The sequence below is a fragment of the Opisthocomus hoazin genome, chromosome 5 (assembly GCF_030867145.1).
Source record: "Opisthocomus hoazin isolate bOpiHoa1 chromosome 5, bOpiHoa1.hap1, whole genome shotgun sequence".
In the NCBI taxonomy this organism is placed as follows: domain Eukaryota; kingdom Metazoa; phylum Chordata; class Aves; order Opisthocomiformes; family Opisthocomidae; genus Opisthocomus; species Opisthocomus hoazin.
This window is the reverse complement of record NC_134418.1, coordinates 75338726-75468133: the sequence shown is the minus strand read 5'-3', so window position 1 is coordinate 75468133 and position 129408 is coordinate 75338726. Positions and strand designations below refer to the sequence as shown.

Sequence of the window (129408 nt, the reverse complement as noted above, 5' to 3'; positions counted from 1 at the left end):
TTTACTTGTCAGCCAAATTCTCCTGCACCCCTTCCCACCCCTCACTCCTGCCCTATGAAAAAGTATTTTCATCTGAGGCTTACAGTAGGTTTTAAGATGACTTTTGCTAAGAGATTTTATCACATACTGCTGAAGTCATTTCACAAAATCAACTCCAAACCAAATAGATACATTGCTTATGCTTGCTACAAATTACAGCAATTTTTAAAGTACTGTGGTCTGTCTAAAGCCTTCTTGCATGTATAGGCACCTTCCTTTTCCTACCTTCCACCTCTGAAATCAGAAGACTACTGGTGAGTTTTTTCCTGTTCTGCTATTAACAGTACTTGCTACTTTCTTCAGATGTGTAGTTTATTGTTTTATAAATCAGAGTGGTTTGGGTTGGGAGAGACCTTATAGATTGTCTAGTTCCACCCCCCCGCCACAGGCAGGGACACCTTCCACCAGACCAGGTTGCTCAAAGACCTGTCCAACCTGGTCTTGAACACTGCCAGGGAGGGGGCAGCCCTAGCTTCTCTGCGCAACCTGTGCCAGTGCCTCACCACCCTCATGGTGAAGAATTTCTTTCTTATCTCTAAATCTATCCTCTTTTAGTTTAAAGCCATTACCCCTTGCCCTATCACTACATGCCCTTGTAAAAAGTCCCTCTCCAGCTTTCTTGCAGGCCCCTTCAGGTACTGCAAGGCTGCTGTAAGGTCTCCCTGCAGCCTTCTCTTCTCCAGCCTGAGCAGCCCCAACTCTCCCAGTCTTTGCTCATGTTTTCTCCATTTTAATTTTCTTTCTTGTTGCTGTCAGCAGACCTCGGTCATAATAACAGCTTTCTTGACAAATTCTGACTCTACCCATCCAGGTTCAGCTTTTGGTTTATTTTCTTTCTGAAGTTTATTTGTGCATGATGTAGACTGTCTTGTAGCTTTATTTTGGCAAGTAGTATTTGGCAGGGAGGATGGCAAGTTCTGGATTTGAAGACTGCTGAAAGGTGGCATAATTCTTCAAGCAGTCATTATTCTTGATGTTTGAGAATCCTACTGTCAACTTTTTTGTGGGGGGGGTACTTAAGTGGTTTTTTGTGTTTGTAAATACAAAAAATATTACTGTATTGCCCTGAATGGACTAACAGCGAGTTAGTGATTTAAACGCTGGCTACATAAGTTGCATTTCTGACAGCTGAGGGAGGAGGTACTGCTTCTTGGTTTGAGTATCACAGCAGATTCCAGTACCGCAGCCCTACAGATATAGGATAATACTTAGCTAGGTCATGAATGCTTATTGTTCTTAAGTAGGTGCTGGATGGTATATGTGGTTATTTATTAGATACAATGTGACAGACTATTTGAAAATAAAAATGGTTGTGCTGCTAGCTTAATGCTACTCCTGAATAGTCATTGTTACAAGAAAAACTCCAAGGCAAATGATCATAGATCATCTGTGAGGATGAAGGTTGGGTTGTCAGGCTAACTCATAGAAAAGTACAAAGAAACTGAAACTTCCCATAAATTATTATTTTTATCTGCAGCTCTTTTCCTGAGCATTGAGGAGCAACACAGAACTGGCAGTTTCCTACTTTTGTTGCATAATAAATTCTTTATCGATGTGAGAATTTTTTTTTCTGATGGATTTGTAGTAATAGATGAAGTAAAGCATTAGAGATCAAAAAGGGTGAAAGTAAAAAGTATATAAACGGATCTAATCCATATGCAGTCAGGTGTGTTTTGCTATTTTGATTGTTACCAAAGACTAATTTGTATGTTATAAAGTAGAAAATGAATTACATTGGGGTAGCTGTAGTGTGAACGAACTGTAACTATTCAAATTCAATCTGTATCCATTCTTAAGAATCTGTCAACGTGAAAAGTCCCATGATGTCACTTCTCGGCAAGAGTTATGACCATTTTCGCTCCTGCTCAGTGACAGTGCTAGCCCCACAAAATAGGTCTTTAGAGGGTAACATCACTTTGCCACATGGGCTTAAGGGTGTTAGCAGCCTCTGACCGGTTTCTGCAGTGCTGCTTGTCCCCGCACGCTGTCCCTCTTTGCTGGAGGTGGCTGTTCTGCACCAGGGCCGGCAGGCTGGGGTGTCTGCCGTCGCCCTGGCAGCCCCATCCCAGATCCCGCAGTTCAACCTCTCTGACCTCCGTCAGCACTTGACGTGGAGAGCAGCAGGTGCCTGCACCCCATCCCGCTCGCTCTGCTGTGGGCTTCGTGACTTCTCATCAGAGCAGTAACAGCCGCCGGGCAGGGCAGCTGCAGCCGCGTGCTGGGGCAGTTGCATCCCAGCGCCCGGGCGTGTGCCGTACCATCCTCATTCCTGCCGGATGAGCTCCTAGGCTCGTGGTTACAGCAGCGGTTATAATGCAACTATACTGAACAGAGGACCATTAGCTGACAGTGATGTACTGCAGACAAGCTTTGTCTGTCTCTGGAGTATGACTTCAGCTGGATAAAGATTTTACTGCCCGGACAGGGGTGGTTTGGGTTGGGAGGGACCTTATAGATCATCTAGTTTTAACCTCCCCTGCCATGGGCAGGGACACCTGCCACTAGACCAGGTTGCTCAAAGACCTGTCCAACCTGGTCTTGAGCACTGCCAAGGAGGGGGCAGCCACAGCTTCTCTGGGCAACCTGTGCCAGGGCCTCACCACCCTCATGGTGACAAATTTCTTTCTTATCTCTAATCTAAATCTATCCTACTGCACTACCTGCATCGTCTGGTACACGTTCTCTTTTCAGTTACGCAGTTGGGTTTGGGGATTGTGCAGCTCCACGAAAAGGATCAGCTTGTTGGTCTGGCTGAAGACTAATCTTTTTTTCTTACTTCAGAGCGTAAGCAACCTGTTCTGTTTTACATTACAGCCACCCAGATGCCCATACCAAGAGAAGGTAGACTGTAGGAATACGCGGTAGGGCACCAAGGAGCACAGGAAGTTACCCAGGTGGTGACAGCACATACTTAGATTGGCAAAAGCAGAGTCCTCAACACTTTCCTGCAAACCGAAGTAAGGTGCCTGTCCGTGCGGGTTCCATGATTCAGCCCTCAAGCTAGATGCCCGTCTTACTCTTTCTCTCCAATAAAGTTCAGTAAGAGACATGAGAAATCAGGCTGTGAATCCAGGACTCTCTTCAGGGAGCATTCTCATCAACAGGCTGTTGTCACGTTCACCATATTTGTCTCTTCTGTATTCTCTGTTCTGTCATGTAAATATTAAATTATTTACCATAGGTTTCCCATCTTCAGGATGGAAATCAAGTCTCTTTCAGGATGGGAAAGCACAGTCTCCACACAACCTTTTTCTGATGGCCTCCTCTTTGTTAAAATGTGAGCTTGAATTTCTTCTGCCTGAGGAGGCTTTACAACTTAAATCTCATACTTTGAAGGAACTGCTGTTACTGCAATGCTTTATGAAAGTGCGAGCACCATGAATTCAGTCTCCTTGACTGGCTATTTAATTGAAAGTCGCTGTGAGATGTGCTTTCTGTTAATACCACTGTGTTTTGGACAGACTACTCTATTGGGCTCTTGGGGGTTTCTGTCACAGGGATGTCTGGTTACTGAATCACAAAGAGGTTTAGGCAAGAGACAAGTGCCAATACGCTCAGCAGAGCTGAGATAACATCTACAATCACATTCAGGAATAGAGCTATATCCCTGTAACTTAATTTGAAAAATCAAGTCTCTTTCAGAGTTGAGAATAGAAGTTTGATCTTGCATAAAGTTATACTTGTATTACAATAATGTAGTGCCTTACTATGACAAATGTAAGTGCTAATGCCAGATAAATATTCCAACTGTCGTTTATAATTGTCATTTATGTAACTTTGGTCAGTCTTAGCTTTTCATAATATGCCAATCAGTGTCCTACTTTAACCATTGTGTTCTACTTTGTAGCTGTGATTTTTCCAGACTTAGCATTTGGGAAGAACGTCAAATGCATACTAGAAGTTCAGGCAATCTGGTCATATAATAGGCCATCTCATATAAGTGCCTCTAAAGCATTTCTGACGGTGAATAACAAAATCACTGAACAATACAGAACTACTGAAGCCTTTAGTCTTGGTATGCAAAGATTAGAGTGCTCCATCCTTGGAAAGGGAAAAGGTGCCCTTTCTTGGGAAGATCCAAAAGGGACTTAAGAATCCAGTGTTTTAAGCTTTATGGGGACCTCAATACTTTGTTTCAGGTGCTCCTTTCTGACTTTGTAGGTGTCCTAAATATCCTGTGCATGTTTCTGTTAGTGGGCATGCGTGAAACCAGTAACTCCTAATACTAGGAAGCTTAATAGGCCCTCAGGCTCTGGTCATTCTCTTCCTCGTCTAACCCCAGGGCCTGATCAGACAAGGATGCTGACACACTGAATGCTGCTCTGCAGATGGCTACGGTGAGTTTGCGCGTCTGTGGCTTGTTGCTTTTGCTTGTTCTGGTGACCCTGCTATTAGATGTGAAACATGAAAGCCTGTGTTCAAAAAATAACCTGCCTACTTATCCTAGAACATGGAGGCTGAAGAATCTTTTCCTCCTTATTCTCCTATAAAAAGTAGCAATTCATTTATACATGGTGAAACAGTTTCAGTAGGAAACGTGAGATGGTGAGGACAATAGCACATGGAGATCTGCCTCTCTAGGAATATGGAAGTAAGATTGCGTGAGGATGCACACCCCAACGTATGTCTGTTCCTCTGCCAGTACTGGTTAGGTAGCACGCAGTACCAAGCATCTGGTGAGCGTTCCTTGAATACCAGCAGAGCTCAGAAAATGGGTGAAGTTCCTGAGCAGTTCACTGACAACAGGACGTTAAGGGCAACTTTCTGGTGAGTAGGGAATAAATACAGATTTCTGACATGAAGAATCTTCTGTCAGTGAGGTTCCGTAAGTTCTCCTCTATGAAATTTCCGTGGTAGTAAGTGTCTGTCCCAAGCAGGTTATAAAGGCACGTGACCTAGTAGTGAATGATGAAACCAGATACCTGTCTCATGCGGAAGCACCATGGCATTACAAGCTGGGTGTTCTTCTCGCGTGCCTGTGAAATGCAGCTGAATAGATTTTATTCTCAAACCAAATACATGTGATTGCCACACTAGGCACAGCCTTTCCCTTTATGAAATCATTTTCAGGCCTGCCATCCCCTCTGTGTGGAGGACAATAGAAACCTCTTCCTTTGACACTACTGACAAATTTCATTTTTTTTAATGAAGCTCTGGCAGTGTCAGCAGCCTATCCATGGGAGAACAATTTAACGGATATAATTGTAATCTCAGCAACTGTTTACTGAACAGTACGTCTTTCTTACATCCAAGAATGTTTACTTCAGCCTTACCTAAAGGGGTTACCAGGACCTGCGTTCAGGTGTGATCCTTCAGACTAAGCTACCTGGTAAAGCAGTGTTACAGCCTGAAGAGAAAAGTGGGTGCACTGCACGCTGGTTTAGGTGAGAGATTGTGACTGGCATGTATGTTAATCACACGGCCAAGCACACGAGATGTGTGTCTTTCATGATACAGCTGTAGGAGCTACATCCATTAATTCTTACTGCAGAGAGTAAGTGGGAATTGTTTTGTTTGCTTCTGCAATATCAATGAATATTTTCCTGAATCTTGACTGTCTTAAACTCCAGCCTTATTTGGGGAGTCTTCTAGAAGTTCTGGAAAAAGTATAGTTCTGCCTCTTACCAGTTCAAAAAGAAGCCAGCATACAAAAAAACCCACAAAAAATTGCTTGAATTGTTCATGTGTCAGAGAAGAGAGTTAGGGGCAGCCAGCAGGCCCATGAAGAACTTAGAGTGAATTGTCATTGTGGTAATATATTTATCATCCTGGCAAAAATTGTGAGCGGACGTAAAGGACATTCGCCAGTCATTCTTGTTGACCTTACTGTCTGCTTCCCATGCAAGAGCTTTTTACTGTTTGCAGCATCTAGGAAACAATATTTTCAGTGGATATGAACAGTGTTCTCTAACCTCACAGCTTTCAGTAAAGCAAGATAATTTTAGATAACCTGATTGTAAATACAGTGAGAGTTTTAGTTGGGTGTACCTTTCATTCTCAGAGTGGATGGAGCTGTGCTCCTTCAGTGCTGAACATCCAGCGTGAAGGGTGCTTGACCCGCTCGGCGTGAGCAGCCGTGCTGCCGCAGGAGGAGGAGAAGCGGAGAGCTGCAGATTGTGTTTGCTGCCCAGTGTCAGTCTTGTTCCTGGGAAACCATCCCAACCTCTGTCACAGATTTTTCATCAGTAATTTCTTCAATCAAGCAGCCTAAGCAATCTGTAAATATAGGCTGAATATAATCACCTAAGCTATTATTAAAAGATTCACCTCAATCAGCAGTGCCTGCTAGCTGATTGTCACCTGACACCTTGCAATTAACACAATGACTGGTATTTGTGACAAAATAGGCGAGTGTGGCTTGATTAATAGTGCTATCTCAGGAAGGGACTTTTCCAGTATTTATTACCATCAAAGCTGTCAGTCCTGCACAGTGTGTTGTTCTGAAGCGACTTTATGACAGCTACAGCCAAGTGGAGCTGTGTAAGATAGGCTTTATCAGGCCTCTGGAGACAGAAGTGGCAAAGTTCAAGCGCTCGAATTTTTTCATGTGCTTCATGTATTGATATAACAATAAATTAAAAATAAAGTTAATCCATCTTGTGTAATGAATCAGAGGCTGTAAACTGAATTTTAAATTAATGCTTATACAAATCTAGATTGCGCCGACCGCTGAGGGGGAAAAATAGTTGTTTGAATTGCAGTTGGTTATTGGTACCAGGGGCTGAGCTCAGTACTGCCGCACCTAATTTATTACATTCAAACTAGTATTGCGTAGTGAGCTGGGGTTTGCTAAATAAAGTTTCAGGTTATTCACCAAATTCCTTTTTGGTTTTGGTTGGTGTTTTTTTTTTTGCCTCCTTTTGTGTGTGCTGCAGTTTCAGGGTTTTATTTCCCCTGCCTGAATTCCACCATCTGGTTTGTCCCGTAACTACTTCCCTCCGTGTTAACCCACAGCTACCTAATTCCCATTCTGGTTTATCAAAGGAAGTTCTAACTAGCAAAATATAAATAGCTGAAACTTTTGTACCTGAATAGTTTTATGGCAAGAGTGTAGAATGTCTTCTGCACTTCTGGTTCGTTCTGTCTTGCTGTGCACAGACGAGCCAAGCCAGGCTGTGGAGTGACACTTCCAACAGTTCCACCTTGCTTGGAGCACCCCTTCATTGCCACTATGGGCCTCTGGGAATTCCAGAACTTTAGTAGCCAACATCATGTTTAATACATTTCCACTGAAAAAGGAAAACCTTTCTCCAGTGTGACTATGTACTTTTTTTCACCTTCTAATTCCTTTTCAACGGTTGCATATTTTTGACAACGATAGACAAGTTTCAAAGGGAACTTTCTGAAACCTTCTGTCCTTACCGGGAACTTTCTGCATTTTGTTGCTGCTACGCTTAGGTTAATCCAGTATCAGATACTACTTATAGTCATCCTGAGTAATCTATGGGAAAAAAAATCAGTCACTTTTTTTTTAATTAGAGAGTTCAATTTTATTAAACCACAACTTTGAGAAGTTTTGCTACTATAATAGTAAATATTTCTGTTCTGGTCCACTTGGAGTCAGTTCATGTTTTTAAGAAAAGCATTTGTTGAAAAGGCAGCTTTTATATAAAGGCAGTTCTTTGACATTTGTAAAGCTTTGTCCTGTTAGACTATTTTAGACTGATTAAAAATAATCACATTTTTCTAGTGAAGATGAAATGAGCTGTAACATGAGACAGTGCACATAATTCTAGGTGAAGATGTATACAGTGCTGGGTGTATTGGGTTTTTGCGTGGCAAGGTTTTGGTAGTAAGGGGGCTATAGGGGTGGCTTCTGTGAGAGGCTGCCAGAAGCTTCCCCCGTATCTGATAAAGCCAGTGCCAGCTGGCTCTAAGACGGACCTGCCGCTGGCCAAGGCCAAGCCCATCAGCGACAGTGGTAGCACCTCTGTGATGATAACATATCTAAGGGGGGGAAAAAACCTGTGGCAGAACAGCAGCCGGAGAGAGGAGTGAGAAGATGTGAGAGAACAGCTCTGCAGACACCAAGGTCAGTGAGGAAGGAGGGGGAGGAGGTGCTCAATGCGCCGGAGCAGAGATTCCCCTGCAGCCCGTGGAGCAGACCATGGTGAGGCAGGCTGTGCCCCTGCAGCCCGTGGAGGTCCATGGTGGAGCAGGTGGATGCCTAAAGGAGGCTGTGACCCCATGGGGACCTCACGCTGGAGCAGGCTCCTGCCAGGACCTGTGGAGCAAGAAACCCACGCTGGAGCAGGTTTGCTGGCAGGGCTTGTGACCCCATGGGGGACCCACGCTGGAGCAGCCTGTTCCTGAAGTACTGCAGCCACGTGGGAAGGACCCACGCTGGGGCAGATCGTGAAGAGCTGCAGCCCATGGGAAGGACTCACTTTGGAGAAGTTTGTGGAGAACTGTCTCCTGTGAGAGGGACCTCACGCTGGAGCAGGGGCAGAGTGTGAGTCCTCCCCCTGAAGGACAAGGAGCAGCAGAGACAACGTGTGATTGACCGTAACCCCCATTCTGCATCCCCTGCACTGCTTGGGGGGAGGAGGGAGAGAAACTGGAGTGGAGTTGAACCGGGGAAGAAGAGAGGGGCAGGGTGAAAGTGTTTTAAGATCTGGTTTTATTTCTCACTATCCTACTCTGATTTGATTGGTGATGAATTAAACTCCCTTTTCTCCCCGAGCTCAGTCTGTTTTGCCCATGACAGTAATTGGTGAGTGATCTCTCCCTGTCCTTGTCTTGACCCTCGAGCCTTTCATCATCTTTCCTCTCACCTGTCCAGCTGAGAAGGGCTTGGTGGGCACCTGGCACCCAGCCAGGGCCAACACACCACAGCAGGTAATGACCAAACTTTGGAAAGGAGCTGAGAAGTGACAAATACAGTGCAGATAACACGAGCTGTCAGACAAAGCAAAGGATAAGGCTGGATACAAGGAAGAAATTCATTACAATGAGGGTGGTGAAACACTGGAACGGGTTGCCCAGAGAGGTAGTGGAGGCCCCATCCCTGGAAACATTCAAGACCAGGTTGGACAGGGCTCTGAGCAACCTGATCTAGTTAGTGGTGTCCCTGCTTCTGCGGGGGGGTTGGACTAGATGACCTCTAGGGGTTCCTTCCGACCCAAAACTTTCTATGATTCTTATAAACTATATTCTATGTACATGATGAGGCAAAGAAAAACAATCGTGGTAAGTGCATTATTTTTCTAATTCATTTTTTGCACAATTGGATTTTGAGCTTGCTTGTGCATGCTGGTATTGAGTGCATTTTTTACTTTTATACTGTTCATCTACAAAGCCCAGTATGTGCTTAAATGTTTTTCTCAGTTGCCATCAAAGCAAATTACACTGTTACCTTCAAGGCCACTTCCTGTGGAAATACCGCCCTTAGGAAGTACAACCCACCAGCTTTGCCTTCAGAGTGGAACTTTCACCAAATGTTTTTTTCACTTCCACAGACACTGCAGTGCTGGTGGACTAGTGAGTTTAAATTTTATATTGTGAACTTGCTCTTCAAATGTAGTCTAGGTTTAAAATGGAAATTTAAGCTTCCATTTATATTTTGTAAGTGTAGTGTTTTTCTTGAGACATTTCAAAACTTGCACTTGTATGTTTAAGATCATTCTGGAATTCTAAAATAATTTATTAAGTGCTTGAATTTTAATCTAACTTGATTCTTTCTGATTAAAACTTTAGGATTTTGCTGGTATAGAATTATTTATACCCCAAGAAACGTAGTCTGAATTATTTTTATGAGAGATTATACATTGTTTTTCTCTAGTTGTTCTTAACGGACATTGCCTTAGATTTGAATTATTATTTCAAACATTTTTTCCTTTTCCATATGTCATAGTTTAACCCGGCAGCCAGCAACTAAGCACGAGACAGCCGCTCGCTCACCCCTCCTCACACTCTGCCCCTGCTCCAGCGCGGGGTCCTGTCCACGGGAGACAGTCCTGCACGAACTGCTCCAACGTGAGTCCTTCCCACGGGCCACAGCTCTTCACGAGCTGCCCCAGCGTGGGTCCTTCGCACGGGGTGCCGTCCTTCAGGAACAGGCTGCTCTAGTGTGGGTCCCCTACAGGGTCACAAGCCCTGCCAGCAAACCTGCTTCATCTGTAGCCAAACCAGCTGAAGGGGCCTTCTCCTGCCAAAAAAAAGGAACTCTTGCTTCACTTTTCCTTTCAGTGTTCCTACCGACACAGTTTCACTCCATCTTTGAGCTGGGCTTTGCTGCTCGTCAGTGCCATCTGAGCGGTCTCTTTCCTCTGCCAGCTCTCTGTTAAGGTCTCACCTGAAACCTTGGTATCAAAGGAAGCCTGGTGTTAGGATCTTCTCACGGGACGGTCATACCGCATGACTAATAGCTAGAAGACAGTCAAGGTGTTTGAAGTTGATTTTCTAATAAAAATCATGAACCTCACAAACTCTGCAGGGACCTGCACTTTGTATAGGAGAGGCAATTCAATAAGTTAAATAACTAAAGCACTGGCTATGTTTAAACAATACTGTGTACACTCTTTAATTCTACTCACCCGTCCGTCTGCTTGTTGCATTTCTAATAAGCTTTTATCTGGAGAACAGTTTTATCACTGGATTCTCTCCTCAGATGGCATTTTATTTTGTTGTTCCACTACCAGTACAGCACATTTCCACACTTTTCTAAATGGATTTTGAATGTATATTTTGAATATTCCGGTAAATATTGGACATAATAAACAATCTTTCAGGCTTTAGAGGAATAAAAAGACAGGCAAGGAGCATATTAAGCTACACTAGATGCTGAACTCTGGCTGTCATCAGCATGTGTCAATGCAAGCAGAGCTGACAGCAGGTTAAATTGCACAGCGCAGGAAGGTACAGGGGAGATGCTGAAAAGAGTTTTAAATCTTCTAGAGATTTTGTTCAGAGAGAAAGAGGGCCGACAGTTGCTGTGAAGTCCGTGAAAGACTTTGTAATACCTTTTGATTCTGCGTGAAAGATACTTAGCCGCTAATGATGAACATCCATACAGATACTAAGGGAAGGATGGCATCTTCCACGTCTTTCAAAGTCTCCTTCCACCATCAAGCTAAAACACTCTTATTTATGTTTTCCATTCCAGAAAAACAAGTAAGAACTAGCACCATTTTACACAGGAAGGCGGATGCAGGAAGTTATGCAATGTAAAGGTCTGTAGTCACCGCTGTGACATAGTCACGTCTCAAAATTTGAGTGCATATTTTCAGTGTGAATTTCTTTCTCCCTCAGTGAATTAGTAATATCAGACCGTTGCTTCAGCCCTCAATCTATTCGCTGAATTCGTATTGCCATCAAATGGTAGTTGCGCATGTACAGATCAAGAAAAACCCATGTCTGTCTGTAACAAATAGCTGGTGATAGAAGTACTTTAAATAAGGGTATAAAGGCATGAAACCAGGCATAAAATCTGTTGATTCTAACCAGAATGTCACAAATTGGAAAATAAACATTACTTTCAAAGTGAAGGATCTACTCTGCCTAAACTTACTTAAACTGCAATAGTAACTGGAGTGCTACCGTAAAGCAGAAACTGGGTATGGCATTAGCATCTGCTAGCTTTAACATTTTTACTTCACAACTTGTGCAACCTTGATTAGATCTTCTAAAGCCTGTTTCAGACAGCATCTCAGCTCAGCACAGCCAGCCTCGTGAGGTTCGCTTTGTGCTGTATAAAACCGGAAGAAGTGTTTTCTGGATCAGGTTAAAGGCAGGTTTCTGTTATGAGTCATGCTATCGCTTTGTGATGTTAATGCCTAAAAAAGCTCTCACAACTTGTGAGTACCTAGAAGTCAGCTTTACTGGCAGGCAGATGATGCCTTTTTATGACAGAACTGCCATCACCCCTTCGCTCAGCACGCCTCTGGCCAAGGGAGCTGGCGCCAACCTGTCAGCCCTAACAGCTTCCCGGAGGCTCTGGCAACACCTCCCGCTTCCCTTCGCTGCGTACGGCCACGGGCTAAAGCAACAACTCCATCAGAAGCCTAAGGCCTTTAGAAAGGGCTGTGTTTTTTTTAAAAAGCTATTTACGTTGGCTTTCATGAGGAATACAAATGACAGAAAACGCTTGGGGCAGACAGCGCCCGCTTTTGACTCAGGCTCCATTACTCTCTGTAGCCCCGGCAGCTGACGGTACGCAGCACGAGCCCTTCTCAGCTGTAAGCCAGATGCAGGTCTGAGGTAAGCGTGTTCCATCACTTCCACTGCCACAGATGAATCGATGTGAAAAAAGAAACACGTTTGTAAACTAGTAGGACAGAAGCTGAAAATGAGGACTTTTATCTTGAGCAAACACAAGAGATCCTTCCAAGAACTTTTTGCTGTTTGCACCCTTGGTCGCAGATCTTTTTCTAAAAGGTTGAGCAGGAGATCTAAGTTTTCTTGCCAGCTTTTTTTTATCAGAATCTTTCATAACCAGCTATCAGCCACGGCTTGTTAAAAAAGTTACACAATGCTGTCCTTTCCAAGAGGAAGAGGGGAAAAGAAAAAAAGTAGAAAAGATTTAAAAAGCGGTGTTTGCAACAGCAGTAAGTTACTCAGAGGCAGGTGGTGAATTAGAATTTGCTGTCCCTTGCTCAGTCTCTTACTCCCCTGGAGTGCAAACCTGTCAGCTCCCTCCACGCGCAGCTCGCTGTGAGGACCTCAGGGCACCCTTGCCCTTTGTTATTTCCACTTCTGCTTTTTCTCACCCTGTGATACTACACATACAGGATGTATCATAAGCAAATTCAGGCTGATGTATCACCCCTTCAAAACAGACGCCCAAGGGAACACACTCTACAAACTTTTGAAGTTTAAAGCTTAATGGGTGGTATTTATAGGGGAGACATGAGATTAGAATTAAATAGTTTATAATTTAATGTATGGCATAATAGCCTTGGCAATGTAAAGAAGCAGTTAAGGTGCCCTTGATCTCAGCATACCCTACTTTCATGATGTTTAAGGAAGAGGTACTAGTCCCAAAATTGTTTAATTTGAATGTTAGGTGGTAACCTAATTTCTAAATTTAAAGTTTTGTTTATGAAATAAAATTTTCTCCATAAACATTTATTCCATAAACCGAAGCTTCATGTTGCACTCCTTTAATAGACATACCTTGCCCTGGGGTTCTTGACTTATTTCCAGTTTAAACTTCTTAAATTTATTTCTATATATTTCAGAATTCCTCTCAAACATTTTACATTATTTGCTAGTGACATCTCTTGCCTGATTTTACTCGAGCTAAATATCCATTCCCCGAAACAACTGTTTGTCCAAAACAGTGATACAACCATTCTAGAACATCTTTAGAAAGACGTAGCTGCTTAGAGTTCTTAACCAGTTTTATTGCAACTTCATGCACAATCAGAGACTTCATAGACTCTCTAATCTGCAGTCTCACTGGTAAATAGCAAAGTGCAGCTGTTCAAGCTACTTCTCTGCAGCCAGCTTTGGTTACTTCAACTGGCTAGCCTATGCTGGCCTACTACAACTACATTATGTTTAAGATGATAAATATAGGTTATTGCATGCTAACATTTGTAATTAGGCTGAAAGTAGCATAAATGAGGTAACACAGAAAGCCACTTTTTAAAAATAAAACATCACTTTTATTCAAGATGAAACTTCTCCTATTGTAATAGTAAGATTTTTAATGTAGGTTATTTCTCATGCTTTTAAATTATTCAAAATTGTTTAATAGATGAACCAGTGATCAGGACAAAATGTTTTATTTTAAACACTTTTCCTTAGTTTAGTCCTTAGTTTAAGCAGGACATAGTAATAAAGAATTCAGATTTTGCAACTTCAGAGGCTAAATGCACTTTATACATCACTGCTCCACTGTCCAGGCTAACTTTTCATATTACTTATGCATTTAAAAAAAAAAGATACAACATATTCTAGAAACAGAAGAACAGAAAAAGGAAAGCAATTGCAGTAGCTAATAAAAGCAGTTAATCCTTTAAAACTTGTATGTTACATATAACAATATACAAACAGATACTCACTTCTTGTCTGGCTGTTAAGATAATCAAAAGACACAACAGCCCAACTGTTATTTTTGAAGCGTCAATGCTTGGAAAAGTCATTTAACTTCAGTGAGATCTTAACATCTGTTGAAGGCAAGTGATCAAAAATGGTCATATTTCTTTTTTATTTTTCATGTTTAGGTGAACTACTGGAGATTTGCCCCTATGCAAGACATCCAAAAGCATGTACAATTTAAAAATAACCAGACACTTCCTCACAGTAATCAACTGTACAAATACAAATGAGGAACTGGCTAGACAGCAATTTTAAAGATTTAGATGTATAAGCACAAGCTATCAGTGACATACCATTGTAAAAAGCATCATAAAAAAAGATGGCAATGGAAAGTCTGTCTTCACCCTGTGATGTAGCTTGTTTTGTTCTCAGGTGGAGTTCTGTACCACACTTTAACTAACAGGCTTCATGAAGATACATATTTTTTGGAAAGAGTCCACTGAGCAACATAAGGATTATAGTTTCTACAATCTGATTAGAAAAGATTTCCTTCACATAAAGAAAGTTTCAAAAGATTTGAAAGGTATCAAAGACTACTGAAAAGAGGAAGAAAAAAGCCTCTGAATTTGTGTTGGCTGGGACAAGAATTAATCGCTTTCACTTGCGCCATGCCATGGAAGGTTTAAATTGGACTGAAGTTCCAGAACTTTCTCAGGAAAATGAAGTAGTCCTTCCCCCTGAGCAACAGCAAAACAAAACAAAAAGCAGTTAGCTCTCAAAAAGGGCAGAATTAATTCTGAAGCATTTACATATACTGAACAACCATTTACAGCAGCTTTTAAACCTGTTCCATCTCACACATTTTTGGTGGGAAGCAACGCTACTTCCCATTACTGTCTTTAAAAACTGATTGTCATTCCACAACTTGTGAAGCTATGGCCATATCTTCATTTGTTTCATCTTCCTTGTTATCTATAGTACATGCTCCAATGATTTGAAGAATTCTGTTTCTGCTTTACATCACATTTGATAGCTTAGCATGTCTTACTGACTTTTCCCCTTGCTTCATCAAATAGTGGTAAGGCAAGCAAATGTAAACTGAGTTTTAACCACCTAAGAAGTATGATTTTATTATGCATCACACACGGATTAGAGAAAAAACGTTCAGTAGCAACTAGAATAAAATGTTAAGGCTTAGATTTAAAATATGTAATTAACTGCAGAGTCATGTAATTAATTTTAGGGCAGTTTTTGTCTTTATTTTCCCAATCTAAGCAAGGTCATACATTCAACTACGGTAACGTTCAAAGTATACCGTCCATTGCTCTTTCATTATAAGCTCTGAAGAAATAAAGCATGAAGTGGTATTAAAAAAGTATACTGACTTTTTATTTATTTTTATTAAATACATGATTACATTTATGAAAAAGTCTATCAATTTAAAATACTAATTTAGATTGTTATCCATTCTATAAATCACATATGCTTGAAAGTACACAGTGCTGTCAAACTTCAGTGACATTTACATGAGAAACAGAAAACAGTTCAATTTTTTTTTTAGAAATATAACAGTATGTCAGCATATTGCAAGCTAGATGTTTATTTCAAAATAGTGTGCAGCATACAAGCAGTGTTTAATTTTTATAGGACTATGCAAAATTACTCTTTCCAAATCTGCAGTTCTTTATGTTGTTGAAGCTATATACTAATTAACCAGTGAACAGGGAAAAAGACAAAACAAAAACAAAACAGAAATGACCAGGAAAGTTGTGGGCACTTGAGACATCCTGAGGAGCAGATAACGAGAACACCGACATCAAGGAATCCCCTGCATACCTGGCCCGTTTTCTGCCCACTGGAAAAAGCCACACTGTTTTCCCTGCCCAAGAGGGCACACAAAAAAGTTCTTTCCATTATTGGGACCAATCTTCAACACAGTCTTCATAACACATCGCTTGCCATGGTTACAAAATGGAAAACTCAAGTCAGCCCACTGCCAAAAGAAACAGGTTTTAGGCACAGTTTTAGCATATGTGATGGCTATGAATTCCTTATTTTAACATTGGCAATAGAAATAGATCTACAGGGAAGGCCCTAGAAGAAACTCTTCCTAACAGTTAAGATAGTTTGATCTCTTTTGTGATCACTGGTTTTAGATTTTTCTTTAATTGCAACTGCATGCATTTGAACTAGTGTAACTTTAATTGATGTTAACACATAGTTTTCTTCATATTAAGGCATTATAGTCTTGAGTTCACCTGTTAACTGGCTGGTGGTGGGCGACCGAGGAAAACTCTTCTCAGTCACATACACTCATAGCAAGGAGCAGCAGCAACCAGTTGCAGCTGGGGAGGTTGGGCTGGGTCTTAGGGCACCAGCAGGAGCAGTTGCCCAGGCAGATTACAGAATCTTAGTCCTTGGAGGTTTTCAAGGTTTTGGCTAGACAGAAACATGGCTGATGTCTAGATCTAGAGTTTGCCAGTCCTCCTTCAAGCAAGAGGCTGAACTAAACGACTTGTACAAGTCCCTTCAAACCAACATTTCTGCTACGCGTCTGTTTTACGTCACACGGAAGCAGATTAAGAGCATTTGCCCAAGCAGGTGCCTTCTCGGCAGTAAGAGAAATAACTAAAACTGTAACTTCATAACTACTATTATGCTCTTAAGTTTCAATTCAGTGTGCAAAAGCATTTAAAGTTACCTCAAACTTTAAATGGATCACATCTGTCCAGAATACTCATTGCTGGGGCAAGGAAGCTGCAGGAACAAGTGCTTATTAGAAAACATGACCTGAAGTCTTATACATACCTGAAAGTAGTCACACTGAGTTTCTCTGGGTAGAGGACAGGTAAAAAACTGCCTGCCCTTGTTTTCTCCATCCTTTCTCACAACTCTGAGGCTGCAGAGACGGTTGTGTTTACTGCAGCGAGGATGGCCTGCACTTAACTTACGAATATCATCTGCCATTTTTGCTTGAGGTTTGCTGTAATGACAGATTACAAAATTACTCCTGTGTAATCTTAAAGAGATTACCAACGCCACAGCCAAAGAATGCTCTCCCTACTATTACAATAGCTCACTCTGTACTTTTACACACAATGACAGCCAGAGAACTTACTGCTCTAATGCACCCTATTGTGCCTTTAAAGCTGAATGATTACCAGTAGTGAATAGACAAGACTTTTCTTACAGGTATTATAACAGTTTTCCCCAGTATTAGTTCATGTTTTAAATTATTTGAAAGTACTCTAATATTTTTTTTGTTTTGTAGATTAATTTCTACTATACTGCCCACCCCAAATACCAACATATTCCAAAAGAGTGTTCTGCTGTCAGTAGGAAAAAGACCAATACCAAGTAATTACACCAGGCTGAAGACAGAATAGACTCCCACCCTTTTCTCTAAAGTTACAGTAATGCTCCAAATCATATTTGGACAAGTGGCAATCCATCTGAGGGGATGGAACAGCATTCTCTGAATGGAATAAAGTTTCTTTCTTTCTTTCTTTTTTCCTCATGATTGAGATAGTCAGAGATTATCAAATACAATACACAAGGCTCTATTAAAAAATGGTAACTTGAAAAAGAATAATACTCTGAAATGCATATGTACAATGTATCTATAGAGCAGAAAAGCAGTGATGAAACATTAGTGAAAAAAGAAAAGATTAATTCATTCATGTTATCAGCTTAGGAATTTTATGTCCTCTTTTATGTCTGAGGGACTGCAGTCCTGCAGACATCAGTAGCTGTCTTCCAACACCTCATTAAAACAAAAAAACCCCAACAAATATTTTTTACAAATGTTACAAAGTATTTGGTTTGGGTTTGTGTTGGTTTTGTGTTGTTTTTTTTTTTAAACTTTTAAGTTGATGACTTTCTATAACTACCTGTTATTGTGTTCGATACTGTCTCATTTCTTCTTTGCACTCCTTTGTTATCCTCAGTTATCCTGCCTACATACTCAGTTCTCTGTAGTCCTCTACTGGGACAGCAAGCAGAAAGCATATTTATACAGCCTAACCCGACTAGCCAGTGAGATCCTGTTTCAAAACCGGTGCTTCAACAACACAGGAAATAATTTCTGTATTTCAGAACAGACACATGACCAAGAATTTTGGAGCATATCATTAATATGTCACATTCACTCTGCATAATTTACCACTGTAAATGACACCTACCTCACTCTCCCATTACTGCTGTGTGTGTCTACCCAACTTTTCCTTGACAACCCTAACAGGTTCTTACGTTTCTCTTAACTAGGCAATGGATGTGTCTGAACAGGGCTTTGTAAATAAAAATTCAGGATGGGCAGAGCATTGAAGTAGTTACATACAGGATGAGGAGGAAAGTTAAGACAAAATAGTGATGGGAGGTTTATCAAGGTACCAGTACAGGGCTTTACATCATGGAAGAATGTTGAAAACTGCTAGCTGACAAATAACTTTAATGAGAATATAATTCAGCTACTTTCCTTTTGTCATCTTTCACAATGACTTCAAGATCTCTCTAAGCAGACAGCAACTACAGTGCTAAAGTCAGACATCTCCTTAGGTAGAACTGTGCCCATTGACCTATTAGAGCTGTACTGTCCTGTTCCATGGGAACAGCTGAACTGTGAACAGCTGTTTAGCTAAAAGCAGTACCGGCCAGATGCCAAAATCAGGACTTTTCCAGTGACAGCCTAGGTCATTCAGTGCTTTTGAAATCTAAGTGTAATTTTAGTTACCCAAGAATAAGTTACCTCTGGCAGAAATCCAAAGACAACAGTGTCTGAACCCAACAACAGAGTATTCCATTCATCTTCAGGGATAAAGTTGGTTTATGAGACTAGAAAAAGACTTGTTTACATTTTCAAATACATACCCGATTGCTATATTATATTGGTGAATAGAGGGTAGATTATCAGTTTTCTGTTTCTTCTGTATGTGTTCGAAAGAGAGAGGTTGCTGACAGGTGGACAAAGCCATAGCAGGTACGTGTATAGAGCAATCCTTGTCTGTGCTTCCCCCTGACTGGCAGACATTCTTTAGGATTTGATTACAATTGCTTTTTGGAGTAACACACGGAGAACGTCCATCAGATATCTGGCTGTCATTTCTTAAAACAGCATTGTTACCAAGATCTGTTAAGACAAGAGTTGTAGTTCCAAATGCAGCTTTCCTATTGATCTTTATTTCTGTGCTTGGTTTTCTGAAATCATTACAAGGGTACTTTATTAAGTTTCTGTTAAAGGCTGCAGAATCTTCAATGTTCTCTGTCTTTGGAACTAAGGAAAAATAAGGTATTGGTTATAATCCATCTGTGTAGAGTGATACATCATATTTCTGATCTGTATTCATAAGGCAGTGAAAGAGTAAACACCATGCCATCTTGAAAGATCTCAAAACCTGTCACAGATTAGATATAGTACTAAATTTCTTACAATAAAAAAGCTCATGCACTTTTGGAGTCACATACAACGTGTTTGAAGATAACATTACTATTGCTTGAACATGACCAGATGTGAGCAGTACTCTGTAAATGAAAGCTATTCGAGAATTAACTATACAAAATTGAATTTGGCCCAAATACAGGGATTAAAATGTCAGATTTTTTCAAAATAACCTTTTATATCCCCAGAACCATGAGATCGCAGGGTATGGTACCTCCAGCAGCAACACATTATCCATTTTTAAAGTATTGTTTTACTATTGACACAAAAAGAAATACTCATTTATTGGGTTTTCTAGTGCTTTCAAGGTTCCCATCTTTTTGAAACATTGTTTGCATCCAAACCTATCGATCCCTTACTGTAAGAAGCTTCAGAAGCAAACAGTTCAGACATTTACTTTGCATTTATTTCCTGACATGAACAACAGTGTGTTTCTTCACAGAATCAGAGGCCCACCTAGTGGGCAACAGTCATTCCAAAAGAGTGTACATAATTTATTAATGCCAGCTTAATAAATAAGGATCCTGTAGGTAATCTTTCCTGAGAAAACGGTGAAAAGAAAAACTTTACAGGGTCCCTGTGTGCAGTCTTTGTTAAGTAGCTGTGAAGCGGTAGTATTGAAGCCCTTTCTTTTCTATCACCTCTAGAGTCTCCCTCCTACATCTTCCCCCCATACAAGGAAGAGGGAATTAAGCAGAAGAAAAATGGGTAGATAAGGCACATTCTCTCCAAAGGCATTCTCCTTCAGAAACAAAATAAGACTCCCTACAGTTCACTCCCAACAATGCTTGTTTCTGGGCAACTTCCATTTCACCACTGTGAAACACACCGGTTCCAGTGCATTCAGATTTGTTTAAGAAAGAATAAGAGCCTGGCCTTGTACTTCGCAAAGGAGCAAGGAAATTGAGATGTAATGGTAAATAGTTATCTCTGCCTACAGACTGAATTATTTCAGCTGTACGGCCAGCAACTAACTTTACGTACCAAATATTCTGTCCTCAAAAATTCAAATGTTTCTGCTGACAGTAGTTAGTTTTAGAAACAACACAAAAGACAAAAAATTAACATAGTTAGAAGGCAAGGAATCTTAAAGTCTGAAAAGACAGAGGTAAGCAAAATCATGGTTAAAAAAATCTCAAATACCACTCCTATGATGCAAAAATAAGTCTTAGTTTTTAAAAATAATTTTTGTAATAGTATTCCACCAAATCTAACACCTCGTCAAATTCCAGGCCTGCTTTCAGCAATGGCATATAGCTAAACAAGTGAAACTCAGAAGTACAGGAGAAGGAACAGGATTTTGTTACGAAGCTTAAAATAAAGCATTTGTGCACATGCCATTACATATTTTAAGGTCCAGCTGACTATTAATTCCAGGATAAGTGTTAGATGGTAAATTTGAGTTTGTGGACAGATTAAAATTCCATGTTTCTGGCACCAATTTTGTAGGAGAATTACACAAGTTTAGCCTCTCCTGGCCACAAGTGCCATGTAAGGCATTTTTATTGATTCCTGGCCCGAAGAAAAGGACTTTAGCTAGTGTAAGATAAGAGTTTCACACACATCACTCCATTCATAATAGGAATAACTAGAATGAAGCAGTACTTTAAAAAAAGCATTGGAACTTATTTTATAAGAACCAAGATTAGTACCATAAAGTCACTTCTTTACCAGCTAGGAATCTGGGGGCACTTTGGAAAGTTTGGCTTAAAGTACCATCAAAAGCTATGGGAATGTGATCTTTAATTCCAATTCCAGCACATATAATTTGAGTCATATAGCTAAATTCAGTGACCTTTTAACAATAGGTCTTGCAGCCTCCATAAAAACATTTATACTTCTTAGACACAAAAAGCCTGTATATTGTTTACAAATATCTTTTCTTTCCGTTTTGCAGCACTGGAACTGGAAAAATAAAGAATTAAGTTGTAGTATGTGGATTTCAGCCACTTCATTGAATAAATCACTACACAATGTGAAATGGAGAACTAGTTTTTGAGGTAGAAATGTTTCAAAATGGAATTGTTATAGAATTAGCTTTACCCCTAAAAAGCTACACATATGCACACCTCGAGACTTTGTTTCTTGATACATATGTAGCAATCCAAAACGTTTTGGAGCAACAGTCTTGATCCAAGTAACTTCCTGTAAAACCTTCCACAGAGTAATTTACTCACTTTTTCCACAGAAGGTGAAAAAGAATACAAAGCTCCTCTTAGTATAGAAAACAGGTCTCAGTGGAAAGTCTGTCCATTACTTCACTCATCCTTTCTTAATACCTAAATTTCTATAAAGAAACCTGGAGAGAAGCTAACATGTTATTCATTCCATCATCCTGTCCCTTTCTAGGTCTCATTCACAGCTGCTTCTGCCCGCCCGACCAGCAGCATTAAAAGCTCCAGTAAGGGACAAACAACAAATTTAGGTAAGAAGTCCAGAACCATCCTTACTCTGAACTTGGAGGAAAAAACCTAGCCCCTGAGAAACCCAACATCCTTTTGGAAAGGGTTCCAAAATATACTGCTTTTATTTTAATGAAAGAATGATAATTACTTTTCTGCCCCCTGGTGATTTATCTATCAGACATATGCTGCAAGCTTCTAATGATTTTAAGGAGAGCTGAAAGAATGGCATTTTGCCTCACTCCTTGCCCCAGTAAAAACAAAGGCATGTCTATAGAATCATAGAATCACACCTGCACAAAGCTGGAAGACACAACACTTTTAAGGTTTAAGACAAGACAGTTTCCATGATTGTCTGTGGTTTTGTCCCAAAAATCTGACTTTAAGTTAGCCAAAGTTACATAAATGCAATTCACAAAGACACACTTCTACAGTTCTATAGTTGTAAAAACCGCATCAAAACTACAATCCTCACTGCATAAAAATGACAATTCCCCCTCCCCCCCCCGCTTTCCCAGTACAGGTTCCAGACAACCTTTCAATACCTTCAGGCCTTGAAGTCAAACAGGCATCACAAATTTCAGCAGAAGGCTTGTTTATTAGGGTACAGCGCATACACGTCCACTCCTCTTCAGATTTGAGAGCTACATGTTCATTAGAACATGACCCCCTGCCACATGCCCAGCCAATTAGGCTGTTTCTAGTTGGCAGTTTGCTGTGAAACAAAAGAATGATGTTAGTCTTTTGTGACGTTTCTTCTACAAATTGCCTTAGACCACTATGTGCAGGGAGGCACAGGGCTAGAGAACAAGTACACAGTGTTATGCCTGCCTATCATAGCTTGGACAGCATGTCATGGTTAAAGTTTGATTTTTTTTTTTTTCTTTACCTCAAGGGCAAATCCTTCGCGATGCTGCAGAAGTAATACAAATCAAAAATTTAAACAAAAATGGACTGATGTACTCTCCAGCACAATGCCCCAGCCTCTCTCAAATTCCCTATCATTTTCAAGTATTGCAGCAAGAAACTTGGCAAGAAAAGCAGACTGTTTCAGTACTTTTCCCCCATTCCTTGTACAGAACACTTACTAACAAATGCATTACTGGGTGAAGAACAGTTCAGAAGCTGAACTACAGAAAGTCACACAATGTAGCAAACAAACATTTTTGCTCTCATTTAAATGATATCAATTAGACCACATTGTTATCATGACAGCCAACAGAACTGAAAACCTTAAAATTCAGAAAGCCTTTCTTGCATGTCACCATTTGCTGAAAAGCCTTTTAACATTTAGGAGCCTGATCAGAATTAAGGATTTTCTTTTTTTTTTCTTTTTTTTTTTTTTTTTGGTGCTTCTTTTCTCCTCATCAGACGGAGTTCAGAAATGTCCTAGCTGTGACTGGTAAGCCAAAGCTGTACTCCAGCCATCTCTATGGATTTAATTTTTTTCTTTTAAATTATAATACCTCCTAGGTTGATACACTCATTTAGAATGATAGTTACTATTTTACAGTCACTACATGTTACCAAGGACTAATTTTGTCATAGTATCCAAACATCATTAGCATGTTAAGTGTAACTTGAACTTACCTGTTCAGTAAGTATATAAAATTTTAAATAATATGATTGATAAGTCGCCAAGCACTTTTCTGCATAGTTTTTGTGGAATTATGCACTTTTTAGAGACTTTTTTTAATCCTAAGAATGTAAGCACTTCAATTCATAACGCAATTGCTGTACATGGGAACTACTGTGACACTTGTTAGACCTGCCACTTATTCTCTAATTATTACTCTCCTTAACAGGCTAGATTTCTAAGATAATGGTACAGATATCCACTACCTACCACATCTTCCACAACAGGAAAATTAAGGAGGATAATGAGAACTGCTGACATACCAGAAATCCTGTGCTGTCAAGAGGTAGAATAGACATTACAGTAGCCTTCACCAAAACATTGTGGGTAGATAACAAAACAGCTCAGCTAGAAGTGTTAAAAATGGGTATTTTCACATTATTAGATCAGTTGTTCTACTCAGGTATCAAAAGATGCATTGCTAGAATTAATATATTCAGCATGTCATGTCTTGGAGTTTAACTCCACATTGTCCACCTAGTCCGTCAATCCTGTCGGTCCCACCCCACCCCCCCATTTTGGACCACGAAGTATGGGGGAAGACTGTATTTTAAAGATTCAAGGTACATTTGAATTTGATGAGGTAGCTTATAATGGGTATTTTCTTCATTTTTTTCAGTTGAGAAAAATCATAAGCTACTCGACCCAAGAACCACTGGGTTAAATTTTACAGTTTATGTTCTGTAGTAAGTCAATCTGATCACAGGGGTTCCTTTCAGTCCTCAAATGTGAAAAGCTTGGAACGGCAGATAAACCACTTGAGCTAACTACACTTTTATTTGGTAGCAGTTACTGCATAATAGAAAACAAAGCAGTAGAAAACAAAGACCTGACCATTAGGATGAGGACAGCACAAGGAACAACCTTTTTATAGCTACCATTAATGTTTTTCACTGAAATATACCACTGTTCAAGTATTTTAAAAAATAAAAACAAGCAAACAAAAATCCGAAAAAACCCACAACAAAACCAAACAACTACTTGTTCTAGAACAGAGAGAAAGCAATTTTTTTTTTCCTTGTATCATTTTCTAGTTATCTAATTCAATGGAACACTGCTGCCTTCCTACCCTTCTGCAAAACATTTCTCATCATCAATTTCTGCAAATACAGCAGATTGGGGTTATCAGCATGTGAAATATTTATCTTCCATGCTGGAATTTTCTGTATTTGATCTGTACTCAAAGGCGATTTTTAAGCTTTAACCAAAATCCCTTCAGCCATCTGAATCCTGAAAGAAGGTTGGAGGTGGGAGAGGGATTTGTGTGTTCTGTAAATCTTATCTGAAAAAATATATATACACACACACACTAATGAAGGCAAAGTTTGCAAAGCAAAGCAGTATCTTTTATTAGATTGTCAGCTCAGTATAAAAAGGTAAGATTCTGAAACCTCAGATGAGAATTCTCAAGAATAACTTAGGTATGTAAGAGTCTGAATAAGGTGCTTTTGGAACTTTTGCCTTTTGACCCTTTGTGATATCAAATAGATTTTGTGCTTTTCTAAAATAAAAGACGGAAGGCTGCTGCTAACACAATTTATGTGGAACTGAAAGTGTCTCTGTGGCACACCTGGAGTAAAAGCTTTCCAAATCCAATAAGGAGGACAAAAAAAAAAAAGTCCTAAGCCCTACAATATTTGCTGCACTCTGAATTTACCAAAGTTTTAGTTTTCCTTAGTGTAACTCTACAGCCAGAACAAAACTGCATAGATGCACAGCTATTTAGATGTTCCAGGACTGCAGGGGCTATCCTATGAAAAGACTCCTGCCTTCCCTAAGGCATTCAACTCAGTTGTGTGTAAACATTCAAGCCTATTATGTTGATAACACCAAGAACAAGGGACAATTTCTCCAGATGCATTGAATAATTCCGAGTACCCCAAATTGTTTTATAATTCTTACATTTGATTAGAGTAATAGCTATTTCAGCACAGATGGGGCCTTTGAAAGAAATAGTATCAAACAATCAAAGCTTTTAACCAATTTTAAATACCAATGGGCAAAATATTTTTATTTGCAAAGTCAAGTGAATTTAAATATAAAACACACAAGAATCCATTCTACTTGAGAAGTGATGTCCAGCAATGTTTAAAAATGTTAGAAAGTTACTATCATACCTAACATTGACGAGCTGAGGATCCGCCTTTTGACATCGAGAGCAGAAGTAAGTCATCCTGTTATTCTCTCCTAAACGACACACAGTGATCTTCTCGTTGCACTGACCACAGGTTGGGCGCTTGTATACTTTGTAGTGTTTGTAGAGCGCAGACCCAGTTTTGCGGCACTAAAATAGAATATGTTTAACACCCAAGTTAGAGATCCAGTGTATTTTTTATGTCAGTTGTCCTACAGTTCAACTGAAGCTAAAATAAAAAAACCTTCATAAACTGACATCTCAATGACCACATAAAGATATTTAAGGCACACTCATAATGTTATCATCTGTATTTCACTCCTTTTATGAAAAGAATTGACCTTAAATCAGGTATAACAGTGGCTGGAATTCTCCACATAATGAAATAAAAGACGTAAGACAAAAGTCCATACTATCATGGTGCAAGCAAATATATGCTAGGGACCCCCCGAGTGCATCTGGACCAGCTAGCTCTGATGCAGCACCAGTCATCTTTGACCTGGCACCTACAGGAGTGTTCTTAAACAGCAGAAGAGCTCCAATCAATGCAGCATAGAAAACAAAAGTTAAATAAACATAGAACACAATACCAACACTACCTTCCCTTATCCCAAAAAGAACCAAAGACACACCGCAGAGCCAGCTCAGACCTGATGCAACAACCTGGGTTAATCAGTCTTCCCAAAACCTAAAGAACTGCACAATGTAGAAATATTCCAGAGATTCTGTAGGAGCCGGGTAGCACACAGTAAAGTTGTTCAGCTTCATCTTTGCACTGGCCATGCCAGACAAGCTGGCTCACGAAAAGCCACCTGGCACTATGGCAAGCTCCCCAGATCCTGGCAGAAAGTCATACGAAATGAAGTACGGTACAAGCCCAAAGGGCACAGTGACCTAAAGAGCCTCCAAGGGGCTGACAAGCAGGCACATTTCATGAGACAATTCACATGGAGTCAGCAGAGACATACCAAGCTAAAACTGGCAGAAAAACAAAAAACAAAGAAGAAAATCCCAGCAGAGATGCAGCTAAGTCTGCAGAGCCACATGAGTTTCTGCACTACAATTGCAGTTTCTTGGGCACAGTTCAGACGCTACCACAGCTGGCCCAGCAATACCAGCCCAGCTCTGGCAGGGTTCAATAGCTCCAGAACGCATGAAGACCCTTGGAGTTTTCCCAAAATCCAGGTGTCTGAGCGCAGCATATTTGCTTCTGCTGTGCTCTTGTTCATCAGCCTCACTGAATGGGAATGAATTACTAGATTATGCTGGCAAAAGCAATCAGAAGGAATTACCAACATATATTTACAGCAGTTTGCTTTCTCTTCAAGGTTTACAGTTAGTTTCTCAGTAGTAGTCTCCTCCCATCCAGTTATTAAAAAAAACAAACAAAAGCAACAGCTTTTTACATAAGATCCCTCATCTTTGCATCTGTAAGTTGTTGCTGCAAATGATATAGTATGATTACTACAAATATTCTGTAACAGTCTATAAAAAATTATCAAGCACTTCCACTCATATTAACCTATTTTTGTTATGTTTTTATCTTAAAGAGATTTCGGGAGCAGGGCCTAGCTCTCCTTTAAAGGCACTTGACTGGTGAATACTTGCTAAGTATTGATTAGAAAGGTTTTGAAAACGGCTAAACTGAGCTACAGAAAGTTTAACTTGTTTGTTTATTGTCAGTCTAAAAGTCTGTGACACATTTAAATCTCCCAGTATTATAGTTGTCGCAGAACTGGATGCTATCTCTTTATTGGCAGACTTCACTATCAAGTTCAGAGAATGAAAAGATTTCCCTAGCCAACAGGCTGAACTACTCTTCAGTGGGTTGAGGGAAAGCAGACATCTAAGCAGACTGTTAAACAAATTACATTTTTAGCCTCTATGATTGAAAGGCAGTATTAGCAAAGTTGGGTGCCCTCCTCCTGGCCTACCAAAAAAAAGAATTTTTAGCAGCACTAGCTCCTTGCCTTTCATGAATACCAAGAGAAACAGACAAGAATTCCACTGCTGCTGTTCATTTCTCTGCATGCAGCTTAAAGAAAAAAAAATATACCAGAATTAGGTCAAATTCTCTCTTTTTCTATTTTGGAAAGTTAAAGAGCAACCAGGAATTGCAGAGTTTACAGGGGAAGAAATTAAATCCTACCGAAGTTGTGGCAGTAGAGAGAAGCTGGAATTTATTTCACTTTCGCAACGAAAAAACATTGTTTCAGTCAGGAAAAAAAGAAGTTGCTAAAAGTTAGAATCTATTTAGTCAAATAAATATACTTGCTATTTGAAGTTTCATAAAGGAAGCCACATGAATTACCTTCATACCTCCTTGGAGCAGTCTCTAGTTCCCTAGAACTAGACTTTTAGTTCTAGTGTGTGCTCAAGCTACACCAATTCTGACATGTTCAGAGTGATGTTACAGTGCATGCACAGCAAAACTGAACTGGCCCTCAGGGAGCACCTGTTGTTTCTGTTGCAGCTGGGCCAAGCTGTGCACATTCGTACAGTCTAGACTCCCCCACTTTTCCATCATTTGACAATTCACAATTAATAAAGAGCACACAAACCAACATTGCTATTCATGGACACACTTGTCCTGTTGCATCCTTTTACTATTTTCACTGGATGATCACATATAGCTAACATGCTGGGTCAAGTTTTGGAGGTTTCTCAGAAACATGTGCCAATACCTTATAAAAAAGCAGAGTAAAATCACGTGTCATTTTCACCAAGTGACGTAAATGCACATCTGTCAGTTGGCAAACCTGTAAGACAAGAATGACATTTAGAATATTACGATGCAAAAGGACAACAGCAGAAAGACCTACAATGCAGGGGCACTTTGAACACCTTCAGCTGATGTGGAATTGCATTGCTTCCTGTTATGATAATTCTGACTTCACATTATACATATCATCTCATTAAAACAGTACATTTTTACACCCTATACTACACAAACTCACTGTGTGAATACCAAAAAAATGTACATTAGCTCATCTGCACAAAACATTACGTAAAAATTTCAGTTGTCTTCCTCTGTACTGACCTAAGAGTTCGTGATCACAGGAATCACGTGGAGTTAACAACTCTTAGTTTCTTCTTAATTTCCTCATGGATTATGATACAACCTATTTATCATCAGAGCCTCTTTCCTGTGAGAGATCTTCAGGAAGAATACTTGAGCCAAAGGCATTACAATCAGAGAGATGTATCAACTAAATAAGTTTTTGTTAAGAACTCAAAATTTTAAATGACATTTTTCTTTCCTCTGACAGTTCACATTATAGATACAATTAAAATCCAGACTGATCCTATGAAGAACTTTCAGAAATATTATGTCTAAAAAACCTTTCAGTTACTACCTTCACCAGCATTCCTTTACATTCTATGTAATCTCAATCTGTTTTGCAAACATCAGACTTCTTTTCAACCAAAGTTTGGAGAGGCATGCTTGAGGATCTTAACCAAAAAAAGTATGGTAAACAATAGTAGTAAAGCAGATGATGCCAGCTAGCAGGACAGGAAGTAGGAGAAGCAGCTGCAAAAAAAATCAGCTCCACTACATAAACTATTTTGGGTAGTAATTGAACAAAGAAAACCTGAGCACTCTTCACTTTCCTTTATTTATAGGCTGACATTTTAATCGTAGCACAACAGGATGACAAAGTCAGGTTTTGAAAGTTAAATGAATTCCCGACTAAGGAGAGCTTTCAAGTTGCAAGAGAGAAGGCTTAGCCCCACAAAATGTCTCCACTCTGGGAGGAACGAGTAGCAGCAACAGGTTCCAGGGAATGCTGTGACAAGTATCTCCAGTTACAATGATAAAACATTACGTTAGTGTCTTAGAATAACTTATGAAATGACAGATGATAAAACAAAGGTAAGAAGATGACAAAATGTTACATAAATATGTATTTACATTCTTAATGCTTTGGTGTAATTTAAAACAATCTTGAGACACTTCACCCACCTTAACAGCTGGATGGAGACCACTGTCAAATAGTGCTTCATTTTTAATGATATTTCCCACTCCAGGTAATACTGCCTGATCCAATAACACATCGCACAACATGCGGGTTTTCTGCTGCTTAATCTCACTTTCTGCTCTTAAGAAGCTAAACTTTGGAGAACAGACATCTAAGCTTTCCATCATTCTCACTTTCTGTTCACTCTCTGCTGCATTTCTGAAAGAGAAAAATACTTCAAGATCTATTTTTATCTTAATTGTATGCTAATATAGTAGTACTGTTTGAAAAAACACATGAAACCATAATAGAACATTATATGCAGGTTAACAGAAACCATGAAAATACCAGTGACAGGAAGATGCAACAGAAATTACATTAACCACTCCCACCAAAACCAGGTCAACGATACATGCATGAACATGCATCTGGTCCAATGTACAAGAAATCACCCTCATTCTCTTCACATTAGTTTGAAAAATAGTTGCCAGATCCTTGCTTTAAAACTACTGCCACCATGAAAAGACCATGAGTATGGAACATCAGCCATAACTAACAGTAGGTTTACGTGGTCCATTAGTTACATGAGAATATAAGATATATTTTCTTAAACCTTTATTTTATTAGGTTAAGCATAATCATAAAATGAAGACCAAACAGTTTGAAAATAATACAGTACAAGAAGTCTCAGACTGACATAAGCTTTTGCTTTGTAATATTAAATATGCATATATATTACTTGAATATACATGCTCCTTTTCACCCAAGAGCCTCAAATGCTTTAAAATCAAGCTTGCTACGTTATTTCTATTAGCAGTGAGAAGTACAATGCTGATGGACAAAAACATCCACTTAATGTCAGTTAGAACAATCATATCAATTTGCTTCTAAAAGAAAATAAAAATAAAACCACAGTCTTGGGAGCATAAAAATTTGAAGTCAATAACCATAACAGAATCTCATTCTTGTTCAGGAAGTGAGACTTGCATGGAAATTAAAGGAGCAATGGGGTTCAGCATTCAGATCTATGGACAGAATTAAATCCAACTTTCATTCCCAGTCTTGACATTATCTAAGGAGGCTATGGCATAGAACTACTTTAACTGTATGTAATTCTGATACAAAAGTAACAAAATTGAATTACTATACCAATACATGTGATATGTTTAGAAAGTTTTGTTTTGTTTCTTTGTGTCTATGATGGCTTTCACCCAAGTGCTTCACAACTGCTCTGTGTTTTTTCATTATGTTCTTAAAAGGACATCATAAAAAGATACAAACCAAGCTGTGTTTAACTTGGTTAGTTTTTGCCCTACCTATACTCCACTGTCACCTCAAAAAAACAAACAGTATCCTCTGTAAGCTGTATCTCCAAAACTGGTAGCATGCCATGTTTGTCTTTGCTTCCGTCAGGATTAATGAGCATGGAACCGTTCATTCCGAAGTGAATCCTGAGAGAGAAAGAGAGTTCTTATGGATGTTTTATCTTAACAATGTTTCCAAGCATTACACTAGTCTATTTTTTGAAGTTGTGAACTATTCTTACCTAACCAAGTCACAGAATCACAGAATCACAGAATGGTCGGGGTTGGAAGGGACCTCCGTGGGTCATCTAGTCCAGCCCTCCTGCCGAAGCAGGGTCACCTACAGCAGGCTGCAGAGGACCTTGTCCAGGCAGGTCTTGAATATCTCCAGAGAAGGAGACTCCACAACCTCCCTGGGCAGCCTGTTCCAGTGCTCCGTCACCCTCAGAGGGAAGAAATTCTTCCTCATGTTCAGACGGAACTTCCTGTGCTTCAGTTTATGCCCATTGCCCCTTGTCCTGTCACTGGACACCACTGAAAAGAGCTTGGCCCCATCTTCCTGACACCCACCCTTCAGATATTTGTAAGTATATATTAGGTCCCCCCGCAGCCTTCTCTTCTTCAGGCTGAACAAGCCCAGCTGCCTCAGCCTCTCCTCATAGGAGAGATGCTCCAGTCCCCTCACCATCCTCGTAGCCCTCCGCTGGACTCTTTCCAGTAGCTCCTCATCTTTCTTGAACTGGGGAGCCCAGAACTGGACAGAGCACTCCAGATGAGGCCTCACTAGGGCAGTGTAGAGGGAAGGAGAACCTCTCTCGACCTACTGGCCACACTCTTCTTGATACACCCCAGGATTCCATTGGCCTCCTTGGCAGCCAGGGCACACTGCTGGCTCATGGTTAACCTGTCGTCCACCAGGACACCCAGGTCCCTCTCCGCAGAGCTGCTCTCCAGCAGGTCCACCCCAAGCCTGTACTGATGCATGGGGTTGTTCCTCCCCAGGTGCAGGACCCTGCATTTGCCTTTGTTGAACCTCATCAGGTTCCTCTCTGCCCAACTTAAAGTCAGTATGCATGTACATTAATTCTAGTCATTAAGAGTAACATGGCAGCAAACTGCTTGCTTACATGGTGCTCAGTTCCCAGAGAAGAACCCTCCCCAAGTCAGAAACACTTCAAAACAGCAGTTTTCCGGTGGTCTTCATAATTCGTTACATAGCATTCAAACCTGATCGTTAAGTAACACACTTTTCTAGTGTTTCACACTTAGACTTTTTTCACTTGACATGCTTGTCTTCCAACAAAGGTTCTTAAGTCCTCAGGGAGGCTGAAAGAAATGATGCTACTTTACCAGACAATTTTCTATTAAATCAGGCAGAAGTCACCTGGTATGAAAGGCAAGATTTCAGTCCTCACATTGCCAACGCTGTTATCATATCAAAGCTACTTCCAATAACACCATAAACAAAGTAATTAACATCTGCCATATGCTGTTTTCTGCTTTACTTTGCCCACAACCAAGGCAAAACCTGCAGGTCAATTAAATATTAAAAAAAGAAATAAACTGAAAAATGCACAGATGGCAAAGGATTAAAGCAGATTGTTTCAAGCATTCCTTTTAGAGATCGCTAATGCTTTAAGAGGTCTTACATTTTATAATATATTCTGCTGGAAGTGGGTATGCTTGAGCAGAGGAGAGGTTTGACCATGGTCTCACAGATTTTATTTGTTACAAATTCCCCTGGTACATTCAAGTCCTAAAAAAACATAAGATAGAGGAAGTGTCCTACTTCTATACTTTGTATATCAGAAAAGGTGGATTATTTTGTAAACACCAAAAAGATTCAACAGATTAAACTACAAATGCAACACAGGGTGTATATTTCTTTTTAACCCTTCTTTGTTACATTTCAGGAAGGAAAGGCATTTTAAATGTTTGCAGATAGGTTAAGACAACATTTCATTAAGCATAGTCTTAAAGTCAACTCTAAATAGTTTCATTTATTTATTCATTAATTTTTTTCATTTTTTAAAAACCTGTGTCTTTCCAAAGCTCTCTTCTTACAAGTCAGTTCAAGTGATAGTTATTTCAGCCACTTTTCTTTTCAATAACCATTTCCAGAAATAATTCACATTAGTAGCCGATGGTTTCATTTACCAAGCCCCAGTACACTGAAAGAAGCATCAAGAATCACAACTAAACTACCTTAGTGACTTGTCAGTTAATGACTAGAAAAAAATAATTGAGTCATTGCTACACAATTACATTCAAAAGCCTTAAGAAAGTCACAAAATCTCACTCCAATGTGTTTCATTACCTTTGATGTCCTTAAATAGCACAACACAGAAACCTTCTCATTTTAATTACAAATAGAAAAGCCATGCTAATTAAACCTATGATCTGTTATTCAATGATAGCTAGCAGTAAGGAGTTGACATTCTTTTGTTATTTTAAAGTAAAAAGGTAATCTTTTAGAATTTTTTAGTGCTATACAATATTGTAAGGTTATGCTTTTATTTAAAACATTTTTCCTTATAAAAAAAAAAGATCAGTAGCAGCACAGTTAAACTATTATATGGAGATGTAAAAAACAGTGACGATTCACATTATGAAGTTTTAAGGGCCTAGATGTAATTTCCAGTCAAGGCAGTGGATGTTTTTCCTTTAAGGGAGTTGGAGTCAATAATTCTCTCTTTCCTAAGAATATTTTTGTCTATTTTCAGTTATGCAAAAACATATGCGCATGATCAATTTTCAGAAACTTTTCTAAACCATTTATCGCTACAAATTCACATCAGTAGAACACTGCAGAAACTAAATTCAGGACAACCTCTCTCATGTAACCCTGTCTTTTCCATGGCAAAACATGCAGTCCACAGAAGCCTCTCCTGCACAACTCACAAGTATCAGAGAATTTTTTTTTCAACTTTCATTGATTATTTAAGTGACTTTCAAGGCAAAACTGGAAAAAAAAGAATCCTCAGATTCTCCAAAAACCTTGTCTTTATTCAGTAACTTTAACGTCCTTGTTTAAAAGGACATCAAAAAGTACTGGTTTCTTCAGAAGGTGTCATTGCTCATTTGTATTCCTAAAAAACGCTTCTACTGCCCACCATGAATTGCCAGTACACTGAACTGAACTTCATTTGCTAATTGCTATACATACTATGGCAACACTTCAGAAGTATCCTCCTCATCTGTAAGTCAGACGAGCAGCAGCCAAACTGTATAAAACAATTTCATGGCCAGGTTATCTTCTCCCACCAGGCAGTCATTCTCCACTTGAGAAAAATCGAGGAACATAAAATGAGTTAATTACCCTTCATGGCCCAGTCTTTCACATGATATGTCTGACTAGCATTATTCCAGCATGACTACCAGCTTTTTACAGGTAATCTTAGCAGACAAGAAAAGTTTTGTTATGTTGAGAAACCACATACAGATACAGAACCTTGTATGGCAAGAAAGTCCTATATTTGAGAGTTAACTTTGATAAAGAAATAAGACATCCTCTGAAGATGTATTCCTTATTGCCTCTCCCAGTAACAATCCTGGCAGCCAGTCTAAGACTGCTCTAAGATGCCTTTTCTGAACCCTTCCCCTACCTCCCCTCAACACCTTTAAGATGCATAACATACATTTTTAAAATAAGAGAACGAAGATCATTATCAGATAAGTAAACTTCTGCCTCCTGTGTGGAACAGACCTTTTCTGCACATAACCGCTACAATGTTTCCAATCAAATAAGTGACACAACTAAAGGAACTTCTTAAATACAGTTCCCAGAGCTACAATAACTGACGAACTGATGAAACTGTTATTATCAAATGATAACTGAAGGTTGTTTTCACTAAGTACAGTAAGTTATTGCATTGGCTGGAAAGCTTAAGAATTATTTAAGATCTTCCAGGGTCAAAGGAATATATGTTCCATACAGAAAAGAGAACTTGGCCACATTTTCTTTCTCTTTGAAGAGAACTTTTGCAAAATGCTTACTTACATTCCTTAGTAATAGCTTTTTTCTTCTGATAATGTAATTCAGTCTGATGAAACAAGGTTTTCTTGTTGTATAATTTACTCCTTTGCTTATCCAATCAATTTGTAATAGATGCAATAGTCATTTTAAAAAGGCTAATATCTGTGTCAGTTACCTCCCCTGCTTTTTTTTTAATCTTCCTTTATAACTGACTTATCTTTATCTTTTTCAAAACTGCTTTTTCTTCTCTGTTTCTATTTAATAAAGCACAATACAAAGCAAAAGAAATTGATTAGGACCATAATCCTATCCTTCACAAATACAAGTAGCTTTAAACATATATGCAGTCCGGTCCTACTAGTTACTTGTATGATTGTCATGTAAAGACTGGTATGTGCTTGTAAGCCTAGTCTAATAAGCATGCAGCACTATATCTGATTGGTAGCAGGGGCCTGCTACCAAAGACCAGTCTACACACCACCCCAGGAAACTACTAATAGATCACTGCCTTTATTTATCCAGCATGCAACTACTTTAAACTGTTTCACTTGCAGGCAGGTGTATTCAGTTTCACCTCCCTCCTACAACAGCAGTGCTACTGGCAAAATATTATGTCACAGAATTGTAGGATATTTGTTGATATTAATAGTTTTAAATGACCTTACACCTTTTTTTAAGATCAGTCACTAGGTGACAAAGACTACACTAAATGTAGAATTAATGTTGTTTTCCCTTTTAAAGATTTAGAAAGATGAGAATTATGTTGCAATCAGAAGGGTAAAATAAAAGTATTAAATGTCAGCCTTACCTATTAAATATAAGGACCTTATCTACGTATTCTATACTAATTGCCATAAAGAATGAGAGAGGATTTTTTAATAATCCACGACACTGTGCGTTTGGTTATATTTTCAGTTGACTGCAGTACAAAAGCATATTGAGCTAGAAAAAGTAAACTAGATTCCAAATACAACCTTGGTGGTTAGTACAAGAAGATGTCCAAGTGGTTAAAGAATACGACAAAATCCTAAACACGCCAACAAACCCCTAATAAGTTCTGAAAAGCATGAACAAACAATGATTTGGCAGTCTGGGAGATGTGGTTTCACTAGAAAGTCCAGAGTTACATTTATGATACCCAAACCATTCATCTGCCAAATTTCAAACCATACTTCCAAACCAAGGAGTTGTTAGTATTGTTGAAAGAAAGACTGGCAGCATTCATGTATATACACAGAATATTTTAAGTTTGGCACTTTTTTCACATGAGTTTATTATCAAAGCAATTGAATCATTAAAAATTAAGTACAGAATTTCAGTGTAAATTTCTTAAGGAAAGTTAAAAGGAATTGCAAGTACAGTTTGTAGTGGAAGATATTAAGTAACACTAACTGCATGCACTTCTCTGAGTTTTGACCCCAGAAAATGCAATTTCCTGTTTGAAACAAAGTGTTTCAAGAAATAACTGTTCTTTTTGGATACCTTCACATGGAATCTTCGACTAAGAATAAAGCAATAAATTATCTGAAAATGTAAGTGACGAAATCCAGTATTTCCAGCACTGCAGAGAGGCTGCTGAGAAGTTTCTCCGTAACACTAACTTTCAAATCTCTAAAACTGACATTAGCAAGAACAGGATGCCCCCTCCCCCCAATACATACACAGTCTGAACGCATAGGAAGCCTTTTTTTTGCATCTTACCTCAAAGCTTTCTGATCAAAATACATAAAAAGTTCCTTTCCCAATGTCTCCACACCCCTGTAAACATGCCCAACGAGGAAATCATGAGCAGAGGTTCTCTCTTCACTTGCAGCAGTCTGAAAATGAGTACATACACACGATTAAAATGGAATTTATATGACTTTGATTCTAGCATCAGTACACATTCAGCAAGTAGCTGTATGAACTCATTTTGCAACTTGGACAATATTAACCTCTTTTTCCTTAAGGAGCTCTATCAAAACCAGTAAGACTATTAACTTGGGAAGCAGAGAGTCACTATTGCTACTACTATTCGTAACTTAGCTCATTCTTTTCCAAACTGAAAAAATACATCTTTTTTATCAGCGTATTTTATGCCTTTCCTTCAAGTCATGAATTCATAGTAAGTTTCAGGCTGATGTAAACTAAACAGGTATAGTTGGAATATTAAGTAGTTGTCAGAGTGTCATTTCTGCCATTTGCAGACCTACATCCTTCTCCAACTGCCTCTTGCTGGAGTTTCTATCCAAGCCGATAATACGCTTTCAGTGTTTCACACAGGGCATTGCGTATTACAGAAAAGCCTCCACTGAGCCCAGAGGTATTTCTCTCTTCCTACTAGCTGAAAGTCTAATCTCAGAAGATGTTGAGCAGCAGGTGGGACACTACTAGAGGACAAGAAAAAGATAATTGTGAGACTGAAGCAATAACCTTTTCTTGCTTAGCACATGCAACTCCACTGAAATTACAAAAGGGACCTCTGCAGGTTGTCTAGTCCAAACACCTGCTCAAAGCAGGACTGACTGAGATCAGGCAGCCCAGCGCCTTGTCCAGTCAACCCCACAGTAACTCCAGGGATGGAGACCCTCGTCTCTCTTGGCCCTTGTTCCAGGGCTTCACTAGTGTCGTGATGGAAAGATTTTCCTAACACCTTATCAGAATTTCTCCTGTTGTCAGTTGCATGTGCTGCCTTTCATCCTACCATGCACCTCTGACAGGAGTCTACCTCTGTCTCCTCCATGCCTTCCTTATAGGTAGCTGAAGAGAGCAATAAAACTCCAGTTCTATCAGCTTCTCCTTGTGCATCATGTGCTTCAGCCTGCTAACCACACCAGGGGACTCATTCTAGTATGTTATTATCTTTTTCCTACTGGGGAGTCGAAAACCGGACACAGTAATCCCGATGCAGCCTTGCAAGTGCTGGACAGAGGTGAGAACCACTCTCCCCAGCCTGCTGGCTACGCTGTTGTTAGCACAGCTCAGTATGGGGCTGACCCTCTTCCTTGGAAGGGTACAGTAGTGACTCGGACTTAGCTGGTATAGGACCCTAGGTCCCTTTTTTCTCTAGAGCCATTTTCCATCCACCCAGCAGCCAGGCCTGTGCCATTGCGTGACATTATTCTGCTCCAAGGGCAAGACTCTGAAAATCCTGTCAATGCTGAAGTTAAATTTCTGCCAGCCTATTTTTCTCAGCCTGTCAAGGCCCCCCCTGACCAGCACCTTAAGCTACCCAGAACCTGCTGAAACCTGCAAGATGTTCGCTGTCATCAGAGCCCTAACTGCAGGGCACAGATATGTGTACCAGTGCTTCAACCACAACACTTCGTCGCAAATCACATACATATTAAAGCGACTCTGGCGAATCAGCAAGGCTTCGGCTAGTTAGGGAAATTTCAGAGCTACTCTCTACACAGTCTCCCACTGTATTATTACCTTGAAATAATATATTTACCAGGTTTTATGGTTATTATTCTGTCAAGTTGAAAAATAATATTTTTTTGCATAACATCAACATAATTTACTTTGCCTATTATCAAAATATGAAGCAAAATTTTGCTCTCACTTAAACAGTTCATCCCTTCCAATAAAAGTATTAAAATAAGCTGGTGTGCAACAAGGTTTATTTTAGTTTTAAGCCACTCAGATTTGTTTAAACTAAACCAGAGTAAGAAGTGATCAAGATGGAAAAATAACTTGTTTTTTTTCAAAATATTTTTAGTTAAATCCACACCACTTTGGTATCAGGTGAGCCCCTACAGTCATTGTGGCATGAACTCTCTCAAACAGTGCAGTCTTCAGCAGCGGCCAAGGCTTTGGCCATGGTTAGCAGCCACTGTGAGATCTAAAAAGCCCAAGACCCTTATGACGGTCATTTGCCAATGAAGAGAGTCTGCCCCAAGGTGATTTTTACTGTACAAAGTTATGAACATCAATATATTTGAGGGAAATTTTTTTTTAACCCAGAGCATAAATCCTTACTTTAAAAAGCTCAGTCCTGAAAGACACAAACCTATAAAGACTGATCTGTGGACTGCCTATCTTAGGCAGACATATCTTGAACCACATTCTTCCTTAAATTGTTCTTTCATTGAAGTACTGCCTTATGGAGCCTTAATCAAAAACTCTCTTACAGTGCCTTTTTTACACTGAAGGTGGTGAAAAATTCCCCAACTTTCTGTCTGGGGGCATCCAATATACTTACTTAGGACACAAGCAAAGCACCATTTCTCACAGCTGAGCAAAACCAGGCATGGAAAAAACCCTCGCCCCCTCTAACCAAACCCGGAGGGCCATGCCTTCACAGCCCGGCAGCTAGCCCTGCTGACCGACACCCCGGCTTCCCCTCCGGCCGGGAGGCCGCTCGCGCCCCGGCAGAGGTGCAGACAGGGCAATTGCTTTATGCTGCCAGCAGAAACGATAAAAACGAGTAGAAAAATTACATACTGTGCACACTTAGAGCAGATGCCGCATTCTCTATTTATTTAAATAGTTAGTCTAATTAAAAAAAATTTTACAGAAAAGTTATAGAATTAAAAGCTTTTTTCCTGCAGGCCAGAGCGCAGCTTCCTCTCATCATGTTTCATTCAGACTTGTGACAACTTAGGAGACTAAGAAAAAATGAAAATTAGGAACCACTACTGTAATTTTCCTTGTATCGTAGGTTTCCTGAAGCTAAATGATATTTTAAAGCTGACCCTGAGTGAGCAAGAGCGATTCTAAAAACTTCCCCTCATCATTTCCAAAACCTCCCCACATTTCTGCACCTCCAGCACCTCTTCACACCCCCGACCTGCTAAGGCCGACCTATTAGGTTGGTGACAAGATTGCTTGGTAATTTAAAGGAAGAGTAAAGCCGATATCCACAGACGCCACGGCAGCCGCGGCGCAGGGGCTCGGCCGCAGCCGGGGGCGGGAGGCCCCGGGGGGATGGATGGAGGGAGGGGAGGCCCCGCCGGCCGCACCACCCGCCCCGCTCCGCGCCCAGCCCCGCCGCCTCCAGGTTTCACCTCCTCTCCTTCAAACCCGGCGCCGTTCGCCGCCGCGCACGGCCAGGAGCTCGGGCTCGGCGCGGCCCGACGCTACCCCTGAGGCGAGGCCCCGGCCCGGCACTGCCCCTGAGGCGAGGCCCCGGCCCCGGCCCGGCGCTGCCCCTGAGGCGAGGCCCCGGCCCCTCACCGCGCCGCCGGCCCCGGCTGACTTGGCGCTGCCCCGCGCCCTCTGCACCGCCTGGCCCCGCCGGAGCCGCGCCCGCAGCCTCTCTCCGCACAGCGCGCAGCCCGGGCCCTCCACCATGGCCGCCGCGCCGAGGCCCGCCCGCCTCTTCCGTTCAAATCTGGCGCGGGGGCGGTGCCGTTACCGCGGGGCTGCGGGGGGGAGGCCGGCGGCCCTGGGGGAGCTGAGGCCGGGACCGACAGGAGGAAACCCCACGGGTGCTCCGGCTCTGCCCCGGCCGGCTCTGCGGGCAGCCGAGCCCCGGCGGCGGGGCTGGGTGAGGGCTGTGCAGGGGCCTCTCGGGGACAGGCCGGAGAGGCGGGCCTGGCCTCTGCCGCCGCCTCTCTCTTTCCCAGTTCCTGCCAGCTGCAGTTTGAGTTTAGAGGAGCATTGGCGTGGACGGGAGCGTTAATCAAAAAGCTTTGCGTTGTGAGACCCGCCAGGGAAAGCACGGCATAACCGGTTTGTTTTCGGCTTTATAAAGCCGTCAGGTACCGAATTGGCTGTTGCAGGCTTCCTGGTGGAGTCTAAAACATGTTTGCAAGTGCATCTTCTTTTAAGACTTGCTTAATGCACAACTGGAAGTTAGTTTCAGGCTTAAAAAAAGTCAGTATTTAATAGATTTTTGCAGCCAGTCCAAGTTTACACAAGGGAAATGCTGCTTTCGCTCCTGCACTTGAAGTAAGAACGGGCGTAATAAACTCCACGAGCTCTAAGGTAAAACGTGAGATACTCTTCCTAACGCCGCCCGCCTGAGGCCTGCTCGCATGGGTCGAAGTCTCTTCGTTAATAATACCGTATATAAGCAGTCCATGTCCAGTCTTTTACCCGAGTTCAATCAAAATGTGTCTTATTCCTGGAGGAATAATTTCTGTTTCCTGAAAGGAAGTGACTAAATCAGGTTAAAGTAATTGTCTGCTGAAATAAAACTGTGAACTCGGGTGCACTACTAAAGTTAGGGTTTGCTACCCTTTGCTGCAGACATGTTCTTTGGTCTTTTTTGCAGTGAGTTTTTTGCTGTGATCAGTCGAAATAAGGCAATCACTAGCCAGAGAATTAAGCTCACTACTCGGAGAGCAGAAATCACTGGTGTTCCAAAATGGTATGTGAAACAAACTGTATTTTCTGCTGCCTTTGAGTCCTGCCTTACTGTTCTTCCAAGGCAGTTAGAAATTGGTACATGGCTCAGGTTTCTATATTCATATGTAAGCACCTTAAACAATTCCTGTTACTTGGCTATGAAATATAATGTCTTTCATGATAAGGGATTTTATAACTGGATATTTTTCAGTAGGTGGTTTGTGCAGTGTGTTACAGCAGACTGGGTTTTCAATTCCACGTCGAATTCTGCAGGTGCATCGGAAGCTGCAATACTAACCATTTATTAAGGTTCTCTCCTGCTTTTTCCATTCATGTAAACAATGAATTTTAACTGGAGATTCTGCAATAACTCACCTTTTGCAAGCACTTTTACTCCGCTAAATGTTGAATTCTAGGTACCTACAAACTATCGTTGATGAGATTTATGTTAAAGTGTTTGGTGGTGGTAGAGAAACATTTGGGAGTTTCTTCGCTTTGAAGAAAAGTGTTTAAGAATACATTTGCAACAAAAGGAAGAGAGACGATAGCGCTGTAAGAGATACCAGTCTGACAGTTTTATAGTTGGAAACAAATGTCCAATGCTGAACTCTAAATCAGGATGTTTTTAGGTAAAAGTGCCTAAATGGCAGCAGCTGAATGAAGAACAGTTGTTGGGCAAAATTATTGCTGGTACAGCTTTTTAATGACATAGTAGTGCAACCAAGACAGAAATATATAACTGTTTGTGTTTTACTGCGTTCCAAGTAGAATAATCTTAGCTGCTCTTGTAACAGTAATTTCTTGAGTCAGGAAATCTCAGTTGCTGCCGTTCAGTTTCAACACCACAGTTCCCAGGCTACAAGGGAACATATTTTGTAAGGTGCAAGTTATAAAAACAGGCTGATGGATTGCTTACAAAATAAAAGCTTTCATTTAAATTTATTTCAGGGTTCTTTATTAGAATATAACATTTCTTGGCAGGTAATTCTGTCAAATGTTGTTCACACCTTATTTTGACTTTCAAAAATCTAATGTCCACGAGAAATAATCTCTCCCACAAGTAATTAAATGTGCAAATTTCAAGAACAAACAAGGATATAAATCTCATTCAAGTATAAGTTTAACATTTGGCTATTTTTTACCCCCTGTCTTCTGTTACATCAATAAAATCTTAGCATTCTACTGTACTGTTATAACTGATATAGCAAATAATGGCAAGTCACCTGCAGTGAAATGTAAAATCTATTTTTAACATAGAAATTGAGTAAATCTACATATGCTCATAAATTTGTCCCCTGTTATTATAACTGTGTGCACGGCTGCCTCTCTTGTTTTTCCCAGTGGTGTTTTCAGGTACTATTTCTTGATTTGTTTATGCATTTGCAATATTTACATTCAGATAATAGCATACAGTAGAACAGCATGCTCAGAACTGGACACTCGTATTTTTGCAGACATAGCTGGTATATTACTGCAGTTGTGGTCTCATTAGAAAAAGAAAAAAGTACATTTCTTTCAAAAATTTCAGGTTTCCCAGAATTATGAAGAATATGCAATCCTTTTTTTATTTCCATTTTCCAGAATTTATACAGAAGCCCCGATTCCCTGCCTTGTTGTGCCAGTTCATGTTGTAGAACATTTGACATGAAATTGATGTGGTTAATATGCAAGAGCAGAGCTACCAACATCCAATTGCTCAAACTGTTTGTTTTATGAGCATTTTCTCCCTTGGATTAATGTGTTAGTCTTAGAATGTTGATGCACAGTTTAAATACATGTTAAATTTGCAATTAACAAAGCCTTGAAAAAAGATGTTGTCAAAGAATATTATTATATGGCAAATATAGACTAATTTAAATGCAATATCATTTTAAACCAGGTAGTAAAGTTGCATTTCTCTGAAGGCAGCACGAGAGAACAGAAATACGCAGAATGCAGGCATAACCTGTTCTTCTAATCCAACAGTTTGAAGAACAACACCAGCATGCAGTTTCTCGATAAGGCATAGGTTTTTTTTTTCTTCTGGCTGGTTGAAGTATGCAGTGAACTACAAAGACATCCCCTTCATGGTGACAAAATCTTGGAAAAGAATTAATAAGCAGTGGATGACTGATCTGTTTCATGGTTGCCTAGACAGTTTATGTGAACAGTTAAGCACACTCAAAATTGCTCATCGTGTAATCCTAATGAAATCCTTCCTAAACCTTGTACAAACATTCCCAAATCCTTCCAAATTAAGTCTGTTAATGCAATTAATCCGAATAGTTGCACTGTTCAGGGAATGTCTTCTGGTTATGAATTCCTGGTCTGCGGGTCAATTTTGAAAGTCGTGCGTAGTTGATATGGACGCATAGTTAAATCCTTTTTTGTCAGTTATATCAAAATAAGTAATGCATTGAGTGCTGGGATCCTTTCATAGGTGGAAAGTTCTTACCTTCTGTTGCAGAAAATGTACTATTGTAACTTTGTTTTTCACAGCTACACTTATTCTAAAGATGTAGACCAACAAGAAAGTTCTTTGGAAATTGCAGTAAAGTATGAATAGAAGATTGCGAACTAAGCTGTGAAGAGCAGTTTTAACGTGAGAGTTTCTTGCATTTATTTCATTGTAGCAGCCACAATAAAATGCTACAACTTACATACTATTCTCACTAAACATGGAGTATGTGTTGAATATACTTGTAATGAATAGATTAATGAATTGAAAGTAAAAGGGATAGTTGAAACTATCTTTGCAAATCATGGCTAGGTTGACATGTTAGTTTTCAGCAGAGTAATTTTGCCATTTTTCAGTCAGGAATTAGATGTGGATTGCTTTCAAACTCTGAAAATCATACTTCTTTGCTAAGACACCTTTGTACTCTATTAATCTCTTGGCCTTTGCTGGGGGACAATAAAAAGAAAAAGCAGAACTAATCTATCTTAAATCTGAATTTTTCTTCTGTTCAAACCAAAGGGTTAAATCCACAAGAGTGAATTAGACTTAAGAGGAGAGAGGCAAGCTATTCACACTCCTGAAAATTCAGTAATAATTGAGGTCCATCGACTATACTATATTTGTAGGGTAACGGAAACTCTGGACTCCCTGTCTAATCAATGGCAAAAGGCAGGCACCTCACCAGACAGTGATTTACAGCAGAGGCCTCATTAGGTCTTTCTCTCCATTAGCCACACAGGGAACAATGCCAGTTCCTGCTATTGGATACCCCGCTGCGTAACTTCAAGCAGTCACCTATTTTCCTTATGCAGTGTAAGGGGAGAGTTCTGTCTAAGAACATGATTCACTTGTACGCTGAGCCGGGTACTGTCTGGAAATGCCCTGGAGTTGCCTGGCTGCCTCTCTGCAGTCTGGATCCATAGCAGTGAACCACCTCTTTTGGTCAGACATCCAAGCAAAGCAATTTTTTTGAAAAAGGGAGCGTGGCAGCTTCTTTAAGCTGCTATAGCAATCCATTGACACCTGGATAATCAGTGGCGCATCCTTCCCCTGGGAAGTGGAGAGCAATTGATCCTAGAATTTGTAACTCCTGAGAAAGTATGCAGGAGACTAGAACAGACTGTGTTCTGAACTGAGGCTAACTCTGTCTCTCTTATCAGAGTGCTTTTACTTTGCATAACATACTTTGTTTTTAACTAGAGCAATGACTGGCACCAAGGTCGTTTAGATTAGCCTGGAATTATCAGATCTAGTTTTCAGCATCTGACTGCTGAACATAGCCACCTCAGACTTCATGTTTTGTGATATAACTATATCTGGAAGGATATTCTGATCTTAGGCTGTGATCTTGCCATTAATTGTAACAGGAGCTTTTGAGAGGGTGAGTTTATTTTTGGCTTGTTGGGAGTGAATCTGTGTCTTAATGGTGTAGTTATGAAGTTACGTTATTAAGTATTCAGTATCCATCTACACCTTTTTTTTTTATTTATTGAAGGGAAATGTTTTATTACTAAAGAGATTCCTCTTCCTTTCTCCATCAGAGTACCCGATAACTCAGTGATAATGGCAGTTCTTTTGGTGGCAGGAGATCAACAGTCCATATACTGCTCCAAATCAGACTGAGTGCTTTGAACCTCAATATATTATTCCTTGTGTGACTGTTTTAAGCCAGCAGGAGAGAGCTGCGGAGATCACTACGGTATTCTCACCATGTTTCTGTTCAAGAGTTGACCAGGTAAACATTACACGAAACTACATCTCTTGGAGCAGACTGCAAAAGCAAAATATGTAGAGGAAGTTAGTCAATTCCATCTACATATGAGGTATAAAGAAGCTGGTATCTTCAAGTCTTGATGCTTGTGCACAACCTAGGGGCAGAAAATTGGTGACAGCAGAAACTTAGCTTCCTGGGAATGTAGGTATGTTCAAGGCTGGGTAGCACTGACTCTGGATGGGGGAAGCCCAGTTTTTTGACTACTTTTGTCTCTGTATCAGACTTCTTAGATCAAACTGTTATAGACTAAGTATTTTTTTGGTGTTAGATAGCAAATCTGGAGAAAAACAAAGAGCTGAAAATATGTGGATTCCTTCAGAAAAGTTCAACGTAGTACGCAAATTACGACATTTTAAAGTCCTGTAACCATATTAAACAGTATCAAGTTTCTTTCCTGAATGATTCTTTCCAAAATGTTATGCCCAAAGAAGAAAACATCTTTTGCAGTTCTTAAATTATAGAGTAATGTTGGAGAAGAATTGACTAAGACCCAGCCTAAACTCAGAAATAAAATGTTTGGAAAATAATTGAAAAAACAACATTATTTTATAAATTTGTACTGAAAATTATAGATTCTTTAAAGGCTCTTATTCCCTTCTCGGTTAAATCCTCTGCTTGTTTTTTGATACTCCGATCCATCAGCATAGATGCCTCTACGCATTCACAGTAGCGTAATCTAATTTACCGTCGTAGTTTAACTTCATTTGGAGAAACAAGTTTGACAGCAGTGTGCAACTGCCTCAGGGTGGGAACAGCAGATCTTACTGAAGCTGGATATTCATGGGATAAATGCAATCTTCCTAGGAACTTATGAACAGCACTCATAACTTTACTGTGTCTTGAGACACAGTTCAGTGCCAGTAGTTCTCCTTGCTTTGTTGATGGATATTGGCTCCTCCTAAATTAAGTAAAAGTTACTACATTTGTCTGGAGGAGAAGAGAAAATATTTAAAACTTGCAGTAGTTTATTCAAAGGGTAAAGCCTTGAAGATGTTTAAGAAAACGCGTCCAGCAGCGCCTCTAGGCTATCTACACTCTAAAACAGTTAAAAGGAAAAAGGAGAAAATTGGTACCTGGAGAGAGGCAGAAACATTCTTTGTTGTCTTTTTGCCAATATTGCATTTATACATACAGTGCTCTGAGGAATATTCTCTTACCCTGAATGTTTTACTTTTAAGATTAACACCTCGAGGACGACTAAGAGAATTTAGGAGAAGATGATCTTGGGATGAAGAACTTGCAATCTTTCCTTCAGGTTTAGATATACATTAGTGCTGTCCTGAAAAGATGAAGTTAATATTTATTTAAAAGCATAGATAGTATTATAAGATCCATGAAGTTCTAATAACAGACCAAAATAAGTGAGGTTTGCTGGGCAAAATAGGAGTGCCATAGCAATAACTGTCCTAGCAGATGCAAACAGTTTTTACTTCTCTGTTACACAAATAGTACAATTGCTGGTACCTTGCTATAAGCCTTTATCAGCTGCATATTTATATGCAGCACTCCATTTTAATTAGCCTGAAGAGTCAAAGCTTAGAAGGAATAGCAGGGGTCTCTAATTATCTTCACAAACTAGTGATCTGCCCAGAAAATGAGGAATGAATAAGCATTAAGCAGTCAGAAGCCAGTATTCAATCACAGAGAGAAACAGGAAGAGTGGAAGATAAAGAAATGCAATTTTCACTGACTTGTTTGGGCCTTGAAAATTACTAAAAATAATCCTCTAGTAAGGCACACCAATGCTAGATACAGAGATTTTTGTTTTATTCTTATCAGAAGTGTTGGACTAGATATTTTAGGATAATTTTTTTCTCATATCTGTGCTATATTACTGATACTTTTATTTTAAATAAATTTGTTTAGGCATAAGTAGCATCTCCTGAAGGACTCTTATGAGAATAATATTTTCCAAGCATGGTTGATAATTTTTCAATCCAAGTTCCAGGGAAATAAACACTATTCTTTCCTTCCCTGGAAAAGGTTTATGACATTGGGATTTAAATCATTGCTATTCACAAACAGGCCTTGACAAAAAAAAAAATGCTGAGGATTATCTCTTTAGCAACTTTCGAATCAAAGCTACATTATTGATACAAAGCTAAAAAGGCTTTGCAGTTCTTTATATAATTAAAAGCAACTGTTATTATGGAAATTTTTCGGAGCAGCTGTTGTATTGGAAGAAAGGTTGCACTCTTCTCTATCAGTAAGCCCTTTAAATCTCTGACATGATTCATAGCTCCTCAAACAATGCCGGTAAATTAAACAAAACTGGATGCCTTCCATACATATATTTATGACTTGCACCCCTATCAGCAAGTCATGGAAGAATGCAATAACAGAACTCAAATTGGCCAGTGAAAGTAATGTGAATGTCCTTTTTATGAACTTTATTTCTATATTCGTTTTCAGAAATACTCATTTTGCCCAAAAGTGCTGTCTGGCTTCCTGATGAAGCCATACGAGCACTGGCCCAAAGAGCTTACAGTTCCTACTTTATTCTTGGACCTCAGTCAAGGGTAACGGATTGGAAGGAAAGGACAGACCTTGCTGAGTTTGGTAAAGGCTAGGATAAAATGTTTTAGGTGTTTAGGAATTCCTGCCTTTCCTTGTGGAGAGTGGAAGAAGATTTTTCCTCCTGGCTGGCGGGAAGCAGCATATCAGTACTGCAGCTGAGGTTTTCATTTCATTCCTGGCTTCCAAGACAGAGGGAGCTTTGGAAAGGGGAGAAGGACCGGCCAAGTTTTTTTTTCCCCTGAAGGGGTAAGAAGTACTACAGAGCAGAAGGAATCAAAAAAGAAAACAAATGTGGGCCTCAAAGACCAGAACTGGTTACCGACATCCTGGGTTTCAGAGCGTATATACGTAGTGTATTCTGTAGACTTAAGGGGATTCAGAAACAAAGAAGACTGGACTTGTACAGAAGCAAGAAGATGCTTCTTTTTCAAAATACAGCTACTGGGGTGGAATAACCCTATGCCAGAAATGCTGGCCTGGGGCCTGTCTGGTGGTGAAGCAGCACAGCAGGACAGATCTGCCGGCGTCCCGTTGTCAGATGGCAAACAAGCTGGCAGTGAAGCCGTGTGGCAATGGGGCCCGACCACAGCCAGTGCTGCTCCAGGTGGTACACAGCCGGCAGGGCGAGGGAAGAAGCTATTCCTACTCCGTTAGCACATGTGAGGCCACATCCAGGCTCCTGGATTCCTCAGCACAGGAAGACATTGAGGGACTAAAGAGAGTCCAGCTGAGCTCCGTCAGTATGTGTGTGTGGGCTGGAGCACATGGTGGACAGCCCAAAGCTGAGAGCAGTGTTTGCGTAGTGGAGGAGAAGGGCAGGGCTTCCTACGCGTCCCTGATTGCTGTCTTCACCTGCTTAGGAAAAGGGGAAATTGTTAAGGATGCAGAAGCTCTTCTCAGAGGCACACAGCAAAAGCACAGGAGGCAATGCGACACATTCAGGAAAGGAAATTTTTACTATATAAGAAAAACAAAAATTAATGAGAAGGGGTTAACCACAGGAGTAGGTTGTCCAGGGTGCATGTGAAATCTCCACCCTTGGAGAATACTCCTGGGGAAAGCTCTGTGAAACCTGATCTCACTTTGGATATTGCCTTGCATTGCACGGGATGTTGGCCTGGGTGAACTGCAGAGATCTCTTCCAATCTGTTTGTTTCTGTGAGTCTAAGATCCACACTGGTCATCAGCCAGACTCCTCTCACTGTGTTTTTGACTTCTGTGTGAAATTCTTCATATTACTTAAATTTTAAATTGTATTTTGCACATGCTGCCGCCCTTTTTTAATTTTTTCTCATTCTGATAATGAAATACTACATCTAAGATGTGTTGGCAGAGGACTGTCAATAAAGGGTTGCTGATTAAAGTGCTATAGCAGTAAGAGGTGGGCTTCTGTGCAATAGTTTCTCATGATTTGTGAAGTGGGGAGAATGCTGCTTTGGCAGCAAGATTGTTTGGCAGGGTATAACCTGGTGGAAGCTGATGAGGAAGATGTTTGACAGGAGTAGTGGAAAGTTCAAAAAGGACAAAACCTTGCTTTTGGATGCACTTTTTCAATTTAAGGTTTGGCAACACTGCAGCACTACAAATGATTTATTCCTTTTGTCTTTGGGTATCTTGAACTCTCTTTACTGTATTTCAACCTTTGCCATCAGTTCCCTTGTGCGGACTTCATAAACGGTGAGAATTTTGTATTAATAGACCGTGGCCCATCACAGGAGGGTTGTTGAGAATGTAATTGTGAACTGTGCCTGTTCTACTACACATCCTAAGTCAGATCTAAGGAAAAGAGATGCTGCGCAAAACAGTGAATAAAAGTAGCAGCATTGTAAAAGGTTTTAGACACAAGCGTAACTAGGGAAGGATTAACCTTGGTTATTACTAAGTAGAATCTGGTGAGGAAGAAAAAAAAATGAAATAACTGCATAAAATAAACAAAAGATGGCCCCTAATTGGGCTTTAGAAGCACACTGGATGAGGATTTATAGGGTTTTTATCCACAAAAAACATGAATAATGTCTGAATCATGAAAGTACACTGTAAGAAGCTTCCCAAAGACATAACCAACTACAGTAGTCTTGGATTTGAGCAGACTGCTGTCTTGAAAATTAGGGCCCCTGAACTCTTTCTGTAATAGTGAGAAGCTTCCACTATGGCTCACAAGATTTTACATAAAATGTTTACACAAATAGAATAAAAACTGTTGAGACTTACAGTAACAACTAAATGTCATGTTTTATATTTGTTTTTCCAAAGGGAGAGAGACCTTGCTTTGACCATCTACAGGCTGATTTACCAGAAAGGAAAACTACACTAAAAGGCTGTAACAGAAGAAGGGATGCAAGCCACTAAAAACGAGTTGGTGATACCATGTAGGTAAGAACATTACCTAGATCATTATCTGGGGGGAGAATTATTTTGAGAATCCTCCTTCTGTAGAAATCTCTGTACAAAGTAACTTAAATACAGTTCAGGTACTGCTAAATAAATTTTGCCGTCCAAGATGCAGAGGAAGCTGACTTCTTGTAAGTCACTTTCAGCCTTATTTGTTCTGGTTTGGGAGCACTTTAGGAAAAATAGGTTGCTTTCTTCTAGGAGTTGAAGTTTTTGAGTTTGGGGTTTTTTTGGTTTTGGTTTTGGTTTTGGTTTTTAGTTTTTTGTTTTTTGTTTTTTTTTAAACTGAGAGTTTGTCTCTCTCTATCTCAGTTAATTCAGTAGGGCTTCTTTTCAAAAAGTAGGGATTTGCTTCTATGAATTGTCTGTCGTCAAGTGATCCAATTGCTGAACTGTCTCTCACATGTCACGAACCAAAAGGCTTAGAACTCTCTTCTAGAACCTTGTCAATACTCTTCATTTTCTGGCTCGCAGCAAGAAGCAAAGAAAGTCAGTGAAGTTTTTCAGTAATTGGTGTAATATATTCCCTGTGGTTAACATAGCCAGGCAGGTGGGCAGCCTCCTTTTGCATCAGCTGTATCATCCAAACAATCTCCAAACAAAGGGTATGATGAATTATGTTGTGAGGAGAGGTGTCTGCCAAGGCACCTGGGGATTCGTGTTAGAACTGGTCTGACTTAACATCTTCATTAACGATCTGGAAGAGGGAGTAAGCAGACCATTAATTAAATTGGCAGATATTACACAGAAATAATTCAAAGATCCTAGCTAGACTAGAAGCAATAGCAGACTAAAAAATGAAGACATGTATTAAGAAAATAAGAGCAATTTGGGAAAACAGTTTCTCCTTGCCTGGAGCCACATCTGGGTCATTTTATAGATTGTGATTATGTGTACATTTTTATCATCTGCACATTTAAACACTGTTTATTTTACAATGAAATGCTCTGCAACTTGAGAGAAGTTAACACCTGTAGAAGATACAGGGTTTGCTTGTTTTTAGCAGGGATAAGGGAGTAAGAAAGTTGAAACAGTATGTTTTTCTTTGTTACTTGATCAAAAGAGTGCACTACAGCCTAAATTTAGACTAAATTCAAGTGGTCTATCTACCCCACACATTTACCTGTCAGTATCAGTATACCTTTTATCAATACATTAATTTTTGACCATTCCTAAAACATTGAAGTGAGCAGGGCTCAGAGTAGCACTTGACAGACCCCTCTGCAGACACCCCAACTTGCCACTTGTAACTTTACTTTTCTAGGTCTTTCAGGTGGCTTAATTTACTTTATATTTTTACAAGTAGCTTTTAATCAGAATTACATGTGGTCTAATAACATCACCAAACTTGTTTGATTATAAGATTTTTCTAGAAATAATGTGGGTTTTTTAATTAATTCTCCTTTAATTACTTACTGAATTAATGTTGTGTCTGCAGTGTCATGATTTTATTAGGGTTCCATAACGACCTATCCATGCTGCAATCACCACTATAGTCTAGCTTCCCTTCAGAAATTTTCTTTTAAAAGAAAAATTAAACTCGTTATTTGTTATATGCCAATTTTACAGAGTCTTATAAAGTACACAAAAGAATAGCTATGATCAGCAGCTCTAAAAATCAGGCACATACAATCAAACAATACAGAATACAAATCTGCTTGATTTTTCAGAATTTGTGAATGTATTTCATATGTAATGTTCTGTATAGACTGTGTACAAATACAGTGTGTTCCCTACCTGTGTCAGTGTGACAGAGCTGCCTAGGCTGCAGTAGTGTGGGCTGCGTGCATTTCCCTTGGAAAAGTCAGTTGTTTCTGTAAATCGTGGATAAATCCGCACAGCATGGGTTAAGTTGGAAATAAGCAGCCTATCTGTAGGACATAATATTGCAGTTCTTGTGGTGCTTGGAAGTCTACTTCAGTTCTGCTTGCAAGCAGAGGAAGCAAGCTCCTGATACAGCAGCGCTCTCAGGAGGAAGCTGGCAACATAGCAGAATCTGAATAATTCAAAAACTAGAAGAGTATTACTGCAAGTGCATCTGTCAAACCAGGGGATGCAGGAGAAAATGAGGTGATGACAGGCTGGGCAGAAAGAGAAATAGCATAATATGATGTGAGTTAATGATGCCAGCAATTTTTAGCAGTTGAGAAAGTAAGGGCTGCAAAAGCAAGGTGGCACTCTATGATTTATGTGCAAGAAGTAGGTAAGGGGATGTTTTTTGAAGTGTATGTTTTAAGATGCTAGGCTAAGTTCAGATGTTCAACTTCACTGTTGTTCAGGATATAATTGTTCAGGATATAATTATAAAAACTGTGTTGCCGGCATTACCTGGTTATTCAGTGATTTGCTGTCTCTTGTGTTCCAGTTCAAATGAGATTACTTGCAATTAAGAAATATCTATTAAGAATCAACGGTTTTGTTTTTCTTATGCCAGTATATGCTAAAAAAGGTCCATTAATTTGAATTGAATTATTACTCCTGATTTACACTATTAAAAGTAAAAAAGTTTAACTGAATTAAAAATACTTCCTATAAAGATATAATTTTTAAAAGAAGTCATTTACCCTGACCCAAGGTGCCTGTTATTTTCATCCCTCTCATAAGAAACTTTAACATGCTGGATAGCAAAAATAAATCATGCCATACCAGGTACCTGAGTTGTTATTCATACGAGCAGGATAAATACTGGAAATGAAAAGCAGCAGAAAACTTAAATTGATTTGCGGTATTTTGTTTATGAAAATCAGTGAAAACTGAAGAGGTATAAACTTTGACAAAAAGCTTCAATGTAACTCTAAAAGCCCTCTAAGAATGTGAAAAATCGTGGGGTTTCTCATGTTTCCTTGGCAAGAATTTCTTTCCAGTGTCTGTTAGCTACAGTTTGTTTCAAAGTATTTTTCTGCAAAAATGAGTGTACTTCATAGGTGTTATATGTCCAATGTATATTTTGTGAGCTGAGCAAGTACTGTTGGGATGAAGCATATGTTATAGATATAAAATATTATTAAAGTGACCTAGATTTGAAGACTTCTGAAAATAAATTAGAGAAGATGAAACAAATACTTCTGGGTATCATGTTAAAACAATGCATTTGACCATCCATATTTCCAGGTCTATCTAGTATCTCAAACTACTATTTTCTTGCTAATCGCAATCGTAGATATAAACTGCTAAGGCTCTCACTTTAGGTGGTGATTTCTTGAGTTGATATCTCTTCTTCTTTAGTTGGTATCTCTTCTTGAAAGGTGCCTGAACAGTGTTTAATGATGAAACTTGAAGCTAAGGAAAGAAATTGTCCAGAGGGTATAGTATTCAGTGCATTGTATATTAGGAGGCATTTAAAAATAATAAATAACGGGAATAGTATTCAGTGCATTGTATATTAGGAGGCATTTAAAAATAATAAATAATGGCTGTCAAAGGAAGATTGCTGAAGTAAGTTTGCAGTAAATAATAGTAAATAATCTTGGAGGACAGCAGCTGAAGTTTTCAAAAAGTAAGTATGTGGTCAGGTCAGCTTGTGGTACAGTAGTCACTAGTCATTGTGAGTGTGAGGACAGCAGCTTTTAAAAAACGGCAAAGAAAATGGGATGTGCATTCATCAGCATATGGCTGATGTGTTGACAGAACCCTAATTCTGTCATGAACACAAGAATGCTGTAATACAACTTCACTGTAAGGGACTCAAGGCCATAAATATATTTTACCAGCTGCTGCGTGGAAGGAAAACCTATTGCAAGAGTTTTTTTTTTATGGAACTACCAAAGAGGTGTTGATCATTGAATCAAGTCGTGAATTCTCAAGATCATGGTAATCAGAGAGGGCTAAGTATGTATTTGAGGTAGGAAACATCTGTTAAAGAATTTCTCCTGAGTCTCATCAGTAGTTGGCAAGTCTCATTGCCTTAGCAATGTTTTCATTATTGCTGTGTCTATAAAATGGCTTAATAAGTTTTGTGCTACTGGTCTTTTCTGTATTCTCAGTGGAAAATAGTAACAAGTATTTTAATTCCAACTTCTTGTTAGAAGTTGGAACAATATATAAAATAAAATAATTTAGTACTTTTCATCTGCATAATCACATATTGGAAATTTCTGTGCTAATATAAATCACCGAGTATGAAAATAACCTATATCTAATCTATGAGCTACACATCTCGCTCTTTTTTAAAATTAAGACCTAGATACTTTGAAAATGAAGAGATCTATGTCCTTTACTCTGCTAGTCTAAAAATAGATGTACCATTACATGTACTCCCTTTCTTTATTCTGTACACAGAAAAGACAGGCTTCCTAATGAGCATCTATTATGAACCTGATAATCACACCTACACTATCTTAGAAGAGAAAGCTACAGAAGTAAAATAGTCTAGCCTGTTGTAGGAATTGGTATGCCAAGCCAAATAGCCTATTTATCTATTATTTTAAAGTAACAGGCAATGGCCAACATCAAATACTCCAGCAGAGTGGAAATGTATTGGACAGTGGGGGCATCTGTTTAAATAAAAAAGAAAAACAAAAAAACAAAAACAAAACAAAAAAACAAAAAACAAAAAAAAAAAACAAAACAAAACAAAACAAAAAAAACAACCAAAAAAAAACAACAAAAAAACAAAAGAAAGATTTTTCAGTTAGGCTGAGGCTGAAATTACCTTTTTGTGTTGCTGATATCTCTTTAAATGCATCAGTGCTACAAACTCAGGCATAAGAAGTTTAATACATTGATACATTGTTAGTTTATTATTTTTTGTGATGAATTTGAGGTCACTTTACGTTAGATCATTATAAAGTAATCTACAGTTTTCTACAGAAACCTGATGGACAAAGGAGATGCTTTCCAGTAAAGCCTGTAAAGCATATCCTCTCGACTGGTGGTGTTGGGCTGTGCCAGTCTGCTGAATGAGGGCTGGGCACACGTGTATACATGCTTGGTCTTCTGTATAAGGGACTATGCATTTTCATCAAACAAAAGGAAAAGATTCACATGCAGATGATGGTGGACAAAATATTTAGTCACTGTGCTTCTATTTCATCCAATTTGAGCAACGATTGAAAAAAGTACTTTTTTGGTGTTTAGAACAGTTGTGCGTTACAGATCATGCACTACAACCTTAATTTTGCCTGTCAAAGACATCACTTTCTCTTATCCATTCTCCATTTACAAATCTTTACCAGACTAATATACACAGCAGAACTGAAAAAAAACACCAGAGGTACACATTTTTCTTGGAAAAGGGGTAGGGTTGAGGGGAGGGGGAGATCTTGACTAAGAGATGCATGATAAAAGTTAAAGTCATCAGAATTTGAGTTGTGGTGTATGATCTGTTTCATATAACAGTTGTGGTAACAGTGAAGTTTACATAAAGGGATACGTAGTATTATTTTGCTTTAATTTCCTTGCTTTTATTGGTTTGTCGTAACATCTGATATATCTAGCCATACTGTAATTGCTTTAAATCTATGAAAATGGATTTTAATATTCTGTCTAGTGTAACATTATTTTGATTAAATGTATGCTTTTTCTGTCTGCTGCTATCACATAATTGTTATCTTGTGGTGGAGACTTCAACACATTAATTGTGTGCTTTACAATTATATTATCTTTTAACTTCAAGCCTGTTGTCTTTCAATTTTCTTGAACGGCTCCTTGCTCTTATGTTATAAAAGAGAATAAATAGATGTTCGCATTTAACTCTTCAGATTCAATTCAGATTCATTGCTTTTCAGAAATTATGAGCAGTACCAAAGAATTTCATCTAGAACTGGAAGGTTTTCACAGAATCACAGAATGTTTGGGGTTGGAAGGGACCTCTGTGGGTCATCTAGTCCAACCCTCCTGCCAAAGCAGGGTCACCTACAGCAGGCTGCACAGGACCTTGTCCAGGCGGGTCTTGAATATCTCCAGAGAAGGAGACTCCACAACCTGTTCGAACTCCTGGGCAGCCTGTTCCAGTGCTCCGTCACCCTCAGAGGGAAGAAGTTCTTCCTCATGTTCAGCTGGAACTTCCTGTGCTTCAGTTTGTGCCCTTTGCCCCTTGTCCTGTCACTGGGCACCACTGAAAAGAGTCTGGCCCCATTCTACTGGCACCCACCCTTCAGATATTTATAGGCATTCATAAGGTCCCCTCTCAGCCTTCTCTTCTTCAGGCTGAACAAACCCAGCTCCCTCAGCCTTTCCTCACAGGACAGATGCTCCAGTCCCCTCACCATCCTCATAGCCCTCCGCTGGACTCTCTCCAGTACCTCTTCATCTTTCTTGAACTAGGGAGCCCAGAACTGGACGCAGTACTCCAGATGGGGCCACTAGGGCAGAGTAGAGGAGAAGGAGAACCTCCCTCGACCTACTGGCCACACTTCTCTTAATGCACCCCATTGGCCTCCTTGGCAGCCAGGGCACACTGCTGGCTCATGGTCAACCTGTCGTCCACTAGGACACCCAGGTCCCTCTCTACAGAGCTGCTCTCCAGCAGGTCCACCCCGAGCCTGTACTGATGCATGGGGTTGTTCCTCCCCAGGTGCAGGACCCTGCACTTGCCCTTGTTGAATTTCATCAGGTTCCTCTGTGCCCAGCTCTCCAGCCTGTCAAGGTATCGCTGAACGGCAGCACAGGCTGCTAGTGTAAAATATATGCATGACTATGCATTCTTGTCTTCCCTGCAGCTTGTCATACTTCAGGAGCATGACTAGACCTCCAGTTGTCCTGGCTGTAAGTAACTCTCTAATAATTCCTCTTCTTTTTGTCCCTGCTCTCTACCGATCGCCATCCTCCATTCCTCAGTATTTTTTTTTAATGCATTAGACTTTAGCAATTGATAGTTTAGACTAAGTATTGAGTATCAGCATCTTTATTTGTATTCTGTGTTGTCTCTAATAGCCTCTTTCTTTAGAAATACTTTATTCTGACTTTTGCTTCTCTCAAAAACATCCCTGTATTCAATATGTCCAGCATCTTAATACAAGGAAGTTCAGTACCATTATACAGTGCTTGACTTACTTTGTTCATAGCTGTGCTAAAACCAGTATTCCAAAAGTAGTGAATAGTATCTTCATATCTAACATGTAAGATTTTGATGCTCCTGCAACTAAATTGCTACGGCAAGGTCACTGATGCGTGCAATGGACCTGGAAAATACAAGTAACTGTCTGTGTGTAGTTATGCTGAATTCTTCTAGGTAGGAAAATTACTTAGCTAAGCACTCACACTTTTTCTGTGGTGCCAGATGTACAAGTGGAAAAGGATTAGTGTTAACATGGGAACCCTAACTGTACAGTTAAAGACAGAGCAACTGCTGTGAAATATCTGAAGAATTTGTTCCAAATCTGAGTTGAAATAGCTCTGGTAGAGGAAGGGACTGATGAGGCTGTAGAAATTACCAATATTATAAAAAATGACAAAAATTTCAAAAAAAAAGAAAAAACAGGCAGACAGGCAGTGGCAGGTGTCATCTTTGGATCCAGAGTACTTTTATATACGAGTCATCTGACTTGTGAATTTCTTCCATTTATTACTATCAAAGAGAGGATGAAACAGCTTAGCTTCAAGGCAATACCTAAGCCCTTTACATCTAACTCCAAGCACCTGGCTCTCTTCAGAAAGAAAAGCTATTCATCTGTCAGTCTCCAGCTTGAAACTGGCAGTTCCCAGGCACTGTTTGCCAGGTATGATTACGTCAATTGGCACAAGGCGTTAGGCTCACTGTTCAACCATCACAGAGTTCTAGGGAAGAACTACATTCCCTAGTTTGAAGAGTTAGTACTTTGGATTTCTTTAAATGCTGAGGTTAATATTGCAGAAAGATTGATAGCAAAGGATATAATAATGATATGGTTGTAATCGTTGCAATCTTCTAGAATCCATCAAAGACAAGACAATTACAGTTTTTTCAGCCTGAATTCAAATGCCGTAAGTTCATCAGTGGATTACCAGGTGATGTAGAGTCTCATTAAAATAGAAAATGCTAGAAAATAGGAAAGCTTTTCTAGCTAGACAAGCTAGAAAACCAGCAAAGACTGAGGGCTTTTACTGAAAGCTATTTTACTGTGCATTAGAGCAGACCAGAATTCTGCACATGGGCAGTTACCACACCTCCAATCTCAGGTGAGGTGTAGTAATTCACAGCTGAGAAGTGGCTATCTGCAGCTGAGCTCTAACAGAATATTCACAGATTATTAGCTTTTCTAAGAAAGGAGTGATGTTTATAGTGTTTGACAGTACCTACACTGTTAAAAAAAATGCTTCCATTTGTTTTCCACAGAGTACTTAGTGCAGTATAGCTAGACTCATAAAATCAGCTCAGAAATGGAAAAAAAGGGGTCAAATATATTGTTTGCAATAAATAGATCCCAAGCGTACCTCATATGACTTTATTAGGCGTACACTAGGGATGAACTTGGCTCACTCTTTGTCTGGTTGATACTAACCTCCAGTTGCTGATGCCATTATTAAGTTAATTGTTCGGATCATCAATCTGTGTCAACGATGCTTTCAGAGTGCTTGATGAGATTTCAAGCATCAAGCTGTGAGGCATTAAAAAATGATGAATTTACATCCAGGTAAAACGATGCCCTTCAGCTATAATAATGAATCACAACTTTGTTTACAAATGGGTATTCATCATGAGACGTGGCATGCACAGACATTTTTGAAGAGGAAAGGCATTAGCACAGTAAATGATCTTTGCAACGAAAGCTGAATACAGAGCAAAGTGAAAAAGGAGAGCATGTCAGATTATCTTTTCAGAAAGAAATTATGGATGCAAATTCACACGGGTGTTGCCTGACCCATATTTAAATATTAACAAAAGATACAATTCAGTATTAAGATGTCCATTTTCAGCAGAGACAAACCAACACAATATACTTCTTCTAAAAATTTCATAATTGAATAGAATTTCTCAGCATACACTTTTAGATCCTGGAGTAAATACTTAATCTTTTGCTCAGAATGAAAGGCTACTTCCTCTAACAGGCAGCAGGTGCCAGGGGTCTACCTCCCACCATTCTGGCAACCAAGGAAGATTCAACTGTGTTGGCTGTCCCTCCCCATGCTGCTTCTGCCGTTGGTTGAGAAGTTTGATATCAGTTTGTTAGGCCTGTCAGCCCAAATAACTGTGTGATCGTATCACAGGTATATTTAGTGTAATTAATTAGTCTCACAAAGGCAGTGAAGATACTACTGCACAGGCTCAAGCAGCCAGAAAACACACAGGTTTGGCAGAGGTCTGATACTGTCATTGCCAGCAAATTACTAATACTGGGCAGATTACAGTTATCAGAAGTATTCCCACCTGTATTGTAATCATATCCGGATCATGCCTTACAACTCTATATTTGGAATCTCATTTGTTAGTCTTACAGCACCAGAGTCGTCAGTACTGTCTAGAGAAGTATCTTCCCATGCCATAATGTGAGAGTTCTTATGACACATTTCTGGTTGTCCAGAAATGCCACTACTTTGGTGTTTTACAGTGGGTTATTCAGATGAGAGGTTATTGCACCAGTGTTCAGTACTGGGGGCATGTCAACACGAAGAGTTACACAAAGCTAGAGTAGAAACCAGAGACACATTAACACCCCAGCAATAAACTGCTGATGGGAAGACCTGCCCGAGACATTTGTTAATTCTAAAAGCACTAAGCCTCTCACGGTGTGTTCTTTGGGAGAGGAATATGCTGTACAAAATGCAAGCATGGCAAAAGTCTGTAGTCAAATGATCCAGGCTAGTTACCGTCATTCTTATGATTAGATCCTAAGACTCTTGAAGCAGTCTTCTGTGTCTGGAAGTCCTTTGAGTAGTCTTGGAGGATCTCTTCAGTAATTCGATTGCGATTGTCTCAACTGCACAAGCTGACAGTAAAACAGTGCTGTGCTCAGTGATGCATTTTGGTGGAAGTTTTGGTGTAGAGGCAGTAAGTATTTCAGCTAGATAACCAGTGATTCTGAAGTTAAGGAAAATTTGTTCTTTCCTCTGGATATGCGAAAGGTATTTGTGAAGTCAGTGTGCTACCAGCATTCATTGTTCTCTTTTCTCTGTGCAAAATGCTTGTCAGCCTAGCTGCTGAGGAGAAGGGGAGGAAACCTCAAAATAAATGGTAAGACTTTCATACTGTTAACGTGTCAGTTATCTATAATATTAATCACATCAATCCTAGGGCTTGTTAAATTTAAAATAGAACTGACACAAACTTCAAGATAGAAGGTAATTTTCCACCTTAAATTTGAAATGTGCTGGCAAAGGTTTTATTTCTGAAAGGAAAAGATGGGTAGGGGATGGCTTTATCTTTTTTAGAAAGTGCAATGAAATTCAGAATCATTTTATACAGCTTCAAGGCAGTAAGTAATATCTACAGTGACTATATGTTAACAGTGCTCACTACCATCATGCATAATTGATTCTTTTTCATGAAGAAATGCATTTTTTCCCCTTAGTTGCAGAGTTGTCTGCCAACATTCTGTGAAAAATTACAAATAGCTCTAGTAATTGTTTGCATAAGGCGGGAGTATCCTTGCAAAGATAGGCTGGAAATGTAGCATTTCCCATTTCTACATTGCATCACTGAAGAATCACCTTTGCATTCAGAATTTTAATTTACAAACACAAATGATTGCAGCTCATTTGGCTGAAGCAATTACCGTTTGTCTGCCTGGCGTTCTCTTGGAGATTATCGCTTCTGCAGCAGGGGCAACCACACACGTAACAAGTTCTGAACAACTGCTGTTTACTACCCAGGATATTAAAGTAACCCTAGGAGCCTCAATGTAATTTGGTGTGGTGATCTTGGTGAGATGGTGAATCATCTGTGATGGTTCAGGAGTTGTTCCTGCTGCTGAAGCAGAAGTTTTCAACAGAGAGGCAGGGAAGACAGCTGAGAATGGTAAATTCTTCAGCTCACTGTAGCAATAATAACGAGCCTCCTCAGATGTTTCTTATTAGTCCGGTTTAACTTACTTTTAAGCAGAAGTGTTTGTGTGCCAGGAACTAGGCATGCTTCATCTAACATTCTAGCCCTGTGCCTTCAGTGCACCTTTACTACCAACTAATTTAGTATAACAATCTTGCATTTTTTACTTAGTAATTATTCTCTATAATTCTACTGAAAAAACTATTGCAAACTAGTGCTGAGAACTGTGATCTTTTTTTAATAATTTTGTCTATTTGTTATATGCCTCATTCACAGTAAAACTTGTAAAATATAAAACAAATGTATCTAGATCAGAGTACAACAAAGTAATGCATCCAGAGTTATATAGAGGGAGCCCTTGCTTCGTTTTTTCCAGTGCAGAAATGCAATAAATATTTCTGGGCAATGACACATTCTGAGTCAGGATGAATATTATCTCTTACAGGCTAAAGCAATAGCACTCAACAATATTGTGGCATTTGCTGACTTTTTGATTTCTCTGATATAGAATAATTAATCTTCCTTAAAATGCAGATGTTTTCAGCTGTTATTTGTTTCAAGTGCAGAAGTTAAAAGAATAAAATCTGTGTGACATTGACGCTTCATGATCCCCCATTGCTCCAAGGAGAAATTTCTCATTCTAGGGTGAATAAAGTGAGAACAGTAACCCCGAAATGATCTGTAGAAGAATTAATACTTGTCATGAAGCTTGTGTAGCTTGGTTCCTCCCTTTATCTTGGATTGGTAACTATGTACTTCGTTCCCATCATTGTTAACTTGTTACTTAATCTGCAGATGCAGTTCAAAACCTTTCATCTGTTCAGTGTGCTTGTTGTGTTTCAGTTTTCCTTTTCCTGGAGTTCTTGGCTTTTCAGAGCATGTTTGAAGTCTAGCTGCTAAACAAACACTAGAAAGAATGAGATTTCCTTCCCTGTTACTTATATGGGAACTTTAAAATTCATTTTTGTCACAGATGTATGAAAGCATTTTCTTTTGTAGGGAATCAGAGAGGAGAATGTGTTTCATAGGTGCTTATGGTGGCAGACAGACTTCTGTGCAAGGAAAAGAGAAACTTGAACCAGAATCTTAGGCTGCGTATGCTAACAGAATAAATACTCTTATGGGTGTGATTTTCTAAAAGTGGCTGATCTCATGTACCAATTTTCTACCCAGCATTTTATTCATCTTGTAGTTGTTTACAGTTGACAAACTAGACAAAGAAGTATTTTTTTAAAGTTGTTAGTTATACAGCAGTTTTTTAAGAAAAGGACATCAGCCAAATACAGCATAGCTTATGAATTAATATTGTATAATATGTACAGGCTTTGACATTCTTTACAATTCAGTGTGCTGGTCTTTTTGTTCACTAAGCTAGGATAGTCATGTGAACTGGCTGACTGTCAGTTATGAAGGGCTAAATAAGCTGGCTCCTCAGACAGGATACTCGAGTAAGTTCTGCTAGCTGTGTTTGGAGGTGCAGGTGCGTAGTGTTCTCTCACATCGCCATTCTCCCTGTCTGAGTTATTCCAATAAATCTGTAGAGTATGAAGGATTTAACACACATCAACACACATCTAGAATAAAGATAATTTCAGTAAGGTCAATGAAGCTTTTGTTTATAGATGTGAAAACCTGTTGCAAAAGCTTTTGAATACTTTGAAGTGCAGATTTTTTTGTCATGCTAATGGTTTTGAAACTCCTAGGAAGGAGATTCACTATTTACATGTTTAGAGAAGTTTACAGTAATGGTGTCTGCACTTGTATATTTCTCTAAAAAATTTTATGGGTCTGCAAGTAGGTGTTTACTGTAACAGCCACAATCTGAAATTGTAACTGACCCAGCAGCATCAATAGAGCAGAATCAGTGGTAGGAATTACTGCTGTTGAAGATCAAGTGCTGTTCACTGGTTGCTGATCCCTGAAGAGACAGGGTCACTTCATCCAGATCCTTGTTTGTTTCTTCTTGGCAGACTACGGTATATTGTGGCCCTTGGAAAGCAATTCTTTGGAGACTGGTTGTAAGGTCCTGTTCTTTGTAAACTCTGAGGAAGAATGTTTTGGCCTGGGAAACAGTAAAGCATATTCCTGGCTTTTAGCAGGAATAAAATATGTGTGTCCTAATCCCCAAATTCTACTGCCCTTCCCCTCTTACATAAAATAAAGAAGGATTTCTTCCTACTTGTTCTTTGCAGGTGGCCTGCTTTGTACCCCTGTGATGTTAAGCTCTGTAGAGTCCAGGTTAGGATTGTAGATTCTCTTTAAGGCACGGGCTCACACAACCTGCCAGGTGATGAAGAGACCCTGCATGTAAGGGATGCTGGCATGCCTTACTCTGCAGCACGTGGGTCAGCTTGGGATGGGGAGAGGAGACACCGTCCTGTTTGATGGAGCTAACCCAGCAGGCCAGCCCTGTGAAGCCAGCAGATACAGGGCACTCTACCCCAAGAAGGTTGTTAGCTTCCAGAGTGTAGAAGGGCCCTGGGAGGACAGTATAGATGGCTGCTAAAGCAGAGGTACTGCCCTGGCCCAAAATATCCACTACTTTTGCTTCGAGACACGGGTGGGTTAAGGTACAGCGCTTTACGTAGTACTGTATGATAAAGTTGTGGAATAGCTGTGGTGTAAAAGGGTTGGAACTGGAACAAATCCTAGAAGGTCTGCTGTGTGGATGAAGGAAAGACATTTTATGGAGAGGTGCTTGTAGGAATGTCTATAGTAGAATGACCCTCGGGAATGGTGTGGACATAATCTTTATCACCAACTAAAAGGAAAAACACCAGGGATAAAATCATAGTACTTCTTCCATATTGTATTATCCCTGAAAAATATTGTAAGAAAAACAACCTGTTAAACGGTATTCTTGGAAAATGTGGGATTTTTTTTTTTTTTTTTGTAAATTGCAAAAGTGGAAGGTAGAAAGGGCAACAAAAAATGAAAGCTTTCTTGCAATTTTTCTTTTTTGTCACAATGAGATTTACAGTTGGTAAGAAGTTTAGCAACATTTTGACAAATGCTACAAAATTTCTTGGTTTAGCTGAGTCCAAACATGATGTCCTCCAGACTGTCTTTACGTATTCTGCAGTGAGTTTACAGTAAGCTTTTATATTATTGTGGCCTGGCTGATTTGTCGAAAAAACCCCCACCCTGTATCAAAAGAAAAACTGAAGAACTGTAGCCAGTGAATTTTACAGCTCTACACTGATATGCATAGATACTTGGCAACAACATGGATACTTTTCTAGAGTGTTAGTACTAAAATTCTTTTACTTCTGAAAAAAATACCAGGTAGTCTTTTGATTTGTTTATATCATATATAGTATCTAGTGCAGCCTTTATGTATTACTGTAACAAAATAATAATATTTTGTAGAGAATAGTAATAGTAACAACAACATTATTCCTTGAGGAAAAAAGGGATGTTTCCTTGAACTTTAAGGTCTAAGAGATTGTATTTCTTGACCAACTGTCACTGATTTGCCTGGCTATGCAATCCTAAAAACTGCAACTCTGTCCTATGGTAATGACATTTTATAATCAGGCAATCCACAGTGTTGGATCCCAGAGGTGAGAAAATTCATATTTTTCTACATAACCTTATTGACAATTACAACTTGAATATACATGTGTATATATATATGTATGTGTTACAATGTCTCTGCATGAACAGTGTAACCTTTTAAATGCTTGTTTTTACAGTGCCTGGTTTGGAGATAATTACAGTAGTCTTTGAGTTACTTGTATGTACCTTGGGTCCTAACTCTCACTTGACTTAGGTTTTTTCCCAGCTTTTGAATGTTCTATCTTCAATTTACTAGTTTGTGTAAAGAATTAAACACAAAAAGCCAGACTGAGATATTTCTGCTTATCCCAAAGTATTGCTTTCCTCTTGTTTAAAATTCCAGTTATGTATACAGAATATTTTGGTAAATGCTGTCTTATTTGGTGCATACATACTTCTCAGAGTAGCAAAGCCCAAAAGATTTGAAACAGAAATTCACGCTGGGAGTGGCGAGTGTAAGAAGAATGTTTCTGGGTCTAGTAAAGGGATAGAAAGGATCATGCTAGACAAATACAACTTTTGAAGCATAGCTTGTAATCACTGTTAATCAAGTTGCACTGCAACTCTGGGTCTTGAAAAGATCAGAAACAGCTGATGTCAAATCACAACTTTTGTTAGAGTTTTTGGCATGAAGCAGGCATTTCTTATGACATTCATTTAGAATAGCCAATGAATTATGTCATGCAAACTTGTTGCAGATGAAAGAGTGATAATTTGAGCTACTTTTGTATAACTAATAATAACGAGTTAACAAAGTCACATGAAAATATTGTCACCATGCTTGGATTTAGTGAACCTAATTGTAATGTTTTGTATAATTTTGTTTTACATGCTGAATTTAATTTTCATTGGTGTGCACTTTGTAAACTGATACAACTTTTACAGTCAGAAAAAAATTAAAAGATACATAAATCCAAAAAAAGTAGGCTCATATTCATAAAAGATATTATGAAAATAATCTGTTACATACCCAATGCCCTAACACTTACTTATTCAAAACTGAACAATGACTGGAATCTATCCAAATGCAGACAAATGCTAAATACTGCCAGTATACTGCCAGTATAAAACCAGTCTCTCTTGCTAGTATGCAGTGTCCCCAAGGGAGTAGTGACCCGTACATTGCCATCCATAATAGCTACTTTCCCAGGAGCAGAGGGGAAGAGAATGTTTGTACAATCAACTTTGGTAAGTTGAATTGCTTTTTCTTCATATTTTAATGTGGTTTAGCAGCAATCAATGGACCCGGAGAGAGAACTGTCTTGCTAATTGAGTTTGCAGAGGCAGAGGTATAAGAATCACTCAGAGCAAGTGTTAACTCTCTACTCATCTGTTACGCTACCTTATTTTCTAGTTTGTTTCTATATTGTCCTTTCTGTCCAGCAATGAGTTTCTCATTGTTCGTTTGATTTTGCTGTAACTTACAACTCTTTATCAACTTATTTGGAATATCCTTACACAGCTCAGTTTGAAGTTGGTCCTTTTAAGCACTAAAATATGAGCCCTTACCACAGCTGTCCAAAAGCCAAGATTGTATATGGGAGACAAAGAAGGAAAGGAGTCCAGGAAGTCTTAAATTAGGATTTTCCCCATCTCAAACAAGGCCTATAAGACAAAAATACCCCCACGGTTCTTAGCAGAGGTGGATGTTTCTGATAGCAATTGTCTGATTCAGACAAATTCTTAAATAAGGATAAGGATAAGGATAAGCAACATAACTCATGACATGAGTAGCCTTCCCCTTTGACACAAGTTCCACATTCTCTCCAGAGTTTATGACCATGGGAAAGGAAGTACAAATGTCCCTAGACTTTTATGGGCCAGACAGGGAGAATCTGAGCTATTCCAGAGAAGCCTTATCTTTCTTTTCCACAGTTCTGTCCTCTCGCTCATGAAGACAAAGAGCTATTCATAGCAGGTCTAGAAAGATTCAAGAGTTGAAGAAAATCCCATGTGCTATGAGAACGCCGTGGATGGGTAGTGCCTCCTTCATTATGAGCTAATAACAGGAAAGAATTTTTTGTCCTTAACATGTACAACTGCATTCATTGATAGAGATGAATTCTAAGATTTTACTTTAGCCGAGCAAGAAGATTTCACTGGTGCCTCGTCTTTGTGGGTTTTTTTCATCTTGTTAATTTTATTTTAAACCAGAGCACTTATCTGTATCTTAGTAGGTGGAAAGAAATCAGCAGAAAGCAATGCGAAAGGTAGGGATGTCAGGAAGCGAGGATGCTATTGCAGAGAGGATGTTAAGTCGGACTTACAGACAGGCACAGTGGTTCCTTAGTGGGGTCTGTAGCTGAAGGAATACATCGCCATTAATAGGGGAGCCTAATTTAGGAGAAAAAGTGTGTGGCAGGTGGTGATGGTGAAGGATGAAGATGACAACGATGACAATTTTACACCATGCTGTTCCTCTAGTACTATATACTTTTCATGAGGATTTGCTCAAACTCCCTACTAGTTCTTGCTTCTGATACTATTAGCAATGATTGGAGTATGCTAAATAGATACAAATGTTTCACTCTGATTGGTTGATATGTTATTGAATAATATTTACTGAATATTTAAATAACTATTATCAACTTTATTGTGCGCTTTGTTGTGTGTTTTGATTTTCTCTAGAACTAACTGAAGTTCACAAAACAAGAGGTAAGGAACAGGGAGGGAAGGAGTGTTGATTCTGTTGCCAGTGGTAGTTGATTGCCATAAGAACCTACCACAGAGCACATTTGGTGACAATTGGAATGAATCTTCTAGGTGGGCAGCCTCTGAAATAATTTCTGTGATCTGATCCGAGGCACAGTAAGGAGGTCTGATGGGGAGGTTCACATAAAAGTTGTGCTACAGGTCTGAACTAAAACCTGAATGCGGATATCACCTATGAGGAATAGCTTGTCAGTGTTACAGAGATGGGTGAATGTCCAAAGTGGGTATCAGGGAGGAGGCGAAAATCTCAGAGAATCACGAGCTGGATAATTGAAGTTGCAGGCTCTGAGTTCCTCACCTCTGATATGAGGGCTGTGGCTGCATTCCTTGTTCCTCTCCACAGACACGAAGCAGTCACAGCTGAACCTTGGAAGTAGGTTACTCCTATCCATGTATGCTAGGTGTGATCTGAAAACGCCTGCCAGATCTGAACTCTGTATTTGCATGGTGCTTGTTTTCTGAATGATACCAGGTTTACAAGGAAACTAGGAGCTAATCTCTACCAAACATACCAGTTCTGGGTTTGAACAAGAGCCTACCATAGAAATGCTACGTGCATACCTCAAGCAGTGAGTCAGGCACTTCCAGTGTTTGGCAGCAACAGACTTCTATTGTGATTTTTAATTTAGACAATTTGGTTATTTCTGTGTGCTTAAATCTCTTTCTCAACAAGAACAGAATTCATAACTAACACATATATTTGATGGTTTTGTATTAGAACTGTTCCTGATGATTTTAATAATGATTAAGGAGCTGTCCTGTTAAGCACTGTACAAAATATGAGAGACAGAGCTCTGAAGAATATCATAGCAGAAAGGCAGAAGGAAAGGAGAATAGATGAAATACCTTATCTTGTTTCAGTAGTGGAACAAGGAAAAGAACGTTGGTCTTATTAGTCTAGTGGCACTTGACTGTGTTGCTGTGCTTCCTAATAGAGTTTATTCCCTTCGCTGCTGCTCTGTGATGATATCGTGATGCATTATTTAATTGTATAACTTCTGTGTATATTGTTTGCTAATTTTTTTTGCAAGATAACTTACGTATTTCCAAATATACTTCATTCTTCTAATGATTTCTGGCTCTTCTTGTGCTTACCTCTTTGACAACTACAAAGTTTGCTGTCTCTGGCCTGATTCTGTAAAGTACTGAGTTCCATTAACCCTACCAGCTCAAGCCTTAGCTCCTTCCAGGATCAAACTTCATCTAACTGCAACATAAATGATCTGAATCAAAGACTGTAATACAACAGTTAAATTATATCTCACTGACAAGTCAATCAAATTGCAATGGTAGAAGTATTCAGCAGTGTAGAATTCCTAATCTTTCTAGATGAATTATTATAAATGTTGATGTCCAGTCTGCACTAATGTAAATTCATAATCTGCTTTCTGAGGTCACCTTATCCGTCTCATATAATATCATTATTTGCTTTGTTTATCAATAAAGAAATTGCATTCTCATATATTTAACTTAAAAGTTGATAAGCATGGACTGTCAATCATGGAAGGAGCTGCCAGTTCATTATTGTATGAAGTGGAGAGTAGAGCATTATCAAGAGAAAAAGTTTACACAGATACCCAAAAGGAACATTTGGACACATTAGCTGTATTAGCAGAGTTAATTGTTAAGCATGACCTAACGTCCCTTCAGTCTAATTACACTCATCCCCAAATTCTGTGAAAAAGCAACAACTGAGCAATACACAGCTGGAAGAAGGGCTTCAAATGCAGCTGTCTTGCTCTTTTTAACAGAGGATTAAAAAGATTCAAGAGATCATTATGATAAACAGAAACTTTTTCCTCATGTAAACTATGGAGACAGTCTACTTGCTTTCTGCTTTCTCATGAGTGTTCAGAGATAACGAGAACGTGTAAACCCTTTCTCCAATAGCCATACGTAAGGCAAAAACTGGCTTGTTATTGAGCGTAACAACTTTGTTCCTGAATGCCATATCACTCATAGCTCAGTAAATTCAAGATTTCTCTAGTGATTCTAATTGAAAGCAGAACCTATTATTTTGGCATTTCACAATATTTTTTTTTAAACTGTTGTTTGAAATGACTTTTTTTTGTTTCTCTTTAAAATTTGCAAATTTTGTAGATCTCTTTAAAAATGAAAAATGCTGGGATTTTTTGATAAATTCTTATTTCAGAAATAAATTTCAACTGACTTATTACACAAGGTTTAGGAATAATATATTTGAAAACATTTTTTGTGGACTGACATGAATCACATGTGTCCATATATCAATTTTTTTATGATATATTCATTCAGTATGACTTAATTCCTGTTCATTGACATCTCTGTTTTATCTATAGAAAATTGTATGAATATGACAAAAAATACATTAATCATTTAAAATATTTTTAGCAAAACAAAGAAATCTGTTGCCAGGAAAAATATATTTCATTAATCTTCTATCTGTCAGCATTCCTTTGTTTTGAGACTTCTCTTTTTAGAATATAAATACTATGTGTATTGTACAGATATCCGGTAATGAAAATGGAACTACTAGTACAGTTTACAAAGACCTGGATTTTACTCAGCAAGGGCATTAATTAAGTCAAGGTACTAGCTGAAAAGTAACCTGGTCTTTAAAGCATCCTCAAACCTATAGACGTGAGTTGAATATAGGAAAATCTGTCACAAGATTGCAAGCATTCCACCTTTGTATAATGAATAGAATTTTTCAATCCAAGCTGTCTTACTTTGTCATCTACTACATGCGACGGTATTTGGCAAGGAATTACAGCATCAACGGACATGCAGAACTGGTGCAACAAACAGGGGAGAACTCCGAAGGTGGAGCTGAAGTGCCTTTGCTCCTTTACATACCTCACGATAATCTTGTGTAAGAATATGCTGCATAAGTCTTCTCTTTGTGCCTGATTCTGCATTAGATTGTGATAGCTTGCATTTAACACTGCAAGTTATTTTGAATCTCACTCAGTACAGAAATAAGATATCCTGTATCCTTTGGGAAGATTGACACTCTGGCCTTCACAGTCTGGAATCCCATCGCAGTTTCCTGGAACTCATAGAGTAAAAAAACACCATATCCAACATGACTTTACATCTTTGCTTGCCTGAAGAGTTTTCTTGTTTGGCCTGATCTTGTCTTTTCATATCTACTATTTTACTATGCTAGTGTACAACTGTCTTCTGGGATTCTTTCTACACTAGGATACAATGATGACATAAAAACCCCAGATAAGTTAATTTTCATTGTATTCTAATAATGCTGAATTTTGAATAGAATTATGCTTTGATTATGACTTCTTAGGTACTGCTCTCTTGCCAATCAAACTCTTTTAACTTGACCTTCACTTAATAACTGCAAATAAACCACATGCTTGTTCTCTGTAATTAACACCTGTGTTTCCTCCTTGCTCAAAACTTTGTAGTAAAGTCACATTCACAACTTAATAGATCATAATACCATCCAGATATAATAATCTGTGACAGAATACTAGGTAAAAAGAAAGACACTTCATAGCATAATTTATTATGATAATAGTCAGTTTTATTGTAAGTGGATGTTTTGCAATAATTTTGTCTTTATTTTTCGGTTGTTCAACCACAGTCAAATCCGATCCAGCTAAAAAGATGCTTTCAATATGTTTTCTTTCTTAGGAAATGCTGAAGTTGAAACCTTTGAGACTACTTACTAAATCTTTTCCTATTTAAAAAATTAAGTAATAATTTGGAACAATTTTAATTCCAGCTAGTGTGTGTCATCTATGTAAAACACTTTCAATCTAGCAATTATCTACTTTGAACTGAAGGACATAATCCCTTATTAGAAACACATTAGCAGGGTGTGAAATTTCATTATTACTCACTCTCAACTAATAGAAAAAGTCTTTCTAAAATAGGAATTTTGTTTTGTTTAGAGAAAAGTAATTCCATTTACTGGAGATTTCAAAATTTGATATCCTTCTAGTCCTAAATGAAACTATCTAACAGGACCCAAAAGCCCAAATGCTTTCACCTTTAATTCAAATTGTGTGCTCCTGCAAATGCTTCAGGACCCTGGAAAAGTCGTCCAGAGCCCTCCCATGTAGTTCACAAATGGGCTTCTCTGAATCTATGGGTTTAGGAAACCTAGGGATTTTTGTGCTGAGGGCTAATGGAGAACAATTTATATAACTTTGGTTAGAAACCAGAGGTTTCTGAACAAGCATGGTTCCGTCAGAAGTTTGTCAAGTGCTTCCACTGGATGTTTTTAATTTGATGATTTAGAAAAATCTAAAGAAAATGTTTGTAGGAATTTCTTCTGTCAAGTTCAAAGAGTGGACTTTAAGCTTGTCTACAGAAGGCTGTATTTGTTTCAATTAGGTGTGACTCCCACTGTACTAATTTGATCACGCTTTAAGATCTAATATTTGTTGTCTAAATTGTATTTCTCTGACCCACTCTGTGCAAGGGTGTAATGAGAAGCTGTGCAGTCCATGAGCACGCTAGGAAATGAATTATGACTCAGAATCACAAATTCTGTTGTGCTTTTTGCTTCCTGTTGTGTGGGACTGTGGAATTATGCCACTGGTTTGTACAGAGCAGATTACTTGCTGTTATTTAAATGGCCGAGTACTTTGGCAGGCAAGTGTCAAAACCCCACCCCCAAGCAAGTATATAGGCAGAGAGGAAGGAGAATAATGAATATTCAACTTGATGAAAGATCATATTGCCAATAATGCAGTTGTTTGTGAAGGCAATAAGATTATCTGTAAGGTATGGTTCCTTACTAATAATAACATAAACTGCCCTTGTTCTGATATTCCCTGCTGTCATTCCAGTGATCTGATGTTCCAATCAAAGTATTCTTTATTTCGCAAACACTGCAACTCAGACATGAAAAACGTTTCTCTTGAAATTATTCTTCATGTGTTGGATATAGTATCTTACTAACATGTCATGACAATTTTGATTCTGAACAATACATTACTTTCTCGGTAATTAGATGAAATATGAGAACTAACACTTTCATACATCTCCTTAATCATTCTCCTTATCACCATAAACATATCTGCTTATCTTAAGATTCTCCTTATCTCCATCAGCACGGTCACTAAAATGTCATAGCAATGTATGCGTTTCTCCAATAGTACAAGGAAGAAACATTCCAGAACTAAAGTAGCAAAAGAGTACATTCTATAGAAGACAACCCGCATTTTGTGACAGTGATTTGCTGCCAACCCAAGCTGGGTGACACGTTTAAAAAAATCCGAGATTACTCTCTGTATTCAAAGGCCATACTTCAAAATGTAGTTAAGTTAGATAATCCTTTGGTTTGCTTTGTTACATGTTGGAAAGCATTGCACCAATGCGAATACCTTCAGAAACATACCTGCCTTGGTGCATGTCGCACTGTACTGGACATGGAAATTATGCCTCATCCAGAAAAATAAACATCTTCAAAGACAACAGCTGATTTTCAGCTGCTGGACTTTATTAAAAGTTTACCCTAAAAATTACCTCTCAAAATTTAGTGAATTGTATGTTGGAACAGGTAGAAAACTTTCCGTTCTACTGATAAATGTGCTGCAACTACAGCTAAGGCCTGCATGAGTTACATGATTTTATAGGCACAGCTGAGCCTTTCTAAACACAATACAATACAAAATAGAAGGTAAATAGTAACATTTGCTTTCCTAGATAAATATAATTATTCTTATAAGGAATAATGTGAAGGCTGTAAAAGTCTAAGCATAGATTTACACAGGTTCATTTATCTTTATTCAGATCCTGGCCTACATATGCTACTTTGCAAGAAAAAGCAAACTGATTGGTTTCCGTGGAACGAAAATGCCATTTTCTTCCTTTTACAGAGCAAATATGTAAGCAAACTTTGCTTTCTATGACTAATATTACCCCAAATCAACATCAGAATTAGTGAGGTCGAGATAATTTTTTGTGCAGTGGGCATGCATTCAAATATGCAGTCTGCATATCGACTTCCAGATAAATTTTTGAGAATGCCAAGGAAGTACTAATTCAGAGCTGATGACCCATTGCATGTGTAAGCGCTGATAAACTGAGAAACAAGTGTCATAATACCACATTTCAGGGTTTTTAATCACCCAATAACAAAGAAACATATTGACACAAAGTGATACATCAGCCTCTTCCTTCTTTCAGTTATTAAGCACAATTGGCCTTGTATCTTCTGATCTCTTTGTAATAAAGTGCAAACCCAGCCTGCACTAGAAAAAAAACTCTGGGTCTAATTAACTGATGATTTTTTGTAAAGCTTGATTAGTTCTAGTCAGTGGAATCTTTTATGGACTTTGCGAGGGCTGAGAAAGGAACTTTGTAACATCCATCAGAGTTAACATGAAGAAAAAGACTTTATTACCTCTTTCGCTTCAGTTTGGTTTTGGCTTGCTTTCTTGTTTCCCAAACCTTTGTGTGAAGCTCAGATGGAAGAAGAGAAGTGAATTAACTGAACAAAAGGGGGCCAATATTAAATACAGGGAAGTGTGTGATTGCCAGTCTTCCTGTGAGGTTGATTGCTGTAGGTGATGAGAGCATAACTGGACATCTGAGCAGCTACTCCCACAGAGGGAAAACTAGTTTTGGTTTTAATTCACACTCTTCTGGGTGGGAGAGGCTCTCAGAAGAGACAACAGATCCTGTTCCAGCTCTTCAGAGAGCTCGTAGGCTCGCTGCATGGAGGGTTGCCTCTCACTATTTCACTTTGACAGTATGCACGTTACTGATGGAAACATTTTGATAGAAATACTCCCTTGCTCCTGGAAGCTTTCTTCTAAGAAGTATTTTACGTATAAAAAGCACTTAAACTAACAGTCCACTTTGTGCCTAATAAAGTTTTCTTGGACTCAAGAGGTAATGTCACTACGCATGGTAGTTTGCACACTCAGCATCCACAGAGTTTTCTTCAAAGCATCATCTTTCTGGTTGAGAAATTAAATGAATAATGTAACAGCTCTCTCCCTAGCTTTCATGCCTGAGACTCATTTTTATACACATATACTGACTGAATATGTAGTCTGAGGCAGAATTTTCGATCAGAGGATACCTCTGGATTATTTCAAAGAGTGATTCAAAAAGATGATAGAAGGAAAAACATGCATTAAACTGAAAGAGGAGAGAAGAGTGAAAGAATGACTGGAGAGAATGAGATGGTAGAAATATAAAAATATTAATCTTTCAATTTTAAAAGGTATGATAAAACAAAATATATTTTCTTATTGCATACATTTTCTCAGCAATGAAATATGGTATTGTGAAACATCAGAAAAAAAAAATTTTTGTAGGCTTGTTACTTTCTTATTATGATATACTAGTATTAGCCAGAAATAGCTTTGTATGTTCACTTATTTATCATAGCAAATTTTGTACGCAGTTCTCATACTTTTGGCATTCCAGGCATGAAACCATATGTCCTCAAACTGTTTGGAGACTGAATGGCACAGGGACTGTTAATAGTGCACAGGCACCTTCATTTAGACAATAGAGTAATAAATCTTCAGGTTCTCTTGCTCATTTCCTAGCAAACAGAGACTTTGAGTAACGTCCCAAATAAGGTTACTTCTGTTGCTTGTGTTCACATATATCTGTATTTCAATTTGAACTGTATCTTTCTTCAAAAAATAGGGAAGCTGATTTTTAAAACCAAAATAGTAACTTTATATGTAGATCTAACTAATGAAATGTATGGAAATGTAAACTCTTATTTATCTTATTGTATTTAAAAGCAACATATGATATTTTCTTATAGATTTATTTCATTTAGCTCAAAATCATGAAGATCTACAAATACTGAATATTGTTTACACACTATTGGAACTAGCTTGTTTCCTTACTTGATGAATGCTTGAATATTCTCACCATTGATACTGGGCATATTCATTTTATATCTTCTGACAGAAATAGCCGTGATAGCTCCATGAAATTGCTTTCTACCGAAGAGATTGTTTATGCAAATCTTCTCAGAAAGTGAACACAAAAAAGTACAATTATTGTAACTCACCAAAATTCATCTAAAACACAAGGCACTGATGGGAAAACAACTAGTCAGAAGGAGAGAGTAGAAATATTTTACAAATAAATGATCTTCACCCATCTCACTGGGTAGGAAACTTGGTAGGACTGAATTCCTAGATGTTCTCTTTGTTTACATGGCAGATTCATACCTAGGTTTCTAATAGACTGCCTGGTAATTTTATTTTGTGAGATAAAAAATAAATAGACTGAGAGTAGAGTGTAAAATTATTCAGACTAACAAAGGACTAATAAGAGAAGTGTTAACTAGCAGAAGAACATCCTTCCTTTTTCAGATTTAGATGTACTTAGGAAAATATGGTTAAAAAGTATTGCCTCATGTTTGACTGGTAAGAACTTACTGATTTTTAGCTTAATTTTTCTATTATACAAAGTAAGATGAATGATACTGCTAAACAGGATGCTTTTCTGAGCATGAAAGAGTGTCCTGTAGAATCCAAAACAGGTACAAAAGAAGTGTCTTTTATTAGGTGAGATAAACAACTTAAGAAAATGAGTATTCATACATTCATATATTCCTTTATTTACTCTGACACAGAAATAAAATTATTTAGCACTATGAGCTACATACTAACATTTTCAATACAAAAGATGTCAGACTACAATTGTGATTCCATGCTGGCTCTAGAAGTCACGAACCCTTTATGTTTCAGTCTGTGAGTATAAAGAAGTTGTGAAACAGCATCTGGTTACATTTGCAAATGCATTTTACTGGAGGCAGGTGAATATTGAAAGAATTTTTCAGTCTAATTCAAAGGAATTTATTTGTCTAGTTCCCATTGTCTTATAATACAACATTAAACAGCAATAACTAGAATCTGTAATGTCTGGTAACAGTAGATATAATGCGGTATGACTGATATGATGTACTGCAAACATGGTTACCTATTTTCCTATATTAAATAGTAGTAAAAGGGAATAGGAAAAAAGTTGTTTCCTTGTAAACTTCTTCACATCCTTGCACGTGTCCTTTTGCAGGAGGCCACTTGTTTGGGAAGTCTATCAAAACTAAGTTTTTGTGATTTAGTTAAATCCAGATATGAATTTTTCAAGTCATCTCCACATTTTATGGCAACATAGTATTTTTGCACACTGAAAAGATTTAGATAAAAGAGCTTAATAACGTATTTTCCCACTGAAGAAAGAAGTTAGTAAATCTAAAATAAAGACTGATGTGAGATCAGAAGAACCATCAAGACTTAACTGCACCTTTGAGAACTGGGTTTGTATTTGCTTTATTTGTCTCTTACCTTACCCTCCCCCCTCCCCAAAAAACCCAAACCAAAACTAGTAACTATTTATAGGCACATAGCAAATAGCTCACTTCATACGTATTTCTCCTTGCTTGAATTCTTTGACCTTCCTTACCAAACTTCAGTTTTTGCACTGACTGGAACCTCTAAAATGCAGTTAAAATGCACAGAACAGATACAGGCACTAGAGGGAGACATGAGGACATGAACGTAACCAGTGCATTAACATCATAATGTTTAAGTCTTGTGAGAAATTACTATGTAGATCAGATGAAACATTAGTTCTGAAGGAAGTCTTTAGTTACAAACACTCTAAGCTTTTAATGTATGATTGATAATGAATTTGAGAGCTCTAAAAAGTGTTTTAAGATCCCCTCCAAATTTAAATCACGTTGCTTACTTCTGAGTTATGTTTTCACTAACATACCAGTAGTTAGAAATATTCTTTCAAATACACTACAATACACTATTTATAAACTGTAACACTTACAAAAGTGAAGGATAAAGAGAGCATATTTTTGCAAAGTCCTTTACAAGGTCTCCTGTTTAAATCTGCCTGTATACCTATATCTGTATATAAACTTATTTCTGATCCAGGCACTATTTGAGAAGAGATATAGACAGATACTAGACAAATATATGACATTAAGTTTGAGATTTTGCCATGGAAGAAAACTTCTTATTTTCTTTTGCAGAATATACTCAGAAGTGAGAGATAAAGGTTTTCGTATGGGTTTATGATTTAATATAAAATGTCACCATCTGGTTTTTATTTTTATAAGCTTGTTTAGTAAAGAAAGGTATAATAAATGCATTGTATTATTATTGTAATTATAGCTCTTTTTTAGTTATTTAAGAGATCACTTTATGTGCAGTCGTCTAACCTACTAATGTTTTAGACACATGGAACATGCACTGTTTGTAAGAACCAAATCTTTATCTGATAAAACAATCAATTAAGATCCAGACATGATGTGACCTGTAATGGGATATTGAAAGATACATACAGTTTGTCTGTGCAAGCTGTCTGTATAAAACCAGGCTGTTTGCCCAAAGGTATGCTCAAATCAAATATTCTTCTCAGACATTTTCAACTGGGAGTAATATACTAATTTCTCTTTTTCTAATTCCATTGTCAACAGTGATTTCTGCATACAGAATATGGTTCATACACAGCCTTTTAAAAACATGGGTTTATATGACATCTTTAAGACATTTTACAGTAGTTATTTGATTTTTTTTCAGGGCAAAGAAAAATATGTTTTGCTGATGTATTACCCATGATAAACTTTTATATAAAACAGTGTTGGTAGGCAGCATTGCCTAACGAAACAATGTGGCTTGGGAGCTATGCGCTTTGAAGAGAAGTTTAACTCTTAGTGCTAGCCCTGTGTCCAGCTTTGGATAATTTCTTAATGCTCTCTCAGAGAAGATTGTCATAGTACTTCTGGCTTCGTTTCCAAGAAATTAGGTTTTGTGTTCTCTCTGCGTAATGCTAACTTACCAATTCTTGAGATAACATCCCTGAAGCTCAAAAATTATTACTGGAAAGTGAATAGTTTATTCATGTACTACGTATCAGCTGTCACTCAGAAAAACAAAGAAAAGAAAGCAAAGAAAACAAAACAAGAAGGCTGGAGGGGCATAAAAGGAAGATGTGCTTTTCCCATCTATAGTGTGTGGTTTTGCCGTATGTGTGTGACATTTTGAATACCAGGATGTGTTCTATTAGTCTAGTTATAGATGAAATATTGTACACAAATTTGTCTATCTTTATAGTATAAGAAAGTCTTTTTCAACAAATTAGAAAAGTAAATGAATAGATTCCCACTCCTACTCTGTTTCACCTCGGTATGCAGTGCTTGCCATAGGTCAGAAAACAAATAGTCCAAGACTCTCACTAAAAATATTGACAGCACATCTTGTCTCTATTTCTGAAGTGGCAAAGTGGGGCTAATAATATGTACACCATTGTAGTCAACAATGAAAGTTTTCACAGCATTTTGCAAATTCTCAAAGCCCTGACCATTAGAAAAGTTTTAATCAAATTAAGAAATAGACTATAAACATATATACTATATAGTATTTTCAAGATCATTGAGTTGTCATTTTAATAAGGTAATCTTTTTGTACTCAAAATATGTACATAGACATATACATATATCGATGTACTTATTTATATATAAAGTAGTTTCTGGCAACATGTTGGTTTTATGCTGTCACTTTCTCAGTAGTGTAGTTCGGTTGATGTTTCCCTACAAAAGGTATTTCTAATTATTCAATTAGAAAGCAAGAATAAAAGCCATGAAGAAAGGCTCAGAACAAGGTAAAACCATTCAAAAGGCACTAAAAAAACCCAGTGGAATAAAAGACTACAAGCCTCTTGTATCTTATTAGAGCCAGAGTCTACATGCCTGAGGAAAAACATCATGTGAATAGGCTTTTGCATAATTGTGTTTATTCCTGACTTTGCCTGTAAAACACTAACTTATAAGAGTGTGAGATCTACTTCATGCTCTTAGTACAAAGGATCTTTTCCAAAAGATCCACTCTTTGCACCCAGAATGTAGATACTTTTGTTAGAAGAATTAGAAATATAAGTAAAATAATGAAGATCTATAAAAAATAAACTAGATGATGTATTTGGTTTCCAGCATACTAGGTGAGCTGGGATATACGATCATTCATAAATTCATGCTGTATCCTGATGACCATTTAATTATTTATAAATTATGACATCGTCAGCAGGAGACACGAAGAACCTTTTCCTTTCAGTGAATGGGTAGCCAGGCTTCTTACCTAGGGCAGAGTTCAGGTTACTGCTTGGCATTAACAGAGTGCAGGACTGAACCTGTTGTTCACCATCCAGGCAGGTTCTCTAGTTGTGTGCTTTGGGAGGTCCTTCATACTTCCCACTCTGTGAAAAAAAAAGACCTTCATGAACAGATGACCACCGTTAGGAAACCAAATTCAGGATGTTTTTGGTGAAAACCATAACTGAAGGGAAGTAGTTATTTTGAGTCAGGCTAGGTAACTAAGCCTTAGTCTTTGCTACCTTTCATTCCCAGTTACTTATCGGCTGCTTATGATATGTTCATATGTTCTTAATTCATATTGTGCATTACATGAGGAGCTCAGCTGTGTAGTCTGGGTTCAGAATTTAACCTCCCTGCATTTCCATTAATCTTTTTACCTTGTGTCTTCCATACCATACATTTGATTACCTATGTTTTCATTTTCAGATTACTCAACTATAATAGAAAGCATCTCGGGTAATACTGGAATACATCTCAGTAATAATACAACCCTAATTAACAGATACATGATAATCATTATAGTAAAAATGTACTATGCTCAAGGGAAATAACTTCTGTATCTTTGACAGAAAATACCCTTCATTTTTGAAAGTGTGTATTTCTTTTTAATCTAATGCTGCATAGATGAAGGCTTCACATGAGCAGGGTTGGGTTGCTGGGGTTTTTCATTCATTCTTTGCTGAAAAGGCATGAAAAATGCTTACATAATTATATGGTGAGGTAATAAATACAGAGTAAATTTTTAGAAGACAAGATAAATGAAGACTATAGTAAGGGAGATTTTTCTTCGTAGCATTTCAAATACAGAAATAACTTCTGTATCTTAGACAGAAAATACCCTCCATTTTTGAAAGTGTGTATTTGCTTTTAATCTAATGCTGTATAGATGAAGGCTTCACATGAGCAGGGTTGGGTTGCTGGGGTTTTTCGTTCATTCTTTGCTGAAGAAGCGTGAAAAATGGAAAGCTTCTTTAACAAATGCTTTCATTGTACTTCTGATTAAAATAAATGAAAACAGTTTAAATGTGCTCTCTGAATTAGAAACAACTTCTATAGTGCCAACAATTCTCCCGGTGACAGTTTTTGCACTAAGAGTAATATACTAGGATCCTAGTATTTTCACTAGGAGGTGCATTCACACAGATTTGTTATAAAGACCCTATGACAAATATCTGTGATTGATTTCTGCAGGTATGATTACAGTATGCACTAACACAGTGTGCATGTCACTAATCTGCCCTGTCAGCTCTAGGAAATTCTAATAGCATTGTGAATATTTTGCCCAGATGCCTCTGAGCACTCGCTGGATGTTCAGGTGATTTGAGTCTACTCTATGATTAACTAACTGGACATAATATATTGTTTTATTATAACTTAACAATTGGAAAGATGCTTCATAGTAATTGTCTATTACAAGCTTTCTTTCTTCCTGAAATACAAGTTACTTATCATTTGAAATATCACTTAACCGGTGCTGGGAATCTTATGCAAAGATGGACTGTTGATTTTTATGTTATTCATCCTACTTAGTTCACGGTTGCTTTATAAACTCAGCTAATGTCAGGAAAATGATGCTTAATTTGCCTTATAATATATCTCTATGTAGGGTCAACTTAAAGTCACAAAGACTGACCCAATTAGGTAAACTCTTGGAGGGATTACATGCCCATTCTCAACACTTATTAACCAGAAGAAAATCACTTTGAAGTCTGAGATCCGTAAAGCTGGAGACAAGCTAAATACAGGCTCTTGTATATCTCCAACATGTTGCATAGATTAGTCTTACTAAAACACTTTATATATTTATAGGGCTATTTTGGAACAGCTGTTTTAAATGTGACTGCTAATCAGCTTGGAGTTGCCTAAGCTATTATTTGGGCCCTTCGGTTTATTTGAAAACTAGTATAAAAATCAAGCTGTGTATCACATGCAGGGAATTGCAATAACTAATCTAGGTATAACAAAAGAAGTTTCAAGCACATTAAAGGAATATAGTAGTTGTGAACTTATTCAGATCAGAACCTTCACTAAGGTTTATGCTTTTTGCTACAGTGCTTACATAATTATATGGTGGGGTAATAAATACAGAGTAAATTTTTAGAAGACAAGATAAATGAAGACTATAGTAAGGGAGATTTTTCTTCATAGCATTTCAGTTTCCAATTTTTAAAATTAACATTTAAATATTTTCCAGCTAAGAATTAACTTAAATTGAATTGGGATTTTTCTAAGAATAAACAGTCAAAAGCCGACCATTCAGCTTTTGGATTTGTAACTGGTGAGTTAACACTGCAGTTTGATTTACAGTTGCCATCTATTGAGAATGTTGAAACAAAGCTGAGACTTCCAAAATTATGGATTAATCTTAAAAACATCTTTTGATATGCTATTTATTGATGATGATTTTTAACTTTTGAAAATCATGGTTTAGCAATAAAATAATAAATATGAGGTTTAAAACCACCATTTAGTTTTTAAAAGAGAAATTTTCTCATTTTGCTTATTACTGGTTATAGGGAGATTTGTAATAAAATTATCAAACTTCTTCAAAGCTCTGTAGTGACAAAGAAAAATACAAATATCCTGTCTCAAAACACTTACAGTTAAGATTAAACAGAACAAAAGTCAGCATGAGAAAAAATATTTAAGAAATAAAGTTGTAGTTTTCAGGAGATAAATTAAACATGTCAACAAGTTACACGATTCAGTGCTTCCTATTTTATTCTTAGAAAAAAGGACCAGGGATAGAGTACAGAACTCTGTTAAGGCTTCATTTTAATAATAGAAAACTGAAGTATGCCAGGAAAATAAGACAGAAATTGCTTCAAAATAGATAAAACCTTTTGTCCCTATTGCTTTTTCAGGTGTCCTTTTGAAAATCTAACATATTGTGTTGAAATATGATCAAAAAAGGAGCTTGTGTTTACCTCTTGCAATCCAGTGCCAAATCTAACAGGTTATGCATTTGTCTAGAGTGTACAAGGTAAATTGAACATTGAACTGAAAACTGGTAGGCAAGCCAAATTCAGTTGCTGGGTCACAGTGCACGTCTGTGACTGTACCAGAGTTACACAGCAGACAAAAATTGTGTTCAGAAATGTGAAGGATGAAGTATTAGATCAGATCACATATATATTTTTAGTGATGTCCTAAAGGGACACTATTGAAAAGAGCAACTGCTAAGGACAATTTCATTTGGAGCTATCACTTATCTGTCGAGGTCGGTTGCTTCATTTTCTCTGAAAATTTGGTTTTCTTTGATTTTGGTGATGGGTGATTTGTTTCTGTGCTCAAAACAGAAGTTAGACAAAAAGAAATTACTATAACATTCAAAAGTAGTATTTGCTGTCATCTGATGTCATTGTCCTTCTGCAACGCCAGTTTTATTTATCTAGCCAGAAGAGACTCGTCTATTTAAAACATATAAAAGTGTCATTATTTCAGGCAGACAGACAAGAGAGCATTATTTTATCTAGAAATTCTACTGGGAGCTCATGCTGACAGGGACAAGCCATTAGCAATAGTCTAGCTATGAATATGCTTGGCCTTCTTATTGAAGCAGAAAGTGGGCCTGGAAGAGGAGAATATTTATACAGCTACGTGGTGATATGCCTTTTGTTCCTCAACAGAGAGAGCACTCTTCCCCACAAAAAAGTGTGAAACTAGAATGTCAGGCAGAATGTTAGAAGTAATTGGGAATAGGATATGGTGGCTGTAAAAAGTAATTTTTCTCCACTGACGGCAGTTAGCGTTTCTTTTATACTTCAATATATTATGGTTGTAGACATCGTAGAAATGTTTTGTATGCCAAATGCTTTGTATGCTACACAGTTTATCACCTGTCATATGTTCAATTGAAATATTAGCTGATCATACTGCCAGCAGTTTCCTTGCTTAAGATTTTTGCATATCTTCAAAATGTGAGAACTATCAGCTGAACAGTATAATTCCTGTCTTTCATGTTTTGGTTTTGACCCCTCAGGAACTGCAGTTTCTGGAATTCATAGAATAGTGTAGTCCCTTGTATTTCAACTCTACCTTTAAAGTTTCTGTCATATGAAGCTCCTCTACTGGATCATTACTTCTAACTCGGTCACTAAAACCGTGTGAAAATAATGATAATCAACATATTTAAACATTTCTATCTACCAGCTCAGCTGAAAAGTTTTGTCATAAGAATTTTACTGGATTCTGTGTAGCAGTTGCAGAAATGGAGGGATTGTTTTTTCATTTGCTTTTTTGGAGAGGATTATTCTTTTATTAATGCAAGAAGTATGTTCTATTTTCAGTCACATTTTTGTGAGTCAAGAGCTACTCCATTGTTTTGGTCAACTGGATTTAATCCAGTGAGAAGACAACATTAAGTATATTTTTAATTCTTTCTGAACCATACAGTGTTATTTTGTGTGGTTTCATGTCTGTCAGACATTTTGTAAAAAAGTATTGAAAGAATAACCCAGAATATAAATGTATCCCTTTAGAGTTCTGCTTTGTTGCATATTGCCTTGAAAGCTAGATTCTGCTGTGTACTACTACTACTACTACAGAAAATGTTTGTTTCCATAACTCTGCAAGAAGAGGTAACTCTTAACATTTTTGAGGAACGGAAATCACACAGGTCACTGAAATGTAAATTATTAAAGTGAAGGAATCTACAACTGCCATGAAGGTTTTAGTTGACACCATGATTGCAGTTTCTGTACCCCCAAACATTTTAAGTCATGCCGGAATAGGAAGATTTTGTTTGTTTTTCATTTGCACTAAAGTGAAAACATTTTTGCCAGTAAATTAAGTCTGGGCTTTAGTAACTTTGGCACCAGGCATGGATTGTTCTTTTTTTATTGTTTTTCAGTACAGATTTGTTGCATGTTACATTTTTTTAACATTCTTAACATTTTCTTCTATGTAATTCTATGCAAAGATGCTGAGAGTCTTTGGCAACCTTTCTTGAGTGATATCATCTTTTCAATGTTGATCTTATATACAGCATCTGCCATTCATTGTGAGCCTGACCAACTGTCTAATAGAGTCTTATTGACTTTGATGGATGATGAGATTTGGATTGTCAAATAGGAACAAACACTCCAATTCCAAAATTCCCTTAAACATTTATATTTTAAAATTTGCTGCAACACAACATTAACAGCAAGAAAACTTCATCTGGTAATTTCTGTCAACTTTTGATAAGACTGATCTAAAAATTACAGATGTAGAAGCTTAAGCTGCTAGCAGAAGTAAAATATGTCTTCAAGAATAAGAATTTGAAGTATTTCAAAGAAAACTCATTCCTAATACAGCGCTAAATAAAGAACCTGTAAGATAATTAGATTTTTGTTGTCTTTCTGGATTTCATAAATCGTTTTTTTTCTTCAATTAATCAAAAAGTCAGATTGGTAGACAGATATCTGAAAAATTTTGCAAAACTTGTTTTGTAGTTCTATTCCCCAAATCCCTGTTATTTGGTGTTAGAGGACTGTTCAGATTTTCTGAAATTAACTGAAGGCAGATACTCGCATTGAATTCTTACGGCCTTAGCCAATAAACACATTTCATCACTATGGTTGCAAAAAACAAATACCCGCTATTGCACTATATCTCATAGGCACATAAGAATTAGCTGACATGGAAGGATTTACTCTCTGATACTAGGTTAAATCCTGAACTCTTGAGGGAGAAGGAGTGCAAGTAGGGTGAATTGATTAGATGAAATCTCAGATATAATATTTTATTCTTAATGTAGGTGTGTATTTGATCAGCTTTATGTATTCTTTTAGGAAAATATTCTGCTCCAAGACCCTACTTTGAGTATCTGAACAGTGCTTTTAAAATGGCAGATGAACTCTTTCATTACCTATTTTCCAACTGGCATAATCGTTACATTCTTAGTGTACCTGCTCCCTAGAGGGAAAAAAAGCATGCATGAATGGTAGAGTAAGAAGTCCTGATGTGGAGTCCATGTGGTGAACAATATCATGAGATAATTGCTGGGGAAGGAGGCGGGCAGGAGTTAATCTGCTGGTTTGAAGAACATTGCAGTAGAATAATAATGTTGTGAAGCCAAGAATTTGAAGATTAACATTTAGGGGTTTTGTGCAGCTTCAATGGAGATACAGATTTTAATTACAGAGACATGTGCTAACTTTCCTCAAAAATATTCCAAATATCATTCAGTACACAAATATTCAGTATTTGTTTAAACACCATAATTAAAAATGGTCCATAGCTTTATTTGTTAAATTTACTCAAACCCCATTTGAGGAAAGCTCATATGTTTTGCTATGGACTTTCAGATGACTGATTTCCTTAGAATAGTTGAGTGTTTCACAGGCACTCGGGCATTTATTGTAAATGTAGGCTACATGACATGAGATGATATTGCTGTTCCCATTTTATGGGGATCAAGTTGCAGAATCAGGTTACAAAATCAAAACAGAAAGTACCCACTAGCATTTGTTGCCAAATTAGGAATGTCAGAGACCTGAATAAGCAGTGTACTTAGCAATATATTTTAGTATTCTCTCTGTTTCCATAAACCTAAATTACTTCTTAAACTTAGTTTTAATCAAAGGTACTTTACCCTTCCAAAGTACCAGGCACAAGAGAGTACTAAGAGTGATAGATCATGCCAGAATCATACTCCACCTTTCCTCTAGTCCTGTATTGTTTCTACACAAATGTTTTTGCAAGTAAGCTAGTGACCTCCTTTCTATTTTCTTATCTGAAATGGCAGATAGCATTTATCTTATTTCTCATTTCTTTAATGTACTGCATTATTTTCTAACTACTTTGTTTCTCTTCCTCTGTGAAAAAGAGATTATCAGTATAATAATTGACTTTCTAGAACTGAAAGAAGTATGAGGCGAAGGCTGAAACACTGCAAAGATTGTATTGGTCTCGAAATGGAAAAAAAAAGATATTTCTATATTACTAAATACATGACAAGGAAGACTACTTGCCCATAAAAATTGTCATTTTTCTTTCTCCTGGGTTGGTGCAGGAGTCATTAACGACTTCTAAATGATTTTTTTTGTCACTATATTGCTTCCCAAATCAATATGGTTATAAGATGATGTAAAAATGCCTTTAACTGTGTTAGGAGGATCCATCATGCCAGATCCATCAGCCAGAGAGAGGCAAGGCTGCTGCGGCTCCGTGTCCCCAGGTCCGATCAGCAGCGAGGGAGTGTTCCCAGCAGGCACACACACATAGAGCAGCTACACACGCGGCACATACGCACGGCCGGCTGCACGCATCACAGACACGCAGCGCGCTCGCATGAGCACAGGCAGCACCAACAGCCTCATCCTGCTCCCCTCTCTGGCTGAGGAGGGTGGAGGTCCGCTATGGAGAATACACACACACACACACATTTACACATAAACATATGTGGGTCCCTCCAGCAGCTGTGCTCAGACACCCAGTCTGCCCAGTAGCTGCCCCTGGATCCCAGTCTCCCCAGCTGCGGGCACCTGTACACACGAGCCCCAGAGGCTGCAGCCCCGCTCCAGCTGTGAGTACAAACTGCTGCACATACACAGCTGGCCAAGATTTCCCAGTTCCCAGTGCAGACAGAACAGAGACCTTCCCACCCAGGAAAGACTCAGAAAGGAACTTAGTAAGAAGACAGGACAGACTGCAATGATCTGTTCACACACGCCCAGCCCTTTTTATCCTCTTACCTTTCTTTTCCCACACTTGTTCCTCCCTAAATCACCTAAACCACTCCCTTTTCCCCATCTTCTATTCCATCCCTAAACATCCTGCAAAAATCCTGTGCAATCCCAAAATCCCCTTCCCTAGCATCCCATGGTGTGTCCCACATCCCTAGGTAGCAAATCCCCTTAGACCAAAAGGTGGTCTGGAGAGCTGCTCCAGATGATTTATCATGATGGGTTTCACACCCAGACATTGGGGCTGTGGCTCTGCTGGGACAGGCCTGGAAAGGGCCCAGAGAAGTTGTTTGTTCCTTCAGAGTCCTTAATCTGGGTTCCCAACTGCCATTGCACCCCTGTGCTCTTGGAGATAGGCTGTTACTGGGCTGGTGGCTCCTGTGAGGGGCCGTTGTCTCTCTGGGCTCCTCTGTGGGTGTGCAGGTGATCTGTTGTCGCATAACCCAACAAAATCCAGCATAGCTGTTGTCAGTCTTGTTCTTGACCACACTCTTCCTTACGTTCATCCTTTCTGGATTGTTTCTGCAGACAGAAAACATTTGTCTGGCGACAGACAGCTGTAGCAAAATGTAGACCGTGTTTTAGATATTTTCTAGTGGGATTAGTCAAATCTCAAGTCTATCAGTGTAGACGTGTGCTGCGGCAATCTAAAGGTGTCGAGACACTCTGCTAGCTTGAACACAAACAAAGCATTGTCACACCACAAAACCCTACAGTCTCTAAGAGAGAATTGTCTTAAGAACAGAGCAGGAGTGTACTGTTTGCACCACTGAGCAAGCTATTAGGAACAAACTGGTTTGTATCTAACCAGTCCACAATGCCAGCACAGAAAGAAAATTGATCCAGTATGCTCTGTTGTGCTGGATGTCTCCACCTTCCTCACTGAATCTATAAATATTCTTGTGGTACTGTCTTACGCAATTTAAACTGCCATTATCTGTAATCTGTTGGCTGAATAGTACAATCCAACAGGACTCCAGTGAGAGCTAGGACATAGAAAATAAGCTAGTGAGAATAAACTAATTTACAAAGTAGATTTCTGACAAAGTTATAAAAAAACATTAAGTGCCCAGAAAAAAAAAATAGAAACCGCTTTGCCTACAAGAAAATGATGTTAAAAAACGTAAATTTACATGTAATGTTTGTTAGCTGAAGAAGTGTCATTGTTGAAGAAAATATCTTCAGTGTTCTGCTCAGAGGGAAAGCACCTATTACGTATTTAGGTGGCAGAACTCCCATAGCAAATTAGGAGTCTAAAATTAGCAGCAAATGGTCCACTTGACTGTTTCTAATTGAAAATGACTAACTTCTGGGAATGCTTTTTCTTTTGAAATTATGATCGGCTGAGAACTTAAATTGTGAAGGGAACAACTAGATCTCCCATTAAGGACATAGGAAAGTGAATAACCAGGCAGACATTCATAATGTACAGTCAGTTATGGAGCATTCCTTTGAAAATCAGGCCTCAAGTGTCTAATTAAAGCAATCTGTGAAAGCCTTTAGTTTAGAGCTCATGAAATTCTATGGACAAAACCCAGACTGGTTCAGCCGCTATTAAGCACTGATTGTAAATCACAGATTATTAACTGACTGCTCTAGATACTGCTTTTAGTGTTGGTAACACCCAAGCAGACATCAAATCTGAAAGAAATCAAGTGTTTTATTCATGTTCTCTCACTTTACAATTTTAGGAATGTAAACATTTCTCTACTGCTATATTGAAAGATGTTAGCATAGGGTTTGGTTTTTCTTTTAAATATAGCAAAGGACTTGGTTAGTTACTGTGCTGAATATCAGAAATATAACTGAAATGTATAAACATGAAATTATTTTATCAGTTAGAGAGGCATGGTACATGTAAATGGGCATAAACTTTTCTTGAATCCTTAACCTAAAGGGATTGCCTCTTATGTATGAAAGTCTTGTTAGTCTTAGTGCCTCTTCTGTTTTAGATTTTCTTTAGCAAGCCAAAAGTTTCAGTTAAGACTGGACATTTTTATGTGGGAACTTGCAATGTGCATGTAAATATATCACTGAACATCAAAGGTTTAACAAGATGCTGTCATCTCTGTTAATCCTGTTTTGCTACTGATGTCATGTGTGAAAGTCAGGACCAACTCAGAGAGCAGACAGCCCACATAGCTTTTGTACAGAGAGCAGACTTCTTTCACTGGCTCTTAGAAAAAGACATAGTTAGGTCCAGGTCTGAATTAGAGGTCACTGAAGAGCAGAGATGCACCTTTTTTTTTGCTTTTGGAGCCGTTGTATACCCTTTTGAACTTCACATATTGCATATGCATTTTAGATGAGTTCTGCTTCAGATTTGAAACGTTTGAAAATGCCTTCTGTAAAATGAGTGGTGATGCCTGCAAGAGATGTGAAGTGTGATGAAGAAGGCAGGTAGTCACTTTCTCTAAATTTTTACTTACAAATTACAAACCCAAGCCTATGACTATGCCTTAGGTTACTGAGCATTTATTATGTTATTGAGTATTGTGTACGGTTCTGGTTCCCTCACCCCGTTGCTCTCCCACCATGGTTTCATTTAAGAAGGTAGCAGTATTAAAAAAAAATAGGAGAAAAGTGATAAGGAAGATCTAAAGATTAGAACACATCCAGAAAGTTATGGATAAGCTGAGGAAGATAAGGCTTTTCCACCTGGAAAGCAGACAGCTGCAGGGTGATATTACAGAAGTTGGAAGTTGTTGGAGGCTAGAAGTCCCTATGAGAGAACAATGACTGATCTGTTCTCACATTCTCCTCTGGGTATCTGGTTTTGGTTACTACCTGTGAAAAGATAACGAGCTAATTGGACCTCCGGGGCATTCTTATGTTCTTGTGGCAACTCAGACTGAGACAATAGCAGTTTATGATCATAAACAACGCAAACTACTCTCTTGAAATATTTTTCTAGGAGTTAGATATAATACAGACATAAAGCAAATTCTAACAAGAAACATACAAAATTATTGCTGAGAAAACTAGAAATCTGTTTGCTGTGTGAGCAGATTTTTTGTAGGGTTAATCTGTCAAGCATTTTATAAGAAGTGAAAGATAGGGTCTGCAGACAGGTTTCACCTAATTTGTAATTTGTCGAAATTGTAGCCTCAGTTTTGTGAATTCCCCTGGGGTACTAGCTAACCGATCTTTCAAGGCATGGAAGCAGTAAGAGGGAAGCAAAGTCATACTGCTGCCCCACCTGGATTTGCTGTTTGGCTTTTAAAGGTGAATATAACATAGTAACCTTTCTAAAAGTGCATTTTTCTTGAGTGTCAAGGGACCCCAGGAATTCTCTGTCTTGCTGAAGCCCAGGAACCCATGGACTGTGTAAGATGCTTCAACTAAATGCATTTTACAATGCGTATTTAGCTTTATTTTGTCATAAACCCATATGGTTTAAAAGTAACGTTTATATGAAAGATACTATTAAAACATCTTGAACCAGACACTGACCATTTACTCAATTTTTGCCCAGGTGAAATTCATCTCACTAAGAATGTCAATTGAGCAATTCTTGCATACTTGTTTTTGCATATGCAGACATATAATTTGAGGTTTGAGAGACATGGAAAGAAAACGTTGCTATTTCCATCCTATCAATGCCTGAAAATAAGCCCGTTTGATTTGTTTATACAATTGTAGAGGTAAACAGCTATAGTACTTTATTGCTTTGATGCTTATGGTTCTTTACCGCTTTAAAAAAACACTCTAGATTTTCTATTCCCAAAATTATTTGGGAGTTTTGTGATTAAAATTTTGTTGTGTGAAGAGATAAGGGAAAGCAAACAGAAATTATTTACTATTCATGGGAATTCTCTGCTGATAAAGCAATATGCTCCTTATCTATTGATTTAAAAGATCAAATGAGGTACTCAGGTTACATTTCTGTTTTGGTTAAGTAAGGTCAAATAACCTTCACCTCTGTACTCTCACCTTCCAGTTTTTGAATGATTGTGATTAATTAGTCATTGATAGAGATCAGTCTTACTGAAACTATAGCTTGAAATCTTTCAGAACAAAGGTAGATAATTTTGACAGTACTGCTTACTATGAGTGCAAGTGAAAAAGAAATAATTTTTGTGTAAATACTCTGTAAAGGTCATCCCAAAATTTAATTGCATGTAGTCAGATTAAGGCCCAGTACTCCTCCACTAAACAGAATACCAAACTTTATAATTTGAAGTTAATTTCTTGGTATTATTAAAAATAAGCTGGAGAATATTAATATTAATAATAAACATCTATTCAGAGGTCTGTCCAGAAAACAATGTTGTACATGAGCAATGCTTGAATTTGTTTGACTCATCAGAATAAGAGTAAGGCTGGAACGTATCCAAAACAGAATTTCTGTGCTGCAGTGCCGTGGATTGTGCCGCTTCTGTTCTAGGCACCTGCTCTGTAACAGAGTCCAAAATGAGTGAGACATTCAGCCTTCTTATTTGATGTATGGACAAAATTAGATGTCTCAAAGAGGAATCAGTCCATCTCAGACCACAAAGTTACTGAACATTTAGCATCAATGTGCCCAGGCCAGAATGCTCTACTTGAGCAGATAACCTATCTGAAAGATATGGGTTAAGCATGAAGATGATTGTATAGCATGTGGTTTTCTCCTGTTAAAAAGTGTTCATGCCCTTCCTTTCTCCAAAAATAAGTAATTTTGTTATAAACAGGCAGTGGAGGTACAGGCAAGCTCATTTTTGCATAGGTAATATTTTCTCCTTTTTTCCTGGTGATTAGAGATCTCATCTAATTGACCTAGATTCAATTTCCCCTCCATGAGTGGTGTAATCTGTAGAAGATAGTTTACATGCCATAGTTTTCTACCTTCCTCAAGAGTGACCTTTTTACATGGATCTATATACGTGTGTGTAACTCTTCTGTGAAAGCTGTGCTGTTGTAAAGATTTAAAATTCTCCAAGCCAAAATAGAATAAAAAATGAGCAGAATTTTGTAGTCTGGTTTCAAATTACTTATTTATATCCTGGTTTCTGATCCAAGAATCTGTGTCCAAGAGAGTAACATCTTCCTACAGAGCTTTACAACCTGTGACTCCTACTGATCGGTGACTAATCAATGTCAGAGAGGCAAATCCACTTTTTGGAAAAGAGGTGATCAGGGTTTCCAAGACTGCCTTCTAAATTCTCCTTTAAATAGTTTGAGTGGATGAAACTTGTAAAGTCGTATGGGCTTTTTCTTTCCAAGGATTCCCAAATGGCATAGATGATGTTCTGCGTGCCTTAACTGTGCCTGGCCTAACACAGCCATCACTACATAAGCCGCAAAGGTTACTTGCTGTTGCTTTGCCATGTCTGTCTTGGTGGACATCAAGGTAGACTCATGGGCTTTTCAGCAGGCTTCACCTGGAAGGTTCGTAAATCCTGTTTCTTCTGCAACTCCAGCCCCATAATTAAAGGGCAGAGTTGCATCTTCTTTCCACACAGGAACAGGATCGTCTGCTAACTGTTAAGACAAAGTCATGCTCTCTCTTGCAAAACTTTGCTTCTGGCACTATTAATCCTGCTGTGCAGAAGGGAATACTGCAACATTAGCCTGAAGAGTAGAGCATTCTTCTCTGGGAGGTCAGATTTTCGTTTATAGGTACGTATCTCTCTAAATTGTTGATGATGGCACCGTGCAATCTGTGCAGCATACTGATGATAAGAATAGAAGTGAAAGGGTATCACTATTTTTAAAAAAGGATGCCTGGAATTGCATTTTCTGAGACATCCAGTCATGTTGGCTTTTGTTAAGAAAATTCAGAACACACACACAGTACTAGGTACTAGAGGAGATGCAGCATAGCGGTTCTTGGGTCCTACCCTGCCCTGGACAAGGTATAAACCAAGCTCCTCTGACTGTGACTGTTTAATGCAGGGATGAAATTCTAAATAACAAGGAATAGATAAAAGCAACTGCTGGTGAGGTGACAAGTGGTGCAAAATGTGCCCTTATTTTCCTGTAGCCCATAAAGAGTTTAAAATAAGCATTATATAATGATGTATTCTAATACCAGAAAAAAAAAAAAAAAAAAAAGAGGGGGTTAATCCTGGAATTAAAACAGATTTTAACAGTGGGCAATAACCTAGCCTTGGGCACATGCATTGAGCATTGACAATAAAAGAACATAATTAAGAACCATTCTTTAAGAATTAGCTGTTGATAGAAGTTCCATTTGAAAAATATAGTAGGTAAATTAAAGACTATCATACATAATACACAAAGGGAAAAAATTCCGTACTCAAATTTTCTAACATCTGAGTGTTTTAGTTTCTTGTTATTTTGACATGCTTTTAATGTAATTTGGCATGTAAGATGTACTAAATTAATTAGTCTTCCTAATTATTATCTGGCAATAAAGTGCAGAGTATGAGGTAGGTTTTTCTGGACTGAAGAATTCACACCACTGCATATATGGCAGAGATACCTTATGTTAATGTATCCCAGATTAAAAAAAAGATAAAGTTGAATTTGCAAGGATGGAAAACAATGGTCTATATCCAGATTAATGGAATTGGATCATAATATTATTTTCTATAGTCGACTATTTTGGGAAGCTTTTATAAAACTAACAATATTAAATTAAGGTGCTTACATAAACTTCAAAATTCCTATGCTTAGCAATATAAATTAATTTGAAAATATTTTCCTGGAAAAATAATTAAATATGGTTTACTACCCTTTATGGAACTTAATGCCATTTACCAATACATGATGAGTAAAATGACAGGAGCAGAGAAACTCATCCGATAAGGGGTGTAAACATATTCTCATAGATTGTCTCTGAATCCGTCTCCACTTCTTTTTTTTTTCTTTTAGTTATAACAGATGATTTAGCTGTAAATCATGATGAAGCCTGCTGTTGTTGTCTTCTAAGAATTTATCTTGCTTAATCAAAGCGAACAGTTCTTAGGCTGCTTCTAGGTGAACAACTTTTCCTTAACAGTCTTCTGACAAATATTTTTAAAAAATGAAAGCCATCAGAGAAGATGTAGATTCATTCTTGAGACTGTAACATAGAAAACAAGGAAACAAAAAGGCAGCAGAATTACTTGAAAACATAATTAAATCTTGTTAGGTCACAGCATTTCTATAGTATCGAAACATCATATTTATTCATATTTCATGGGTTTTATTCTTTCTTCCTTAAAAGCACTTCAAAGTGTCCATATATTTATAAATGTTTCAAATTCTAGTTTTGGTGAAGTACATACAGCTTCTTTTTATTGTATGCTTAATGTTAATATTTCCTCTATTTGCAATATTTCAACGAAGAACTTATTGGATAGTAGTAATCAAAATATATTTGTTGTTTGTTCTGAATGTTCTGTTGTTTGTTGCTCTATAAAACCCTTTTTGCAAACTCAATTAATAAAGAGGTCATTTGAAAAAAAAAAAAGATCTGAACTTAATAGAAATTTTAACTATGTACCAAAGCAAAACTAGCATTTTTAAACAGAGTTCCTAAATGCATTGTTACCTGAAGATAGTAACTGGAGCACGAGGTGAGTTCTGTATAATAGAAGCTTCTAGCAGGAACTATACGTTCCTTCCTGTCTTCTATATTAAAGTTTTCAGTAGCTCAAAGGCATTTTCTTAAACTTGAATTGCTCATGAATTGTTTTATGATAGAAACAATGTTGTGTAGCAATTTTTATTTAAACAGTATGAAATCTGAAAGTGTTCAATAAGAAGAACGTACTTAGACCCACAGTATCAGTAAAATGAGCATTTAATCACTTACGTGAGGGACACAGCTAAAGGTGCGATTCAAAAATGCTGTCTAACTCATGCCTACATGCAGCAAAGTACAGGTCTTGCTTTCATTAGCGTGTTGGAAGAAAGGATTTTAAGAATCAAATGTACAAAAGACACACCAGACATGGTATAAAAAATTAAATCTGCTCACAATTTCGTGCATCCATCAGAATTAATTCACTTGTAAAATCCTGTAAGGCCTTTTTAGCAAGGAATGTTGTCTTGAACAGTCATGCATCTAGTTTTGAATGTGTCTGGAATAGAATGAGAACTGAAATAAAATCAATCATCCTAGTTAGAAAGACTGCCACATGAATTTAGGGATATTTTTCTTGCTTTTCATTATCCCAAGTCAATAACTTTCAAATTATATAGGACTTCGTTATGCTTGACTTTCTTTCTGTTTTAAGGTATCTTAATTCTGTATCTAGTACAACATGAATTCCACTGCATACTTCAGGGAAGAACTTGACTTGTGGAACACAGATTGAAAGATGAGAAGTCAAACATAAAAGAGGGTTCACAACTGCAGCTTGGTGTTTCCAAATGCAAAGCTTGGTGTTTCCAAAAGCATTTCCAAAGCCTAAAGTTTTTCCCCAGTCAAAAAGTTATATTCCAATCAGGTGTTAATCTCAATTACATTCAATTGTGGCATCATTTATTTCTGTATTTCTTGGCTAATTCTTGAGCTTTTCTTGACACTTCCGCTTCATGTTTTGTTTCAAATACAGTTGCTATCACCAGTACTGCAATATGGGTCAAACCTACTCTTTTGTGGACTTGAATCTATATCTACCTCTTCTGTCCAGCTCCTTAGGCATGCTGTACCATCACCATGAATGTACTATGATGGAATGTGAACTGCTTAGTTTTCTTTTGAGATCTCGGCCACTCTCCTTCCTTCATTAGGAAAAATATCTCTTATACTCTCCTCTTCGGAAGCTATCATCTCAGTGTAATACTTGAATATCTCCTCTTTTTTGTATTCACATAGGAATGTTACTTCCTTTATAAAGTCATGTTACTTTCTTTATAAAACAAGCTTGTTACTCCAGTTAGTGTATTCCTGCTGTCAAAAGTGCTGGTTAGTAATTAGCTGAATTCCGACTGCACTATATTCTATATTTCACCCATTGTCATGCTACTTGATCTCCAAACTACACAAAATATTTGCAGCCATGCTCTTGTTTCTTGAAGCTGATTGATTTTTGGCAACCTCTTTATGACAGCCCTTACTGAATACACACAGATTGCTGGCTGTTGAACAGAAATCTGTATTTCTCATCTTAATGTTAGTGTGTTATCTCCTTCATCATGCCTGCTAGGTGAAGGAACATTCCCTGTAATTTGATTCAACTTTGTGTCCGGCCTTTGACAATGGATGCGTTATCAAGCTTATGAAAATTCAGCTGTTCTTGTTTTCAACATTATTCATCTTGATCATATAAAATTAACACTATACTCTGTAGCTGCTGAGACTTTTCTGAGTGTGTGTTAGTTACTGCAGTGTCCAGGCAACTAACAGTTTGAAGAAACTAAGCCGCAGAGTATTACATTATGCTATTATGGTTTGTTTTGGGAAAGATGATTGATTTTTATTTTTACAGTCAGTGTAGGGCAATATTATAATGCCATTATTTAAAAAAAAGAAAAGTTTAATTAACCTGAAGAACAAGTAAAATAACTCTTATGTCAACATCTCATTAAAATTTACTTGTTCAGAAATTGCAGGAGTAGCTATTTGGTCTCCAGGACATAGGTTTGGCAGTGAAGGTCTAACTTCTCTTCTGGTTCTTGTTTAAACTGTGTTGTGATCCTGGGAAATATGTAAATTTTTTCTCCATCTATAAAGTGAGGATAAACATGATCCTTTTTTTTAAAAAATGTCACGTGGCCTACAAATGAGAAGTGGTGTGTAAAAGCTGGGTAACTATTATTCAGATTGTGTATAACCTACCAGTTGTTATTTTATACTCTCCCTCACACTATTCTGCATCCAAGCTAACAGCAACCTCTGCCCTGCCTAGCAGCCACATTTACAGGACGGTAGAAATCTTACAACCTTTCTGCTTGTTTTCATCTAAGATGGGGGCAAAAGTTCACTGCTAAAGCCCGAGCGCAGGCGGGAGGGCAGAGCATGCTGGAAGCGAAGGAAGTCTGTTCCGTGGTCAGCAGCCTCGCAGAGATCCCAGGAGAGCTCGGCAGAGTGGGGGTCACGGAGCTCCAGTGAGATTTCACAATACGGGGTGGAAGTTGCACAACTCACTGCTGTCTTCTGACAGTAAATTGCTCTGTGCTGTGCTACAGGTTTGCCTGGGAGGGAAAGCTGGATGAAGAGCGACTAATTCCAACCCTTTTTTTTCACTAGTGTATTAGAGCTTCTGTGCCATGCAGTTGAGTGCTCTGCCTTTGGTTTTGGCCTCAGAAGCAACTGTGTGTGCAGACTCTCTTCTTCCTTCTTACCCTTCCTGGTAGTTGGTACATACAGCATAGGGACCTAAGTATTTTAGTTACTTCTGTGCCACAAGTCATTAAACTTTTGATTTTTGCACCTTTCTGCTTTTTTTCTACAATGAAGTGATACAAGTATCACTAAGTTATCAAAATATGACCATTGAGCTGTGAAATATTTATTTATTTATTTATTTATTTATTGACACTATTGCTTGATTGCTGAAAATCAGCAAATAGTTGGGCAGAATTTGTATATTACAAATTCTAACAGTACATAGCTTAACAGAGCTGTGTTTTCTTAAGTTACTTATTTACAAATGCCTTTGCATTCAGGAACTGTGAGTTTTCTGCAACAATTCCTTAAAACATTTTCTTTAAGCAGTCCCAGAAGGTGGATTAAAAGCATTGATCTACTGTGTCACAGGATACCACTGGTAGGAAGAGTCTGGAACTAGAGGATTGGGTTCAGCCATCTTCACAAACCCACCAGATATAATCCAAGAGCAAAAATGCAAGCCTCTGTCAATAAAAAAAAAAGAGTAGAACAGCTTCCAAGTCCCACTTCTCATCTGAAAAATTATGTCATGGTTGCTTTTAAAGGTATGACTCGATTGGCCTCGCATAAGCATTCAGTGCCGCTACATGTCCCAGCGTATCCTGCCAGGCCTGCAGCTGCCACGGGTATCCCATAAACCCCTAAGCATAATCTAACAGTGCAGCAGCAACATCCCAGATATCCGAGGCACTTCAGGTAGAACAAGATACATATACGTGGGCAACAGAATCAAGTCCCATGTATTTTTCTTTACTGAAAGCATTTGTCATTTTAAAGAGATGAAGGAAGCGCTGTACTAGTTTCTAACACAGTGATATATTTGGCTTTATGCCAGTCACAATCAAAGATACAACTGAAACCAAAGCCCAGGGAGGCACATTTTGACCTACCGTATGGTCTACATCAGGTTCGCCTCACTGTCTGCTAGTTCCTCCTAGGTAGTTCTGTCTTTAAATTTTGCTTAAAATGAAGCTGTAGTTTTCATTCAAAATTGTAATGAATAATAAAAATTTATCAGCATGAATTTAATCATTTAATCAGAAAGTCAATGTTATATTTATGCTAATAGGATATCATAGAATATTTAATATAGAGAGATGTACACTGAATCAGAAGTTATCTAATATTTCATAGAGGTACTCAGTTGAATGTCAGAAAGTTGCTGTCATGTCTAGAAGTTCCAGCAGAGTTTCATCCCTGTTGTGTCTGTGTCCTGTGCTAGGAGAATAAGTATGCATGTGTGTGTACACATTACATCTGGGAGCAAAGAGTATGTGATTTTTTTTTTGTGTACTTTAAAAAAGAACTACGTACAGTTAAATATTTTGCATGTCAGTTTTGAATAGCTTTTTTCCAGTCAGTAAGTGTACCAGTCTGATTTTAAGTAGTTTAGCGTTTCAAATACTGATTCGACCTCTGCAGTCAGAACAGCTACTGCTTAAAAGTTAGCATAGTTTTAAATGCTTTGTTGGGTTCAGTCCCATCTTCTGTTGTTCATGTGCAGAATTCATACCCACTGAAAAAAAATAAAATTATATTAAAATATTAAGGCATAATTTGACACTGAAGGAGTAGTATGCTTAACTTTGGGATTTGGAGCTTTAGAAATATATGTAGCTTTAAAAACATTTGAAAAACCATGAAGTAAGTTTTGAAATAAACTTCCTATTACCTCCCAAAACAGCAAAGAAAAGTCCATTTCTCTTAGCATGACATATGTCTTGGACTCTTCAGCTTGTAACCAACCTGTTCTTAATGGTAGCAGAAGATTCTATTAAGGCAAAAAAAAAGATTAATGTTGATTTCTATTGCAAATGGTCTAATTTCTAGATCTGAAGATGCAGTTATATGGATTTCTTATTTCTCAATCATACTTTGAGCCAGAGCACCAATACTCTTTTTGTTCCTAATCGGGATTTTGTGGGGAACATAGGAATTGAGTTGACTGCCAGTGTTGCTACATTTGGGAATGCCTTGTCATTACAGCAGATCTGTCCAGAGATGACTTACAGTAATTTGGTCCGTTTAAGAAAATCAGAGCTCTAGAAATACACCTCAGCTGAATGTCCCTGATAGGGTTTATAAAATGGTATAAAATATTGTTCCTTATTCAGAACATATTTTCCTTGTGCTTACTGAGGTATTGAAGGCTCACTTTGACCAAAATGACAGCTTCAGACCATGATGAAAGAGCTGAGATCATGTCTTCCTGTTGTGCTTCATCTGTAGAATATTTCAAGTGGATGTCTAAGTAAAAAGGGAAAGGCTGACAGTGCTTTTCCATTTTAAGATAATCTAAGATTTAATCAAACACTCTATAAAATGTATATAATGGCTGTTACATAAACAAAAAAATAGTTCTTTCTTTGTGATTTAATTAGAACTTTACTCTCCAGAATGTAATGTTGTAGACATTCAGGATGAACCACCAGATGAGTTTCAGTATTAGCATTTAAAACACCCACAATGTGCGAGCCAGAGCATATGGTTCATAGGAATTAGTGATGTTATGGTATTAAGGTAGGTACAGAAGTCTAGAAACCTGCTTCTCTCCAGAAAGGGTAAGGTTCAAGTGAAAAATAAACTTACTTATTCAGGAAAATGTAAATAAAGTAAAAAAATTTTAAAATTAGAAATAGATCCATATTTCAGATTCAGATTTCAATATTGATGTCCTTAAAAATCAGGACAGTTTTTGTCTAGATGTACAGGCACGATTTTTCTGAGAATCTTAGATTGCCAAGACTGAATACCAAATGTCTTTATTTGCAGATTAGAACTATCCACAGACAAGTCATTCAGTGCAATGTACGATAATCCCTAAATATGCCCATCAAATTTCTCTCAAAGAAATTTTTAGTGTTGCTTTTGGATACAAAGAAAAATTGTAGTTAGTGAGGGTTCCATACTCAGTAACTCTTGGTAGTTTAGTAAAGATGAAACACTAAGAAAGGTGGTGAAAATTTCAGCAGTCTGGCAGAATGTAGAATTAACGTTGTTCTCACCTTAAAATGACATGTTAAAGCAAGTGTCGTTGATGGCTCCCTGGAGAGGGAAGTTTTTGTATTCTCTTGCTGAAGACGGAAGCTTTTTCATTCTTTCATGTGTATGGCAGTCATTTGGTAGAACATAAAACACGTGGTGATCAGAAGTGGCGTTGTAAAATCTACTTGTCCCCTTTTAAAACTGATGTTTTAATCTGTTTAGAACAGAGAGAGGTATAGTTTAAAAAAAATTCCCTGTAGCATATCTTGAACAAACTTTACTTTACATGTATGTTGTTCCAGTCTAAGCCGTGGAATACTGGACCTCCACAAAGTTTTTCAAAGCAGTTAGCAGTACAAAACTTTGTGTTAGAAGATTTTATTTATTTTTAATAACCAGTTATTTGGTTTCAGTCACAGAGGTGATGGTATGAGGATTGCTTCTTGAGCACCGTCCTCACATATATTGACTTTCCTTACAGGTTAATTAACATAGGGATGCGACAACTGGCAATATCATCACTGCAGGGTATGGCAATGGGCAGACAGGAGCAGTGAGCGTTGCAGAATTGCAAGTGTTCCACTGTACAGAAGCACATCTCTTCCTGTTACACGAACCCTGTGCCTTAATACTTTGAATTTTTGTGACATATGCCATAAGTTAAGTTTTTTGCAAACACTTTCCAGTTATTTGTATTTATTCAGTAAAAATATTCCAGCATTTTGATTACAATTTTCTTTGTAGAAAAATAGCCTGATTAAATCTGTCATTTGTTTCAGAGTTAGAGCAAGTGTGGGTGATATATTTGGATGCCCACATTTGTTTCAGAGTTAGAGCAAGTGTGGGTGATATATTTGGATGCCCACTTTCATTTGTTTTGAAATGACAGCAAGGTGGATTGGCTGGCTGATGTATCAAAACCAAATGCCAAAAAAAAAAAAAAAAGTACTTATCCTGTTCACTGCGAGATTGCTGGCATTTTATTTCAAGCAGCTTAATTCAGTCAGGAAAATCCTTATGAATTAGTTCTCCCTAATCTGTTTTTTTGTTGTTGTTCATGTTTATTATTATATGTATCTATTCTTTGTAATTTAGGCAGTTCTGTATACTGGCTGTATAGGCAGTGCAACATATGATTATTGAATTCTTTGCAAAGGCACTCTAATAACAGTTTTCTCTTTCTTTTACGGTTTATCATGTGTCAGGCACAACCATATTTAGCTGCTCTGTAGAATACAAACCACTGTGTTCGGTGTGGGTCAATAGACTGGATTTTTTTCACAGGTTGGAGCAGCATGAGAAGTTAGCTAGGATCTAGTTTGAGCTCTGATTTCTTGTTCCAAGTTAGTACAGCTTAGGGCTTGCTCTAACACGCGTCCACTGAAGGTAGCCCTCAGAGCTATCTTTTGCCAGGAGTCCTGGCACAGCTTTCTATATTCATCTCTCCAAAATCTGCAAAAGTGGAAGTGTAAGCAGGCAAAACCAGACAAGTAAAATGTTTCCAGAATGTGATTAAACAAATCTAACATACTAAAAACCTCTTTACAATGTCACAGCTGGTATTTTGTACTGAGATAATGAGTGTGAATGACTAAAGCATGTCAGATATGCAAAAGTGTCTGAATATTAGCACAGGATTGTTTATGCAGTATTAACTACTTTGTTATTTATTCATGGTTCTGAACAGTTAATCACATCCTTGTTCTTCATGTTTTTAGAAGCTGTGTTGTGCAACAAAATATGGTATTGTGCAACAAAATTAATACTGAATAAACAAGTGGCGAGTTTAATGCAGTCTTAGAAATGATGGCACAAGTTGATGTGTACATTTCTGAGCTTAGTTCACTTTTTGGCGTACCGTATTTTCTGTAGGACGAACATAAATATATATATGATTTTGTGTGATGACAGATTATCAAAACAACCTCCCTTCTCTTGCCCTTATATTTCTCAACATTTTTAGTGAATGCCAAGTTTTGGGATCTATTACTCCAGTAGACTTAAAAAATCACTAATAGAATAGCTATTTGTTGAGAGAAAGAAGAAGTGATTTATAATCATCAAAATAAGTCAGAAGTCTGAATACTCGAAGCCAGGTAGAGCCCGATAGATGTGGCCAAAGTAGAATATTGTTAATGGAAAAAAAAAAGAATTTATAACAAAAAATATGTTTTCAAAGTATTATTTGCTTCTAAAGTTATGTAAATATTCCAAATCCAAACAGATGTAACTGATGCCAAATCAATTTCTGTACGTCCTTTCCTTTCAGCAACTTGGGAAGTGATGTGATTTCTGCTTAAAGAAAACAAGAATTGGTCCAGGAGCAGAAAGCCCATTTCATATGGCTTTAACACCTGTAGTATAATTTCTGAGCTGTTTGCTGTCTCTAACTGAGGATACAAGCATTATCTGAAAGAGCATTAACACAAAATGGTGTCAGTGCAAAAAATCTGTTAGAAATTGTGGATTATCGATAAAGAGAACTAAGAGAAAGGTCAAAGCTCTAGTGGACTGGCTGTAGAACACAAGCAGAATCTAGTCTTAATACACTTTTTAGTAAATAAATTGGGATGGTTTCAAAATTATACAGTCTTGACTAATTGACATATGCATACTGATCTACTATGGGCATTATTCTTTTGATTGTTTTGTTTAATTCAGTGTGGGATTTTCACTGTTGAATTCTCAGCAGAGTAACGTAGGGGAAGTGCGGAGTATAACACTAGAAATATTTGTTAAAATCTATCCTGGATAATCAAACTAACAATGGAGGCTGATTAAGAGAGGAGCTTTTTATATCCATCTCACATTCTCCAATTCCATAACCAGTCAACATTTTTCAGTTAAACTTTTCTTATAGACAAAAGCTGAGTATTTAAAGCTTCTGTGTATGAAACTATGTGATTTCATATATATAAATATGAAATAACCTGACAAATACAAATATTCCATTGCAAAAATTATCAGCTCAGGCAAGCACAATGAAAGGAGATAATCAATCACCATTCCAGATGAACTTTTAAGTGACTGTAACCTTGCTGAAATTTACATTTCTTTTTTTAAATTTTTTTTCATTAGTTAGATTGGTATACTGAAATTAATAATGCTGTCTTTTGAGTTGTAAAACCCGTATTTGTATACTAATATATGTAGAATTAAATAAACAGAATATCTATATGCATGTAGATCATCTGTGAATTCTGAATGTAGAATTTCCCACAAAGAAACCATTTAGAGTAAATTTTTTGGAGTAAAAATATCAGAACCAAATGTAGATATGGAGATTGGACTGGAAAAAACTGCATGTACAAAGGAGTATTTATAGTGCATGGAATCTTTTGAGTTGAGCAAGTAAATTATTTTCTTTGCATGAAAACAGATAAATGAGCTACTTTATGTGAAACAGCATGCAGTTATCTGTAGATAAGTAAGTACAAATTAAAAAATACTGATAATTCAGAAATGATTCTAGATTTTCAAGTTTACTTAATTTTGGCAAAATAAACACCAGTATACTTCACATTTGAAACATACATGTTGTATATTAAACATCAGATAATTCCATCAAGCAGGTTTTACTTGAGTGTATTATCCTTATTGCATTAGACCCTGTTCTGTGTCACACAAATAAAGAACATTAAGTTAATCTCCCCTAACATTTATATGTCCACTGCTTAGCCTGTCATGTGAAGCTCTTTTCGTAGTCAATGACTGTTAGTCAACATACTCAACAGAATCTGGAGTCCACTTAATTTTGCATTAAGTTGGCAGCTATGTTTGGTTAAGTGAGCCACACCTCAGAACACCTGTTTGTCTCTGTGGAACGCAGACCAAGTTGTGATTGCCTAGTACAGATGTTGTCTGTGCTGTAAGCGCCTGTGCTTCAGGGAGACAAATCTAAGTTCTGTGAGAGAATCAGAAGTTATGCGCCAACTGTTGACTCAGCAGAGATTCTACAAAAAGTTTTATGGTTTGTATGTCCAGTACATTGTGCCAGCAATCTGAGCATTTTCAGTGCTTCATACCAAGCCCACAGGACTTACTGCATCTACACAGGCTATTGCCACTGCCTATGTCAGGTTGAAGAAATCCAAGATGCAAAAGGCCCATGATACGGGCCAGCTGGCTTGTCTGCAGATGCATAGAAAACTTCTCTGGCATTTCTATAATTCTGTGATTCTATGATTTCATTATAGGCTGCAAATGCTATACCACCTGAATGGTTGGACATCCTGGGTAAATGTCTGTGCTGTCATGTTTTTCTCAGGAAAGATTACCAAAAAGAGAATTATTCTGAGGAAACTCAGAATTATGTTAGCTCTCATACATTTCCTGAAAAGCATACCAAATATAAAGATTTCCATTGGTTTCTGATGTCTAGCAGTGATTTCTCATAATGCAATATAATTATAATTGCATGCATATAACAAGAAGTAGAAGGGAAGAACTGATGTTCTGGAGAAGCAGTCAAAAGTCCTCAAACCTAATTTTTCACATTGGTTTTCTGAGTCACTGGAGCTCAAAAACCTTGAAGATCTTTTTGAAACTTCTTCACAGAAATCATACAGTTGGCTGGGCCTAATAAAACACACAAGACACCTCAACTAGGTATGAAAGTGTTGTTATCATTAGAAAATCACTGGCCATCTTGTTGGACATAATGTGCAATAAGCTATAGACTATGAATGTAAAATTCAGCATTAGAAAAATTTTCTTGAAAAGGAAGAGCCAAATATATGCTACATCATCAGAATTCACAACCAGAAGAAAGAGATGGAAACTTTTAAGGTCTGAACTCTACAGTATGAAAACTAATTGAGGACAAACAAAATAATCTGTTCAGTTGAAGAGTAAATGAGCATGCAAGAGGGGTGAAATCTTCATTGAAATTCAGATACTAAAGGACAGTACAGTAGTGCTTTAGATACAATTTACAGCCCCTATTAGAAATGATTGTATGCATCATCTTAGAAGCTATGCAAAGTTTATGTGAGACGGAAAGCCTGCTTTTCTGAAAAAGAAGAAAAATGGTACAAGAAAGAAATCTCCTGTTTTCTTTTCTGCAAACATTTCCATGGAGCCATATAAAGCCCCCAGGCAGTGCAGACAAAGCAGTTCTGTTTAAAATCCAGATTATCCAGATTACCCTATCCATATCTTTACAGTGATCACTTACAAATAATGTTCAATAAATAAATGCTTGCAATTAATCCTTTGAGTTAAAAATGTAAAGCATTTGTATATAATCTAAATTACTCTAAAACTATACTTACTCCTTTTTCTTCTAGCTGCCTTCAGTGGATTTACATGGCTATGTAATGAAAATCAGCAAGAAATTGCTGTGTATTTCAGAGACCATATGGACCTCAGCAGAAAAGTTATTGGAAATGGATAAATTTTCGTTTTTGTGTTCTGGTTTGAATAGATGAACGAAGAAAGAATAGTTCTCAGTAAACTGAAAATTAGAAATGAACTGACTGAAAAGAACTGCAGCCCTGGAAAAGCTATAAAACACCTGGTTTTGCTTCAGATCATTTGTAAGTTTGGACACACTGGGCAATCTGAACATATGCGTCCAGGCATTCCATGTTGTTCTGGGGGGGGGTGTCTCTGATTGTGCCTCGTGTGCCAGGCTGGAACACTTTGCACTGCATGCAGGAGTCCTTTTTGCCCTGATTGCTGTATCAGGTATCTGGCTAGATCACTCTACGTCTGAAGAATACACATACTCTAATTTTTTGGGGAAGCCAGAATGTATACATGTCTCAGGAGAGCGCAGAGGAAAAAGCATACACAGGTCTTCTTCCACAAGTTGATCAGCGCTTTTGTGTTCCAGAGTTCTCTTTTCTCTTGTGAAAGGTAAACCATCCAAAACAAGTAGAGTATAGGTTTATAATCCTCATAAAGATAAAAGGTGTTTGCTATTATTGTCATTACCTCATAGTCCTCGGAGTCAGCTCTTGGGGATAAAAAGCATCTGGGTCTCATATACAAAATTGTAAGTGAATTAATCTATTTGAGCAATTTGTTAAATGAAACTGGAGCAGTGACAACAAAAATAAAGGGAATATGCTACCTCCCTGCTGTGTAATACCCAGCATGTCTAAAAGTTATTTGTCTTTTTTTTCTCTGTAGGAAATCAATACTACAAGAATGAGAAATTCATAACAGCTGAAGAGCAATTTGTATGCCAGCATTCACTGTATATCTGGAGATATGGGTATGTCCTGCCAGGCATCATCATCAAACAGCTTGTAGGAGAAAATATTTTTCAGTATAGCAAAAGGCAGAAGGGGACTGTTATAGGGAGGTCTTTTATAATTTAAAAAGAAGTAAGAAGTCCAAAATTTTCCTTCTGAATATTGGTTGCAGTTGTTTTGGGCAAAGGATACCTTCCGTAGAATGTTTAGTTTATTGCATATGAATTTATATGAAAATGAAGCAAAATGCTACAAAAAGCATAAATGGTTTGGAAAAGTGGATTTGACTGAAGAACCCAAATTTATGTCAATTTCCTCCCTACCTGTACTGCTCTGTACTCATCCTATGCTAAATCCAAGATCTATGAAAACCATAATGTGGACCAGTGTACAAATCTTGCAAATCTAGTCATAGTAATTCATAGTAATTTGTTCCTTTCGTGTCTATGCTTCAGTCTGACTCTCATCCGCATAGTTTTTCAGTGTCATCAGCGTGATGTTAAGAAACTGAGACACTGAATGCTATGGACTCATGAATTAAATTTATTATGTTCAAAAGTGTCCTTCAGATAAATAACATAAGCTGGGGGGTGGGGGAATGGGTAATGCTTCTGTCAGATGTTCCACTCATAATTTATCTAACTCAATCCTAAATTTCTTTATTAGTTTTGTTAAGCATGATAATGTTGTACCTTATATATATTGTACCTTACATATGTAGGCAATCATACACATGTACACATATATACATCTATGCCAAATGTGCCAGGAAAAATGCTGAAAATTAAATGAAAATTAAGGAATAAAGGAATGTTTTAAAAAATCAAGGAATGTAAAGGCCCAGCATGTGTCTTTTTTCTGCATTTTTAATTCATGGAGCACATACATGAAATTGTCAGGAAGCACTGTTCTAGGATAAATTTCTGGGTGCAACATAACTGTCATAAAAGCATTAGGAGAAGTTTTTATTTGTCAAAGTAAGGTCTGGAGAAAGGCCTTGGTCATCTATACAGAAAAAAACAAAGCTACATTTGAACATTGTTGTAAAAGATGAGACGTTTAAACCTTACATAGACACTTGGGTTTAGCTAGAGACCTGGGATGAAGGGCACATCCAAACTTGAATACTAGGGAAAATAATTGTCTACACTGTTTAAATCGAAAGTCATAATATGATTTGTCATATACATAGTGAAGAGTTCATTTGGTCATGATTTCAGGAATATTTAAAATATTTTTTTTATACACTTTTGGCATAACAGAGATTTGTCTCAGGTAAGAACTCTAAAACTGATCCAAAATCAAATCCCTCCCTAGTAATGATAGGAATATTTTTAGTTTGGGTAAGAGAGAACATGAATACATGCCTGCTGCACCACAATAGACAATTGCCTTGTTCACTTATAATTTGCTGTTCATTTTTAAGAAGAATTTTCCATTTATTCACAGAGGAAGTAAGGTGTTTTATAAAGTTCCACAGATAATATTTTGTAGAGCTTACATTGCTTTACAAATTGTAGGTAGATATTTTAATAGATAACTTATTCTATTTTTTTTAAAGCAGCATAAACATAAAAGAAAAGGACCTCCAGGTCTGAGTGACATAAGCAAATGGTTTTTAAACACAGTACAAAAACACCCTGGCAGTATTTCTCCGTAAGCAACTAAAAAAACATTTAAAAAGCAGGAAAATAAAAGAGAACTACAAACTAGAGTTGTATGGAAGATTCTTAATTTGGAAAATGGCAACTTGCAAAAAGCAAACAAATTTTAGTTAGTTTTAACGGTGGTTTGTTTTCTATTGAAAAGATCAGAATGTGGGATTTCAGGTCAAAAAGAGAGATTCCCTAGCAAGACAGGCTCAAGAACTCAGATGAGCTCCACTAAACTGATTCAAACCAAAACCTAAACTTTCAGGTTTTCCAAATTCCACATGACTGTCAGACCATCAAACTAAAACACTGTTAAAGAATGTTGAATTACATGTTGGACTGCACTATATTGTAATCATTTGCAGTCAGTAATTAATATATATCTTCAGTAGCCCCTAAGGAAAACATTTTTGAAAGCAACAGATGAAATGCACTTCACTTACCATTTGACTATGGTGATTAGAATGTCAGTTTGGTAAGCTTTCAGAGCTTCTCTTTCATGAAAGTAATGTGTGAATGCTATATTACACCTGTTTCCTCTGTCATCCAGAATATAATATTTAGTAGTACACACAACTGGAAAGTTGTCTATGTATGACAATTCTTTAACCTTTCGGTAAATTTTTAATTTCTTGTACCTATATACTACCTTTTTTCCCAAGGGTTCTTGATCATAGTGGTTTTATTTGGGGGACTAACATTGTGTCTTAGAAGTGTAAAATAGTCCATCCAGAAGACTGGATAAATCTATGTGAGAGTGCTTGTGTATGAGTGAGCAAAAATGTAAGGTATAATGCTGTTTCACTTGGCATAACAGACACTTCAAAGGCTTGTTGAAGTAGTCAGAATGACTTTATTCAGTTGGGTTTTAGTCAAGCTGAGTATGATTTAGAGGACCCAACATTACTCTGCTTTGCTAGAAGTAGCGCCATTTAAATGCAGGAAGCAATTACAGCAGAGCGAAAAATCTCACTGCCATGCTAGGGGGGAAAGAAGGAGCAGAGATCTGGGGAGAAATGTCCTAGCACTATGCTGCCCAAATAACAGCAGAGAATAGTTGGTAGTATATACATATACAGGAATACATAGGAATATTTGCAGGAGTATATACAGATGCATATACACTTCATTCCTCAAGCAGCAGGAGAAGAGTTGTAAGCTCTTCCTAAAGCCTTTTTTTCCCCACTTGCTGTGTTGACACCAATACGGAGAGAATTAACAAAATGTTCTACAGACTTTTTTGATGAGAAATGTTTTAGGGCTGCCAAGTCCAAAGTCATTTGTGCCTTGAAGGCTTGATGAGAAAACTTGTCAAGGTAACAAATAATAATGAGTTACAATAGAAAATGTTGCCTTTAGAAAATTAGGGAGATAGGAGCCAAAGATTTACCAGACTAATCTGTAATTGCTGTGGCTTTCACAATAGAACAAAACACTGCATGGATGCCCTAGGTTTTAATGTGGAAAGTTTATTTGTAAATTCTTTAATGAGTTCTGAAGAAATGTTAGGAAGATAGGTGGCAAAGACAGTTTTGACATCATGCAGAAAGGAGTACAGTCATTTTCTGAAATGTGTTCCAGCTAACTGCCTGGGTCATTTCTATACACATTAAAGACTTTTTAAAACAATAATGTCACGTGAAGAACCTTTTTTGTCTTTTTCAGTCCAAACTGGAATTTGATGTGATCTTATGGAAATTCATGTGAATTAATTCAATGGGAAAGGAACATATCTTTTATGTACTTATTGATGGATATTTTCCAGAAGTCCATTAGTTTCCCAGAGGTCGTTGTTTAATTACAGCAGAGTTTATGATGTGATTATATCATACATCAGGATTCAAGTAGTTAACAGAGCAAACAATTTAACATTAATATAAAGGGAACTTGGAAATATTTCCCTCTTTCCTTTACCTGAAAATTCCTGTCTAGTAGCATAAGCTTATTTGGTAAAGCAGTTCTGGAAAAGGATTTTTTGTTTGCTTGGTTAAATACTCATTGTAAGAGCTATTAGTGGGCTATTAAACTGAAATAACATTTCCATTGCACCGGGTCAGAATTGCACCCGTGTCTTCCAGCTGGTGGCTGACGTACTCTTAGCAGCATGCAAAGGAAATTCAGCTACTATAGAAGATAAGAATAAAGCCTTCGTTTCTCCACAGAGCTGGTGTTGTAAAAGTGAAAATACTATCACTTTTCTGCCTCTACTTATTTTGCTTCTTAGTGTAGATTGTATACTACCGCCCTAAAAGATTACCATTGGAAGGAAAGGATTAAAATGGAGCCTGGCCTAGAAGGATGTCTACTGACCGAAACATGCAGCTCTTTTTTAAATCTGTCTTTGAAAAATAACTAAGTAGGACCTTTTTGGTACAGATATAGTTTGCAAATGTAAAAAGCACAGGTTCACCACAGGAAATACAAATGGCTAGGAAGCCAATATATACAAATCAGGAGGAAAATTACTACTGAGATACTGAGAAATGTCTACATTGGATTTCTAGTCCTTAATTCAGTGATATTTTCACCTTTTATAGCATCTAATAAATACGTTTTAGAAGGAATCAATATACATAATCACATATGAGGTCCACATAACTGGACAGGGTTTTTATACAGGCCCCGCAATTTGAAGGGGAACCCCAGCAATTTTCAGAAATCAACATATTCATGTCAGTCCTGCAGGCTAAGTGTGCTGAATCAGCCACAGAAACCTACATTTTGTTGTCGTCTCAAAGACACTTAGGAAACATAATGTAGCTGGATACTACATATATCCATGCATTCAGCCAACCCTTTTAGAGCTGCTGAACCAGCAGGCCTTACAGCTTTTGTTGCCAGTAAAGTAGTGACATGATGTCAGTAACTTCAGGGCTGTAATTTGTCAACTGTCTGACTGTATGAGCCGGTAGTCTGAAAGCCCTAGGTTTTGGAAAGCTCACGGACCAGCATCTCATCTGTATGATTTTGGTCATATGGGATTTCAGTTAAATAAACAGTCAATGGGAAAAGCTCTGGCCTTTTAGTCTCCCACTGTGGGACAGCAGGTCCTGATTTAGTGCCAAAGAGAAAGGACATAGAAAGGAGATTCTGGAGTGCCAGAAAACTTTGTGTCAATTTGTTAATTTTCTTCCCATCACTGCAGTGGAAGTGGGATTAATCTTGGTACTGTGAGGCACAGTACCAAGGCACTGTGAAGCACAGAACAGTTTGTCACTGTCTGACTATTGCCTCTCTTTTTCTCCTCCCCTGTCACATTGTGGCATGTTTAGGAAACAGATATAACAAAGAAACCACCAGAGAGTGAGACTAGAAGGGGAACGTGATCTCTCGAATAACTGTTATATGGAACAGTGGTTGTTCAAGTAGCCACCCCTTGGTCACAGAAAGAGTAATGAGCTGGCATCCAGCTGGGGTATCATGTTAAGCTAGGTCTCATCTGTATTTGGGTTTGTTCATGATGGCATAGCTTTAGTCCCTTGTTTTATGCTGGCTAACCATGGCTTTTCAGTTTTTCTTTCACTTGAAAGCTGGAGTGGAGAGCCTTATGAAGTTGATGTGCTTGTGTAAAGATATTGACTTTTCTCTGCTCACACTCTACCAGCCAAAAAGTTGCTTTACTTTTCTTTTTTAAAATAATTAATCTAGCTTAAAAATGGATTAGTGTTGACATCTCTTCTTAACAATACAGATAGAAACTCAGAATGAACAGCTGTTTGGACAATCTTGGATGAAAGGCTTTCCCTAGGCAAATGCAGTAGATGCAGAGGCACATGCGAGGGCACATTGCTGCCATTACTGATGCCCATCTGTTAGACTGGCATGGTGCCCACTCCAAAGCTGAGCCTAAAGCAAGGTCTTCATGATGCAAGTTCTGCCTCCCTTATGATAGTACTGCCACCTGGGTGCCAAATGACTTTTCACAACAGCTTCCATTTTTAGGTAAAAGGCAAAATAATATTTTAAAAAGGAGGAATGAATGAATGTAATCCAATGAAAAACTTGTTTTAGTTTCAAACAAATTTGCTGTAATGGCCGTATATATATGTATACACACACACATTTATATGTAAAATCACATTATTGTTTCCTGTTGTGACAGGTGACTACAGTACCTCATTTCCATAAAGACTGAGAATTTGTCATTAACCTGGCAAGTCATCTATAGATTTCGTATAAGTATACGGGAAGGTACAGTTCAGCATATTTAGCAGTTACACCTGGGACAAGATTACTTACAGAAAAGAGAGCACATTTAAGCACCTGAAGAGACAGATTCTTTCTACCAGAGGAAAATCTTTGAAAAATACAGGTAACCAAATAAGAGGTACTGGATTTCAAATACTTCTGAAATGTCTGTCCCTTACCTAATGTTTCTGGTGGAGTCAATGTCACCAAAAGATTAGCAGTAACCTTTTACAGGCAGTGAATGGAATTTAGAGTAATTCCTACTGCAACGCATAATCCTCCTCCAAGCCATTAAAATGACCTTAACTGTTGAATGCAGAATTGCAGCTACAGTGATTCATGTCCTGCCAAAATTCAGCTTATATTTTGCACAGAGTATACTATTTAATTATGTTTTCTCCAGTAGAACTATTTATTCTTTCATTTTATTGTGGTCTGGTAAATGAGGTACTAAATTTTATGCCTGTCCAACAGTATTATATAAAAGTATGGGTCAGTTTAATTTTTATTATTAATATGACCTGAAATATGAAAGCGATTCTGTGTTTGGAACAGTGGGCTATTGCCAGTCTGTCCTGGAAATCTGACTGATGAGTTGAATAAGAAATAAATTCAGAATATTCTAGCTTTTCCTGTTTAATGGAATCTGAGTATTTTGCCTTTAAATGCATACAGTTTTATTATTATTAGAAGAATTACGCTTAGTCATCAAGAAGAATAAGATACAACAATAACAGAGGTAAAAATGCATTTTAGCAGTTTTGAAATAGAAATATTACAAAAAAGTTCACAAGGGGGCAATGTTACACAAACTCTTCCAAGTTCTTTTTAGTGTGTAAGCAAATAATGACTTTTAGAAAGATGTTGTGTTAGCTTTAGCCTTCAGTTATGTAAGACTCTGCAATAATAGCAGTAAGAGGGAACTTCATGAGTATCAGAAATATTTGCCATCTCCTTGACTTCTGATTAGAATTCATCATTGAGGCAGACCTGGCTGCTGCTAAATAGACACTGTTTTCTGAACTGTGTGAATGGGAGACATATATCATGCCCTACAGGCTACCCAGGTTACACAATATAATTTTAACACTCCCAACTGACCTCCTAACTGAAGCAATCGTTATGAAGAGGAAGCCCTTAATGTGGGCGTAGTTTAACGTATGAAGAGCTTTCCAGAGCCCAAAGAAAAGATTCTGTCATCAGTTTAGTTCTCTGCAGTGCAATAGAGCTACCTCACAAAATTAAGGCAATGTTGGAAGACACTGTATTGCCTAAAGCTAGTAGAAACAATATCCTAGATCTGCAGGGGGAGAAGGGGGAAGTTTAGTTAGTGTTTCAATAGAGAAAGATGATTTAAATAGGTTCAGTTAGGAAGGACATGCCCCAGAACTGGTAAAAAAGCCTGCTGTCCATCCCTGCTCTGTGACATACAGTTGTCATTTATTGGATCTGTGCAGTGGTATTTATGATGTTACAAAGAATAATCCTTAGTTTTCTTTCATTTAATTGATAGAAAAATTAATTTAGAACTGCCATACATCCTTAATTATGTGAAGCAGAAGAAGCATTTCATGTCTGGCTTCATCCAAAATTATTTGTATTTTTATAGTGGCTACTGCTTTAACTTTTACTTATGAAGCAATGACATTCAGGATACCATACTAGGCTTAAAAAAGTGGATTCCAAATCCAAGGTTTGGGTATTTTAGGTTATCTTCAGCCCTTTTTAAAGGAGCTAATGATTATATTTAGTCTGTTGCATTTCTAGGCAGAAATTAAATCCTTTTTTTGTTATTCAAAAGTCATGGAGCATTTGGCAGACAGAAGATAATATCCATTAACTTGTGGCCTGCATCTAAACCCACGTCACATACTTCTGAAAATAGTAGTGCAGAAAAATGCTCCAATTTAACATGGTCCTGGGAAATATAGATGGAATTATAAATGGAATTGAACTGGCTGCTGAATTGACTGATTCTATTTCAACCAAATCATATGGAAAGATAGAATATTATGGTTTGGGGATAATTTGCATATTAATGTGAATTTTATCTATTTAATGTATTGTTGTAGCTGACTTCAAGTAATAGAAGCAATGTAATCTATACACAAAGCAGATGGAGACAGTTTGGGTCCAGATGTAGCCCAATGATCCAATACGTGTTTTTACATACCTGTTTATCAGGGATATAAAAAAAATCATACTGCTTTAATTTGCCTCTAAGAGGACTGAATTTCTGTGAATTTGCAGCAGGAATAATTTGTGTGTTTTGAACTGATTTGCTGACTGCAAGAATAAATGCTCATCTCTAGCCAGTGATAAGTCTACTTACAGGCTTAGTAAAATAATCCAAAGTTTAATAATGGATTAGTTAAAAAAATAAAAAGAATATTTAACTTAGAAAACATAATATTTATTATCTACTCTGATGGACTTCCAACTTCTGGATTTATACAGACCATCTGAATCGCTTTCCCAGCCACATATCTTGCTCAAACCAGGGTGACAGAAACGAGCCTGAAGAGGACAGTACCATAGTTACTTTTGGGAAAATAAAAAGCAAACTCTGGAAGAAGTCCAAGCTCAAAGAATATTAGTCCTGCAAATAGATGTGGGAAACCCAACTTTTTGCACTCTCCAGACATGTTCAGTTAGACAGTTTATGAAATATTGCTTTGTTTGATGCATGCAGCTTTAGATGTCCTGAAATAGTGTGACGGGAAATCTTTATTTACCAATCTGTAAACGTAAAATAGTTATTTCCCAGTGAGGTGCACTGGGCATAAATATCTCAAAAGTTAATAATTATAGTTTCAAAATACCCTAGGAATAACCCATGGAATCCACACTGATAATTCTGCTACACTTCTTTGCAGCCACAATGACCTCTTTTAGTCGTTTAAAACGTTGTTTCATCACACCTCTTCACCAGTAGTGGCAGAATGAACCTAGGGTTTACACAAAAGAAATTCAGGATCTTCAGATTTGTAATTTGATGTCAGGAGCAGAAGAACTCCTGAATTATCTTTAATACCCTTAGCACTGATCATTTTAAATAACTGTGTGCTGTCACTACACCGACGGCAACTTTCACCAGCTACTACTAACTTTTTGTGTGAGTTTCATAGTAAAAGTTTATTGCACTGTTTTCATGCTTGTGCAACATGATTTTCTTGCAATAATGTGGAAGTTTCAGCTTATTTACTTTGCAGTACAATTCCAAGGCCTATTGTCTTAGATTCTTCTTGTAATTTTCTTTCCACAGGTTTCTTTTTCATATCCCTACATACGCATACACACACAAGCCTCAGTATTACCTATCTGGGATTAACTTTACATAAACATGCCATGGAGTCTGGCTGTGTTAAGGACTATCTCTGTTTCTCTAGCAGATGGAATTAATGAGGATATTAAGTCTACTGAAAAATTAGACTTTTGGAAAGTAGGGACAAGGCATTCTCAGTGTAATTTATATTTAATCTACATATCATACATGGATGTTCTCTTTAATTGTTTACATGCACATATAATGATCTGATTGGAAAAAGACATTTGTCTTTGTCAAATAATGGTCTCAGAAACTCATAGAAAAGGAAAATAAATAAACTTCATTTTCAATGACAGGAGTTCAATAGCTTTTATATAACAAGTAGTTAATTTTGGGATATATTTTTGGCCATACTGAAAACTGAAGCCAAAAGAAAAGTCCAGAAGTCGCACAGGTTTTCAACAAAATCTGTCAAAATTTTAATAATACTAAGGTAAACATAAGAAAAAAAACTAAGTTAAATAAATTGTTAAATGCCTTTTTTGCTTTTCTGAGGATGAACGTTGAAGTAATTGTAGTTGTAGCTTAAAGTGGTTGTATAAAAATTTAAACTAAAAAAAAGTAGAAAGTTAGAATCCAGGAATAACAGAATATTTTACAGTATCTACTGCCTTTTTTCATTTTAAATTCAACATTTTTACAATACAAGGAAGTAAAATGGAAAGAAATACATACAGATGAAATATATGACAATGATAAGCGTAAAAGAACAGAGCTGTAAGTATAAGGGAAAATATAATTGGAAACAATGTTAAATATAGAGGAAAAGACAGAGTGCCTTTTCTTTTATTCATTTTTGGAGCCTGCAGGTGGTGTAAGTACCTTAAGAATGTTTCGGAATTCCAAAACAATGGTTATTTTCCTCTTTCCTACTAATATTTTATAGAACTATATTGTATGTTTGGTAAGAGTATGTGTTTTAAACTTTTAGAATTCCTTATTTTTTTCTGGATAAATGAGTGATGCGTTCACTTCAAATTGGTCAAAGAGCCCCATGACAGTGCAGGTTCTTAGACAGTATCATCTACAGATAACTTAAATAAATTGTATTAATTTATTTATAGGTTATTCAAGAGGAGAAATGTGGATGGGGTGCTAGAATATAACAATGCATGTTTTCATAATATGAGAAGAAAAATCACCCACACCACTTCTTGGTTTTGGATGTTTAAAAAGGATTCACATACTTGAGCTAACATATGTAGCTGTAGTAATTTATTGTTTTTCAGCCAAGTCATCTTTGTTCATCAAATACATTATCAAGAAGAAACAATATGTTTAAAGATAATGATACATTTATGGTTTGAAAGTGCTTGTACATGTTGATGATTTTCTTGCATGTTATCTACAGCCAGCTAGGACTCTTGCATCACAGCAGATGAGGATCTGAACTAAACTTGGTTAGATCCTTTCACCACTATGATGGCAACTCGCTGGTGAAATGATCACCCATAGTCACAAAAATAGATTCAATTACAGCACTGATTTTTAAGAGGTTTCCTAAACACATGTAGCCATTTACTCTCCCCAAAACCCCGTTTGTGTGGGCTGCGGGCAGGGTGGGGGGCTGCACTAGGGGAGGTTGGGCAGGGCAGTAAGGGCTAGTAATTCCTGCAGGTCCTGGAGTTTTTTTCAAGTAATGACTTTGTACCTTTGCTTGATGGGTTTCCCAGTCTACGTGGTAACAATTCATGCTTATCATTTATTTCTTGGTGTAGGAACTGCTCCTTGGTCTACCAATGTCAACTGTAGTATTCATCATACATTTTTGTAATAATATTCAGTAAGTGACTTTATGAGAACTAAACTTTAAACTTTCTCCTTTGGGCTGATACAAAATGAAGCTAAGTAGAAATTGCATCACTGTCTTTAAACTGAAAATAGATACTACTAGGCACTAAGTGCCCAAATTTTGGGATGCTTCAAGTTGGGGCTGTTGAATAAAGCACTACATTTTATTTTATTACAAATGGCAGCAAAGGTAATGACTGCAACAAAAGAGTTATTCCTAAAAGTCCTATTATTTTGATCACACCTACTTAGGAAAGGGCTGCCTTCTCACAAAGCATCATAAAACGATTTTTCACTCTAAAGTCTTCAGTGTAAGAAATGGTAAAGCAGTTTGTAAGAAAGTTTGTACTGAGATACTTTCTTACAAACTGTCTTTTCCCTATTAAAATAAAATCAGACTGGATTCTGAAGTACCAGTATCAGCAAAGCTATCAAAGTATGTATATGGCAAAATGCAGTGCTATGAAGAGATATGGAGCATCTCTGTGAAGCGGTTTGAGAGGAATAATCATCTCCTACTGCCCACTGAATCTGCCAAATACATATATGAGGTATATGTTAAATAATAACAAGATTTTTCCCCATGAATTACATTTTCAGATTGCACAGTATACATGCAGCCTTTGTCCAGAGCTTTGTAGTACTAAATACAAGGATTGCTATCTAATTTATATTGAAAAGATAAAGAATCACTTCTGTTTGTATAACAAATCAATTAGTGTCATAAACTTTATGTCTGAGATTGGATTGCTGCAATACCCTTGATGCTGTTCTGTTATGATTAGCATCCATTTGTGAAACAGAAGTAATTTGCTTCAAAGACCATAGAAGTCCTTTTCTGAGTCTGATTGAAGTCCACCGCCTTTTACAATTATTCCCCATATGGTGCTAAAATCCACTTAAAATGTACTTTGTTGTTATGGGAGCTTTAGTTCTCCTTGTCTACCATAAGTGGAAAATAAACTTAGCATCATAAGAGGTTTTTATGTTGTTTAAAGGCACAATATTATATTTAAAAGAAGCATATATTTGCTATGAAAAGTGACTTACTAGAGCAGTTATATGAGTTGTATTTCCACATTCCCTAGTCTGAGGAAAACCTAACATAAATAATTAAGTCAAGATAATTACTGAAATTTTTGCTGTTTTTTTCAGGGAAGGCAGGGTTTCAACCCTGAGTGTAAGATGCATCACTACATTTTAACTTTGTGAGAAGTTTTTTCTTTCTGAAAATCCTGACTGGAGCGAGTACTTTGGTGATCTAAAAGGCAGAGAAAATCTCTGGTAACTAGAAGGGTGGACATATCCATCATTAGTATGCTGAAACTATTTGGAATTGTTGCTGCTTGCTCTTATTTTATTTACGATATTTTCTCAAGAGAACTGTGTGTTTTTCTTGAGAAATTCTTGAGGCAGAGTTTGAAGTAAACACATCAGTACCTATGAACCTGCACAGAAAGCTTTTCATACTGGAACTCAAAAATTCAGAAGCAATTTGTCTAAAATAGAGTTCTGATTCTTCTTTTCTGAAAGCTGAATGTGAAATACATTTGGTTCCAAATATATGCTTTGAAATTATTTTTAAAAAAGCAGAACTCCAGTGGCAGTTTTTACTTTTTTGTAATATTCTCAGCCTATTACTTTTTTGCTAAATGATAATACTGCTAAGTAAACATAAAATACATGACATTATCTTTCATTCTGCCTGCTACATGCTAGCAATTAAATGACAGCTATAATAGCTCCACGGAGTGTAGTACTGTAACTTAGCACACTAGCGTGATCTTACAAAAAACAGATGATTTTGTGATAATCAGGAGACATCTGTGAGTAAGAAATGGTGCATGATGTCTCGAACAAAACCAAAGCAATGCATCCTTTATAACTAGAGTTGACAATTTTTCAAAGCAGCTATGATGGCAGTAGAGTGTAAATTGCTCTGCAGATTAAAAAGTTAAATATAAAAAGCCAGGTTTGCAAGTATTATAATATAACTTGTGTGCAGGAACATCTCAACTCCCCAGTTTATTTTACTAAATTATATGTATAGTCTAGATTTTCTTATCAATAGTCTACACTTATGTATGCTCAGAGGTGCATTTTGTGTATCCTACAAGGTTCCTACATCCACTTTGCACTAGTGAATAAGTGTCATCTGCATGCAGATTTCTGGGCTAAATTAAAATTTGTCTGAAGTGCCAATATGTACCAAACTATATCTTTAATTCTATTGTGGTTCAAATAAATGTTGATGGTTACTTAGACTGAGAGGATAATATTTCATAAACCTTAAATTAAGAATTATTGTTATTATACTGTACCTGTCTGGTCTTTTTTTTAATTGTGGCAAGTAGAAGCTTGATCTAAAAACCATGGAAATCATTAATTCATTCCTTCATTTTGACTGTTTACTTTCCTCAATATCATTAACAAGCCATTTATGTAAAAAAATTTTTGAAACAGTAAAGAATTTAAATTGACACTTTAGTTCTATGAATAGAGTTCTAGTCAAAAAAGTCAGTGGAAGGAATTCTAAAAATACAAATGTACTTTCTTTCTTTGTTTCCAAATAGACCATTCTGTGTTGGAAAAGGCATTTTTTTCTTTTCTGATGAGAAGTACTTTCTTTTCTGTTTTGGCATAGCAACTGTACTCTTTTGATAAGCTTTTAAGCTAAGTGCTTAGAATAAAAATGAAACATAATTTTCCAGATTCCAGTTACCTAATAGAGGTTCTTGTCTTAGACATCAGAATTTTACTGTGACATTGACACTCTGGAGTAGTGGTATCTGCCAGATATCAGCTCGCTATGGAGAAACAGTCATACCTACGTTGGGCACTTGTTGGAAGATGTCTGACTGTGACTCAGGAGGGGTTTTTTTCTGGGTGAATGAAGCATATTTACTTTGACACTAAATTAAAGGATATTTATCTTGTGTTTATGATAAACATCAAGATTTTTTTTCTGAAACCGTTTTCCTTTCCAGATTTTAAATTAACTGGACATACATCCTTTACTGAGTTTTTACAGCAAACAACTTGCACTAAAGCAATTCTCATAGACGAAGAGAATTATTTTCCCTTGCAGAAATAATGAACTTCTCTACCTTGTTCACTTTACTGTTCTAAAAGTGTCTTTCCTTACTGTTGTAACTGTAAGGAAAGAAAACTGATTTTCTCCAACAGTTAGATTAGTAGTTTTTGTTTTCTCTCTAGCTAAGCATTAACCTGATCCTGAGATTTTAATTTACAAAATGCACCTTATTTACTATTATACAATACTATAACAATATAAAATTTTTTCTTATCTCAGTTCACTAGAACTAATATAATATCTTAAAGTTATCAGGATGACATCTCACAGCCTCCAAACTCCCCTAGATTGATTTGACAAACTCTATTTCTTTTTTTAGCAGAGTTTCTCCCAGTTCAAGACAGGAAACACAGAGAAAGATGATCAATGTTTTCCAAATGGAAATGAATAAAAAATCTGTTAATGTTTTAAACATGAAGCTGCAAGCATGTACTAAATAACATATTATTGGAAAAAAACTACTTTTTAATTTTTATTGGTAGATACTGTTGCAAAATCTATTTTACCAGTTATCAAAATACCAATGTAATTAATTTTTATAATCTGAATTTATAAGAGTGGACTGTTTCTTTCTCTGAATAAAGATTATGGAAGCTTCTATACTTCTCTAGGAAAGTTTTTTTTGTACAGTTTAGCTGTTTTGAGTCTTTTGTCAGTATATGGCTATTGATAGATAATAAGGTAATATGTGCTTAATAATACAGAATCACAGAATCACAGAATGGTAGGGGTTGGAAGGGACCTCTGTGGGTCATCTAGTCCAACCCTCCTGCCGAAGCAGGGTCACCTACAGTAGGTTGTACAGGACCTTGTCCAGGCGGGTCTTGAATATCTCCAGAGAAGCAGACTCCACAACCTCCCTGGACAGCCTGTTCCAGTGCTCCGTCACCCTCAGAGGGAAGAAGTCCTTCCTCATGTTCAGACGGAACTTCCTGTGCTTCAGATTGTGCCCATTGCCCCTTGTCCTGTCGCTGGGCACCACTGAAAAGAGCTTGGCCCCATCCTCCTGACACCCACCCTTCAGATATTTGTAAGCATTTATAAGGTCCCCTCTCAGCCTTCTCTTCTTTAGGCCGAACAAGCCCAGCTCTCTCAGCCTCTCCTCGTAGGAGAGATGTTCCAGTCCCCTCGCCATCCTTGTAACCCTCCGCTGGACTCTTTCCAGTAGCTCCTCATCTTTCTTGAACTGGGGAGCCCAGAACTGGACAGAATACGACCAAAGTTTTCTTACTGCATTGAGATATCAAAATACAACATTTTTTTCTCTTCTAAATAATGATAGAATTGCTGTTTTAATTTCAAAACATTAGTGTTATGTAGCATACATAAGGGGAAAGACTGCATATAACAAAAGTAGTTCCTACTTTTCCTCGGTCTACTGACTACTTCTGTTTTTTTCTTACTTGAGTGCCTGTTTCTTCAAATTTTTTTTCTTGTTCAGAAAATAAATGAAGGTATTTAATTTTGGTCAGAGAAACACATTTTATTAAATTTAAGTGAAATTTATTATTTCTACACAGCTCTTTTTTTTAACTGAACTATTGAATGAGCTGTGGGAATTGTCGTTCTGTTTGTAGCTGTTACTAACTGTTTACTCTGGGTATTGAGCTTTGTGATGGATTGCTTGCTCCAGCTATACTGGATAATTTGACATAGCCTGTTTTTCAAAAATAAAGCAGTTGTAAGGGGGCACAGGATATTACAGCTGTTCAAAACAATGTAATCATGTCATCATACTTTGCTGAATAGGTCAAAAAGGAGCTTTTAATTTTCAAAGAGCTAGTTTTGACAGTTCCAGAATTCAACTCTGAAATTTCTCTAATGCTTTCACTGGCAAAATTTTACTATTTTTTTTTTTACCTTAGAAAAGAAATATTTCAAAATAATATCATTTGGATATTCAGATCTTTCAAGTTCTGTTATTTACATTTTATTAGAGCAAAACCTTGGTAAACATAGACACACAAAACTGGCATCACATTTTAAAAAAAGAATTGCGTATTTTGATGACTATGTCATTGATCTCCTAAAGCTTTTTACTGCAAGTCATCTCATATTTTAAACTTGATATTAATTTCTAATGTTACATGTATGGCGTGTTCACTAATATAAAGGTTCTGATCCAGAAAAATAAGTAAAAAACATGAGAACTGTTGAACTTAATAGGAGTCTAACTGAACACTTAACTGAAATAGAACATGTGTAAACATTATGGAGAAATATATATATTTACATATTTCTAGCAGAAACAAGTATGAAACAATTAAATGGTGATAATTTAGAATAAAAAAGTAGATAATATTCTCCAGTGCCTTACACAGGTATTAACACTTCTACAGAGAACCTATAACATAATTAGAACTGCAGTGCTTTGCATTCGGTTCAGACACGAAAATTATTACAAGGTATGAGAAATGGGAGAGAATCTGATCCACTGTTATTGGGCTGGGTAATTACAGGTCTAAACCACTCTATACTTGTAATCCTCTTAAAAAATAATGTAAAATGTGTTCACTATAGGCCTATTCAGAAACTGAAACACATCTCTTGAGTTACAGATAGAATTTATACAAATTGCTATATTCAGTAATGTTCCTAACTTGAGAAAAATAACATATTTCATTGAAGTTTATTTTCCAAAATTTTTCATAGATGCCCTGCAAAGGACAGAAATGTTGTTGGTGATGAATTGTATTACTAAGTCTTTAAAGAGTTGTCAAAGCTAAAGCAACAGTTAACTGTTTGTCTCCGACCTTGGCACAAGGCAGGAATTAACGTGCATATTTATCACCACATGTAAAAAGAATGCAGTGAAGTTTGAAAGCTGGTAGAAGAAAAGGTTTCTGCCAAAAAAAAAGCAATGATAGATATAGCAGTACATGGCAGAGATCCCAAGGCTGAGGCACCAGATGTGAGTTATATAATTTGTGAGGAAAGATATTTAATGTGACCACCACACAGTAGGTGCAAAGTAATATTTGAACAAATCAGTCGCTGCTTACATCAGCGGCTATGAAGTGGTAGCATGAAGTGTGTATATTTTGTTGAAAAACATTTATTCCACTCTGTGGTGGTCTGAAATGAATAACTTTGATACCAATCACTCTGTGCTCCTGGGAATAATACCATACAGATCTTGAAGACAGCAAGAGAGCACAGAGCTGATTTTTCTATAACTCGCATAATGTTTATCTCAACTGTAGGGAAACATATTTTCAGTTAGCCAAGAACTAAGTGTTACTAGAATTGTGGGATAAACTAAAAGAGGAGAAAACTTCTGTCACGCAGCCCATTGCCTGTAACCCTAGTCTTAGAAGGAGCCAAGAAATGAAAAAAGTTTAAAAAGTTTAAAACCAGTTTATTAAGTATGAAAGCAATATTTCATGAAAAATGAAGAAAAAAGCAGTCAATGATTTGACTACGTTGACATCTCTGACTCAGGTACTTCTGTCTTACTTCTGTTATGCACTCGCCTCTGTTGCTATGTTGTATTTTAGACCTTTGTAAACCACATGAATAGAAGCAAATTATTTCACTGGCAGTCTTCTAAAGAAACTGGGTTAAAAAATATTAGTCTGCTGCTAAGAAAGAACTTGGTTCCCCACAAAAATTTAGTGAAAGACTAACAAGAAGACTCTATAATGGAAGCCTACTGAGTATTTAAATTCCAGTATTATAACATTTTAGTCACTTTGCAGGAGAGGAATACACTTAACTATAACATAAGAAGTACAAATCATTATCATGCAGAGAACCTTTTAATGGGTTTATTATTGGTATTTCTTTGCTTATCTACAGAATGCAGAATTTTGAAGTTAAACTGAACAACATTTTCAAAAACAGAAACTGCATCTCAAATGTCTTTTGTTAGTTTGGATGCACGAATATATCTTAGAAATGCCACTGGGAACCTACTGCCCAGTGTACAAAGGGACAAACAGAGTTTAGGAGGCTAGTTCTGAAGCTTTGTAACTCCGTATTCCTTCACTCTACACTTTTGAGTGTACATGTGAGCCATTTCTGGGGAACTAGAAAAAAAGTGTTTTGGTTTTCAGTGATGCAGGAACTCAGTGAAGCTTGGCTTCAGGATTTGTGGGCTGGAGGGAACAATGTACTCAGTGCTGATGCTCATCAGGGAGTCCTCTTCCCATTAGCTGCTGTTAGCTGTAGTTTCCTGTGACTCCAGTTCCTCCCTTCAGGTTCTCCAGTATCTCTAGCCTCTTCACTGCTTCCTTGTGATGCCTCCAATTACATATAGTTACCCCCATTAAATTCCAGTAGCTCTGCCTCCTTCCTACCTCTTACTTAGTTAGAAAAGCAACAAGCACACTCAACAGTACAGGGCTGCATGTATGCTGATTAGCAGGAGCTACGTAGCCAACACAATACCACCAGGTAGACTCCCTCTGTTTTCTTTTTTTCCCAGCAGAGCAATGATGAGGTCTGTATTCTTGACCAGTCTTTGCACTTCACAAAATGTGCAGAAAAATTAGACCACTTGGTCTCTGAAAAATTAGTGGACCTTGACCAGTTAGTTAAAAGGTGTTAGACAGACAATGCAACTGTATAACCTTAGCTTTCTTTGGAAACAAGGAAAGAATAGGAATATCATCATCTAGTACTATTGATTAGGAACCTTTAGACTTCCAGCACTGGAGAGAGAACAGAAAATCATGCTAAGGTGCTGACAGGTTCCCAGATGTATGCCTACACTTAGGAAATTGTATTCTCTAGCCTGTGCGTTTCATAAATACTGGAAGGCATTTGAGGAACAGATGAGATTCAGGAACACAGTCTATATATGCTCACTTTGTAGTCATCAGATGGTTCATTTGGCTCTTGGTCATCTTTCTTTCCCATGTAATTTCCTTCCATTTTCTTCCATGCTGTTAATACTTTGAAATAGCTGTTCTAATCCCTCTGTTTCCTACTACAATCTTTTTTCCCCTTTCTATTACCAGTTTAATATCCCAGGTTGTTTCTTTTTTCAGTCATAGTATTCAGTCTTTGTGTGCCAGCTCTTTCTCTAATTTCTTTGAACAGTCAATACTGTCTATCCTCGCTGCCTCTTAGTCACATGTATGTGCTTAAGCTCATTCTTTAATTTGTGTTCCCACCTTCTTACTTTCTTGTTATAATCAATTTGCTAGCTAGCCTCAAATTCCTACCCTGCTCCCTGATTCCTTGTCAAATATATTTCCCTTTACTATTCCCTTCACTCCTTTAAGCAACCATTTTTCTTACAACTCAGATCTTTTCTCCCAGTCTGTAAACAACTTAAAATAAGATCTTTAGTGGGACAGGGTTTTGGTTACATTAAAAAATGTAGAGAGCTTTCATTCCTGCCTGTAGAATATGTCAGAGTAATCCGAAAAACTTTAGAAGTTAATCTAACCTCTTAAATTTTTCAGTAAATAAAGAAATGTAACATATATCATGCTGATAGCTCACACGTCATGGATTGGGACAAAGCCTTTAACAGAGAACCTAGACATCCTCCCCCAGCAACCTAATTCACACAGTCTGCTCTCTGCCTGACCTACCAGTATACCTCCCTTCCTGTTAAATAGTAGTGGTCCCATGCCACTGGAGAAATTTACAATACACAAAATTTTTACAGTAAAACTCACTTATTTATCGTCAACAGTGAAAGATGTTTTAGAGGTCAAATAATGCCATTAACATTGAGCTTACGCAGCTGATGCTTTCAGTGCTCCCCAACTCAAGTTAATTTTCCAGAAAGGAACGAAATTTCCCATAGCAAATATTTATAAAGGGATGCAGTGCAAAGTCTCAGATGCTACATTGTTAGTGTTTCACATCGTAGTGAAATGGATTTTATGTTCTGGAAAAATGTACTCAATGTCACATAAAACTTAAAATAAGACAATTTTACAGTTTGTATATGAACAACTGCCAAGAATAAGTTTTTCTACATTGCCATAAAAAAAAAAAAATTCATATTCAGCTTAAGATTGATAAGTATGCTACCCTTAATCATATGACATTATCATAGGCTGCTAGACAGCCTAGAGAGGAACAATACTGTGCTAATTACAGTCAGGCCACTTATTAAAACGCTAGTGGTGTTCAATAACACCCTTCCAATAAAATAATTTAATAGTGATCAAACACATAAATTTTACTCTGACCTATTACTCCTTCCCCAGAGCTCCTGTACATGCAACAGTGATGCTTCATTAACAATGAATTTTAGTGTTTATACATGATTATCAAGCAACCATAAGATTCCCAGTATTTATGAGAAACAATCTCTTCCTACAGGGTTTATGCACATACAAGGAAGTGAATAATTTAATTTGTCTCTTTATGCATTCTGAGATCAACTTGAATAAAACATAATTCAAAATTAGCATTGAAGAGGTTCTGCACTTTCTCTTCCTCTCATACTGAAGTGTACAAAAACAACAAGAAAAAATGCATCCTACCAGTAAAGTAACAAAATAAAAATTATTCTGACATCCAGTTATTGGGGGTACTGAGGTAGTAAAATGATTCGGTGCTAGTTTCTTGTTGCCTAGGCAAGTGCTCTGATCATTACCTTGTTAACTAAAATTTCGTTCTGAGATCAGCTTACACCATAGAGAATGCACTACTACATTTTCATTGGAGACAGATCAGGCATCCCCAGAAACTCCACATTCTCACTGTGTCCCAGACAGGCTCAAGTGGGATAAAAGTGTCTAGATGCTCAGTCAGTATGGTATTGTAGACTACATTTTTGGACATAGATATTAGATGCCAAAATCCTTTTTCAGATAAGGCCCTGAACTATTGTTACGTGTGACTGAAATCAACCACAGCTGGCAATCAAACGACTGAATAAATTGTGTTCCTAATCCAAAGTGACCAGACTGAATGACTAGGAAGCTTTTCTGAAGAATTCTCTGGATAGAGGCTTCTGAAGGGCTCTGTTGATTGTGCCAAATGCTTTTAGTTGTTAATTACTTAGTGAAAGCTGCCAGTAAATATTTCTTTAGCTCTTCAGTAGGTCATTAAAGTTCAAATTATATTGTATTGCAGTACATTGTATTTCACTGCATTCATCGCGTGGCAAGTTAAAATTCATAAATAATCTGCCTAATTTCTAATACTATTGTTGTATTTACTAGATGTATTTGTTTGAAGAAGACTGTACACAGTGTTAATGAGAATATAAAATAGTATTTGTTACAGAGTCATGAAGAAAAATTATATTCTTCAATTACAGTATCCACACATTTCTTGATTCTTCACAAATGATGTACAACAAATCCACACAGGAACTTCTAATTCTTTTTGTCTGCTAAAACTTTAGCTAAGTATGCTTATAATGGTTCCATTTTCTACAGGAAAACATGGAGATGAATAACACTTGGATCAGTTAAATTATAGCAAAAACAATTTACCTCAAACTAGTCCCATTTCCCTCTAATCAAATTCTTGTGTAGGTAGTTTCCCTAAATGCCACCTAAACATAGACCCTACCATAGATGTTAGGTTTTCACTGTCTTTAATAATTCTGAAACATATGCTTCCGTCCCCCCCTCTTTAAATTTGTTAATGCCCTTCACAATGCTGTGGATTAATTGGGCCCTATTGAATTTAAACTGTATGTATTAAAGTTGTTCAGTAAAAGTTTGATTACTTTTATTGCTTTGTTTATTCTGCACGTAAGCATAAGCAATTATTTTCAAAGAGATTTAATGATTTTAGATGCATGCAGGTCCTTGGTACCAACACTTTCACTGGATACGAATCCAGCCTGTTGGAGATGATTCAGTTGATGTCCAGAAACCAAAACAATCGCAGTCAGCCTCAAATCCTGGAAAAACCCTGAATTATTCAGCGTCATGGTTTAACCCAGCAGCTGGCAGCTAAGCACTAGACAGCTGCTCGCTCACCTCTCTCCTTCTCCCCCCAGCGGGATGAGGAGGAGAAATGGACAAAAGGGAAAACTCGTACGTTGAGATGAAGACAGTTTAATAGGACAACAAAGGAAATACTACTACTAATAATAATAATCCTAAGAATTATATTAATGAATACACAAAACAAACTATGATACAATTTTCTCACTGCTCATTGACTGATTCACAGCCAGTCCCCGAGCAGCGATTGCAGAACCTGGAACTCGCAGATTTCCAAAAAAAGACTGAACTCCTGGAATAGCTCTAACTTCTGGAAAAAAGAGAAAAAAAAAGCATTCCTGCCCCTCACCAACCCCCATTCATAAACTGAGCGTGACGTCCATGGTATGGAATATTTCCATTGGCCAGCTTGGGCTGGCTGCCTGGCTGTGCTCCCTCCCAGCTCCTGCACCCCTTCTCATTAGGTGAATGTGGGAAACTGAAGAAAGTGCTTATTCCTTAGGAACAACTAAAAACATCAGTATTATCAACATTCTTCTTATACTAAATCCAAAAAACAGCAGCTACTGGGAGGAAATTTAACTCTATCCCAGCTTAAACCAGGACATTCAGTAATCTTCATTATCTATTGTAAACTTCTTATAGCTGTAGTAGACATGTACATCTGATCAGAAACCATGAGACTGAAAGGTGAATAACAAAATACTACAGAAATGAAAATGACTAGAAAATTTTTACCTTTTCTCCCTCTCTCTAGTCGTTGGAGCTTAGAAAGGTTCTTTAATAAGTGACATATTCTTGATATATGGTACAAGTTTGCTCAAGTACCCTTTCTGTGA

At 37.6% G+C, this 129408-nt stretch overlaps 1 protein-coding gene and 1 long non-coding RNA gene across 9 annotated transcripts; one reads left to right on the top strand and one right to left on the bottom strand.

The window, feature by feature from the left end:
• Positions 1-13646: 13646 nt before the first annotated feature.
• Positions 13647-40186, bottom strand: NEIL3 (nei like DNA glycosylase 3). Of its 6 annotated transcripts, none has more exons than XM_075421779.1 (11): positions 40025-40186; positions 36569-36684; positions 30904-31038; positions 29593-29806; positions 28313-28387; positions 25612-25778; positions 22404-22573; positions 18889-19291; positions 16831-17005; positions 15859-16015; positions 13647-14759 (listed from the first exon to the last, which is right to left on the bottom strand). In XM_075421779.1, exons 1-11 carry the CDS (start codon positions 40139-40141, stop codon positions 14734-14736), a joined length of 1755 nt encoding a protein of 584 aa, XP_075277894.1. In that variant the 5' UTR covers positions 40142-40186; the 3' UTR covers positions 13647-14733. The 6 variants fall into 6 exon arrangements, with proteins under 6 accessions (XP_075277894.1, XP_075277898.1, XP_075277899.1 ...); XM_075421783.1 differs by lacking the exon at positions 40025-40186 and adding an exon at positions 39856-39957; XM_075421784.1 differs by lacking the exon at positions 40025-40186 and adding an exon at positions 38859-38907.
• Positions 40187-40238: 52 nt separating this feature from the next.
• Positions 40239-107476, top strand: LOC142361460 (uncharacterized). Of its 3 annotated transcripts, none has more exons than XR_012764090.1 (5): positions 40239-40777; positions 50122-50241; positions 56919-56964; positions 105871-105982; positions 106581-107476. It is a non-coding gene; the product is annotated as an uncharacterized LOC142361460 (long non-coding RNA). The 3 variants fall into 3 exon arrangements; XR_012764089.1 differs by lacking the exon at positions 40239-40777 and adding an exon at positions 45125-45312; XR_012764091.1 differs by lacking the exons at positions 40239-40777; positions 56919-56964 and adding an exon at positions 45125-45312.
• Positions 107477-129408: the final 21932 nt, after the last annotated feature.

What these genes read in the sequence shown, in the direction of transcription:
- NEIL3 (XM_075421779.1), bottom strand. Translation starts at nt 40,141, where the DNA reads ATGGTGGAGGGCCCGGGCTGCGCGCTGTGCGGAGAGAGGCTGCGGGCG. An exon ending in CAGCCGGGGCCGGCGGCGCG is followed by an intron (nt 36,685 to 40,024) that starts GTGAGGGGCCGG and finishes ACTCATTTTCAG; the next exon opens with ACTGCTGCAAGTGAAGAGAG. An exon ending in TTTGATCAGAAAGCTTTGAG is followed by an intron (nt 31,039 to 36,568) that starts GTAAGATGCAAA and finishes TTTCTCTCTCAG; the next exon opens with GATTCACTTCGGAATGAACG.